The following is a 144,179-nucleotide window of genomic DNA, read 5'->3' as shown; positions in this document are numbered from 1 at the left end:
CAGGGGAGCAGAACCCAGAGCATGGGTTGTTGCTGTCTGTTTTGTTAATTCGGACTTTATTCTGCACATTTCCCCGTGGCCTCCGTGGAGCTGCCCTGCTCTCCTCGGGAGCTGAGAGGGGAGGAAGGGACATGGAGGGACACTGAGCAGATGGGGCTTTAGGATACTTGCCCCTCTCCAACTAGAACAGCTCCATTCTGACCTGTGTTTAAAAGTTTCATTTGTTTCCATAAAAACTTTTTTAAAATTCCTCTGTTAAAACCACCACCCACACAGAAGTTTCAAACCTGTTGCTGTGGACAGTGGGCAAATGTCAAATGATTTGCAATAGGGGACTTGATTTATATGCTTTTATATATGTACATATATATGATAAATCAAAGATTGTGATAAATCAAATACATGTATAAGTCAAATATATCAACTTGCTTACTCTCCAATCCTTTAGTATCTTCCCATTGTCCATAGCACTGGAGGAGGGCATGGCAACCCACTCCAGTATTCTTGCCTGGAGAATCCCCATGGACAGAGAAGCCTGGTGGGCTATAGTCCATAGGGTCACAAAGAGTCAGACATGACTGAGCGACTAAGCATAGCACAGCATTGTCCACAGCAGCAGTTTTTAAATATCAAAATTTATATATATAGATAAAGATATATCTGCTATATGTATGGAGAATGGATTCTAGGACAAGAATGTGTGTTCAGTTGCTCAGTCATGTCTGACTCTTTGCAGCCCCGTGGGCTGTAGCCCACCAGGTTCCTCTGCCCATAGAATTTTCCCGGCAAGAATACTGGAGTGGGGTGCCATTTCCTGCTCCAGGGGATCTTCCTGACCCAGGGATCGAACTTGAGGCTCTTGCATCTTCTGCATTGGCAGGTGGATTCTTCACCACTGGCGCCACCTGGGAAGCCCCACGACAAGAATGGAGGCAGAAAAAAACAATTAAAAGTTCGGGAAAGAATATGGTGGCTCAGAAGGGGGTGAAAGCTATAGAGGTGGTGAGATGTGGTGGGGGTGGGGCTAGGGCTAGGTTTAGGAAGCAGAATTGGCAGAACCTAGCAATGGATAGGGCAAGGAGGTCAAGGAGATGTTAAGTATGACTTCTTGGTTTCCGCTTAGGGCCAGTTCCTGAAGTGAGGGAATCTGATTTGGGCAATGACTTGAGTTCAGTCTTAACCACATTGGGGCAATGTGACCTCCAAGTGAAATCTCCCAGTAAGAACTTGGCTATATGACTCTGAGTTCAGAGAAGAGGTGTGGAGTGGGGCTGTAGACTTGGAATTCATCGGTAATGAGGCTGAATGAACTCCCCATCAGCCCCCCATCAGCCTGAGTGCAGAGAGAGAAGACAAGGGCTCTGAGTTCGAGAAGGGCCCTGCAAAGCAGATTGAGAAGGAGCAACCAGTGAGTCAGGGAAACCAGGAAAATGTGGAAGAGACCCCAAAATGAAGGGAGGAAAGAATTTCAAGAAGGACTAAGTGATCAGTGGCAAAACTGGTGCTGAGAGGTCTAGTCAGTTGAGGACACACAATTGATCACTGGAGCTGGTGACTTGGAGATAATCAGGGACTTTGACAAGAACGGTTTTGCTGAAATGTTGGGGCTGACAACTAGATGAGAATGGGTTGAAGAATGAATGAATTAAAAAGGAAGACCAAATGGGAAGCTAAATTGAAGCCATATGTGCAGACAATTCTTTCTTTTTTTTTTTTAATTTTATTTTATTTTTAAACTTAACATAACTGTATTAGATTTGCCAAATATCAAAATGAATCCGCCACAGGTATACATGTGTTCCCTATCCTGAACCCTCCTCCCTCCTCCCTCCCCATTCCATCCCTCTGGGTCGTCCCAGTGCACCAGCCCCAAGCATCCAGTATCGTGCATCGAACCTGGACTGGCAACTCATTTCATACATGATATTTTACATGTTTCAATGCCATTCTCCCAAATCTTCCCACCCTCTCCCTCTCCCACAGAGTCCATAAGACTGTTCTATACATCAGTGTCTCTTTTGCTGTCTCGTACACAGGGTTATTGTTACCATCTTTCTAAATTCCATATATATGCGTTAGTATACTGTATTGGTGTTTTTCTTTCTGGCTTACTTCCCTCTGTATAATAGGCTCCAGTTTCATCCACCTCATTAGAACTGATTCAAATGTATTTTTTTTAATGGCTGAATAATACTCCATTGTGTATATGTACCACAGCTTTCTTATCCATTCATCTGCTGATGGACATCTAGGTTGCTTCCATGTCCTGGCTATTATAAACAGTGCTGCGATGAACATTGGGGTACTCGTGTCTCTTTCCCTTCTGGTTTCCTCAGTGTGTATGCCCAGCAGTGGGATTGCTGGATCATAAGGCATGTCTATTTCCAGTTTTTTAAGGAATCTCCACACTGTTCTCCATAGTGGCTGTACTAGTTTGCATTCCCACCAACAGTGTAAGAGGGTTCCCTTTTCTCCACACCCTCTCCAGCATTTATTTACTTGTAGACTTTTGGATTGCAGCCATTCTGACTGGTGTGAAATGGTACCTCATAGTGGTTTTGATTTGCATTTCTCTGATAATGAGTGATGTTGAGCATCTTTTCATGTGTTTGTTAGCCATCTGTATGTCTTCTTTGGAGAAATGTCTATTTAGTTCTTTGGCCCATTTTTTGATTGGGTCATTTATTTTTCTGGAGTTGAGCTGTAGGAGTTGCTTGTATATCCTCGAGATTAGTTGTTTGTCAGTTGCTTCATTTGCTATTATCTTCTCCCATTCTGAAGGCTGTCTTTTCACCTTGCTAATAGTTTCCTTTGATGTGCAGAAGCTTTTAAGGTTAATTAGGTCCCATTTGTTTATTTTTGCTTTTATTTCCAATATTCTGGGAGGTGGGTCATAGAGGATCCTGCTGTGATGTATGTCAGAGAGTGTTTTGCCTATGTTCTCCTCTAGGAGTTTTATAGTTTCTGGTCTTACGTTTAGATCTTTAATCCATTTTGAGTTTATTTTTGTGTATGGTGTTAGAAAGTGTTCTAGTTTCATTCTTTTACAAGTGGTTGACCAGAGTTCCCAGCACCACTTGTTAAAGAGATTGTCTTTAATCCATTGTATATTCTTGCCTCCTTTGTCGAAGATAAGGTGTCCATATGTGCGTGGATTTATCTCTGGGCTTTCTATTTTGTTCCATTGATCTATATTTCTGTCTTTGTGCCAGTACCATACGGTCTTGATAACTGTGGCTTTGTAGTAGAGCCTGAAGTCAGGTAGGTTGATTCCTCCAGTTCCATTCTTCTTTCTCAAGATCGCTTAGGCTATTCGAGGTTTTTTGTTTTTCCATACAAATTGTGAAATTATTTGTTATAGCTCTGTGAAGAATGCTGTTGGTAGCTTGATAGGGATTGCATTGAATCTATAGATTGCTTTGGGTAATATACTCATTTTCACTACATTGATTCTTCCAATCCATGAACATGGTATATTTCTCCATCTGTTAGTGTCCTCTTTGATTTCTTTCACCAGTGTTTTATAGTTTTCTATATATAGGTCTTTAGATTCTTTAGGTAGATATATTCCTAAGTATTTTATTCTTTCCGTTGCAATGGTGAATGGAATTGTTTCCTTAATTTCTCTTTCTGTTTTCTCATTATTAGTGTATAGGAATGCAAGGGATTTCTGTGTGTTGATTTTATATCCTGCAACTTTACTATAGTCATTGATTAGTTCTAGTAATTTTCTGGTGGAGTCTTTAGGGTTTTCTATGTAGAGGATCATGTCATCTGCAAACAGTGAGAGCTTTACTTCTTCTTTTCCAATTTGGATTCCTTTTATTTCTTTTTCTGTTCTGATTGCTGTGGCCAAAACTTCCAAAACTATGTTGAATAGTAATGGTGAAAGTGGGCACCCTTGTCTTGTTCCTGACTTTAGAGGAAATGCTTTCAATTTTTCACCATTGAGGATAATGTTTGCTGTGGGTTTGTCATATATAGCTTTGATTATGTTGAGGTATGTTCCTTCTATTCCTGCTTTCTGGAGAGTTTTGATCATAAATGGACGTTGAATTTTGTCAAAGGCTTTCTCTGCATCTATTGAGATAATCATATGGTTTTTATTTTTCAATTTGTTAATGTGGTGTATTACATTGATTGATTTGCGGATATTGAAGAATCCTTGCATCCCTGGGATAAAGCCCACTTGGTCATGGTGTATGATCTTTTTAATGTGTTGTTGGATTCTGATTGCTAGAATTTTGTTAAGGATTTTTGCATCTATGTTCATCAGTGATATTGGCCTGTAGTTTTCTTTTTTTGTGGGATCTTTGTCAGGTTTTGGTATTAGGGTGATGGTGGCCTCATAGAATGAGTTTGGAAGTTTACCATCCTCTGCAATTTTCTGGAAGAGTTTGAGCAGGATAGGTGTTAGCTCTTCTCTAAATTTTTGGTAGAATTCAGCTGTGAAGCCGTCTGGACCTGGGCTTTTGTTTGCTGGAAGATTTTTTATTACAGTTTCAATTTCCGTGCTTGTGATGGGTCTGTTAAGATTTTCTATTTCTTCCTGATCGAGTTTTGGAAAGTTGTACTTTTCTAAGAATTTGTCCATTTCTTCCTCGTTGTCCATTTTATTGGCATATAATTGTTGATAGTAGTCTCTTATGATCCTTTGTATTTCTGTGTTGTCTGTTGTGATCTCTCCATTTTCATTTCTAATTTTATTGATTTGATTTTTCTCCCTTTGTTTCTTGATGAGTCTGGCTAATGGTTTGTCAATTTTATTTATCCTTTCAAAGAACCAGCTTTTGGTTTTGTTGATTTTTGCTATGGTCTCTTTTGTTTCTTTTGCATTTATTTCTGCTCTAATTTTTAAGATTTCTTTCCTTCTACTAACCCTGGGGTTCTTCATTTCTTCCTTTTCTAGTTGCTTTAGGTGTAGAGTTAGGTTATTTATTTGACTTTTTTCTTGTTTCTTGAGGTGTGCCTGTATTGCTATGAACTTTCCCCTTAGGACTGCTTTTACCGTGTCCCACAGGTTTTGGGTTGTTGTGTTTTCATTTTCATTCGTTTCTATGCAAATTTTGATTTCTTTTTTGATTTCTTCTGTGATTTGTTGGTTATTCAGCAGTGTGTTGTTCAGCCTCCATATGTTGGATTTTTTAATAGTTTTTCTCCTGTAATTGAGATCTAATCTTACTGCATTGTGGTCAGAAAAGATGCTTGGAATGATTTCTATTTTTTTGAATTTACCAAGGCTAGCTTTATGGCCCAGGATGTGATCTATCCTGGAGAAGGTTCCATGTGCGCTTGAGAAGAAGGTGAAATTCATTGTTTTGGGATGAAATGTCCTGTAGATATCAATTAGGTCTAACTGGTCTATTGTATCGTTTAAAGTTTGTGTTTCCTTGTTAATTTTCTGTTTAGTTGATCTATCCATAGGTGTGAGTGGGGTATTAAAGTCTCCCACTATTATTGTGTTATTGTTAATTTCTTCTTTCATACTTGTTAGCATTTGTCTTACATACTGCGGTGCTCCCGTGTTGGGTGCATATATATTTATAATTGTTACATCTTCTTCTTGGATTGATCCTTTGATCATTATGTAGTGACCATCTTTGTCTCTTTTCACAGCCTTTGTTTTAAAGTCTATTTTATCTGATATGAGTATTGCTACTCCTCAGACAATTCTTTCAACAGTTGTGTTTTGTTTTAGAGAGGAGGCTGGAAATAAGTTCAACTTGAGGCAAATTGAGTTGGAGGTGCCTTTAAGACATCCAGAGTGTTCATTTCGGCAGATGGAGGTACAGGCCTGGAAATGGGAAGAAAAATCTGGGCTGTATACAGTTTCATGAATCACACATTCAGTAGGTAATCACTGAAGTGCTGGGGACTGATGAAAGAAGGAAAGTTAAGGTGGTAACTAAAGATAGAGAAGATTTGGTAGGAGGGCAGCTCGAAAGTTGAGGAAATTCCTGGCTGTTGGCCTGATAGGAGCTAGTTAGCGTGGTTCTATTTGTAAGGGACATAAAGCTGGTCTATGGAAGGCTGGTGTTTAGACCTCATGAAGCACAAGGCTGTAAAGTAATCGGAGCTCTCTGTGAAGGTGATTATCTTGCTGTTTATTCGCTAAGTCGTGTCAGACTCTTTGTGACCCCATGGACTGTAGCCCACCAGGTTCCTCTATCTGTGGGATTTCCCAAGCAAGAATACTGGCGTGGGTTGCCATTGCCTACTCCAGAGGATCTTCCCCACCAAGGGACTGAACCCATGTCTCCTGCATTAGCAGGTGGATTCTTTATCATTGAGCCATCTGGGAAGCCCAAAGGCAAGTCTAGATGGGCCCTAACTCTTGACATTTTATGATCTGGAAACTACGTCAATGAAGCCATCCACTAGAGCAGGGGTCCCCAGCTGCCTGGGCCAAGGACCAATATGGGTCCATGGCCTCTTAGGAACCCAGCAGGAGGTGAGTGGCAGTTGGGGAAACAAAGCTTCATCTGCTGCTCCCCATTGCTCACATTACTGCCTGAACCACCCCCGACCCCAGCCATTCCATGGGAAAATTGTCTTCCGTGAAATTGGTTCCTCATGCAGTCCATTCTGAAGGAGATCAGCCCTGGGATTTCTTTGGAAGGAATGATGCTAAAGCTGAAACTCCAGTACTTTGGCCACCTCATGCAAAGAGTTGACTCATTGGAAAAGACTCTGATGCTGGGAGGGATTGGGGGCAAGAGGAGAAGGGGACGACAGAGGATGAGATGGCTGGATGGCATCACTGACTCGATGGACGTGAGTCTGAGTGAACTCCGGGAGTTGGTGATGGACAGGGAGGCCTGGCGTGCTGCGATTCATGGGGTCGCAGAGTCGGACACGACTGAGCAACTGATCTGATCTGATCTGACCAAAAAGGTTAGGGACCACTGCACTAGAGCAAGATACAAATTAAGCACTCGTTTCCAAAAGAAATGTAGATAATGACACCAGTAGTGGAAAATAAGAAAAACAGAAATTGGGGCTTTTGTGGTAGCTCAGTGGTAAAGAATCTGCCTGCCAAAGACGGGACATGGGTTTGATCCCTCGTCTGGAGAAGATCCCACGTGCCCCAGAGCAACTAAGCTCATGTGGCACAACTACTGAGCCTGTGCTCTAGATCCCGCAAACCACAACTACTGAGCCCATGTCCCACAACTACTAAAGCCCACCTGCCCTAGAGGCCTTACTCTGCAACACGAGAAGCCATGGCAATGAGAAGCCCACACACCGCACCTATTGAACTGGTGCTCTAGAGCCTGGGAACTGCAACTGCTGAGCCCACTTGCTCAACTACTGAAGCCCATGTCCTAGAGCCTATGTTCTGCAACAACAGAAGCCACCGCAATGAGAAGCCCTCACACTGCAACCAGGGAGTAGCCCCTGCCACACAATTAGAGAAAAGCCCATGCAGCAGTGAACACCCAGCACCACCAAAAAATAAAAATATAAAAGTATTTTAAAAATTAAAAATTATATAAATCAATACTACAGAATGTTTATGGACATAAACCATGTAGTAAAACTATCAAAGCATAACTAGGTGGGACTTCCCTGGTGGTCCAGTGGTTAAGATTCTGTGCCACCAATGCAGGGGGCATGGATTTGATCCCTGGTCAAAGAACTAAGATCCTGAATGCCATGTGGCACAGTCAGAATACATGATGTCTCCAGCTACTGACATTAAAAAAAAAAAAAACAAAACATAACTAGGAAAGATCCTTCCCCACCAACCACCAACTCCACAATAATGGTTGACAGTGGGGAGGGTAGAAGAGGAACAGGGAGAAAGTTAACTGTTTCTGCAGTGTCACATTTCTTTCTTGTTTGCTGTTGAAAGGATCCTAGGTAAATATGGGAAAAAGTGAACATTTGTTAAATCCGGCAGGTGGCTATGCAGGTGTTTATTATAACAGTACCACTTTCACTGGGTTGTTGTGAAGAATGGTTAATCCACCAAAAGTTCTTTGAATAGGACTGGTACATTACTGCACTCAAGTATGAACTTTTCAAAGCAGCTATTATTGTTTCTTTATTTTTCTGTGTGTTTGTAGGCTTTCAAAATTTATTAAATATGTATTTCCACTCTGTGGAAAAAGTAACAATTAACTTCTGAGCACTTTGAGCTCCTAGGGGAATGATCACTGTGCTAATACCATTCATTATAATCCAGACCATTTACCTGCTGTAGCACTGCAGTGTGAAATGGGCGATACTGCAGAGGCGTCTAAAGAAAAACACAACTAGCTAAGCGGTGGGCCCATCAGACCTTCCAGCTGCATTTCCCTTGAACTTACACTGTTCAATTTGAATTCAGACTATTATAGTCGATAGGAACGTCTATGCCAGTTTGGAAGATTGGCAATTGTTGAAACTGCTCTTCTGTGGCCAAGGGATAGAAGTGTCTCACTAGAGAGGCCAGGATAGAGGCCTGCAACAGATGAGAGGGGTGAGCACATTGTCCAGCGGGAATAGACCCAGTCGCCCTGCTTAGATCTGTGGACTGGCTAACAGAGGCTGGAAAACACCTCAGGGCAGGAGGAGTAAGTAGAGGCCCTAAAAAGAGCGATCCCAAGTATGAGACTATGAACTAGTAAAGCTGGAAGGGCCCTTGCATGCATGCTAAGTTGCTTAAGTCTGGTTCTTTGTGACCCCATGGACTGTAGCCCACCAGGCTCCTCTGTCCATGGAATTCTCCAGGCAAGAATATTGGAGTGGGTTGCCATGCCCTCTGCCAGGGGATCTTCCCGACCTAGGGATCAAACCCACATCTCTTATATCTCCTGCATTGGCAAGTGGGATCCTTAACACTAGTGCCTCCTGGGAAGCCCAGAAGGCCCATTAGAGATCATCTATGATCTAATTTTCTATCTAATTTTTCTATCATTATGAATTCAAAAAAGCAGGGTCCAGGAGGAAACAAGACATGTCCAGCATTGCCCAGCCACTCAGTGGCAAGTCTGGGAACAGAACTCCAGACTCCAAATTTTTCTGGTGGGTCTGCAGGGTCTCTTCCAGAGGCCACCCTGCCTTCCTGGCCCTGCAAATCCTTTAGCTGGGAAACAAGGTTAGGGCCTGAGAATGCAACTCCCTTCAAAATGGATTCATCTCTTCATGGAATCCTCCCTTGAAGCTTTGACCATGTTGGTCCAAAGATGCAAGCTCAGTCTGTGAAGGCTCTGTTCTTTTATCATGCACCAATGACAATATGAAATGCAGGCCATGCTGTCAGGGGTGCAAGGTGATACCTGGGGTGGATGGAGAAAGGCTCTGATGTGTGGCCAGGCACCAGAGTCTTCAGTCCTAGAATGATCAAATGAAGCATGGAAAAGCTGCCCACAAAGTATATTGAGTTTGGGATGATGGTGAGGGGTTGAGGGGACAATGACAAGCAAGAGAGGCCCCTCAAGGGCAAGACCAATGAAAACAGGTTGAGATAAAAGGTTGGAGGGGAGAGTAATTACCAAGCAGGCCAGAGGGGAGTGCCGGAAGCCGCTGAAAGGATATGATGGGGGTTGTGGGGGAGTAGTGGGGACTGGAGGGAGGGAGTGAATAAAGCCAGGAGGTTATTTAATTATTCCAACTTCGCCCTTTCTCAGAAGGGATTTGCAGTAGCTTACCAGGGCTCACAAGATAAGACAGCATAGATTAAAGATAGAAAAACAAGAGTGGGCAGAACGTAGAGCCAAGAATAAAGGTAGGAATGCATACCATCAAAACCTCTGCTCCCACGAAGGGTGGGCCTGAAAGTCACCTCTAAGCTTTCTAGCAGCAAACAGGAAAGGGGAAAGAAATCTTGGACACAATTCACAATGTCCAGCAGATAAAAACAAACTAGTTGCTCAGAAGGGCAACTGTTTCCAGTACTCAGATCAGACAGGAATTCCTCCCGGGGGTCCTCAGAGAGGATGCTGTGGGATACAATGAACAACATCCTTGACGACATCCTTACAACAGCGGTAGCAACAAGTTTCAAAGGACTGTTTTTCATAAGGACCCTCAGGATCGGTGGCCTGTATCCCACTGCAGTCAGGCAATTAAATGCTAAAAATAGCGTGTGAAGGTGCAGAACAGTGTGGCTAGTATGTTCACACTGGTGGGAAGAAAAGAAGGTTATATATAGGCATACATATGCATAGGGCCACTCTGGAAGAATAAATTGGTAACAGAGGTTGCCTCAAGGGAGAGGAAGTGGAGGACTGTGGCTGGGATAGGAGAGACTTCCTTTTCATAGTATACCATTTTGTACTGCTTGGATTTTTGTTAACCATGTCTTATCTTTTTCAATAAAAGCATTCGTTACTAAAATAATAATGACATGCACAGTTCAGAGGGTCAGCTGGGTTTTTATCTCTGAGCCACAGACAGGCCGAGGATGTTGGGAAGTTCTCCTTGGTGTTTATGGAAAGTTAATATTTATTGAGCAACTCCTGGGTGCTAAGAGCTTTCATTTCCATTTGCTTGTCTAATCCACACAATAATCCAGAGAGAGAAATCTACCTCATAGACAATCAACTCAGTTTCCTTGGAGAAGAGACCTGAGTTAAACTGCTTATTTTTCTTTAGACTATTGATTTTTGTACGAGAGGTTTGCAAATTGGGAAGAAAAGAACCAGCTATGAGGAACGTAAAAGAGCAGTTGCATGGGACTTACTTATATCACAGAAATTAGTCATTTTTTAAAAAAATTATTCATTTTTATCTGAAATTCAAACTTAGCTGGGCATCCAGTATTTTTTTTTAGTTTTTTACAAATGTAGATCTAATTGAGAGAAGACATTATATTTGTTTCAGGTGTGCAATATGATTCACTATACATATATATTTTGAAATGATTACCACAATAAATCCATCCAGTATTTTTTTCATGTTTTTTAATCTATTATGTAACTTGAAGACTTTTTAGGTGTATTTAAACCATATATAGTACATCAGATAGAATTATTTGCTATATATTCTGGAGATTGAGACCACTATTTTACCGTGTTTTTTTTTTTTCCTATTCTGGTTTTTTTGTTGTTGTTTGTTTTCCTTTTTCTAATTTCCTGTTGGTTACTTGTATCATTTTTAGAATTTTATTTTAATTATCTATAGTGCTTTTGGGGTTTAGCTGTTTGTATAATTTTTCTAGTGGCTGCTTGAGGCATTATATAATATATATTATATATAATAATATAATAAACTTATCACAGCCTACTGGTGTCAATACTTTTCCAGTTTGAGTGAAGTATAAAATTCTTCTCTCTCTTTACATGCCATTATATATAATATAGTGGTCTTTTTTCTTATTTTCTTACATTTTTTTCTAGCTTTAATAAAGTATAATTTATAAATATATAATTATCTTAAATATTACTTCTATATATGTTGAGAACCACATCAGACATAGTTATGTTTTGTTTCAACCATCAAACATAATTTAGAAAGCTCAAGAAGAGAAAGCAAGCCCATTGCATTTACCCATGTTTTTGCTTAACCATGTTCTTTCATTTTTCCTCATGTTCTAAGACTTGATTCCTTCTTTTATTGATTCCTTTCTGCTTGCATGCTCAGTTGCTTCAATTGTTTCTGGCTCTGTGCAACCCTATGGACTGTAGCCCACCAGGCTACACCATGGGATTCTCCAGGCAAGAATACTGTAGTGGATTGCCATGCCTCCTCCAGGGGATCTTCCCAACCCAGGGATCGAATCCGCGTCTCTTATGTCTCCTGCATTGGCAGGCAGGTTCTTTACCACGAGCACCAGCTGGGAAGCCCTTCTTTCTGTTTAACCCCTATTAACTCAGAAAATCTTTTTCTATTTTTAGGGAATTAACCTAAACAGCCAATTTTGTTGCACATTTCTCTTAATCAAAGTTTTACAGTGCTTCTAGAACCTTGGCATCAAAAAAGCAAGAGAGTTCCAGAAAAACATCTATTTCTGCTTTATTGACTATGCCAAAGCCTTTGACCGTGTGGATCACCACAAACTGTGGAAAATTCTGAAAGAGATGGGAATACCAGACCACCTGACCTGCCTCCTGAGAAATCTGTATGCAGGTCAAGAAGCAACAGTTAGAACCAGACATGGAACAACAGACTAATTCCAAATAGGTAAAGGAGTACGTCAAGGCTGTATATTGTCACCCTGCTTATTTAACTTATATGCAGAGTACATCATGAGAAATGCTGGGCTGGATGAAGCACAAGTTAGAATCAAGATTGTCAGGAGAAATATCAATAACCTCAGATATGCAGATGACACCACCCTTATGGCAGAAAGCAAAGAAGAACTAAAGAGCTTTTTGATGAAAGTGAAAGAGGAGAGTGGAAAAGTTGGCTTAAAGCTCAATATTCAGAAAACAAAGATCATGGCATCTGGTCCCATCACTTCATGGCAAATAGATGGGGTAAGAGTGGAAACAGTGATAGACTTTATTTTGGGGGGCTCCAAAATCACTGCAGATGGTGACTGCAGCCATGAAATTAAAAGACGCTTGCTCCTTGGAAGAAAAACTATGACCAACCTAGATAGCATATTCAAAAGCAGAGACATTACTTTGCCAACAAAGGTCCATCTAGTCAAGGCTATGTTTTTTCCAGTAGTCATGTATGGATGTGAGAGTTGGACTATAAAGAAAGCTGAGCGCTGAAGAATTGATGCTTTTGAACTGTGGTGTTGGAGAGGACTCTTGAGAGTCCCTTGCACTGCAAGGAGATCCAACCAGTCCATCCTAAAGGAGATCAGTCCTGGGTGCTCATTGGAAGGACTGGTTGAAGCTGAAGCTCCAATACTTTGGCCACTTCATCCAAAGAGCTGACTCATTGGAAAAGACCCTGATGCTGGGAAAGATTGAGGGCAGAAGGGGATGACGGAGGATGAGACAGTTGGATGGCATCACCGACTCGAAGGACATGGGTTTGGGTGGACTCTGGGAGTTGGTGATGGACAGGGATGCCTGGTGTGCTACGGTTCATGGGGTCACAAAGAGTCAGACACGACTGAGCGACTGAACTGAACTGAACTGAGAACCTTACAAACATCCCTTCCCATGTATGTCAGTGACATTGAGTTTGTGCTAATGACGCCCTCTGCTGTCTGCAGAGAGAAGGGCAACACCATAAATCTAGCTGCTGCTGCTGCTAAGTCGCTTCAGTCGTGTCTGACTCTGTGCGACCCCATAGACGGCAGCCCACGAGGCTCTCCCGTCCCTGGGATTCTCCAGGCAAGAACACTGGAGTGGGTTGCCATGGCCTTCTCCAATGCATGAAAGTGAAAAGGGAAAGGGAAGTCGCTCAGTCGTGCTCGACTCCTCCCGACCCCATGGACTGCAGCCTACCAGGCTCCTCCTCCCATGGGATTTTCCAGGCAAGAGGACTGGAGTGGGGTGCCATTGCCTTCTCAGCCATAAATCTCAAGGATGTAGCAAATTTTTCTACACTGGAACAAGGCAGAGGAGTTTATAAATTACATTCGATTATCACAGCAGCTGATCCCCAAACTTGGGGACTTGTAATGCCCTAGCTCTTTTCAACTTCAGGATACTCTTTCCTTGTCTTCTCACAGAAATGTGTAGTGAGATAGTTTGAAAATGAAATTTATGTCAAACTACACTTTGTATATTTAGTGACAAACTCTCTCCTTAACCCCCAAATTGGGAGACAACTTGTAGCTTCATGGAGGTAGGTCTGGGCATGGCAGTCAGTACCATTTGCCAGAGAAAGGAAAAGACTCATAGGGGCCATCCTGGAATATGGAGTGGTACTAGCCTGGAACCCTCCAGGGCCTTTATTCCACCATATTAAGGAGGAAATACAATAGCGTCAGAGCTGAGGGGCCAGTTCCACCTTAACCTGTGGAGAGGAGGCTGGCTTTCCCATGAGCATTGCCTTCTGCTCCATCTAGGCCTTTGCCCAGAAGAGTCTTGAGTCAGGGCATCAAGGGAGGCAGTGGGAGCTGAGTTTGGTCCCAAGCAGGGGAAGGAAGTCTGTCAAAAGGGAACCTAATGCATATTCCCAGGAAGCGTGGGAAGGACACCACACAGCTACTATCCCCACTGAAACTTTCCCTTCTCTTCCCCCAACCCATGAGAACAAAATTACCAGTACCAACTCCTTAGTGTTCCCCTGCAAGGCTTCCCTGGTGGCTCAGACAGTAAAGAATCAGCCTGCAATGTAGAAGACCCGGGTTCCATCCCTGGGTCGGGAAGATCCCCTGGAAAAGGGAATGGTGACCCACTCCAGTATTCTTGCCTGGACAATTCCATGGACAGAGGAGCCTGACGGGCTACAGTCCATGGGGTCACAAGGAGTTGGACATGACTGAGTGACTAGGCAGGCAGGCAAGAAGGAGGAGAGCTCACACTTACTGTTAGGAACTGTATCAGGCACTTGACGTAATTGATATCCTTTAAGAGTCACAACAGCCCTCACACTAACCATGGTAATACCTAAGCTGATTGAGGGTTGGTTGGCCTCTGTGTCAAGCGTTGTTCTAAGCACTTCACATGAGTTGTTTCATGTAATCCTCACAGCACCTAGACATAAGACCCTACTGTTATTACCCTTTTCTAGACCACACAGTCAACAAGTGGGAGAGCTGGGATTTTAAGTCATGTTTGGGGGCTTCCCAGGTGGCACCAAGAGTAAAGAACCTGCCTGCCAACACAAGAGACATAAAAGACGTGGGTTCAATCCCTGGGAAGGGAATATCCCCTGGAGGAGGGCATGGAAACCCACTCGAGTATTCTTGCCTAGGAAACCCCATGGAAGAGGAGTCTGGTGGGCTACAGTCTATAGTGTCACACAGAGTCGGACATGACTGAAGTGACTTAGCACAGCTTGACCCCAAAGCCCACATTCTTAGTCACAAAACTTTTGATAAATAATGGAACTCAAATTTGAACCCAGGTCTGTGAAGAACTTGCAAACCTAAGGTGCCTAGGTGAGGAGGTCAGATGAATAGAAGTTGTGTGAAAAACTCTACCAGTCTGTGCATGAGGGGACAGGTGTGAGCATGCACACACACACACACACACACATACACATGCACTCACGCTCGCACACTGAAGAGAGCTACAAACCAGTCAAGGTGGATCACCAGCTGTTGCTGCCCTTCTGCTGGACCACCATGTAAGCGCCCCAGAAGCAGTAGCTACTCCAGTGTGGAGAAGGTGGTTGTAAACGGCTGTGAGGAGACTTGTGGGGGTACTGGTAATGTTCTTCTTCTTCTTTTTTTTAATCTGGGTGCTAGGTGGGTTCAGTGTGTGAAAATTCATTAAGCTGTAAACTTGTGAATCGCACACTTTCCAATATGTTACTCATCAATACAAAGTTATGGTTTTTTCCAAAGGCAAAAGGAGGTTTAGGAAGATGAAAATTAAAGTGAAAGTGTTAGTCACTCAGTTGTGTCCGACTCTTTGCGACCCTATGGACTGCAGCCCGCCAGGCTCCTCTGTACATGGAATTCTCCAGGCAAGAATACTGGAGTGGCCATTTCCTTCTCCAGGGGATTTTCCTGACCCAGGGATCAAACCTGTATCTCCTGCATTGCAGGCATATTCTTTACCATCTGAGCCACCAGGGAAGCTGGTGTAGACTTAATTTTGCCGATTCCTTCAGCTAAGTACAACTGACAACTCTGGACAGTATGTTTGAAAAAAACCACAAGAGACTTTGAAAGATGGAGAAGGCAGACAGGCTAGGGGTTTTTGGACTCAAGCAATGACACATGGTGGTGAGTTTCCTGAGTTTTCTTCTTGCCTCATTTTTTCAACCTTGGAGCTCAAGAAACTGACAACCTGGAAAGGCTAATGGTTGCAGATTAAAAAGCCCCAGGGAAAGTCATCTCTCTCTAGGAGAGGGACAGCTTAGCAAGATAGAACACTTTATTTTCCTCTTTTTACTTTCATTTATTTATTTGGGTGCACCAGGTCTTAGTTACAGCATGCAGGCATGTGGGATCTTTAGTTGGGGCATGCGAACCCTTAGTTGCAACATGTAGGATCTAGTTCCCTCACCAAGGATGGAACCCAGGCCCCCTGCATTGGGAGCACAGAGTCTTAGCCACTGGACCACCAGGGAAGTCCCAAGACTGACCATTTTAGATAAGAAGCTCTCTAGTGTCGCTGAACACGTCCAACAGCAAAGGCTGAGTAGGGAGCAGAGATTTCAACGTTAGGCTCCCAAGCTCCCACCTGAGTCCCTTACCAGACAGGATGCCAGAGAAGGCAGAGGAGGGAGCTAGGTGGTAATTTGGTCCCTGCTTGGGCATCAGTGGAGACCACGTGGGGAGCCAGGACTTCTACACCCACAAGGTGGTAATTCGACTACTACACTTCCCTTCCTGGCTGGGTGGTGTCAGATGCTCTAGTAGAGAGTTAAGACTTTCTCTGTCACCGGCAGTAATAGAGCCATACCCTTTCCACCTGTGATGTCTATTGAGGCCAAGTGGGGAGCGGTAATGAGGAATTCCTATGCCCCCCAGCCAGGAGGTATCAGTGGAGACTGGAACACCCAACCCTGCCCACCAAGAACAGGGAGGTTCCCTACACAGTTGTCTGTGGAGGCTGAGTGGGGACCTGTGTTTTGACCCCCAGCTGGCAGTCCTGTGGTGGTGCCCCAATACCCTCCCCTTTTTGCGCTAGAGCCCTGTCAGAGGGAGCTAAGCTGAAACAGAAGGCTTAGAAAAGATCCCCCTAAATTTGATCAGACACTACAGCAAAGAGGATCTAAGGATGGCAAGTAAGCACAAGAAAAGATGCTCAACATCATTAGCCTAGAGAGCACAAATGACAACCAGGAGACATTACTACACACCACTCAAACTGGCTAAACACAAGGCGAAAATCCAAATGGTGACACAACCAAAGGCTGTGGAGAAACTGGACCATTCGTACACTGCTTTTGGGAATGTTAAAATGGTGTAGCCGCTGTGAAAACCAGTTTGGCAATTTCTTAAAAAAAAAAAACAAAAAACACGAAACATGCAACCACTGTAAGACTCAGCAACTGTGTTTCTGGGCATTTATCCCAGTGAAATAAAAAACTTCTGTTCACACAAAAAACCTGTACATAAATGTTCACAGCAGTTTTATTCTTAATAGCCCCAAACTGGAAACACAGATGTCCTTAGATGGGTGAAAGGTTAAACTCTGGTACATGTATACCATGGAACGAACTATTGATAACATGCATTTTGTATTAATAGCCAGAGGATTAGGCTCAGTTTAAAAAGAAAAAAAGTCAATCCCAAAAGGTTACATGCTGTGTGGTTCTATTTACATTACACTCTTGAAATGACAAAATTATGGAAATGAAGAAGAGATTAGTAGTTGCCAGGGACGAGGGAGGGTGCAAGGTTGGGAGGGAAGCGGCTGTGAGGGCTCCTGGTGATGATGGCACTGTCTGTATCTTGCTTGTGTCAATATATTGATTCTGGTTGTATATTACACTCTAGCTCTGCAAGCTGTGACAAGCGGGAGAAAGTGGGTAAAGGGGATATGGGATCTCTGAATTATTTTTCACAACTGCATGCGAATCTGTAACTATCTCAAAATGAACATTTTAATTAAGAAGAAAACAAGGATCCTGTTCAGCATGGACACAAGGCTCTGAAGCCTTTGCCCTCCTTAGCAATGAGTCTCTGATTGCCATTCCCTAGCTGGGTTGGTGATGTAGCCTTCTAAATCTGGCCTTGGACCCTGTTAAACTGTTACCATAGATTTTCTCTAGTTCACCTGCTGTTTCTGCTCTTGCCTCACTCATGCCTACCTCCCAAATACACCAAAATCATCATCCCTGTCATGGAGCAGCAGATTATGGGTGAAGGCTTTTTACACGTCTCCCTAATGGTCACATGCTGTTGTAAACTGTAATTTTAAAAATATCCACCTTTCTTTCTTGTATAGCCTTCTATGTTGGCTTCCATTTATTGTTCTCTTTTAGATAACCTATAATCCAGGTTTTTACCTTGTGCATTTAAAACTCTTTTTACCTTTCTTCACTGTTCCCTAGCTTTCCTCCCATTACATATCCTCCTCCCACTTTTCCTTATCCTTTGGATTCAAATATCCAGGATACTTAAGGCTGGCCCGGTTTGCAGCCCCACTGCCTCATGACTATCTGGAAAAGGCATTTGGGCACAAATATATTGATGACCACAACCTCTCCGCAGGCAGCCCCATCCTCCACGGTACCAGCATCCACCAGGTTCTGTTGCATTTTGCTGCCCAAGAGTACAAATTGGTCTTCTCTCTACCAATACTTCTCTCGCCCTGGCCACCCTCATCTCTCCCTTGGACAACTGCATGGCTCCATAACTGACCTTCCTCCACGCTTAGCTCCACCCAGTCCATTCTTCACATACTGCCAGTTTATTTTATCTGTCTAGATCTGATCCTGTCAGGTCCCTCTTCAAACTTTCAGTGGTTCTTCTCTGCTCCTAGGATGAAGTTCACACTCCTTAGTATGTCTTACAAGTAGGATAGCATGTGATAGCTTCCTCAGTTATCCAAACCAGGACAGCATGTAAGGGGGTGCTGTTAGTAAGTACCCTGGGAAGACAGGCATCCAGTCATTCTTATACCATCTTTTATGATCTGGTCTTCCCACCCCCGTTACTCATCACAGCTCCCCATCTTACCTGTAAACATACATACATACACACACACCAGCCCCATTCTTTTTTGGCTACCCTGGATCTTCATTGCCATGCAAAGAATTAGTTGCCCCAGGGCATGGGGGATCTTAGTTCCCCAACCAGGGATCAAACCCACATCCCCTGCATTGGAAGACAGATTCTTAACCACTGGACCACCAGGGAAGTCCTCCTCAGCTGCATTCTTTTTTGCTCTTTTTTTTTTGCCTGAAAGACCCTTCTCCCCAAACCCCTTTGGCCAACTTGTAAGCAACTGCTTTAAGTCAAAATGTTTTCCTTAAGGAAGCTTTCCCTGACTTCCACCACTGGCTCAGGTGACCCTCTTGTGCTCCCATCACACTTGGCTCTTCCCTTATCATAATCTCTATCACACCAAGTTGTAATGCCTTATTTCACCCTCTAGATAAGTGCTTCGGGTAAATAACACAGTTTCCTTTCTGAGTTCTTAGCATCTAGCACGGCACTTGGAATGTGCTTACACTGTGTGCACTTTGCTCTCTGCTGAATGAGTGAGAATTGAGCACCGTGTTGTCACCCTGACTGCTGGCGACATAAAGGGGAAGAGGGGACCTGGAGAGCTCTAAGCTCTTAGCAGGTGCTTAGAGCCCTGAGCAGGTTTGGCTCCCCCTGGTGGCAGCTAAGTAGTAGTAACAGGCCCCGTGGGAGACGGCTGCAGGAAAAGGATGGGAGGGGGAATCCTCAAGCCAGGCTTCAGCTGCTCTCCCCATGGCTGCAGCCCTCCTGCATAGTAAGTCCCCAACCCCTGTCATCAGAGGCCCTACCCCAAGAACTTTGAGGATGAGAACTACAGTTCAGTGGAGTGGCTCCAGGCTGACTTACTGCTCTGTGTATTGCCTAGGTGAAATGGACAAGGCTGACTGTCCTGTTTTTATATTCAAACCATGAATCAAAACCCCAGTATGTGTGTGAGCTCATGGCAACTGTATGGGTGAAGTGACAAGACCTGGCTGCAACAGCAGGTGTGGAGGTAAACTTGGAGAATACAGATACAGAATTGAGCGAATGGGACGAAGGCTTCTTGTCACTCTGCAGGGCTTCAGACATTTTTGTTTCAAAAGGAGCCTTCCCCTCCCTGTTTTTTTTTTTTTCAACATGTCACTCTTTACCTTTTAAAATTTTTACTTTTTGGCCATGCTGTGAGAAATGTGGGACTCAGTTCTCTGACCAGAGATCAAACCCATGCCCCCTGCATTGGCTGTGTGGTCTTAACACTGGATTGGAAGTTCCCCTTCCCGCCCCTTCTGTTTTTCACAGGTGGCTGCCTAGCTACTGGAGAAATGTGCTGGGGAAAAGACCTCAGGGAAAGGGAAAGATGAACAGTCAGACTCCGGGCATGGGGGTGGGGACAGTGAACTGTCACTGGGGGGCATACAATCGATCAGCAGCAAAGAGGATCAGCTGCAAGAGGAGCTAGCCACAGGGACTCAGCCAGAAGAGGAGCCAGCCAGCCTTCTGAGGCTCTGGGGCGGGTAAGGTTACCAAGAGTTGGGATGGAAAGTTTCCCTGCCCCTCTGGGTTTCCTTTCCTTTCATTCTGGAAGCTAAAAACCAAGGCAACATACTCAAAAACACAGGGCCTAAAGACCTTCATGGCATAATCAATGTCCTTAGGAACATCAGAGACTAAGGGCATCCAGGCAGGAGAATGGGGGTTGGGGGAATGGAAGGTGGTGGACAGGCCCTCAGTGCTGAGACAGGAAAGCAGCCTCGGGAAGGGAGAAGCAGCAGGGCCTGTTCAGCCCCTGCAAGGCCTTTGCAATCTTAGAGGTCAATTCAACTTCCTGAAAGCTTTAAGGAAAGAACCCTACCCTTGCTTCTTTTAACCTCTGTAGGTTGATATCACCCTCTGTATTTCCCGCCCTTCATTTCAATCCTTCTCATTAACATACACTCAAGGGAGAGAGGGGAAGTATTTATACTGATTCATGCTGATGTATGGCAGATACCAACACAACATTGTAGAGCAATTATCTTCCAATTAAAAAAAAAAAAACACTCAAGGGGATTCCTGGTGGTCCTGTGGTTAGGACTCAGCTCTTTCACTGCCGGGCCTGGGTCCAATCCTTTGTTGGGGAGCTAAGATCTTGCAAGCCACAAAGTGCAGCCAAAAGAAAAAAGCATACAGTGGGCCCACTACCATCCGAATGAACCAAAAGAAAGTGAAAGTAAAGTCACTCAGTCGTGTCCGACTCTTTTGAGACCCCCGTGGACTGTAGCCTACCAGGCTTCTTCATCCATGGGATTCTCCAGGCAAGAATACTGGAGTGGGTTACCATTTCCTTCTCCAGGGGATCTTCCCGACCCAGGGATCGAACCCGGGTCTCCTGCATTGGAGGCAGATGCTTTAACCTCTGAGCCACCAGGAAAGCCCCAATGTTACCTCAAATCAGTCTCCTGGTTATCAGATTTATGGGAAACTGACTTTACACTGCAATTTCCTTGAGATTCGACAACATCTGGCCTTACATTCAATTTTATCCCTGAAATAAGTTTTTCTAACACAGGTTTTTCTTAACAGCATAAAGGTCTGAGGCAGCTAACATCTCTTGCCCCAGCAGAAATCACCCCAGAAGGGCAACCCAAGAACCAATGGCAAGGCCTGATGGATCCTAACTCTCATGTGTGCCTAGTACAAGGGATCTGAACATACCTATTAGCATCTTAACTCCCCTGCAGTTGTCCTACCAAGACCTAGACTTTGGAAAAGGTGATTTTTTAGAAGAAATATTTGAACCAAGCAAGATTTTACAGAACATCAAGTCATCAAAAATCTGTCATAATTAGGAGAATTTGCTTTATTTTTAAACAAGGCGTGTAAGACTTGCAAGAAAAGCCCAAGAGAAAACAAGCCTCAAAACCTGGCCAAAGAATAAAGCAGGAGGAAGAGTCTTTAGCTGTAGCTCCATTTCAATCATGACTGTCAAAAGAACCTGTTTCCGGCTTCCCTTGTCGTCCAGTGGCGAGGACTCAGCGCTCCCAATGCAGGGGGCCTGGATTTGAACCCTGGTCAGGGAACTAGATCCCAGATGCCACAACTAGGAGTTCACATGCTACAACTAAAGATCCTGCACACTGCAACAAAGATAGAAGATTCTGCATGCCACAACTAAAACCCAGCGTAGCCAAATCAATACATTTAAAAACCCAAGTCTCCTACAATGACAGGTGGATTCTTTACCACGGAGCCACCAGGGGAAGCCCCTTTGGAATCCTTGGAGGATCCCACAGGGCCCTCCTATAAGGACCTCTTTTGGTCCTTGATGCACAGGTTGAAAAAGGCCTGTGCCTTTTTTCACGGTAATGAAAATGAATCCCTGGCAAAGGCAGGGCAAGGGAAAACCAGACACAGAGGAGACTGGGGCTCAGGGCTGCAAGAGCCAATCATCAGGGCTGAAGAAGCATCCATCTTGAGACTGGAGGTGCAGACTCAAGCCAGGGTAGGGGGCTGGCTCCAATTTCTGACCGCGGACATAAGGGCTATTCTTGCAAATAGAGTACTTACACTTTTAGTGGTCTCCAGTCCAAGTGGTGGGGCCTCAGGGTGGCAATACAGAGCTTTCTATCCTGCCCCACAGCCCACAACGTGACTTCTTTCTGGAGGTCTCTTCCCCCTCCCCCACAACCAAGAGAGAGATGGTAGGAGGGCAAGTTAATAGGAGAGCTTTTTCTTTAATTTCAACTTTTACATGATTCTAATAACCCTCAGGTTAAGGGCTACATACTATTGATGGGCAAGTTAAAAAAACTCTTGAGCAGAAAATGCTTTTATTTCAAATCTGGAAAAGCCCCAGCTTGAGATGAAATAAACCTCTGATAAAGACATTAGGTTTGAGAGTTGCCCAGTTCAGCCTTGGTCTCAGTAATCTCCTTTTCTCCAGTTCTAAGGGTAAGGGGAGGTGAGGGCATGTGAAATTAAACCTGGTTATGTCTTTTGCTCAGAAGTAATTACACGGCTATTAAGGCTACAGTTTCTTCTAAACTGTGCTTTCCTTGCAACTCTATTCAGCTTTTGTGCCTCCTCCCTGGCCCCTCCAGGCCTGTTCCTGCTACTGTTCCCCAGTTAAGAATTGCTTGCCATCCAGGACACTTGGGACTCTCTCACTGGAGGAAAAAAGAACAGTCCTGGCAGTACTTCAGGCACTGCTGGGTGTCACAGGGAATTGAATCTTGACCTTCCCTCAGGCATAGAAATCAAAGATGGGGGCTAAGGGCCTTTCTTGAGGGCCTCAAAACCTCATCCTAGAAACTGGGTTGCCCAAGGCCCAGAGAAGAGGGTCTTGATGTCAAAAAAATTCTGACCTAGCAAACCCTGATTCACTGACCCAATACTTCAAGAAATAGCAGAATCAGCAATTTATGGCATCAGTGTTCTAAGTCAGCTGGCCCCAGAGCAAAGACCTGAAATGGAAGACGCCTAGAGGGTCAGAGGAACACATTTCACAGCTCAATTTGGTTCCCTTTTGAATCACTTTTTCCAAAAGATCATTGTAAATACCCTGATATTCAATATAAAACAAAAACAAAAGCCGAACCAGGCTTCAAAGACAAGGCAGCACCCGTCACAAAGCTCTAGAAACATTTAGTTTCTCAAAAAGTCAGTGCACTTATTTGATGATGCACACGCACACACTCACACACAAAACCCTCATGTAACATTTTGGAATGCATTATAATTAGAAGGGCTAAAATTAAATGCTAAATGTGTGTCAACTACAGATGGAGGGAAGTTTTAACCACATTTGGCAAAACTGGCTCAAAAATGAATAAATTATAAAAACTACTCTCTTCCTCTAAGAAAAGACCTAATTCCTATCATCAGGATTAAGAACCAGAGATCCAACAGGCATATACAGCCTATAACTCAGGTATAATGCAAAGAATTACACTATACCTAGTTCTCAATTAACCCCAGGCATCTTCAATTCTTATAACTGAAGAAAAGTGCAGCTGTGTCTATTCTTGGCTTAACAATACAGTTAACAGCTTGGAAACAAAGAAGAACGAACCATGATTGGGCGGCCAAGACACCTAAACCAAAGCTTCAGCAGGGAGACCAGTACAGATATAGACCCACAATCAAAGAGATAACTTTATTAGTTTCTTCTACAAGAGACAGTAATACCAACTTTTTTTAAACAGAAATCTCAGGTCATTTGAGAGGCCAAATAGATCCAAAGAAGAAAGATGATAAACAGTTAAATTAATCAAAAGGCACTACACCACAGTGGTAGTGGACTAAGGAAGATTAAGCTACAGCAAAATCATCTCATGTTAATGTTACAGATCATAGAGCAGGAATTGAGTTTGCTTTCCAGAAAACTATGGCACAACAATCACTTGGGACCAAGTGGATAGAATCAGGCCAAATGGAAAAGAATAGGGACAAAAAAGAATCCAAGTGACAGAATCCAAGCAAAGGGTGATGGATCAGGCTTTTTCCTCCCAAGAAGCATTTGCTCTATGGTGGGTTGCTTCCCCTCAGGGTCCTGCCCTAGGGCTTCTCCAGCCTACAGGGGCTCAGCAACCAGATCTGGGTTCAGGTTGCCCTAGGTTCTTTTATAATTTAGTACAGACTTTAGAGAACTTATCACACATTGCAGGGGGGTGGGTGTGCTGAAGCATTCACATACAAAGTAGTCTGAGCTTCCCCAAACATATTTGGACACTCTACAAAAAGCTTTTCAAAGTCCGACATCTTGTAGCAGCCGAACAGTTAAAGCTGCAAGGCTCACTAGATCAAAGAAGCCAGGATGAGACAATACAGGTAGAAAATCCCAGCGGCTAATGTCATTCTATATTTCTCTAACGTATTGGGTTGACCAAGAAGTTCATTCAGGTTTTCCCATAAGCTGTTAAGGAACAACCCAAATGAACTTTTTGGCCAACACAATAGTAGTAACGCTCATATAACTGATGAGGGATGTAGAAAGCTACACTGCAACAAGCTGGGTCTTCTGCTGGATTTTTCATCAAATACCAAAGAAAAAAACAAGGGGGTGAGGCTCACTTTATTTTTGAAAAGCCTCAGGAGTTATTCTATTATAAAGGGACATGGCTGAACAGATAAGAGACGGATTCTCCATTGTGAGTTCTCCTGATGGCTTCTGCGAGGATCATGGAGATGTCAATCACCTAGGAAGGCAAGGGGAGCATCAGGTTAGTATACAGACAGAGATGATTGACTGGTCATTGCAGACACTGATGAGCAGCCCAATGAGGGTCCTTCCTCTTAAGACAGTGCACTGTGCTGTTTCCCCAAGTGAGCCCACAACCAGCTGCTCTTCATTCTCACATTTTAAATATAACCAACCACTCAAGAGTCAAAATGCTAATGGAGGAAACACTCTTTTGACTCACCAAGATGGCGGTGGGCTGGCATTTAAAAATTAGTTTGAAGGTTTCACATTATGTTTGCAGGGGCTGACAGACAAGAGTGACACACTCAAACGGTAAAGCATGGACCTGATGTGCATCACAAACACTGGGAGAGTCTGTTAAAACACAAAATCCTGGGTTCCATCCTCCAGAGAGTCTGAGGTCAAGCTGTTTGAATTTTTAGACACATGATCCTTCCTTTTGGGTCACAGATCCTGATGGTTAACCCTTGAGAGCAATGGAGGAAATCTTCAGAACCCACCCAGACACCTAATTCAACACATGTAATCACCTCCTAAATACTCAGGGGAGTCTTGTTTTGCAAGAATCTCAGTCTCACCTGTATTTTGGAGCAATGCTTCATCTTATCCTCCTGAGGTATGGTATTAGTGACTACTACTGCTTCAAAGCATGCATTATTAATACGAGAAATGGCTGGGCCAGAAAAGATTCCATGAGTCAGGATAGCATAAACCCTGGTGGCTCCAGCTGAGAGAAGTCTAGAGGAAAAAGGAGAGTTGATTAGGAGTAATCTTACTTGTTACTATAAAATCCAAGTTAGTGAAGAGAAATGTTTTAGTCAGCTTGCACTGCCATAACAGAATACCACAGACTGGATGACTTAAACTGAATTTTATTTCTCGCTTGTTTCTGGAGGTTGGGAAGTCTAAGATCAAGGGGCCAGCAAGGTAGGTTTTGTTCTGAGACCTCTTCTCTTGGTTTGTTGGTGGCCATCTCGCTATGTGCTTATGTGATCTCTTTGTGTGCACAGATTGAGAGGAGGAATGAGGTTGGGAAGAGCTCTCTGGTCTCTCCAATATCATCATGAGGGCCCCACCCTCATGCCCTCACCTAAACCTAATTACCTCCCAAAGGTCCCATCTCCAAATACCATCACACTGGGGGTTAGGGTTGAATTTTTGGGTGATACAGTTCAGTCAATAACTTATCTGAATAGGTTTGGATTAGTGTAAAAGGACTGTGGCACAGACAGCTATGCTCAGCAAAATCTGTCTCTTCTTTCTAGTACACAGCTGGACACTTCCCAGCCTCCCTTGCATAGTTAGGTATAGCCAAGTGACTTAATTCTGGCTATCTAAATGTGGACAGATTCTTATAAAAAACTTCCCATGGATGATCCTCCATGCTCTTTTCCCTTTCTGGCTGGCCACAATGGAAATGTTAAAGATGCAGTGCCATAAGACAGAAAGGGGCATACTTGCACTGGAGAATACCATGAACAAGTAACTTTACTGTGTTAAGGGAGCTGATCTGTTATAAGCAATTAGCATTATCTTACTAATATGATAAAAGGAGTTTTATAAATGCATACTCCAGGATCCAAGCCAGGAAATCACTCCACATACAAGTTTTGTTTTTTAGCACACACATACACACACATATATATATATACACACACACACTGGAGAAGAAAATTGCAGCCCACTCCAGTATTCTTGCCTGGAAAATCCCATGGATAGAAGAGCCTGGCAGGCTACAGCCCATGGGGTTGCAAAAGAGTCAGACATGGCTTAGCCATTAAACAACAACAAATATATATGAGATTTTTAAAAATTATGAGAAACAATGCTGTCCATAGTGACTTGGATTATAAGCAATGGGTAGCCACTTAGAGTTTTAAAGGAGGCATGAGTGGAATCTAGTTTTAGGAAGATAAGCCAGTGGGGCAGCAATGTGAAAGATGGACTGGGAGGTAAGAGACTGGTGAATGGCAGCAGAGAAGAGAGGCAAGGTAATTCAGAACAGTGCAGGCAAATGAGAAGGAATAAGAATGAAGGAAGTAGCAGCAAAAATGGTCTAGAGGTTAAGGCCAGGGTTTTCAGCTTAGATAAAATATAAAAATGGGAATATATTTCTGTCTGCTCAGGACTATGGATTTCTTACCTTAACCTGTTTTAAAGAACTATCAAAAGTAGATTACTCAGGGAATTCCCTGGCAGTTTGGTGGTTAGGACTCCATACACTTTCACTGCCGAGGGCACAGGCTCAATCCCTGGTCAGGAAACAGATCCCACAAGCCACAAAGTATGGTAAAAAAAAAAAAGTACAATACTCAGAGAGATGAGATAATGTTTTGGAAATATGGTGGTGATAGTTGCACAACATTGTGACTATAACTAATGTCACTGAGCTGCACACTTAAAAATGATTAAAATGGGGAATTTCCTGGTGATCCAGTGATTAGGACTCTGTTTTCAGTGCTGTGAGCATGGGTTCAATCCCTGGTCAGAGAACTAAAATCCCACAAGCTGCACGACACCCCCCCCCCCAAAAAAAAAGGTTAAAATGTCAAATTTCATGTTGTATACAGTCTAGCACAATAACAAGGAAAAATAAAACTAAGCAACTAGAGAAAAAAAAGTAAGAATACTCATCAATTTACATGCATTGCAATTCAAGCCTAGGGTGACAAAACAGTCAGTTAGAATTCCCTAAATTGAGTTGCAAAGAAAATCAACAGGCTTAGGGCATCAGGCAGTAGTTTTTCACATCCAGCGCCCAGCCCCACCAGCAGGCACTCACTTGTCAGCTGCATGGCAGATTGTGCCGCAAGTGTCAGCCATGTCATCCACGAGGATGGCCACACGGTCTTTCACGTCTCCTACGAGCACCATGCGGTCCACTTCATTGGCCTTCTTCCGTTCTTTGTGAATCAAGGCAAAGTCCACATTCAACCGATCTGCGATGGAAGTCACTCTGCAACACAGGGTATTCACAGGTAAAACCTCACTTAAAACCACTGTGTGTGTGTATCTTAAGACAAAGAAAGGAACTAAAGGACGGACTTATTTTCTAGGTGAGAATACTCCATGAAACTCAACAGGTCCCAAGGTTGGAAGAAAGTAACTGCAATTAATTGGCATCACAAATTGGGTTTCATAGACTAATGCCTCCATACTCCAAGATGTAGGCAGATGCGTCCCACATCCTAAGAGCAGTTTATGAATTATTAGTCAAACTTAGATTAAAATTCACTCTGGGTTACAGTAGGAGATAGACAACTCAAACCAATCCCAGGAAGCAGTATAATGAATGTTAGGGCATGTTCATTAACTGGGCCGGCAGCAGAAGTGGAGAGATATACGACTTGGTTAACTAATGCCAGGAGCGTAGATGGTCCCATTATGACATGCAAATGTGGTGAGAAGTGAACCTGAATTTGGGGGGAGAGAAGCAGTGCCCAGCCTGTTCTGTTGTGCCCTCATCACACTCTGTTCAGTGATCTACCAACTGTCAATGTCAACTGTACCTGGACACCAAGCTTGGGAGTTCCTTTAATGACTGCTAGAAAGAAAGTTATACCAATTAAGCAGGCAAACTGGGCATCTTGCTGTACAGACCAAAGGATTTCCAAATCAAAACAGAATTCCTTTTGTTTAAATTACAAGGTAATACAAACCAGACTAGAAGGTGGGATAGAAGACAAATCTGTCTGGTGACAAAGTACCACGTAATCTCTCCATCAGCAATCCATTCAGTGTATGACTGCTGCCTGTGACATCTGTGGCCACATTCCACCCTGCCATCTTGTTATATGTGAAGAGGCCTGTGCTTTGGGCTTTGTTTTTTACTGTAGTGCTGATCCAACCAAGTATCAAGTCCTATTTCCCCTGTGACTATGCTCACATATTTTGAGTTTGTGCAAAATACGGGAGAAGCTGTGACCATATAATAGAGAACAGACAAGACTTGGACCACAACCTAGGCAGCATCTGCACCTGACCTAAACGACCCATATCCTGTGTGCTCTCCATCCCCACTGTGCGGGCACATAACATCAAGAGCTACCAATCTGCTTGGAATGATTACTTAGATGAGGCAAATGCATAATCACTTAGTTCAAGCATCCTAAGCCATCCATACTCAGTGGCCAACAAACTCAGTGACCGACAAAGTGTAAAGGGCTCAAAAAAGTCACTCCCTATATCCTTGAGGGGAGAACTACATGCAAGTCACAACTGCACAGGCATTTCTACCTAGTCCCCAAACCCTGCCAAGACAGATGTGATAGCCACTCACTTTGAAAAGATTCCATCTCTAAAAGAAAATTACAGGACTTCCCTGGTTAACCATCTGTCTGCCAATGCAGGGGACATGGATAGGATCCCTGGTCCAGGAAGATTCCACATGCCTCAGGGCAACTGAGCCCATGCACCACAACTACTGAACCTGTGCTCCACGAGAGAAGCCACCACCACGAGAAGTCCACACAGCACAACCAGCCCCCACTTGCCACAACTAGAGAAAGTCCGAGAGCAGCAATGAAGACCCAGTACAGTAATAAATAATTTAAAAAAGAAAACAGTAAACAAAATTATGGAGCAATAAACCATCTACTGAAGGCAGTTTTTCTATACCCAACTTTGGAAAGAAAATTGTGCTTGATTACTTATTTCAAATGAGACTGTTTGCTCAGTCTCTGTAGAAGATGATCTTCACAAGTATGACAACCACTGTGAGGGGGATGTGTTTTAGGCTCTATCTCTAGTATTACAGATGGTAACTAGCAACAACAAGGGACTCGCAAAGCCATGCATCTGGCTGGAGAACAGAACTCAAGCTCTCAGGTTATCAGTTCTGTTGAAGTTCCTGAAATAAAGAGGTCGTTGAGAAATAGTCATTGAAAATTTGAATGGCTTTTGCAAAGATGTGAATTGGCATTTCCTAATCATCTGTGTTTTGTAGCTCTTCATTCTATTTCCACAACAAGAAGAACATGTGTCACACTTCTGAATGCATTACTAATGAGTGAGCCACTAAGGAAATGAAAAGCTCTTAGTCTGTACCACATGAGCTGAAGCACTGCAACTAGCGATCCCTGGCAATCAGTTTGTTTCGAATGTTCAGCGCTTGGCTTAAATAAAATCACCACACTTTCTTTTCCGTCCTGCTTAGTATTCTAATTCAAAAGATCTAAATGGTTTAGCCAACAACATTAAGAGATATGTAAAAGCTTGTGCATGAGTGCTAGGCTGCTTCAGTGTGTCCGACTGTTTGTGACCCTCTGGACTGTAGCCTGCCAGGCTCCTCTGTCCATGGGATTCTCCAGGCAAGAATACTAGAGTGGGTAGCCATGCCCTCCTCTGAGGGATCTTCCTGACCCAGGGATTGAACCCATGTCTCCTGCATTGAAGGCGGATCCTTTACCGCTGAGCCACAGGGGAAGTCCATGTAAAAGCTTACTTGTTCACTATCATCATGGGTTTTGATAGCAAGTGGCATTCATTAGAAAATCAAATTGCCTCCTCCTCCTAATGGGCCATAGTGCTGTCACTGACCCTGCAGTGCTGAGTCACTAATGGGTTTTGGTCAAGCCCATGATGCCAGACTATTTTGTGCCCCTCTGCTGCTATCTTATCTTTCAGGCAGTGACTCAGACCAGTAAAAGAGTGAGTAAAACCATATCCAGCCTGTGTCCTAAGCTATCAGAACATCCAAATACTGAAAAACTGTTGCTTCTCAGTATCTTGTAATCACCTATACTGAAAAAGAATTGGAAAAAGACTTTATATATATGTAGTCTTTATAGTCTTTTTCAGACCACTTTGCTGTATACTTGAAACTTAACACTGTAAATCAACTATACTTCAAGAAAAGAAAAACTCAGTTCAACAACAAAAGATCACTTTCTGACACAACTGTCTGAAAACTTTCCCCAGTACATTGGGAATAGTATGAATTTCAACCATACCTCTTTGCTCCTCCAGCATCAGGTGAGACAATTGTGCAGTTCCTCCACTCAGAGATGTTCTCTCTTATCCACTTGAGGACCGCTGGCTCTGCATACAAATTGTCGACTGGGATATCAAAAAAGCCCTGCAGAAAGAAAGAACCTGGGTCAGTTTGGCTTGTTTTCCTTCTCTTCCATTTACAAATAATGAACACAAAGAGAATAGTAACTTGCCCAAAGAATATTTTACTGGAACATTCAAACTGATCCGAAAACATGCCTGGTATGGCAGACTGTAAAAGCAGACTCCTAGAGTGTGGGTTGTGCAAGAAAGCCCAGCCACAAAGTGAGCCCCCGGCTAACCCACAACTGACCATAGACACATGAACAAGCTCCTGAGGAAAACACCCAAGTCCAGCCAAGATCAGAAATACCCAGCCAATGTGCAGACCCATGGGGTAATACATACTTACTACCTTCTGCCACTCAGTGTTGGGCTGGCTTGTTAAGAGAGCCAAAGCTAACTGGTAAACCAGTTAGAGATGCTATGGTATATAAACCTAGTGGAAGGCATTTATAATAAATGGTCACAGTAACTAGTAGTCAGGAGATTTGTGTTCTAATACTAGTTGCTACAGATTTGTTGTACTTCACAACTAATCTGTCTCTCTTCTATAAAATGGCTATATAATCATCTGGCCTGTATCTCACTGAATTCCCAGAAGCCTCCAAAGATAATGATTTCAAAGTCTCTTTAAAAAGTATCAACTATAAGGTAGTATTCTGCTCCCCAAACTCTTTTAATGCTAGAAAGTAGGCTCCAATATCTATGGATCTAAATTTAATGATGACAATAACAACTCCCATTTATTTCATATCTTTCATGAGCCAGGTGTTTCACTATGAATTTTATATCTTATTTGATACTCACGATAACAAAGCAGTGTGTATTCAGAGAAGTTAAATAACCTGCCCAAGGTTACAAAGTTTGTGTCAGAGCCAGTATTCAAACTCAGACTGATGCCAAAGCCTACTACGCTCTTCCCAGAATCCCAAACTGCCTCCCTGTACAACCAGCCCACATGACTAAGACCATGAACTATGCTTCAGGTGAGGATGTTGAAAATGCCATCAATGTCTAGTTTATCTGAGCTGCACTTGGGCAGTTTTTGCTTCCCTGTGGTTTTCAGCATTCAGTCCTCTCTTACCCCATGTCTAATCCCTAATAATCCCTAAGCTAATATTTAGCTCCCAATGATACCTGAATTTGAGAAGCATGAAGGTCCATGGTGATAATATGATCCGCGCCTGCTACAGAGAGCATATTTGCAACCAGCTTGGCTGAGATTGGAGCCCGGCTCTAAATGGAGGGAAGGAAAGAGGAAAAAAAGCCAATCTGAAAAACAATTCATTTGCTCAAGGAGCATTTATTTATTGTATACCTATTGTGATTAGGGCACTGAGCTACCAGAAAATTCATACAAAGTGACATAGCCACTGATTTTTAGTTCATCACAATCTGGCACAAATAGGAAGTGGAATATCATTTTTCCAAATCAGGATACATACGTCAGAAAAAACCTTCCCAACCTTTCACTTTCTTCATGTACATATTTTCAGCCTATTAAAGTCTTTCCAATGCTCAATTATTTAAATTAGGCAGACTGTATACAAATTTTTTTGAAAGAATTGTATTAAAATCTCTTTTAAGACATACATACTCAAACCTGTGCAACATCTAACATGTCAACATTTAAAGGCACATCAAAGGATGAAAAGTATAGTTTTATTTTATTAATTACACCACTCCCCTTACTCATCCGGAGGCCAAACTTCCAGTAACCTCAATCCCCTTAAATAACAGGTAAACACACCTGACTGCACCATAAAATAACAAGGCCCATGTCCTACACTCTACTCCTTCAGTCAGTTCAGTCGCTCAGTCGTGTCCAACTTTTTGCCACCCCATGAATTGCAGCACGCCAGGCTTCCCTGTCCATCACCAACTCCCGGAGTTCACTCAGACTCACATCCATCGAGTAAGTGATGCCATCCAGCCATCTCATCCTTTGTTGTCCCCTTTTCCTCCTGCCCCCAATCCCTCCCAGCATCAGAGTCTTTTCCAATGAGTCAACTCTTCGCATGAGGTGGCCAAAGTACTGGAGTTTCAGCTTTAGCATCATTCCTTCCAAAGAACACCCAGGGCTGATCTCCTTTAGGATAGACTGGTTGGATCTCCTTGCAGTCCAAGGGACTCTCTAGAGTCTTCTCCACGACCACAGTTCAAAAGCATCAATTCTTCGGCGCTCAGCTTTCTTCACAGTCCAACTCTCACACCCATACATGACCACAGAAAAAACCATAGCCTTGACTAGACGAACCTTTGTTGGCAAAGTAATGTCTCTGCTTTTCAATATGCTATCTAGGTTGGTCATAACTTTTCTTCCAAGGAGTAAGCATCTTTTAATTTCATGGCTGCAGTCACCATCTGCAGTGATTTTGGAGCCCAAAAAAATAAAGTCTGACGCTGTTTCCACATCTATTTCCCATGAAGTGATGGGACCAGATGCCATGATCTTTGTCTTAGCAGCACTGTATTCTATTGAAATAAAAATATCTAGGCTTCTCCCAGGTATCGTACATATTAATAAAATTTGGGCATCAATTACCATGGACCGGCAAAGTTTTACCTATATGCTTTATCTTCTAATACTCCAAAGAAGGTGAGGTGTGCATGTGTGTATTCCTGTAACAGACTTCAAGTTATACGAAGAGGTCACAACTATAACCAAGAGGGTCCCAGAGGATCTACCAGTTTAAAAAAATACTCTACTCCATGGGAGCTGGTGCTTAGTCTTACTGATACAATGAAAAAAATAGCACTGAGTTAGCCAAAAGTCACATATGTATGACTGGGATAAAACAGACAGACTGCAAATGTGTTGCTTTATACAAAGCAATCACATCAATTGTTTAGAAAATCAGGTAATGCCTAGGATAAAAAAATAATATCCTCTAAATATACATTTGATAATTAAGGAAGTTTTTTTGGCTTTGGGCAAGTGCTCCTGCTTCTCCTGATTTAAGAAAAGAAAGAATTAAAAAAAAAAGAGAGATTCCACTCCTACCTTATCCTTCTTATCCTGCCGGGCATAAGGGAAGCACGGGATGACTGCAGTAACCCGGCTGGCTGAAGCAATCTTGCAGGCATTAATCATAATCAAAAGTTCCATGAGATTGTCATTGATTTCACCGCAGCCACTCTGAACAATGTAGACATCCTCTCCACGAACACTTTCTCCGATTTCCACACTATAGGAAAAGGAAGGACAACAAAAACAGATTTTAAAGCACTATACTGTACATCTACAGTAAAGTCTAAAAATCACAGCTTCCCCACTAGTATGCTATGAATGGATTACAGGAGATTCCCCTGGAGGAGCCCCTGTACCAGAAACCGTGTACTGCCTGTTTACTCCAGTGTACTATACCTGTTTTTATAGGTGACACAACATGAAAAAAATTGGCTAAGGTACTTAGTAATTGGACCATAATTTCAGTAAGCAGGCTGTACCTCATTTCATATGTGTGAATGCAAATTATATACAGCATCTATGACTGTCATCAGTATATAATAAAGGAATCAGAAAGCTCATACAAGGAATGAATCACTACTGTTTTAGAATGATGCCTTCTACAGAAGACCGTACCACGTCTACCACACTGGCAGTTCACTGAACAAATGTTCACATGCCAGTCACTGTGCTAGGTGCCAGGGACACGATGGAGAACAGATGTGGTCCTTGCCTTCATTCTATGCTAACTGTACTGTGGTCCAATTAGTAAGTCTTATTTTAAAGAATTTCATGGGAAGTTACTCTAATTATGGAGTAAGGCTATATTTTACTATAAAAGGCAAGTTTTAATATTTGTACTTGGATCCTTACCAAAAATAACTTCTTAAAAATAACCTCAGTGATACCTCAAAGCAAAACCATTTCCCCAGTTAATATCGTAGGTGACGCGGGGGAGAGGGGAGTGTGTGGGTATCTGTACATGCATGCTTGTGTAGGCAAGTAGATCAGAACAGTTAATAACCTGTACTGATGAAGAGGAAAACTTCAACAGGACATAATTCCATTGTCCGAAGCTGATATCAGAGATAATTATTATTTAAAACTTATTTGTTCCCAATCCAAGTAACAGTTGTAAGGATCCTACTTTTTAAAAGTATGGTGTTACTTTATATTGTAAAGCAAGAAAAATAAAAGCAAATGGTAAAAATCAAACCAGAAACCAGTTAGAACAGGGATGCTGAAATTCACGGTAGTCCAAACAAAGACAAAAACATATTAGTTTGGAATATCTGGAGATAAACCTTCAGGCACTGAAAAATGGGCAAAATGAACCCAAAATAAGCAGAAGGAAGAAATCAGACATAAGAGCAGAAACCAATGAAACAGTAAAACAATAAAGAAAAACCACTGAAACAAAAAGCTCTTGGTGGCGGGGGTGGGGGGGGGGGATCAATAAAATTGATAAACCTCTAGAAAGGCTGACCTAAAATAACTTTACAAGAGAAGCTTACCAAACATTTAAAGAATTAACACGAATCTGGGGGACTTCCCTGGTGGTCCAGTGGCTAAGACTCCAAGCTGCCAATGCAGGGGGCCTAAGTTAGATCCCTGGTCAGGGAACTAGATTCCACGTGCCCCAACTAAGGCCTGACACAGCCAAATAAATAAATAAATAAAAACTGATTTTTGCATAATCTTTTCAAGAAAATAGATGAGAATACTTTGCAACTCATTTTATGAGGCCAGTATTACCCAGATACCAAAGCCAGACAAAGGCAATATAAAAAAAGAAAACTACAGAGGAGGACGAAGACAAAAAAGGGTGTGGTTGCAACAGGGCAACAGGGAGGATCCTTGCCATGACAGAATGGTTTTTTTTTTTCTTGACTCTATCAATGTCAATATCTTGGTGGTTGCATTATACAAGAGCAACAGCCAAGAAAACTACAGTTTGGAAAAACTAGAGTAGGGAACCTTGGGAAAACTGCATAAAGGGTACACAGGATCTCTCTGTGTTATTTCTTACAATTCCATGCTAATCTACGATGACTTCAAAATTCTATTTTAACAAAATGTGTACTATTATACCTTGTGTATACTTGAGTAAATTACTGCAGCCCTCAGTGAAAGCTGAGGTCATAAAAGTACTGGGTTGGCCAAACAGTTTGTGCGGGTTTTTCTGTAACATTCTATGGAAAGAACTTTTTGGCCAATCCAATATATCTTAAAACAGGCACTTCTGTAATAAGTCAAAAGAAACTAGTCCGATTGTATTAATATTTTCTGAGAAATGAGTTCTAGTTTGAGGTTAACTTGAGAAGTAGCTCATCTGGAAAAATATTTTCTCCCTAGTTTAGTAGGCATCAGTCAAACCGTCTTCCTTTACATTCCTTGATTCACCCTTTCCCGCCTTTGCACACATATTCCCACTATCTGGAATGCTCTTCCTACAACTAACTCATTAATTTCTTAGGTCTCCAATCAAAATATCATTTCTGACCATCTTAAAACAAGTGACTTCCCCGAGAACCTATAAGATTAAAAATGACTTTAAAAATATCAACCAATTGTACTGTGTGAACCTTATTTGCATACTAATTCAAGCAACTGTTAAAAAAACCACATTACTGTTAATTTGTTTTAGGTGTGAAAATGGTATTGTGGTCAATGAAATGTATGCGGATGATATGACAGAATATCGAGGTTTGCTTCAAAATAATCCAATTATGGGGAGTGTGGGGAGGCGGAATATTAGATGAAACAAGATTAGCCATGAATTGATGACTGCTGAACCAGGTGATCAATTCTTCGGTGCTCAGCTTTCTTTATAGTCCAACTCTCGCAACCATACATGACTACTGGAAAAGCCATAGCTTTAACTAGATGGACCTTTGTTGGCAAAGTAATGTCTCTGCTTTTTAATATGCTGTCTAGGTTGGTCATAGCTTTTCTTTCAAGGAGCAAGTGTCTTTTAATTTCATGGCTGTGGTCACTATTTGCAGTGATTTAAGAGTCCAAGAAAATAGTCTCTCACTGTTTCCATTGTTTCCCCATCTATATTCCATGAAGTGATGGGACCAGATGCCATGATGTTAGTTTTCTGAATGTTGAGCTTTAAGCCAGCTTTTTCATTCTCCTCTTTCACTTTCATCAAGAGGCTCTTTAGTTCTTCACTTTCTGCCATAAGGATGGTGTCATCTGCGTATCTGAGATTATTGATATTTCTCCAGGCAATCTTGATTCCAACTTGTACTTCATCCAGCCCAGCGTTTCTCATGATGTACTCTGCATATAAGTTAAATAAGCAGGGTGACAATATATAGCCTTGACGTACCCCTTTCCCTACTTGGAACCAGTCTGTTGTTCCATGTCCAGTTCTAACTGTTGCTTCTTGACCTGTATACAGATTTCTCAGGAGGCAGGTCAGGTGGTCTGGTATTTTCATCTCTTTAAGAATTTTCCACAGTTTGTTGTGGTGTTGGAAAAGACTCTTGAGAGTCCCTTGGACTGCAAGGAGATCCAACTGGTCCATCCTAAAGGAAATCAGTCCTGAATATTCATTGGAAGGACTGATGCTGAGGCTGAAACTCAAATATTTTGGCCACCTGATGCGAAGAACTGACTCATTGGAAAAGGCTCTGATGCTGGGAAAGATTGAGGGCAGGAGGAGAAGGGGATGACAGAGGATGAGATGCTTGGATGGCATCACCGACTTGATGGACATGAGTTTGAGTAAGCTCCTGGAGTTGGTGATGGATAGGGAAGCCTGGCATGTTGCAGTCCATGGGGTCACAGAGTTGGACACGACTGACCTAATGAACTAAACTGAACTGGGTGATGGGTGCAAGGTAGGAAGATCATTTATTCTCTCTACTTCTGCAGGTATGTTTAAAATGTTCTATAACTGAGTTAAATAAATAAAGTGACTCTCCCCAGGTATTCTCTCATTATCCTGGTTATTCTTTGCAGAACACATCACAATTTCTCATCACCTTATATATTACGCACTTGTTTATCTGTCACCCTTACTAGAATGCAAGCCAGCTCCATGAAGGCAGGAACTGGATCTGTCATGCCCAACCGGCCAGTGCCAATAACACAAAGAATGAATGAATGAGTGAATGAATACCACTCAGGATTAGCATCCCCCTTGAATCCGCTCACTTTAAGGCAGAATATTAACCTTCTGCAGGCCTGATGTTGTGAATTCAGAAGACTGTTGATTGTCCCTCACAAACTAACTCACCTCACACTAGAGGTAAGTGGGTCCAACATGTTTCTTCAAAAGGTTTTGACGGATCTGCTCATCCCTTTAACAGATACTCAGCTGACAGATATTTAATGGGGGTGGAACTACAACCTGATGAGTTCACCAGGATTTGATGGCTACAAAGAATTTTATGGTGGGGTCCTGAAATAGTGATGCCAAGGAACATAATGAGCCAAACATCAATTTTGTGGACCCTAAGACATAGTTGAACAGACATCTATTAATCACCAAGATCAGCCTTAAGAAACAACTAAAGTGGGCTTCCCTGGTAGTTCAGTGGTAAAGAATCTGCCTGCCAATGCAAGAGACTTGAGTTTGATCTGGGAAGACCCCACATGGGATGGGGCAACTAAGCCCATGCACCACAACTATTGAGCCTGTGCTCTAGAGCCCACAAGCCACAACTACTGAGCCCACCTGCTGAAACTACTGAAGCTGCAAAGCCTAGAGCCCAGGCTCCACCACCACAATGATAGAGCCCAGGCTCCACCACCACAATGAGAGGCCCGCACACAACTAGAGCCCAGCACAGCCAAAAATAATACATTTTTAAAATTATTAAAAAAAAAAAAAAGAAAAGCAACTAAAGGGACTTCCCTGGTGGTCCACACTCCCAATGCAGGGAGCCCATATTCAATCCCTGGTCAGGGAACTAGATCCTCCATGGCACAACTAAAGATCCCACATGCCTCAGGAAGACTGAACATCCTGTGTGCCACAACTAAGACCTGGTGCAATCAAATAAATATTTTTAAAAAAGAAAGAAACAACTAAATCTGTCGGCAACGTCAACTACGCTAATGCCAAAATTGCTTTCAGGAGACGTTGTTCTAAATTCAAATGGGCAGGCAGGAGGGGACCAGGGAAAGCTTCCTGGAAGAACAACTTGCATGTTGTCCAAAAGTAGGCCCAAGAGCACTACTGTTCATTGTGGGAGTCACTGGCCTTGTGTGGTTATTGAGCACTTGGATGTGGCTACTGCAACTGAGGAAGGGAACTGAGATGCGAAGTAATATTAATACCATACCTTCCTGTGAAGACAGTAAAATTTTTTAAATGTATTGATTTTTATATTGATTATATGTTAACTTAAAAAAATACCACTCAAATGGATAGAATTCAGTAACACCTGCTCTGCAAGTTCCTCACTGAGGTGGGCCAAACAAGAGGCCGAGGGAATTTCAAGGTAATTCCAAATCTCCTTTACCAACACTGCCTGCCCTTTGAGAGGTTCCAGGCTAAGAGTCCCTTCTATGCTTTATGGCGTACAACTCTATGGTCCTGACAAAGTAGTATTTCAAATATCTGAGCAACTTCAAAACTCAAGAAAATTTTAGTCCTGCCCACTGTCATCCCCACTACATCATCTCCTTGTCCAAGACATAGCTCTCCACTTCTCTGGGGGAGAATGAAAGTCAGGCACATTGATTGCCCACAAAAGCCAATTGGATCTTCCATATGTGGTATAGGAAGCCTATGGCTCTCGTTTGAGTCAAGAACACTAAGAGAATCATCTGTGCTCCATTCACTCACCAGTCAGACTGCTGGATTAGGAGCCAGGAAAGAGCAGTTTGACAACTGATCTAAGACAGTATAAGGGACAGGCTAATTATCTACAACTCTAAAGCTGTCTTTTTATCAAATAAGGCCAGAAAGCAACATACCCCATGGTCGCTTATCTCTTTTTAACAAACGCCTCCACTATCAAAGTCAATATAAAAAATTGCTTACATTGTTCATTATGTTACTGGGTATCATTATTTAAGGATCCCACCCCAAAAATTCGTAGAATTGTGTGTCTGGAAGTAGTATCTAAAGATTGTTATGAAAATAAAAATTACATCATTTACTGCACAAGCCTTTATGCCTTTATCCCTTTGGCTGCCAGGAAGCCAAGGGATACAGTTAAAGTAACACTAAATAAACTTCAGTAATCACTTTATGCCAAATTCTTCACATAGTTACTAAAGTCCTTTGTTCTAATAGGTTTCTGCTGTACTTATCTAACTTTTTGTATCTGTGAGTATCATGAAACACTAAACCTTTCTTGAAAGCAGGCAAGGCATTAATTACAAAATTAAATTTTCACTGCCAACTTGTACCACTTTTGTATTATATCACCTAAGGATAATCAACCAACAGTGCGGCCGTTTCCCAAAGCCAAACTTAGGACTAGCACTTACCTTTCAAGCACAGAAGGATGTTATGACCAGACATGCATTTAATAACTAGAAAAAGTTATTTAACTATATGAAAAATAAAAGTAGCACATGTAAATTAGGACACTGTCCTTGTTTTACAGTATGCAATTCCAATCTCACTAATCAAGACCAATCTTTTCCTCCAATTAGTACTATGATGTACTTTCATAAAGTCTTTTTCAAAAGCCCAGGAACTACACTTAGATTATACAGCTTGGTCAATAAACAGTTCAATGAATCCTCAAAAAACCTTAATATTATTCTTTTGGTTTCCTCTAAGTCTCAGAGATAATAAGTTAGGCAGTGATGTATGGCAGAAGAATTGATGGTGTGCCTGAAACCTGTTTGCTTTTAAACCAGGTAGGAAGACCTGGTTTAGCAACTGAAAGGTAACACTTCTTGCTCTTTCCCTCTAGCTAATGGCTGCTGCTGCTGCTAAGTCACTTTAGTCGTGTCCAACTCCATGCAACCCCACAGATGGCAGCCCAACAGGCTCCTCCATCCTCAGGATTCTCCAGGCAAGAATACTGGAGTGGGTTGCCATTTCCTTCTCCTAGTCAATGGCATGTTCTCCAAATTGGCTTTGGGCCAGTGATTCTCTCAGCTGTTCTGGGGAGGCCAGATGACTAGTTCCATCCATTCCGTTTAAACACAAAACAGAAAATAAAGTGAATTTAAAAATGCCTTTTAATTGGTGGTATTTTTAAGAAAATCTCAAGAATTTAGATGGGTGCTGGCACATGCAAAACAGGGATTAACTATAGGAAAATCCTAGGTAACCAAGGTTAGTCACCCCCCTTTCAGCCTATCTAGAGTAACCAAATAAAACAAAGTTATTTAACAATATTGAAGAGAATTGAGTCCAAACATTCAGTACATATCTTTTTGCCTTTTCATACTGTTCATGGGGTTCTCAAGGCAAGAATACTGAAGTGGTTTGCCATTCCCTTCTCCAGTGGACCATGTTTTGTCACTGGAAAAGCCCCTGATACTGGGAAAGATTGAAGGCAGGTGGAGAAGGGGACGACAGAGGATGAGATGGTTGGATGGCATCACCGACTCGATGGACATGAGTCTGAGCAAGCTCCGGGAGTTGGTGATGGACAGGGAAGCCTGGCGTGCTGCAGTCCATGGGGTCGCAAAGAGTTGGACATGACTGAGTGACTGAACTGATTTAGTACATACAATAAAAAAAGAAAAAGACCCAGGGGACTTCCCTGGTGGTTCAATGGTTAAGAATCTGCCTTCCAATGCAGAGAGTGCAGGTTAGATCCCTGATTGGGGAACTAAGATCACATGTGCAGCAAGGCAACTAAGCCCACGCACCACAACAAAGAGCCTGCATGCTGCCAAAATATTTCTGAAAAAGAAAGAAAGAAACAGAATCACATACAAAGAACCAACCAGTGGTTACCAATGAAGAAGGGAAAGGGGGGAAGATAAGGGTAGGAGATTAAGAGTACAAACTACTGTGTATAAAATAAAGCTAAAAGGATATATAGTACAACACAGGGAATATAGCCAACATTTTATAATAACTATAAATGGACTATAACATTAAAAAATTATTTATCACTTTGTTGTACACCTGAAACCTTATATAAATACTGCATGTCAACTACACCTCAGGTAAAAAACTTAATACATTCAGAAGTTCCAAAATCCAGATAAATATTGTATCAGCAAAAAAATTAAAGGACTTGCCCCAGAGGTGGGCAAGTTACCCTCTGAATTGTAGTTCCTTCATCCATAAAATGGGGATTGTAAGAGTAATCTTTTACAGCAGTGTTGACGGGATTAAATGTGAAATGTGTATAAAGTACTCAGCATAGGAACTAGTACATTTTAAGCACTCACTATTTATTATTATTAGTATCACCATTACTAATAGCAGAAACTTGTTCAACTTTTTTGGAGATCAATTTGGCAATAAGTATTAAAAAGCCTGAAAAGTAGTGTATACCCTTTAACCTAGTAATTCTTCTAGAGATCCAGGAGTTTTCATTTAAAAGCATTAGATCAAAAATTATAAATATTGAATAGGGACTTGGTGATCTAAAATTATAGTAAAATCATGACAAGACTGTACAGCTATTTAAAACAATGGAGACTAAATATTAAGAGAAGTATTCAAAATATAGTGCTGAGTGAAGAAAGCTATAAACAATATGCCATACTTTTTTGAAAAAGTATATAAACACACAAACACCTGGAAGGTCATAAACTGAAATGTGAACAGTTTATCTTGGGTGGTAGAATTATTGGGACATCTTTTATCCTATATTCCCCACATTTTTTGCAATACCATCACCATCCCTTACCAACACTGAGAATCTGTTAAGACAATGTTCTAAGAATTTTACTGCCATCTCATTTAATTGTCACAAAAGACTCTAAAAAACGTGTATGCTCAATCATGTCCAACTCTTTGAGACCCCCATGGACTGTAGCCTACCAGGCTTCTTTGTCCATGGGATTTTCCAGGCAAGAATACTGGAGTGGGTTGCTATCTCCCCATCCAAGGGTTCTTCCCGACCCAGAGATGGAATCCGAGTCTCCTGCATTGGCAGCTGGATTCTTTATCACTGAGCCACCTGGGAATCCCAAATTTATTATTTTATAGTTTTATAGAGCCATTCCCTTGGTCTTCAAACCTAGGTCTTCCACATTGCAGGCACATTCTTTACTGTCTGAGCCACCACAATACTCTGGGTAGATAATATTTTACAGGTGAGATTACTGAGGCAAAGAAAGGCTTAGGATTCAAATCCAGCTTCTCTGATTCCAGAGCCTGAACCCTCAACCTCTTTCATAGCTATCTGTGTGCCATACACCCACACATATGTATGTATGTTTCTCCTTAAAAACTGGACAGCAGGAACTCCCTGGTGGCACAGTGGTTAAGAATCTGCCTGCCAATGCAGGGGACATGGGTTTGATCCCTCCTGGGAAGATACCACACACCACGAGGCAACTAAGCCCATGTGCCACAACTACTGAGCCCATGTTCTAGAGCCCGGGAGCTGCAACAACTGAGCCTATGTGCCCCAACTACTGAAGCCCTTCTCTGACAACAAGACAAGCCACCGTGATGAGAAGTCTGTTCACAGCAATGAAGAGTAGTGCCCCCACCCCACTCCCCTGCCAACTGCTACTCGCTGCAAATAGAAAAAGCCCACTCACAGCAAGGAAGACCCAGTGCAACCAAAAATTAATTAAAAAAAAAACTGGACAGCAAAGGATGATCCTGACTTCACGAGAAAACTACTCAGGAGAGCATCAACCCCTGAGATTGTGCCAAATTGCAGCAAAACAGTCTCATCTGAGGATGGGCTCTGCAGTTCCCCATCTAATGACCCATAGCACCCACTGTGGGTAGGGGCTATCCTGTCCATGACCTTTAGATCCCAGAGTCAGGGCAGCAATTACCACTTCTGCAGTGCAGAAAAGCCAAAGGTTGGGAGAGGGAGGTGAGGGGAAGCTCCATAGGCAACATATTCGATTATGTTCAATGAAGATTTCAGAACATCTAAGGAGCCAAAAAGCTAATGATAAAGCCAGAAACAAAGCAACCGAACCAGTCAGCAATTTTCCACATTGGGCTTAATCTTATCCAATGCTTCCAAGCATGTTACTGTCTGGTTATTTAAAAATGAAATCAGCCTTTTAGCTCAGGGAAGTAGACTGGGACTCCAGACAATTTTAGAGAAATCCATCAGTAGACCACTAAACTGTTCTCCTCCTCCCCTCTCCCAATTTAGCCTCAGGTTCTGATGTGGTGCAGTAGGCAGAGGGTGCACAGGGAAAATAAAGTCTTTGTATTTTTCCTGGAAGCACAGAAAAAAGATTTAATAGTCACAGTTCTCTAGAGAACAACAAAAAACCTCCAAATGAAAATCATTCTGGTCCCCTAGCTATACTGCCACTCTCAAAGTCTGGTCCTGTTTTATTACAGGCCATGAGTCATAATGGTGTGGTTAAAGCTAAAGACAGCAGCTTGGCTAGCCTTTTGACTAAGGTATTGTCTGGTTACAGATGGCATCAGGGCTTGCACTATCATTTGCATCACAACCAATGGCACGATGATCAAGCATCCAGAAGGAAGCTGTCCACTACAGATGAATGCTTTTACCAGCAGGGTCTACAAAGGACAGGGGAAGTTACACTTCGGGAAGAGAAAAGGAAAACAAAAGCACTTAGGAAAAAATGTTCAAGGCAATCTTCACTAATTTAACTGACTCATTAGGTTTGGTGTGAATTTTCCCCTTAATAGAGGACTGACTGTGGGTACTGCTCTGACTTGATCAACAGGGTAACAACAAAACACAGAAAAACCCTTATCAGAACCAGAAGATTCTAGACTTAGATGGAAGTGGTACTGAAAGGATTTGGTGACCAAGTTATCTCTAAGATGGCCCCAAGGTTCAGGAGCATGGTGGAAGTGGGGGGAGGGAGCAAATGTAATCAGCAAAGCAATGACAAAAAATTCATTGCAATTAACTATGCATTTCCAGCCTTCCACTCCATTATCTTTCTTCTATTATCTTAATATTCAGGGATAAAAATGTTTCTTAAATCCCCCACACATTAGAAGAGGGCAAGTTCAGGATAGACTTTGGTTCTGAAAAATATGCTTTTGCACTGTTTTACAAACAGCTACGCTTGGGAAGATCAAGGATTCCAGAATTAAGGTTCCCTATTATTTTCTGGATAGCTCAAACCAAGATGCTGGCAATCGGGATGCAGTTAACGCATCATTTTATTCAAGCGACTAGATTTAACTTCGAGTTTAAAGATGTGAAAATTCAACACTCGCCAATCTAAGGAAGTCCTCAGTATTAATTTTGGCGCCCTCAGCACATAATGTCACGTTCCCTCAACAGTAAATCCGATCATCACGGTTTCAAATTGAAAAGCTGCTTCTCAGACACTAGGTGAAACACCACGAGGGTTCAGTACGCAGTACATCTCCCAAGCGAGCCGGTCTAAGAGCAGAAGAGAACCCAGTCTGGATGGCTCAACAGCTAAGCGGCAAAGCCACGTGTCCCCACCGCGGAGCCTAGGCGTTCTTCCCCTCTAGCCGCTCTAGGAAGCCACCATCCCCGCGTTGGGTCCTCCGGCCCTTGGCTTCAAACCCAGTAGCTTCGCCTCCTGCTCCATCTTGACTCCACCCCACCTCACAGTGAGAATGAACGTGACCCTCCCGCGAGAGGTAAAATAACGGAAACAGCCCGTGAGGCACGCTCGTCACAGAGCTGCCCCTTCCCCCCAAACCCGGCCCTTTGGAACTCATGCTGTGACCTCATCCCCCTACCCTCGGTTGCCCTGGCCTCTCCGGCAGGTGAGGCCGGTCGGCGTCCCAACTTCATCCTCACCAGGTCTCCTGGTTGCTGAATTTCTTAGTCACCACCTTGCCCAGTTCCAGGCCCAGGCGGTCGGCAATCTTCTGGGATAGGTCCTGGTGGGAGCTGCCGCTGAAGATTTTGATATTCGGCATCTTGGCCAACTACCCTAGGCTCTCTTTGCTTAACGATCACTGGTGCTGCCGCCGAGACCCGAACCGAGTCGGCCCAGAGACTCAGTACTAAGCACTCGCGTTTCTACTCCGCCATCTTACATTCCCGCCCGGTGCGCGGCTCTAAATCGCCCAGCGCCGGGTAGGCGGAGTCAGAGGGGAAGTTAACACCCAGCCCTCTCCGATTGGCTGAGCGGTAGCGGGGGGCGGGTCCTCATTGTAGTTCCGCCTACCCCCGACTGTCTCGAGGATTGACTGGAGGCCCTGAAGGGGGCGAGGCTAACGAATCGCCCCGCTCCCTGTAGCGAGGCAGTTGGGGAGGGCAGAACGCCTAGAAGCCCGGGTTCGGATGAGGGTGGAGGGATGCTGGTGACGCGTAGGGCCAGATCTTTCCTGCAAGCGGAAAATCAGCCACGCTTTTTTTTTTTTTTTTTTTTTTTTTACTTCAGCACCTGAAAGTAAGCCTGGCTCTGGTTTACAGTTCCTTTTTCTTTTCTTTTTTACAGTTTCTTTAAAAAATATTTCTCAGGATGGCAGCCACAGTTCTGGACATGATTTTTATCTTTTTGTAAGGATGGAGCTGAACTTAAAGCATGATTGCCTCACAGACAGATGCCCATAGCACAGGCTCATCCAAAGGGTAAACCGGTAATTTCACTATCCCCTTTGCCTGATAGACAAGTCCCAAGGGGAAAGTGACTGAGGGCAAGCTACCTGAGTCATCCAGAGACACTGCAAGAGAAGTCACATTTTGTTTTTAGCACTGGGACGAAGTACGTTCAAACCGGTGCTGGAGTATGGATTTTCCACAATATCTGGGTGATAAAGGGTCTGATTTATCTGACCCTTGGAAAGGAAAGAAAGTACAGTATACTTATAGGACTTCAGATAAAGAGCCCCGAAGGAGTCAGAAAACCTAGTTTTTGGTCCTATCTGCCTGATGTTATCCTCAGCATCATATTCTACCTGTTGCTAATGTGTTGTTTTACACCACTATTTTATTACTTTTATGATGATACCAGCTAATTAGACCAAAGAGAGCCTTTATTCTCACACCACATTTTCATTAAGCATATCCCAACCATGGGTTAGAAGTAAGACAAAAATCATGTAATTTTAGAATCATACAATTTTAGTTAGAAGTGCCATAATGCTCATAACTACAAGCTGTAAAAATAGAAGGGACTTCAGAAATCATCTAGTCTACTAGCTTCATTTTACATACGGTTGAAATGGAGACCAGAGATGGAAAGGAATTTGTCCAAGTGGCAAAGGCAAAAAATATTTCAAGCAGCACCCTAGCTTTCTCTTCCTGCCATTTTCAGCAGTGCCCACAGAGGACCTCTCCTTCTGACCTTTTGTTATAATTTTATGAGTTCAGAAATTCAATATAAGCCCAGGAGTACAGGAATACTTGAAGAAGGAAGTAGACTACAGGCAGAATATTAGCAGTGTTCCATCACAATTCATTCATCAAATATTTACTGAGTGCTTCATTGCATACAAGGCAGTATACTAGGCATTGAGGGGACTATAAAATATTTGCCTCCAGGGAATTTGTTCATTCAATATTTATTGAAATTTTTCTTGAATAATTCTAATGTACCAGGCCTGTTCTGGGCACCAAGAATGTAGTAGTAAACAATCAGAAACCCCTGCTCTCATAGAGTTTACATTCTTAAACAATAAACATGTAAGTGAAGAAATTGTGTAATATATCAAGTGGTGATAAACCATATGGAGAAAAATCAGGGGAAATGTGCCATGGTGGTTGTGGAGGAAAGGGAGAGTCTAATTTTAAGTAGGGGAGTCAGAGAAGGCCTATCTGGGAAGGTGACATTTGAGCAAAGACCTCACGGAGATAAAGGAATGAGCCCTGTTGATATCTGGGACAAGCAGAAGGCACAGCAAAAACTCTAGGGAAGGAGTGCACCTAACTTGTTCACAGACTAGTAAGGAGATTGGTGTGTCTGGTACAGAGTGAATATTGGGACCACGGAGGTGGAGCACACCTGTAAGAGAAAATAAGATCAGTGAGATAAGAGTGATGGGTGGGAAGATGTCAACCATGTAGGACTGTGAAGCTCATTTAAAGGATTTTTGCTATTACTGAGTAAGGGTTTTTACCAAAGAATGACATGAGCTGACTTCTCTCTTAAAAGGAATAGAGTGTAAGCAACAAGCCTTTGACTGTGTGGATCACAATAAACTGTGGAAAATTCTTCAAGAAATGGGAATACCAGACCACCTGACCTGCCTCTTGAGAAACCTATATGCAGGTCAGGAAGCAACAGTTAGAATTGGACATGAAACAACAGACTGGTTCCAAATCGGAAAAGGAGTACATCAAAGCTGTATATTGTCACCCTGCTTATTTAACTTATATGCAGAGTACATCATGACAAACACTGAGCTGGAGGAAGCACAAGCTGGAATCAAGATTGCAGGGAGAAATATCAATAACCTCAGATATGCAGATGACACCACCCTTATGGCAGAAAGTGAAGAGGAACCAAAAAGCCTGTTGATAAAAGTGAAAGAGGAGAGCAAAAAAGTTGGCTTAAAGCTCAACATTCATCATGGCATCTGGTCCCATCACTTCATGGAAAATAGATGGGGAAACAGTGGAAACAGTGTCAGACTTTATTTTTTTGGACTCCAAAATCACTGCAGATGGTGATTGCAGCCATGAAATTAAAAGACACTTACTCCTTGGAAGGAAAGTTATGACCAACCTAGATAGCATATTGGAGAAGGCAATGGCACCCCACTCCAGTACTCTTGCCTGGAAAATCCCATGGATGGAGGAGCCTGGAAGGCTGTAGTCCATGGGGTCGCTGAGGGTCAGACATGACTGAGAGACTTAACTTTTACTTTTCACTTTCATGCATTGGAGAAGGAAATGGCAACCCACTCCAGTGTTATTGCCTGGAGAATCCCAGGGACGGGGGAGCCTGGTGGGCTGCCGTCTGTGGGGTCGAACAGAGTCGGACACGACTGAAGTGACTTAGCAGCAGCAGCAGCAGATAGCATATTCAAAAGCAGAGACATTACTTTGCCAAGAAAGGTCCGTCTAGTCAAGGCTATGGTTTTTCCAGTGGTCATATATGGATGTGAGAGTTGGACTGTGAAGAAAGCTGAGAGCCGAAGAATTGATGCTTTTGAACTGTGGTGTTGGAGAAGACTCTTGAGAGTCCCTTGGACTGCAAGGAGATCCAACCAGTCCATTCTAAAGGAGATTAGTCCTGGGTGTTCTTTGGAAGGACCGATGCTAAAGCTGAAACTCCAATATTTTGGCCACCTCATGCGAAGAGTTGACTCATTGGAAAAGACTCTGATGCTGGGAGGGATTGGAGGCAGGAGGAGAAGGGGATGACAGAGGATGAGATGGCTGGATGGCATCACCAACTCGATGGACATGAGTTTGGGTGAACTCCGGGAGTTGGTGATGGACAGGGAGGCCTGGCGTGCTGCAATTCATGGGATTGCAAAGAGTCGGACACAACTGAGTGACTGAACTGAACAAGATAAGAAGCAGAGAGACCAGTTAGGAGATGACTTCCTAGTAAAGAAGATGAGACATCTATACAAATATTTAAGACACAGTTCAATTTAATACACAACCTTACAGAACTCTGTGTTTGGGTAAAGAGCAAGCTGCTGTAACATAGACCCTAAAACACAGTGGCTCAAAGAACACAGACTATTTCTCTCTTGTATAACATGTTCCCAGGCCAATGGGACCATTCTGCTCCATGCTATGTCATGAGCACATCCACCTTCCAGTCCGTGGGAAGGAGGAAAGAGAAGAGGTCCAGCGAAGGGATTTCTTTTTAATCAAGTCACGTGGAATTTCCCAGATGGTGCTAGTGGTAAAGAACTCGAGTGCCAATGCAGTAGACATAAGAGACACAAGTTTGATCCCTGGGTTGGGAAGATCCCCTGGAGGAGGGCATGGCAACTCCATATTCTTTCCTGGAGAATCCCATGGACAGAGGAGTCTGGCGGGCTACTGTCTCTGGGGTTGCAAAGAGTCAGACTTGACTGAAGGGCTATGGAAATTGCTCATTTCATTTTCCATCACATCCCTTTGGAATGAGCTTAGTCACACGGCAAGAGCTTAGTTGCAAGTCACACCTACCTGCAAGAAAGACTAGGAAATGTCTTGTACTCAGGATGCAGAGGAAAAAGGGATTTTGGAGGTACAACTAGACATGCAACCCAAACAAAGTGATAATGCAGACTCTGGTAAAAAATGTCTCCTCTACCTGGGATATCCTGAGTTTTTCTGGCAGTGAAGGCACATGAGCTAGGCCTTGAAGGATGGGCAGGGTTTTGGCAGTGATGAAATAAAATTCATATTTTGTGTCAAGACAAAATTCTTCTCTGCCCATCTGGGCCTCCTCCTTCCCTTTTAGTGTGTATTATTATTATTATTAACCAGACCTCTCTAGAAGATAAACTTCCTTCTCATTCTTGTGATGGGTCATGATGACCTACTACTCACTTTGTATGCACAGATCAGGATTATGTAAGCTGTCAATCAAACTGTGATTTGATGTATCTCTATGTCTCAGGGAGGCCTGGCGTGCTGCAGTCCATGGGATCACAAAGAGTCAGCTATGACTGGACGACTGAAGGTGAAGTTGCTCAGTGGTGTCCAACTCTTTGCAACCCCATGAACTGTAGCCTGCCAGCCTCCTCCATCCATGGGATTTTCCAGGCAAGAATCTTGGAGTGGTTTGCCATTTCCTTCTCCAGGGGATCTTCCTGACCCAGGGATTGAACCTGGGTCTTCCACATTGCAGGCAGACTCTTTACCATCTGAGCCACCAGGGAATCCCTGACTGGGCAACTGAACAACAACAAATGTCTCAAAAACTTATATAACTGTGCTTTGACCTCTGATGGGCAGAACAGTCCTTAGTGCTGTCTGAAAGACTGTTTCCCAGATTACAGTCCTCAGGTTGACTTGAATAAAATTTTTCATTCTTTCTTAGGTCGACTGTTGATTAATTTTTTTGCTGACAGCAGACAATGATTGGGAGGAGGTGGTTCTCCCCTGACAAGAAGAAAAGGTGAGGAAGTAGATGTGTTGAAGAAAGGTAAGGAGTCTGCCTTGACTAGCGCATCAGGTACCATATTGATTTTATTCTGCAGGTGATGGGAAGCCATTTACTATTCTGGAATAAGGGAATGACATGATCATAATTGTGCTTTTGGCAAGTTTAACTGTGTGGGTTAATAATAGGGAAGAGAAGATTGGAGGCAGGCAAACCAGCTTGGGAGGGTAAGTTAGTAATGTCCTTAATTGGGCCAGTAGCTGTAGGTTTAAGAAGAGGGATGAGAGATGTAAATCTCAACCTTTTGGATGTCATGGACCCCTTGGAGAAATTTATGAACACAAGGGATCTTCTCTCCATATAAATGATCAAAGAACCCTGGGCTTATTGGATTAAAACTAATAATGATCCCATTAGGGCAAAAACTAAGTCACCTAATCAGAGAATTACAGAATATAAATGTGTGTGGGGAAAATGCTGTTATCTTTATTCAATTTTTCTCTCTCTAGAAAGGTAAACAACCTTAGGGCATGGGGCATGGGAGTCTTAGTCCTTATTTTAGGTAAGGTAATCCTGAGGAGAAAGTTTAAAGGAGACTTGAATTAAAGTCATCCAGGAAAAAATGTCCACAGACCTTTAGGGATGGATGAACATGGCCAAATTTGTTGTTCAGTTGCTCAGTCATGTCTGACTCTTTGTGACCCCATGGACACAGCATGCCAGGCTTCCCTGTCCTTCACCCTCTCCCTGAATTTTCTCAAACTCATGTCCATTGAGTTGGTGATGCCATCCAACCATCTCATCCTCTGCCACCCTCTTCTCCTCCTGCTTTCAATCTTTCCCAGCATGAGTTTTCTCCAATGAGTTGACTCTTCACATCAGGTGGCCAAAGTATTGGAGCTTCAGCATCAGTCCTTCCATTGAATATTCAGAGTTGATTTCCTTTAGGACTGACTGGTTTGATCTCCTTGCTGTCCAAGGGACTCTCAAGAGTCTTCTCCAGCACCCAGTTCTAAAGCATCAATCAAAGGTGCTCAGCCTTCTTTATGGTCCAGCTCTCATATCTGTGCATGACTACTGGAAATTAGGTCATCAGAATAGGAACAATGTATGTGAGGCTGGCATAAGGATCCTAAAATACGAAATTTAGAGAAGAGTGTGCTGAGTTATATGTAAATGGTGATGAGTTCTGTAAGTTTGATATTATTCCAAAGAAATATGCTGAGATCCTTCTATATGTCAGGGCTTCTATATGGAGGGCGGAAATGCAAACAGTACACAATCTTTTCTTCCTAGCATGCAAGACAGATACAGAAATAAGGTTAAATATTGGGGGCAGGGGTGTGAGAAATGCAGTCAAGTTGAGAAGATGTAGGAAGAGTCTTGAACGAAATGGGTCTCTTAAGATTAGTGAGGTTTGTTGCATGGGAAAAAAGGATGGTCACATCCCAGGTCTGAGGTGAGTCCCTGGGATGGGCCACGAACTGTGAGTTCTTGGCTTCATGCAGGAAAGAATTCAAGAGCAAGCCATAGTAAAATGAAAGTTGTTTTACTTAACAATATACATGCCACAGACAGAATGCGGTCTGTCTCAGAAAGTGAGAGGCCTTGGGAGAAACACATTCCACAGAATGTGGGCCATCTCAGAAAGTGAGAGACCCTGAAATATGGGATGGTTAGTTTTTTTCAACCTTTTATTTTATACTGGAGTATAGCCAATTAACAGTGCTGTGATAGTTTCAAGTGGACAGCAAAGGGACTCAGCCATACATATACATGTATCCTGCTGCTGCTGCTAAGTCGCTTCAGTCGTGTCCGACTCTGTGTGACCCCATAGACGGCAGCCCACCAGGCTCCCCTGTCCCTGGGATTCTCCAGGCAAGAACACTGGAGTGGGTTGCCATTTCCTTCTGCAATGCAGGAAAGTGAAAAGTGAAAGTGAAGTCGCTCAGTCGTGTCAGACTCTAAGCGACCCCATGGACTGCAGCCCACCAGGCTCCTCCGTCCATGGGATTTTCTAGGCAAGAGTACTGGAGTAGGGTGCCATTGCCTTCTCTGATACATGTATCCATTCTCCCCCAAACACCCCTCCCATCCAGGCTGCCACATAACACTGAAGAGAGTTCCCTGTGCTATACAGTAGGACCTTGTTGGTTATCCATTTTAAATATAGCAGTGTGTACATGTCCATCCCAAACTCCCTAACCAACCCTTTCCCTCACCCTTGGGGTGGTTAGTTTTTATGGGCTGAGTAATTTCATAGCTAATGAGTGGGAGGATTAGGATTAGTCCAACTATTTGGGGAAAGGGGCAGAGATTTCCAGGGAATTGTGTTACCATCCACTTTTTAGTCTTTTATGGCTAGCCTCAGAACTGTCATGGCGCTGGTGGGTGTGTCTCTCTCTTTTTTTTTTTGGCACACCACATGGTATGCGGGATTTTACTCCCCCATCTAGGGATCTAACCCATGCCCCCTGTAGTGGAATTGCGTGTGTGAGTGTGCTAAGTCGCTTCATTTGTGTTCGACTCTTTGTAACCCTATGGACTGTAGCCCTCCAGGCTCCTCTGTCCATGGGATTTTCCAGGCAAGAATCCTGGAGTGGATTGCCATGCCCTCCTCCAGGGGATCTTCCCAACCCATGCAGAGTCCTAAACACTGAACTGCCAGGGAATTCCCAGGGGTGTCATTTAGGAAAGTTGATGCATTACAATGGGCATTTAATGAGGTTCAAGCTCTTCTAGTGGAAGTTGACTCTTCTACCATCTTGGGCTTACTTACTTCTAACCAGTTTATATTGTGTTCTCAACATCTAAGTCATTCTTTTAAAGGTTGTGCCCTGCCCCTTTCCTGTCTCAGGTTTATCAAAGGCCTTGGGGCAGGTAAATGCACAGATGGGGAGGTGAAGTAAGGGAAGGTATGTTGGGAGCTCAGGCAAGAAAGCAACTCAGAAACTTATGATGGTCAGTTTTATGTATCAACTTTTTTAGGCAGTGGTCTTAGTTATTGTATCAAACACTAATCTGGGGGTTGCTGTGACTGTATTTGGTAGATGTGATTTATATTTCTAATGATTGTCTTTAAGTAAAGGAGATTTTCCTAGACAATTTGGGTGGGTCTGATTCAATCAGTTGAAATGTCTTAAGAGGACAATTTCAGTTTCCCTGAGGATAAAGGTATTCCACTAGTAGAATTCTAATCTCTCCTTCCTGGTGACTGGCCCACAAATTTCAGACTTGTCCAGCCAGCCCCTGCAATGGTATAAGCCAATTCCTTATAATAAATCCCTTAATATACACCTCCTACTGGGTCTGTTTCTCTGGTTGACACTGAGTTATACACAACCAGGTTGTGGAGGGTTTTGAATGCCAGTTTCAGGCTGCTAAGGGTAAAGGACTAGAGTCCTGGTCCCCAAATAGGAGAGAAGGGGAGGGGAGAATTCAAACTATTTTGTTCTAGAAAGGGCTGAGAAATGTCCTCTTGCCTGTTTCATATTTCCAACTAACTCCAAAGCTCAGGGCTAGTGGGAGAATTTTGTAAGCACCTTCCTCATTGAGAGAGTCCCCTCCCTCCTCTATAGGGCAGGTCTGGTTTTGCTTCCTTCTGAGATTCCAGGCATTATGTTGTTATTGCCAGGCTTCTCTGTCCTCCACTGTCTCCCAGAGTTTGCTCAGATTCATGTCCTTTGAGTCAGTGATGCTATCTAACAATCTCATCCTCTGCCACCCCTTTCTCCAGACATTATAAAAGTGAAAGTGTTAGTCGCTCAGTCGTGTCCAACTCTTTGTGACCCTAAGGACTATAGTCTGCCAGGCCCCTCTGTCCATGGAGTTTTCCAGGCAAGAATACTGGAGTGGGTAGCCATGCCCTTCTCCAGGGGATCTTCCAGACCCAGGGATCAAACCCCTGTCTCACTGCCTTGGAGGCAGATTCTTTACTGTCTGAGCCACCAGGGAAGCAGGCATTACCCATCCTAAGTCACTTCAGTTGTGTCTGACTCTTGTGATACCATAGACTGTAACCCATCAGGCTTCTCTGTCCATGGGATCCTCCAGGCAAGAATACTGGAGTGAGTTGCCATTTCCTTCTTCAGGGGATCTTTGCGACCCCAGGGATCAATCCCTTGTCTCTTATGTCTCCTGCACTGGCAGGCAGGTTCTTTACCACTAGCGCCACCTGGGAAGACTGTAGCATTATTCAGTTCAGTTCAGTCGCTTAGTAGTGTCCGACTCTTTGCGACCCCATGAATCGCAGCACGCCAGGCCTCCCTGTCCATCACCAACTCCCGGAGTTCACCCAGACTCACGTGCATCGAGTCAGTGATGCCATCCAGCCATCTCATCCTCTGTCGTCCCCTTCTCCTCCTGCCCCCAATCCCTCCCAGCATCAGAGTCTTTTCCAATGAGTCAACTCTTCGCATGAGGTGGCCAAAGTACTGGAGTTTCAGCTTTAGCATCATTCCTTCCAAAGAAATCCCAGGGCTGATCTCCTTCAGAATGGACTTGTTGGATCTCCTTGCAGTCCAAGGGACTCTCAAGAGTCTTCTCCAACACCACACTTCAAAAGCATCAATTCTTTCGGCGCTCAGCCGTCTTCACAGTCCAACTCTCACATCCATACATGACCACAGGAAAAACCATAGCCTTATAGGAGGGTCTAAATGTATCCATTTATTCAGTCATTTCTTCTGCAGGGATTTCTTGGGCAGCAACTATGGGCAAGATAACAGTGGTCAGCCTTTGGATTACAGAAATGAATAAAACATGACCTTTTCCTTGAGAAGCTTTACAGATTTGTAAATGACTACTTTAACAGCAGGCAGAGAGAAAGTTATGGTTCTCTCCTCCCATCCCCTGCAGGAATATAAGGAAGGAGTTACAGTAGAGTCTCTTCTGGTCCTGCCACTTCAATCCCAGTGTGCAGGGCTCCTTCTAAGCAGCGGCTTTGACCAGCTGGACTTCCTTGTCATCTTCAAGCAAACTTTCCTGCTCCTTCTGGGTATTAGCATTTCTTTCAAGCTATTTTCTCTTTTTTATCTCCTGCCTATGTTCTGATTCTTCCCTCTCGAGGCCAGTGTGGCCTCTCATTGTTCATATCCTCACCTTCATATTTTCAGCCAACTCCTAACTCAGTGCCAGGGTGATGGCAGGTGGGTGTCTCTCTTTTGTCAGCACACCAGACGGCTTTCAAAGGCCACCACAAAGCACATTACATCTGTAGAGACAGCCCGATGTGCTGAGCCCACACTGAGCGCACCAACTCTCAAGAGTTAGCCCTTCTGTGGGCCCTGAACTCCCAATTTATGTTCTCTGTGTCTTCAGTGAGCACACAAATTCTTTGAGGCCAGAGACCATGCATCTCTCACAGCCCTTAGCACAGACCCTTAGAGTGGATGCATTTTAAAGATTTAAGAATTTGAACTGAAAATCTGAACTGATGCCAGATATATTACGAGGTGAGTAATAACAGCTTTTCAACAGGATTCACTTTAGTAGTCCTTTGAAAGAGCAAAAGGCATAAATGTAAGTCATGGTTTTATTAACAAAAGTCTATCTTCTTTTTTTTTTTCCATGTGCCTTGTGGGATTTTTAGTTCCCTGTCCAGGGATTGAACTGGGGCCCTCAGCATTGAGAGTTCAGAGGGCTAACCACTGGACTGCCAAGGAATTCTCAACAGTTTATCTTTAGGTTTACTTTTTCTTTTCCTCTAATTTTTGGCTGAACCCTGTAGCATGTGGGATCTTAGTTCCCTGACCAGGGACCGAACCTGTACCCCCTGCATTGTCATTCAGTCGCTAAGTCATGTCTGACTCTGCAGGCCATGGACTGCAGCATGCCAAGCTTCCCTGTCCTTCACCATCTCCCAAAGTTTGCTCAAACTCATCCATTGAGTCAGTGATGCCATCCAACCATCTCATCCTCTGTCATCCCCTTCTCCTTTTGCCTTCAATCTTTCCCAGAATCAGGATCTTTTCTAATGAGTGGGCACTTCACATCAGGTGGCCAAAGTATTGGAGCTTCAGCATCAGTCCTTCCAATGAATATTCAGGGTTGACTTCCTTTAGGATGAACTGGTTTGATCTCCTTGCTGTCCAAGGGGTTCTCAAGAATCTTCTCCAGGACCACAGTTCAAAAGCATCAGTTTTTCGGCTCTCAGCCTTCTTCATCATCCAACTCACACCCGTACATGACTACTGGAAAAAGGTGGAATCTTACCCACTGGATCACCGGGAAAGTCCAACAGAAGTCTATTTTAAATCCAGTTCTGGGACTTCCCTGGCACTCCAATGGTTAGGACTTTGTGCTTTCATTGCTAAGTTTATTCCAGTCTATTCCTGGTCGGGGAAGTAAGACCCCACAAGCCATGCAGCAAGGCCAAACAAACAAAAACAAACAGACAAACAAAACGCAGTCCTGTTCCAGAAGATTTATCTCATAAAGCCAAGTCTGCTGCTTTACCTTAGGATTTGCCTGAACCCTTTAGATGGATTTCACTCTCTAGGGTTCTTGTGAGTTGGTTTCATGTGAATGTAGGCTTTATTGTACAAGGTCAGTATTCCAGGGAGTGAGAATCATCTAGGGATTTAAGAAACAGGAGATTTTATCCCCCTTGACAGAAGGGGATTAGATGAAAGCAGCAGGGCCAAGCTGACTCTGTGGTCTGTTCTGGTGCTTACATTTTATGAGTTGGGGAGTTCTCCCAGTTTAATTACTGACCTGGGGAATGTTTGGGTGATGCTAGAAGTACTTGTCTTTGTCTAAAAAAGTGCTTATAGGAAAGAATGTAGGGAAAATGTGCTCTTTTAAAGCCAATAGGCCCTCTAGTTCAACCCACTCCTTTTATTAATGTATAGCAAGACACTGATACTCAGAGGAGGGAAGTGAATTCCCAAGGTCACACAGCTAGTTCTTGAAAGAGCTGCAAGTAGAACCCAAATCTCCTGGCTCCTAGTGCTGCTCTGTTACAGAGCCAAGCTAGCATGGGCTCAGGGCTGCAGAAATGGCAAGTCAGATCAAAGCCTCTTCCATTGTTCAGCAGGGGGAACATCTGCCTGTTTTTGACTCAGTTCTTTGAATTTTTCCAGGTCCCTGGAGGCATTGTACATTCCTGCTGTGCCAGGCAAGGAAAGGGGCAGGAATGCTTGTCCTTGTCTCGGTTTCCTACCAATTCTCCTGTCCTTGGGGGCCAAGAATCATGCCATTGCCATATGGCATTTCCCCCCCTTTTCCTCTAAATTGTACTAGGAAGCAGGAATTTATAGGAAATGTACCATTTCCTATAAATTGTACTAGGAAACAAGAATCTGCAAACGGCTTGCCCATACTGCAGATTTACCTTCAAATTTATATGAGGGAAATTCCCTGGTTGTCCAGTGGTTAGAACTCTATTTCCATTGATGGGGGCATGAGTTCAGTCCCTGGATGGGGAACTCAGATCTCACAAGCTGTGTGGCTTGCCCCCCCACCCCAATATTTTTTATATGAGGTAGGGAGAGATGGGTGGGTTTCTGAGTTTACAAGTAGACAGGCTGAGGGATTGAATGATTAGGATTCTAGAGAAGGCAAAGAGAACTCGGTTTACCTCAGTGGCTTAGACCATCCCCACTGGCATAATGCCATAACCGAGAGAAGGGATTTCCAATGGCCATGTTACCTAGGTCACAGGCATACATACAAATTCAAATATCACATTCATTGCATCCTGCATTGGTTATCACTAAAGCTAGCTTTGTAGGAAGCCATGAGGCATGGTATAAATTGATTTGTATGGTATAAATTGTGTTAATCAGATGGCTCTGAAACAAAACATAGGCCTGTAATACTAGTTTTTATGTGGGGAGAGGAAGAGGAGGAAGAGGTCATTTTGTAGGGGGGGAATGCCTAGAGGGTTATTACCATGTAGGGCATTGACCAGAGAAGGCAATGGCACCCCACTCCAGTACTTTTGCCTGGAAAATCCCATGGATGGAGGAGCCTGGTAGGCTGCAGTCCATGGGGTTGCTAGGAGTCGGACACGACTGAGCGACTTCACTTTCACTTTTCACTTTCACGCATTGGAGAAGGAAATGGCAAACCACTCCAGTGTTCTTGCCTGGAGAATCCCAGGGACGGGGGAGCCTGGTGGGCTGCCATCTATGGGGTCACACAGAGTTGGACATGACTGAAGCGACTTAGCAGCAGCAGGGCATTGACAAGCTAGAAGAATGCTTGAGGGCCCAGAGTGTCCTGGCAAGGGAGAACCAGGGGTGGGGAAAGAACCAGGGGGTGGGAACCAAAGCCAGCTTTGCCTTCTAAGCCGTCTTGCTATGATCTGGGAGCTGAACTGCCTCCCCACCCCCTGCCCCCATGGGTCTTCAAAAATCATTTCTCCTGCTGCCCTTGGCCCACTGCCATAGGTTGGCAAACTTCTAAGGTGGGAATGGGATGCACAGGAGCTAAACACAGGCCCTGCAGCAAGAACTCGAAGCTGTCCCTGAGAAGCTGGCTAAGAATTTGAAATGGAAAGTTGTTTCCTGTGAACTAAGCCTGAATGTTGGGGAAAAAAAAAATGAGAAGCTCAAGTTTCTCTGGCTGAAAAGAGCTTTGGGTGTGCCTGACAGGGAGCCTTGGGTCCTGGATGGGAGTGTGTACTGAGAGAGCAGGTGGGCTTCCCAATTTCAAAAGAAAGGCCCGAGAGGGCAGAGACCTCACACATGCCTTTTTGAGGGGAAGGTGGTTTTTGTCAGAAAGTAATGGATATTTGAAGGAGATAGACACCCAATTTCCTAGTGCCAGGCTCTTGGTACAAGCTTAATTAGTTTCCGTGGACTGGCTGCAAACGGAGCAGTTCGATTTGCACTTGTTAAGCTCTACAGCTAGGACTTTTTACAGCTGTTTTTTTCAGTACCACCTCATTAATCCTCACAGCTGCAGAGGGAGGCTGAAGACTCAGTCATCTTCGTTTTAGAGAAGAGATCCAAAGAGAAGAAATGATTTGTACCCCCATCAGATGGCAAGTCAGCGGCCAGGCTGAAAATAGAACCAAGCCCTGATTATAGGGGAAACCACTCACCTTACGCACATGGCCACCCTGCTTTGCCTGCTCATTGCAGAGGAAGAAATTTTGGGTGGCATAGAATCTGACTTCCCTGTCTGTACCCAGGGCTGTGGTTGGTGGTTTATTTGCAAAGTCATGTCTGACTCTTAGCGATCCCATGAACTGTAGCCTGCCAGGCTCCTATGTCCATGGGATTTCCCCAGGCAAGAATACTGGAGTGGGTTGCCATTTCCTCCCCCAGGGATCTTCCAGACCCAGGGATCAAACCCATGTCTCCTGTATATTGCAGGCAGATGCTTTACCACTAAATCATGGGACTGACCCTGTGCTAAAGTGTGTCAGAGGCAACACTGGGGCTGAGAAGGAGACTTTGATAATGTGCTCAATCTCCTCCTGGCGCCCCTTCCTGGCACTCTGTCATGCCAGGTCTCTCATACCCAAAGAGGTGCCTGACCGCCAGGGCCCAGATGCACAGAAATAGGTGAGCCTTAGCTGTCCTCCCCTTGGGGCCTGCATCACTATATAGTTCATCTGATGGACTCAGAGCGTGTCCAGCATTTTCACCAATGCACATCTAGGGGTAGAGAAGGGTGAACCTGGAGGCTGGTGCAGTAGACATGGTAATGAAGCCAGAAGTATCAACCATGCGTCTCGAGTGTCTTTTGAAATGATATGTTTTCTTTACAGAAGTTCAACTTCTTCATTCCTCTCCAAAGTTTTACATAAAAACATTGAAGATAGGGACTTCCCTGGTGGCCCAGTGGCTGAGACTCTGCACTCCCAATGCAGGGAGTGGTTCAATCCCTGGTCAGGGAACTAGATCCTGCATGCTGCAACTACGACCCTCTCCAGCCAAATAAAAAAAATAATAAGTAAAATAAATATTTTTGAAAAGTTAAATATATCATTCATGTGGTATTTGCCTGCAAAATCTTTGAGAAAAATGCCAGTGCATAATGAGTATGGGTCATACCCATAGGAAACTTAGATTCCCATTTGAGGAACATGGGGGAGGGGTGTTCCCCTCATTTTGATGATGGTGACTTTTTGGACACAGCTGCTCTATATGACTCCACTGCTTCTGAGAGTCACATGGCACTGGGGCCACCGGGTGAAGAGTCAGCTGGGCTTGCAGTATCCTGCACCTTCCACCCCAACCTTACCAATGACCCACACGCTGCCTGTACCTTGAGCAACAGTTATAGGCCATCCTCTGACGAGTGTGGCTGCGCCTGTGCCTCTGTTTTCAGGGGGATGGGCTGTAATTTGGTGCTAGGCTGAGTACTGCAATGGCACCCCACTCCAGTACTGTTGCCTGGAAAATCCCATGGGCGGAGGAGCCTGGTAGGCTGCAGTCCATGGGGTCGAGAAGAGTCTGACACAACTAAGTGACTTCACTTTCACTTTTCCCTTTCATGCATTGGAGAAGGAAATGGCAACCCACTCCAGTGTTCTTGCCTGGAGAATCCCAGAGACGGTGGAGCCTGGTGGGCTGCCATCTCTGGGGTCACACAGAGTCGGACATGACTGAAGTGACTTAGCAGTAGCAGGCTAAGTACTGCAGGGTAGCAGGTGAAAGCTTGGTCTGAGTTTAGAAACCAGCTAGCTTACTGCTTACCAGCTGTGTAACCAAGGTAGTGACTTAACCTCTCTAGGCTTCAGTTTCCTCCAAGAAAAGTGGATATGCTTGTGGTATTTCTCTCTAAGGATCTTTGAAAGTTTAAATAAGAACATGCATGTGTGCATGCGTGATAAGTCACTCAGTTGTGTCCGACTCTTTGTGACCCCATGGTCTGTAGCCCACCACCAGGCTCCTCTGTCCATGGGATTCTCCAGGCAAGAATACTGGAGTGGGTTGCCATGCCCTCCTCCAGGGGATCTTCCTGACCCAGGGATCGAACCCATGTCTCTTGTGTCTGCTGCATTGGCAGGTAAATTCTTTACCACTAGCGCTACCTGGGAAACCCGATAAGATCATGCATGTAAAGTACTTAACACAGCGCCCAGCATAGGGTAGATACTCATACACGTTTGTGTGTGTGTGTGTGTGTGTGTGTGTGTGTGTGCACGCGCACACATTTAAAGGCAGGGATCAAATTTTTCTGTGTTGTGGAAGGCTCCCAACTTATTCATATTCCTTTCAGCCAAAGCAGTGAACATTAGAATGAGGCGTCAATATGCAGAGGGAAGGACAGTCATCGCAGATGGGAGGGCAAGAAGCTCACAGTGAGCACACTGCTAAGTGGTAGGTCCAGAACCTGCAGCTGGAAAGGTCGGTGAGGGCACCAGGCAGTGTCCCTGAGATACTGGGAGCATGGGCAGCACCTGCAGACTTGGTGGTGTGTGGGCCGTGATCATGAGTGGGAAGCAGAAACCCAAAGTGAAACAAGAAGTTCTGTACCTGTGAGAAGTCAGGCCTCCATGGTTTCCATGTAATGGTTGCTCCCAGCAAGTCAGGGCGTTGAAACCAAGAAACCCACCTGGAATCCAGGACATTTTGCCCAGACCCGAGACTGAACCCTCAGGGGTCATTTCCTCTGAAGACACACACATACAGTCTGGCTCCCAGGCTGTCAGGATGGGGCATGGGATGGAGTTAGTACTCCCATCCTAGTGGCTCTTTGGAGAAATTTGATCCTAAGACAGAAAACCATACCCCTTCCTAGTGCTGGTAGCCGATCCTCCCCGGTCCCTTTGGCAGTAGAAGTTCTGGCTCAGGCGGCCCCTTTCAATTCATTGTTGATGAAATTGCCTATGATCCACAGTGTCTTGATAGCAGTTTGGAAAAAAAAATGTGATTGTGCCAACACCACTGGCATCCTGGGCCCACGCCAGTAGCGTGAGCCCATTTTCCTCGAATGGCCTGAAGTTGGAAAGGCAGGAGGCAGGCTCTGGGGACTTGTGTCAGGTACAGGATGGCTGGAGAGGATCAGCTTCCGGCTCCAGCTCAGGCCAAAGATGGTGAGGAAGGTGCTTGTGGGGAGAAGCCTGTGTCACCCCCACCCAGGTCTCCCAGCTACTGCAGAGAACCACCCCAGGTCAGGAGAAAAGGAGTCCATTGAGCACCTCAGGAGAGTTTGTGAAGCTTTTGGAAAGTAACTGGTGAAACTCAGCTCTGAGTCTGTGGTACATTTTTCCTAGTTGGCACAAAGGTATCTCATAGACTTGTGGGGACCTGTGATTACCACAAGGACCCAGAACAGGAGAAATAGAATCAGCACCCACCATTAGGTATCTCTGAAAAACCAGAGAAGTCAGCTCAGCTTAGGGTCCTGCTGCTTCTATTGTACGGAAATACCCCTCCCTAGAAATCGCCAGAGGCCATTGCAAAGTCTGTAATGAACGTGACTCCTCATCTTTGATAGGAGGATGCCAGGCTGCTGGGCCTCATCCAACTGCACTGACTAGGGTTAGCCATTCCCAGAGAGAGGGCCTTTTTCACGAGGGTCAGAGGTCTGGCAGGACTCTCTCACGGCAGTCATCTCATTCAACACATTCATTCAACAAATGTTTATTGAACACCTACTATGTGCCAGGCAGGTACTGTGTGGGTGCACACCCAGACTATAAAACTGAATAAGATATGCTTTCTGACTATAAGGAGCTACCAGTGTGGTACAGGACCGCAAGTTTCTGGACTGTCCAATCAGGTCATTTTGAGTGGTGGCCTCTGTTCACACTGGGACTGACTTCAAGAGTCCCAACCTTGATGTCATGGGATGTATCCCTGGTGGGTATGCCACCAGGTCACCCTGGGTAGCCTCCTACATGCAGAGCCACCCAGCCTGACTGCTGTCTCTGGTTCCTCCTCCAGGTGTGGCTTTCAAACCACTTTAGCCATGACCTTTGCAAACATGAGAAAAAGCATCTGTGCCCAAGCTTTGGGAGGAAGTGACTCATTAGGGCTGCTGTACACAGTTGTATAGGATGTACAACTTGGACAGGGAAGCAAGTGGGGCTGAAATTACCAAGCTATGTGTCCAAAGGCCTAGCATCACCCAGAGGACTGGGTCTGCCCCCCCTAATTCATCATGGCAGGTGGGTGCAGCAGGGAGAAACTTTTCCTAGTTGGCACAAAGGTATCTCATAGACTTGTGGAACCTGTGATTACCACAAGGACCCAGAACAGGAGAAATAGAATCACCACCCCCCATTAGGTAACTCTCTGAAAAACCATCTCTGCTTAGGGTCCTGTTGCTTCTATTGTATGGAAATACCCCTGTCCCTAGAAATTGCCAGAGGCCATTGCAAAGGATTGGCTAGCTTTAAATACAGGCTAGTTCTGAGGTAACTGGGAGCAGTTTCAGAGGGAGAGGCCCCATTTCCCAAAGCAACTTGAAAGCTGACCTGAACCTGTCTCCTAACTCCCAGGCTGCCCAATGCTCCCAGCACAGAGCACATGGTGTTTCTGTGCTGCCCTTGCTGGCAGCCACGGTGGCCAGTGGAGCCAAAGGTCCCAGGGTCAAGTGAAAGGAGCACAGTATCCAACTCCTGTGACCAACAGGAGACTTCTAAGAGGGGCAAAGGGGAGGATGGAAGAGCAGGGTTCTCAGCTCTCCTTGTCCACCGGGGCCCAGATAGATGGGTGAGGGGCCCAGTGGGAGCATTCAGAGGGCTGCCAGCAATCAACAAGTCAAGGACACAAGGACTCCCACACAGAGGCACTGCAAAGACTTATTGGGATAGTAAGATGAATAGATTTAATCATTCTTGTTTGAAAAACAAGACATAAATTAGTATATATATAGAATTTATATATTTTATGTAGTATATATACTATATACAGACATTAGAAAATGTGTCCTCTCCATGAGGTTGAGGGAGAGGTGAAGGATGGTGGTGGAATGAATGACACAGGCGGGGCCTAAGTGGTGAAGAGGCAGGATCAAGAGGTTGGGAGAAGAGGGAGACCATGTCAGCACGTGGGCTCACAGTGGTCGTGGGGGCAAGGGTTCCCCACCTGGCTGCATCTCTGGCCCATTAAACAACTTGGTCCTGTGGGAGGAGAGGCAAGGAAGCGGGGTGGGGGGGGCGCTGGCTTTTGCAGAACGAGCTCCTCTAATCCTTGCCGGGAGGAATTGCCACTCAGGGGGTCTTTTATCACACTCGGGGGTACCAAGGATAGGTGGGGGTTGAGCACAGTGTACATCTTTATAAAACTCACATAAGAACGGGAGGTTTCACATGAGCCCCTCACGGAACGATGAATGAGGCAGACGCAGGGCACGAGCATGTGGGAAATGGGGAATATGGAGAGGTGCATGAGAAGCAATCTATACAGAAGAAACATTGGCTTTCTTTGTTCCCTACAATGGGCAATTAGTAGGGACTCCGTGTCTTCACTCCCAGGAACACTGTGGGGGGACGGTGACGGCAGCAGATGTGTGTCAAGAAGAATGCGAAACAGTGTGAATTCCCTTCCAGATAACTCCAGGGGAGGGGAGAGAGAGAGAGAGAAAGGGAGAGAGAGAGGTGCAGGACTGCACCGGGTAAGGCGCTCAGCTTCTTTTCTTAGAGAGACAAATCCACAGGGTCAATACACAGCCAAAAGCATATACTCAGGATTAACATATCACGCTAGCTTCCAGAAGTTTAAGATATAGTCATCGACACCCCCCACCCCCGACCCCCTGCCCCCCACCCCCCACCCCCCACCCCCAATCTGTAGCTAAGTCGGACTCCTAAGGACAGTCTGTCTGGTAGAGAGATGTTGAGAGGAGTCGCGTGCTGGCAGCGACAGCCCCTGTGCTGGGCCGGGCTGGGCAGGGCGGGCTCCGAGGCCTGCACTGGGTCTCCCCAGGGCAGACATGGTCACCAGGTACCTTACCCAGGACGAGCGGGGTAATCCCAGATGCCTGCTCCCTAGTGGACTGAGCTGCCCTGCCCGTCAGCGAGGGACAGGGCACTTTGGGGATGGCTGGTGTGGAGCTACTGGGCCCAGGGGCGAGTGCTCCCAAGGCTGCCAGCATGTAGAGCTGGCCACCAACAGCCCAGAGTGGCTGTTTTCTGCAGACCCACTACCTGGGCACCAGCCCTCAGGGTGGCTCCTGCCGAGTGAGTGAGAGCTTGGGCACATTTGGGCTGTGTGCCCTCTCCCCTCCGCTCGCTCGGCACCGCTGTGGCCCTGGAGGGGAACAGGTGCCAAGAGGAGCTCGAGACCCACAGGCCTCCGGCTTCAGGCCTGCCTCCCTCTGACTCCCACGATGGAGCAGGAAGTGGACCTGACGTCACATCTCAGCCCTAGAGAAGAGAGAAAATACAGCTCTGTGACGGGCGTAGTGACGGGGGGCCGTGGCCCTCACAGTGACGCCCAGAGGCCAGGGAAGGGGCAAGGATACCCAGGGTGGCAGCTGCCTGGAGCCCTCAGGGACAGCCTCCAATCCAGGCACTTCTCAGTCCCTGGAGACTGAGGACTCAGGGGGGCCCTGACTGGCCCAGCAGACACATATACTCACCACAAGATGCAAAGACCACAAAGCTCAAACCTGGGGCCACGGTTGGAGAAGGGGGGCAGGCCTGGGCAGATGGCCTACTTAATAAGGGTCTTTAAGGAGCGGGTGAATGTGCTCATAACAGTCGCTGAAGTTGGGGAGCCTGGCGGGTGGCCCCCAGCTGCCCCCAAAGCTGTTGCTGCCTGCTGTTGCTGCTGCTGCTGCTGGTTAAGGTTCCGGGCAGTGGACTCCTCAGCTGCGCGCAGCAGGAAGGTGTAGTTCCTCACCACTTCCTCCACCTTGGCCAGCAGCTCCTGGCGCTGGGCCTCAGAGCGCACAATGAACACCAGCCGCACGAAGGTCTCAATGAGGCTGCTCAGCACCTGGAAGCTGCCCGTGATGGCCGCCAGCATGTGCGTGGGGCTCTTGTCCACGTTGGCCACACGGCGGCAGGAGGCCCGGAGCTCCTTGAACTTGAGAGCCAGTTCCAGTTTGTATTCAGAGATCTGGGAGACGTAGGGCTTGGGGGCGCGGGCCTCAGGACTGGCCACACACTGCCGCAGGACCGTCAGCAGCTCGTTGGTGTCCAGCCGGGCGGCCAAGAAGCCGTCGGGCAGGCCATAGGCATGGGCCCGCAGGGCATTGATTTTGGCCAGGCTTCCCTCGAAGGTGGACACCCGCAGGTCGATCTCCTGGGTGCGGGATGCCTCGGGGCTGCTGCTGCTGCAGGTGGCGGCATCCAGCACCTGCAGGGTCCTGCTCACCACGGGCACTACCTGCTCGTCCAGCTTCATACCGGGCAGGATCTTCATGGGGATGGAGTACGAGAGCTCGTCCTTGCCATCGCTGGCATCATCTGCCATGTCACACTTGCGGTAGTAGAAGCAGTAGCGGATGGAGCAGCACTTGCCGCTCTCACTGTCCTCGTCCAGCTCCGCGGGCTTCCGGTACACCTCTTCTGGCAGTGAGAACACGGCCATCTGTCGGGGCCCTTTGGTCTCAGGGGCGACATGGACGTAGGAGGGGTCTCCCAAGGTCGGGGACTCCAGCGACTTGCTTTTGGGACCCACGCCTAGGGGGAGGCCCGCCTCTACCTCCTTGGCCTCCCTGGGCAGCATGCCCAGGGGTGGGTGCGGATAGATGTCTGAGGTCAGTGAGGCTCTGTCACCCTGGTCCAGCTCACTGATGCTGTAGCGGCGCATCAGTTTCCTGTAGTTGGGAGCTCCGAGACACTCGCCCCCGGAGGCACACGTGGTCAGGCAAGAAACACCACTCTCAGGGTCCGATCGGCACTCTCGGGACTCCAGGCTGGTGGAGCGGATGCGCCTGACACTGGTGGGGGTGTCAAGGCTCAAGCCTGGGCCGGCCTCTGGCTGCCTCTGGGTAGGCGGGACCCTGTCCCGATCCTTGCCCCGGAGGCTGGGCACTGGCGTCTGGGGAGCCTGAGGCCGGGCCCCCCTGCACATGCGCTTGCAATCGCAGCTGCGCCTCTGCTCACGGGACATGCCGGGTCCCTGCTGCACAGGGCTGCTGCGGAGCTGGCAGCTGCAGCGGCCTGGCGCTGGGGGTTGCAGGTACTCGGCTCCTGGCAGCTCCCCCTGGCTTGGCGGCTTAAGGAGTTCCTCGAGGAACTCCAGCTCATACTGCTTCACCTTCTGCAGCTGGGCCTGCCGCTCATCGGTCTCCTTCTTCTGGCGTGTTGGGAAGGTGGCAGAGAATAAATTACGGAGCCGGAAAGGACCCCGGGAAGATTTGGGCTTGGCAGGGCCTTCGGAGGCTGACTGGGCTCCATCGAGAGTGGTTTCGATCTTTCTGGAGGGCATAGTGCTCACCTGCCGGTTGGCGGCTTGAGGCCTCAGTGGGCTATGGCCTCGTGGCGGGCAGCTGGGGCTCTGCAGAATCATGGGGTAGCTGACTCGGGGGACCAGGCTGGTCTCCTCAAGTTTGCTGCTTTGGGGGGTGCTCTCCAGCTGCCCCTTCTCCCCATGGCCAGAGACAGTGCCCTGTTTGTGCACAGAAGGCTTGGCACCCTCGGGCCCACCCTTGCCTGCCACCTCCCCGGTACCTTGCTTGCCTGCTGACTCTCGACTCACTCGAGACAGATAGGTTTTGGGAGGGAAAGTTTGAACAGGCAGCCTGTCCTCTTGTGGGGAGAGGTGCAGGCTCTCAGCTCGGCTGCCTGTGGGTGCTCTGGAGCTGGAAGAGACCTCTGGGCTCAGCTGCTGCTGGGAACTGCGTGAGGTCTCCGGAGCACCGGGGCTCATTTTGAACTTCAGATTCTTAGTGGCACTGCCACTCATTGTGCTAATTTCCGGCCTTACTAGGCTGACCTCTGACCTCCCCATGCTGGCCTCTAGCCTTCTCTCCCCACTGCTGGGGGTGTTCCCCAAGGCTCCGGCAGGGGCAGGTAGGCTCTTAGTGTGAACCACCTGCTGGAGGGCAGCTGAGATGATGGCTGGGGTCATGCTGCCCTTTGGGTCCAGGATAAGCTTGGGGCTCAACCTGACCTCCTTGGGCAGATTCTCCCTTAGCTCAGAGACCTGCTCTTCACTAAGGGATGGTGTGGCCGCCCTCAGTGACATCTCTAGGCCTGCCCTAGTGTGGCCAGGCCCTTTGTCCTCAGGAACTGGGGACAGCAGGCTCAGATTCTTTGGCTCACTCAGCTGTGGAGACAGTGCCGGGTGCACTGCCAGGGCATATGTTCGTTCACGCTGTGGCTGGGCCTCCGATGAGGGCAGCTTCCTCCGAGCACCAGGGGGACCGGGACTCTGACCTGCAACCACTGGGTGGAGGGATGAGTTGGGATCCGGGCGCCCGAGAGAATAAGGGGCCGTGAGAACAGCCTGGGCCGCACAACTCTGGATCCGGAAGGGCAGGTCCTTGCGGGCCAGGAGGCTGTCCTTGTTGAGGTGCTGGGCCAGGAAGTAGGTGGTGTTCTGGTGCTGCTTCATGGCCGACATCATCTCCGACATGTCTGTGAGCTCTGAAGAGTTGGTCTCATGGCCCGAGTCCAGTGATGATTCAGGGGTGATTGTGGCCAGCACAATCAGACCTGGGGGGACAGGAAGAGGGGTCTGCAGCACTTACTCAGGTCAAGTCCTTTCCGATCATATGTAGACGGTCTGTGAGGGTCAAGGTTAGTCAATAGGATTTCAGGCTGGGAAAATCCAGTCAGCCCTGAGGGGCCTGCAGGGCTGAGGGTGTGAAGCGGGGAAGGGAGGGGACAAAGCGAGGCAAGCTGGGAGAGGGGTGATGAAGGGCTGGAATCCAAAAGAGAAACAAAAGAGGCCAGAGAGAAGATCTGGGCAGTTTGATGGCAAATTAACATGCAAATCACAGGCAACATAACATGCTAATAATCATCACTATTTTTAGACTCAACAGCCTAGGAAATTTTTGTTAATTGTCCTGAAGAGAGCTGACAAAGAGAGCTCCCTCTCTCTGGCACTCCTCATTTGGCCAGGCCAGCCTACTGTCCCCGCAGCTGAGACCATTTAGCAGACCTTGGCCTCTCTCTGGCTACCACATGGGCCTCGAGCCTGGGAGCAGCTAGTGCTTGGAGCTCCAGACTCTGAGAGTCATGCTAGGCCTAGGGGCCGAACACATAGGGGCTGCCCAACACCAAGGATGCTCTTACAGACAGAAAAGGCACACGCTCGCCCTGGTCAGCTAGGCTCCCTCTGACCCCAATAGCTTCACTTTCTGTCCACACTTGTCCTTGCCTCACATGCTTTCCCATATGCCTTCTTCCTCCCTATTTCTTTCCTTTCACTACAGCATTGACCTCTTTTAGGCATATGTGTATGGAAGGATGTACATGTGGCTATGGGTGCATGTCAGACATGTGAGCTTGTTTAGAAGATGGATGTATGTGGGTCTATAACAGGGAATAGCATGCATGTTGTATGGCTTGCCTACCAAATAATAATAACAATGGCTACGACCTACTGAAACCCTACAATGTACTAGGAAGTATTTATGTACTTGGCAGGAATGATCTCAATTTAATCCTCACAACACCCCTATGAGATAGGACTGTTCTCAAATCCATTCAAGATGATGAAAGTGAGGCTCAGAAAAGGTTAAGTGGCTTGGAAAAGCAAAGGTGACACCAAAAAGTGGTGAAGGAGCCAGGACTTGGGTGCATCTGACTGAGAGCCAAAACTCTGAGGCAGGATAAAGGCCTTAGCCCTGAGCAGTGATGGCTCCTGGCTCCTCTGATCCCAGGTCCCTACGTAGTTAGTTGGTCATTTTGTTTTTCTTCCAGACACATGCATGCTGGATGCTCTTTGCCTGTCTTCTATCTCTCTCACAATTTTGCTCTGATCCTCCATCCTGGCCTGGCTCCGTAGCTGTCATGGCCCCAATCCCTGGGGTCCATCCACAAGACATTTCCAAAGCGATGGGATGGTGAGAGCCAGACCTGTAGTGGGGGCTGAGCAGTAGCTCCCTGTCACAGCATCATCGCTCCCCTGACCTTATCTGAACTGCCTCTGGGCCATCCACTGCCCTGACACACCACGCTAACTTTGACCTCTGCTTGGGAAGAAGAAATGTCACCTGCTGGCCCTGCCTGGCTGGGACAAGGAAGGGGAGGCAAGAGAGAGGAGGAACGGGCTGTTACCTGCAGTCTGTGGGGGTGGGGGATGTGGTCCATCCTCTGAGGCTGCCAGGGCTTCCAGAGCCTGCAGAGTGGACACCAGGGCATCATCTAGCTCCTGGGCATGATCTCGGACTGTCCGGGTCTGCACGCTGTCAATCAGTGTCACTGGAATCTCATCGTACAGGAGCCCCCGCAGATGGCGTCCTTGCTCCTGGCTCTGGGCAGCCCGGCGCTTGGGGTCATCCTCATCAGAACTGTTGTCTCGGAAACCAGGAGGTGGGGCAGCGATGGCAGGCAACAGCGAAGTGCTCTCATCTTCTTCCTCTTCCTCCTCCTCACTCCCAGGGGGTGGGAGGGACATCAAGTCCACCATATTGTCACGAGAGGAGCCAGACCTCCCACCTTTGCGAGGGCCCAGCTGCTCCTGGAGTTTGGCTTTGCAAGAGTCACAGTAGAAGTTCAGGGCTTCAGCCCCAAGGGAATTGTCCAAGGTGTAGGAGCGGGCCCTGCTGGCACAGGGCTCGTGGTCTAGGCTAGCTGCATCAAAGTCATCAGGGATCGCCTCATAACCTTGGCCAGAGCTCTTGGACGTGGGGTCAGACTTGGTCCTGGGCCTGGTCTCCTCAAAAAAGATTAAGTTTTCATTGACATCCATCCGGCTTTCCTGTTCCTTCCTTTGTTCCCGCATGTGGAGGTAGCAAAAGCTGACAAGCTCAGAGTCGGCAGGTGGGGGCGTGCAGCGGCTCGACTTCCTGGGGCTGGTGCCCACGCTGCCCACATAACTACTCTCCTTTTTCCCCAGGTGGCCCCCAGTGACAGGGCGGTGGGCGCTGTGCATGTAATCTAAACCCAGAAAGAGAATGAACAGATGAGTCCTGGTGCTGAGGACTGTGGCTGAGTTCACATGGCGTCTTGGGCCTGGGTCTCTGGTGCCCAGCTGGGTGGTGGGTACTGAGAAAGAGCATGATTTGGCTCCTAGAGATAAGGGGAGGGGCAGCCAGGCTGCTGCTGACCCTGAAAGTAGAGTGAGTAGAACTGAATGGCCTGGGTGGCTAAGAGCCCCCAGGGATGGGGGCAATGGGGGCCCCCATGGGGGGCCTTTTCTGCAATGGGAAAAGGCATGGGGTGAGGTGGTGTAGGGATAACACCTTGGTGTCTGGGCACAGCTGGACTCTTACATGGGTATATGTCTGGTCCAAGAGTCAGCTGTACGGGTGAGGTTTGTTTCATGTTCCTTCGGAACTGTCACTGTCTCCAACCCCGTCTATTCAGAGCCTGTGTTATACTTGTGTGAGGTTGTATCTCTTCTAGCAGAAGGAATTGAGTCTGACAAGTTAGTAGTGCTTTAGTGAGAAAGTGTACAACAGGTAGTACAATTCCAAGAGTGTGTATTTCAAAGAGGATGGTCAATGGAGGGCACCTAAAAGAACAGAGCTCTACTAGCAGAATTTGGGGCATCTGAATGTGTCAAGCATATGAGAGAGATGCTGGCATGTACATTATGTGGGAGGAGAGTAGGGGGAGCATTTTTTTCAATTCCTCAAATCACATCACTTCTCAGTATTCATACAGGGCTAGCCTGCCTGCTCTATGTATATGTGGCAAAATATTCTAGTCAAGTATTTCTTTTCCTGGCCATGCCTCACTTAAGAGGAATCTTAGTTTCCTGACCAGGGATGGAACCCATGCCCCATGCATTGGAAGCACAGAGTCTTAACCACTGGACTGCCATGGAAGTCCGCTACCAAATGTATTTTAGAGACAGTAAGTGCAGGAGGAGTTCACAGAAGAGAGAGAGGCCTTCAGTCTAGAATGATCAGAGAAGACTTTCACAGAGGAGATTTAACAATGGTAAGTATGTAGATCTGAGGATTATTCATAGCAAATGCTTTCTTTCTGAATGGCTTCTCTCTTTTAGGCTGTTTTTTTTGGCCCCTTCCCATGTTACTTGTGAGAATATACTCAGACAATGCCAGTTTCCTTTGCTATCAGCAGACAGACCGATGGCAAACACTAACTTAGGCTAAGGCTATATACCTGATCCAATTTAATCCTCACAACAACCCAATGAGGTAGGTACTATCATTATCCCCATTTTACAGAGAAAGAAACTGATCCATTCATTTTGTGACTTACCCAAGGTCACATGAATTGTAAATGGCAGTCTGGATTTTTTTGAGGGGGTTATGCTACACAGCTTTTGGGGTCTTAGTTTCCCAACCAGAGATTGAACCCAGGACCTTGGACGTGAACGCTCAGAGTCTTAAACATTGGACCAGCTGGGAATTCCCTGGCAGTCTGTATTTGAGCCCAGGTTTGAGAGACTACAAAGCCTATGTATTTTTTTTTTCTTAAACTTTTTACTTTATGTTGGAGTATAGACAGTTAACAGTGTTGTGATAGTTTCACTTGGACAGCAAAGGGACTCGGACATATTTATACGTGTATCAAAGCTAGTGGAGGTGATGGAATTCCAGTTGAGCTATTTCAAATGCTAAAAGATGATGCTGTGAAAGTGCTACACTCAATATGTCAGCAAATTTGGAAAACTCAGAAGTGGCCACAGGACTGGAAAAGGTCAGTGTTCATTCCAATCCCAAAGAAAGGCAATGCCAAAGAATGCTCAAACTACTGCACAAGTGTACTCATCTCACACGGTAGTAAAGTAATGCTCAAAATTCTCCAAGCGAGGCTTCAGCAATACATGAACCTTGAACTTCCAGATGTTCAAGCTGGTTTTAGAAAAGGCAGAGGAACCAGAGATCAAATTGCCAACATCTGCTGGATCATCGAAAAAGCAAGAGAGTTCCAGAAAAACATCTATTTCTGCTTTATTGGCTATGCCAAAGCCTTTGACTGTGTGGATCACAATAAACTGTGGAAAATTCTGAAAGAGATCGGCATACAAGACCACCAGACCTGCCTCTTGAGAAACCTGTATGCAGGTCAGGAAGCAACAGTTAGAACTGGACATGGAACAACAGACTGGTTCCAAATCGGAAAAGGAGTATGTCAAGGCTGTATATTGTCACCCTGCTTATTTAACTTCTGTGCAGAGTACATCATGAGAAACGCTGGGCTGGAAGAAGCACAAGCTGGAATCAAGATTGCTGGGAGAAATATCAATAACCTCAGATATGCAGATGACACCACCCTTATGGCAGGAAGTGAAAAAGAACTAAAGAGCCTCTTGATGAAAGTGAAAGAGGAGAGTGAAAAAGTTGGCTTAAAGCTCAACATTCAGAAAACTAAGATCATGGCATCCGGTCCCATCACTTCATGGCAAATAGATGGGGAAACAGTGGAAACAGTGGCTGACTTTATATTTCGGGGCTCCAAAATCCCTGCAGATGGTGATTGCAGCCATGAAGTTAAAAGACACTTACTCCTTGGAAGGAAAGTTATGACCAACCTAGACAGCATATGAAAAAGCAGAGACATTACTTTGCCAACAAAGGTCCATCTAGTTAAGGCTATGGTTTTTCCAGTGGTCATGTATGGATGTGAGAGTTGGACTATAAAGAAAGCTGAGCACCGAAGAATTGATGCTTTTGAACTTTGGTGTTGGAGAAGACTCTTGAGAGTCCCTTGAACTGCAAGGAGATCCAACCAGTCCATCCTAAAGGAGATCAGTCCTGGGTGTGCATTGGAAGGACTGATGCTGAAGCTGAAACTCCAATACTTTGCCCACCTGATGCAAAGAGCTGACTCATAGGAAAAGACCCTGATGCTGGGAAAGATTGAGGGCAGGAGAAGGGGACAACAGAGGATGAGAGGGTTGGATGGCATCACCGACTCAGTGGACATGGGTTTGTGTGCATTCCAGGAGTTGGTGATGGACAGGGTGTCCTGGTGTGCTGCAGTTCATGGGGGTGCAAAGAGTCGGACATGACTGAGTGACTGAACTGAACTGAACTGAACTGATACTGTTTCTTTCCTTCTGCATGTTTTGAGTTTAGTTCACTGCTTTTGTTTGTTTGGGTTTTATTTTATCTATGCCTTGTGGCTTACAGGATCTTAGTTTTCCCACCAGGGATTAAACCTGAGCCATAGCAGTGAAAGTCCCATGGCCTAACCACTGGATTTCCAAGGAATTCCCATACTTTGCTCTTCTTCAAGTTTTGTAAGGTGGAAGGTCAGATAACTGATATAAAGTCTTTTTTTCTTTTTAAATCCAGGTGTTTATAAATTTCCCTCTAAACCCTACATTTGTTAGATCTCATAAGTTTTCATGCATTGTATCTTCATTTTCATCCATGTCAAAGTATTTTCCAATTTCCCTTGTGATTTATTTTTTGACCCATTGGTTATTTAGGAATGCTTTATTTAATTTCCATGTACCTATGAATTTCCCAGATTTCTTTCTGTTATTATTTTTTTTTCTATTTCTGTTGTGCTCAAAAAACATACTTTATAAGATTTCATTCCTTTTAAATTTGTTGAGGTTTATTTTATGACCTAATAATATATGGTCTGTCCTGGAGAATGTTCCAGGTGTACTTAAGAAGAGTGTATATTCTGCTATTGTTAAATGACATATTCTATAGATTTCTGTTAGGTCTAATTGGTTTATGGTGCTGTTCAGGTCCTCTGTTTCTTCACTGATCTTCTGCCTAGTTGTTCTATCCATTATTGTAATTAGGGTATTGAATTCTCCAGCTATCGCAGTTTTATTGTGTTTTTCTCTTTTCAATTCAATCAGGTTTTGCTTCATGTATTTTGGGCTCCATTGTTAAGTGACATCATCACAGTTTTGTGATGGCTGTAAGCTCTAGTGAAAAGCAACACTGATTCATTGCCCCCGTCAAACTGGAATTTGAAAGGCATTTGGAAGTTTTTTTTTTTTTTATCCCCCCAGCATCTAGACCACTATGATGAACTATAGGGTAATGGTTAAAAACATAGACTTATATAGTTATACGACAGCCTGTATGGGAGGAGAGTTTGGGGAAGAATCCATTCAGTTCAGTCGCTCAGTCGTGTCTGACTCTTTGCCACCCCATGAACCACAGCATGCCAGGCCTCCCTGTCCATCACCAACTCCCAGAGTTTACCCAAACTCATGTCTACTGAGTCCGTGATGCCATCCAACCCTCTCATCCTCTGTTGTCCCCTTCCCTTCTGCCCTCAATCTTTCCCAGCATCAGGGTCTTTTCCTATGAGTCAGCTCTTTGCATCAGGTGGGCAAAGTATTGGAGCTTCAGCTTCAGCATCAGTCCTTCCAATGAACACCCAGGACTGATCTCCTTTAGGATGGACTGGTTGGATCTCCTTGCAGTTCAAGGGACTCTCAAGAGTCTTCTCCAACACCAAAGTTCAAAAGCATCAATTCTTCGGTGCTCAGCTTTCTTTATAGTCCAACTCTCACATCCATACATGACCACTGGAAAAACCATAGCCTTAACTAGATGGACCTTTGTTGGCAAAGTAATGTCTCTGCTTTTTCATATGCTGTCTAGGTTGGTCATAACTTTCCTTCCAAGGAGTAAGTGTCTTTTAACTTCATGGCTGCAATCACCATCTGCAGGGATTTTGGAGCCCCGAAATATAAAGTCAGCCACTGTTTCCACTGTTTCCCCATCTATTTGCCATGAAGTGATGGGACCGGATGCCATGATCTTAGTTTTCTGAATGTTGAGCTTTAAGCCAACTTTTTCACTCTCCTCTTTCACTTTCATCAAGAGGCTCTTTAGTTCTTTTTCACTTCCTGCCATAAGGGTGGTGTCATCTGCATATCTGAGGTTATTGATATTTCTCCCAGCAATCTTGATTCCAGCTTGTGCTTCTTCCAGCCCAGCGTTTCTCATGATGTACTCTGCACAGAAGTTAAATAAGCAGGGTGACAATATACAGCCTTGACATACTCCTTTTCCGATTTGGAACCAGTCTGTTGTTCCATGTCCAGTTCTAACTGTTGCTTCCTGACCTGCATACAGGTTTCTCAAGAGGCAGGTCTGGTGGTCTTGTATGCCGATCTCTTTCAGAATTTTCCACAGTTTATTGTGATCCACACAGTCAAAGGCTTTGGCATAGCCAATAAAGCAGAAATAGATGTTTTTCTGGAACTCTCTTGCTTTTTCGATGATCCAGCAGATGTTGGCAATTTGATCTCTGCTTTGCTGGAGCAGCCGTGAAGAGATACCCCACATCCAAGGTAAGAGAAAACCAAGTAAGAGGTAGGCACTGAGAGAGGGCATCAGAGGGCAGACAGACTGAAAGCACAATCACAGACAACTAGCCAATCTGATCACCTGGACCACGGCCTTGTCTAACTCAGTGAAACTAAGCCATGCTGTGTGGGGCCACCCAAGATGGCCAGCTCATGGTGGAGAGGTCTGACAGAATGTGGTCCACTGGAGAAGGGAATGGCAAACCACTTCAGTATTCTTGCCTTGAGAACCCCATGAACAGTATGAAAAGGCAAAAAGATAGGATACTGAAAGATGAACTGAAAGATGAACTCCCCAGGTCAGTAGGTGCTCAATATGCTACTGGAGATCAGTGGAGAAATAACTCCAGAAAGAATGAAGGGATGGAGCCAAAGCAAAAACAACACCCAGTTGTGGATGGGACTGGTGATAGAAGCAAGGTTCGATGCTGTAAAGAGCAATATTGCATAGGAACCTGGAATGTTAGGTCCATGAATCAAAGCAAATTGGAAGTAGCCAAACAGGAGATGACAAGAGTGAACATAGACATTCTAGGAATCAGCAAACTAAAATGGACTGGAATGTGTGAATTTAATTCAGATGACCATTATAACTACTACTGTGGGCAGGAATCCCTTAGAAGAAGTGAAGTAGCCATCACAGTCAACAAAAGAGTTCGAAATGTAGTACTTGGATGCAATCTCACAAACGACAAAATGATCTCTGCTTGTTTCCAAGGCAAACCATTCAATATCACGGTAATCTAAGTCTATGCCCCGACCAGTAACGCTGAAGAAGCTGAAGTTGAACAGTTATATGAAGACCTACAAGACCTTCTAGAACTAACACCCAAAAAAGATGTCCTTTTCATTATAGGAGACTGGAATGCAAAAGTAGGAAGTCAAGAAACACCTGGAGTAACAGGCAAATTTGGCCTTGGAATACAGAATGAAGCAGGGCAAAGGCTGATAGAGTTCTGCCAAGAGAATGCACTGGTCATAGCAAACACCCTCTTCCAACAACACAAGAGAAGACTCTACACATGGGCATCACCAGATGGTTGACACCGAAATCAGATTGATTATATTCTTTGCAGCCAAAGATGGAAAAGCTCTATACAGTCAGCAAAAACAAGACTGGGAGCTGACTGTGGCTCAGATCATGAACTCCTTATAGCCAAATTCAGACTGAAATTGAAGAAAGTAGAGAAAAGCACTAGACCATTCAGGTATGACCTACATCAAATCCCTTATCACTATACAGTGTAAGTGAGAAATAGATTTAAGGGACTAGATCTGATAGACAGAGTGCCTGATGAACTATGAATGGAGGTTTGTGACATTGTACAGGAGACAGAAATCAAGACCATCCCCAAGAAAAAGAAATGCAAAAAAGCAAAATGGCTGTTTGAGGAGGCCTTACAAATAGCTGTGAAAAGAAGGGAAGCGACTTAATATACAATATAATCATACAATCAGCAATATAATCATTTATAAGGTGAATATTTTGAATAAGCTTATGCCAACAAATTAGATAACCTAAGATAAAATGGACAAATTCCTAAAAATACACCAATTACCAGAACTGAATTAAGAAGATAGAAAATCTAAATAGGCCAATAGCAAGAAGATAAACTGAATCAGTAATTAACTCTCCCCAAATTAATCAAGTCAATCAGTCAGTCAGTCCAGGCCCAAAATGGCTTCACTGGTGAATTTCATAAAGTGCTCAAAGAAGTACTTTATAGTATTCTTCACAAACCCTTCCAAGAAATGATAAGGAACAGATACTCCTCAGCTCATTTTATGATTGTCAATATTACCTTGATACTAAACCAGACAAAAACATCACACAAGAGAACTACAGACCAATATTCTTTATGAATATAGATAAAAAATATAACATAGTCCTCAACAAAATACTAGCAATCAGAATCCAGCAACATATATCAAGAATTATACATCATGCCCAAGAGGGATTTATTGCAGGAATGCCGCATTGGTTTAACATCTGAAAATCAATTAATGTAATATACCACGTTAATAGAATAGAGGACAAAAACCACATGATCATCTCAATAGACACAAAAAAATCATTTGACAAAGTCCAACATCTTTCATGATAAAACTCAACAAGATAGCAATAAAAGGAAATATCCTCAACATGATAAAGGTTAACTGTGAAAAACCTAAGTTAATTTCATACTTGATGGTGAAAGACTGAAAGCTTCCCCCTAAAATAAGGAAAAAGTCCAGGATTTCTACTTTCACCACTTCTATTCAACACCATACTTGGATTTCTTGCCAGGACAATTATTAAAATGAAATACAGTCATCCAGATTGGAAAGAAAGAAGTAAAACTATTTCTATTTGTAGATCTTATATATAGAAAATCCCAAGGAATCCACTAATAAACTATTAGAACTAATAAACCATCTCAGCAAGACATCCCTGGCAGTCCAGTGGTTAAGAATATGCTTCCACTGCAGGGGGCACAGGTTCCATCCCTGGCTGGGGAACTAAGATCCTGCATGCCACACGGTGCAGCCAGAAAAACAAAAAAAAGCCCAATATCAGCAAGGTTACAGTATAAAAACTTAATATACAAAAATCAATTGTATGTTTATGCAATAGCAATAAATAATCTGATAATAAATTAGGAAACAATTCTATTTACAATAGCATAAAAAATAATATACTTAGGTATAAATTTAATAAAAGAAACTGGAAACTACTGGAAACTACAAAACATTTGCAAAAGAAATTGAAGAAGATTTAAATAAATGGAAAGATACTATGTGTTCATGGACTGGAAGACTTAATATTGCTAAGATAGCAATACTTTCCAAGTTGATCTATAGATTCAACACAGTCCCTATCAGAATTCCAGCTGACTTTATAGAAATGAAGTGAAAGTCACTCAGTCACATCCAACTCTTTGCAACCCCATGGACTATACTCCATGGAATTCTCCAGGCAAGAATACTGGAGTGGGTTGCTGTTCCCATCTCCAGGGGATCTTCCCAACCCAGGGATCGAACTCAGGTCTCCTGCATTGCAGGTGGATTCTTTACCAGCTGAGCCACAAGTAGAAATTACAAGCTAAGTAGAAACTGACAAGCTAATTCAAAAATTCACATGGAATCACGAGATCCAGAATAACCGAAACAATCTTAAAAAGATCAAAGTAGGACTCATATGTCCTGATTTTAAAACTCACTACAAAGCAATGGTAATTCAAACTGTGGTACTGGCATAAGTTTAGACATTATAGGTCATATGGAATAGAACTGAGAGTCCAGAAAAAAATCCCTTTTTTATGGTCAAATAGGCCAATTTAAGAGCTTCCCTGGTGGGTCAGTGGTTAAAAAAATCTGCCTGCCAATGCAGGAGACATGAGTTCGATCCCTGGGTTGGGAAGATCCCCTGGAGAAGGGCATGGCAACCCACTCCAGTATTCTTGCCTGGAGAATTCCCTGGACAGAGGAGCCTGGTGGGCTACAGTCCATGGTGTTGAAAAGAGTTGGACACGACTGAGCACACACACACACATGCTGCCTCTCTAAACATATAGTCAATGTAACCACATTGAGTGGGTTCAATTTAGATCATAGTGGCTGACTCCAGGGAACTCTAGGTCAGTGGGAGAATGGTATGTAATGACCTCTGTGCTTTAGGTAAGAAGTGCTCTAGGGGAGCACTGAGCCAGGAGCACGAACTAGCAGTTCAGGAGGTCTCTACCCACAGGCACTGTCCACAGGGCTCAGCCATGTACCAGGTGCTAACTCCCTGTGAGGCAGATGAATAATCAGCATAGCCAGCCTGGCAACAAGCTGCCATCAGAGGTGGGTCCCAGGGGCATGTGCACTAAGCAGGTGGTGACTTCTCTCAGCCAAGGTCCTGATGTCCAAAGGTGGCTTCCCTCTCTGCAAGATGGAAACATCTCCCAGCACCAGGTTGTCAAGGCCAGGTGACACACAGCCTGCCACTTGGTGCTGTGATGTGCAGATCCAAGGAGCAGCATGGGGCTGTGTGGCAGAGACAGTATGCCTGGAAAAGCCCACATCTCAGGACAGAAGGTTACAGATGCCAGTAAAGTCAGCTATGATATGCTGACGGCTGGGACAGCATGCCTCTCAGACTGAATCTGCTGTAAATTGCTCATCAGCTTTCCCCAAGAGGGATGCCCTAGTCTAGCCCTCTGTACTCAGTTACTCTCAAGGGTAACTTAAATGCTTGCAAAGAAATAGGATAGTGATTCAACTGTGCTGTGCTTAGTTGCTCAGTTGTGTCCGACTCTTTGCGACCCCATGGGCTGTAGCCCCCCAGGCTTCTCTGTCCATGGGGATTCTCCAGGCAAGAATACTGGAGTGGATTGCCATGCCCTCCCCCAGGGGATCTTCCCAACCCAGTGATTGAACTGAGGTCTCCCGCAGTGTTGTGGCTTGTTTACCGTCTGAGCCCCCAGGGAAGCCTGGTATTACAACTAGATCACTATATAAGTATATATGTATATGTGTGTGTGTGTGTGCGCGCTCAGTTGTGTCCAACCCTTTGCAACCCCACAGACTGTAGCCTGCCAGGCTCATCTGTCCATGGACTTTTCCAGGAAAGCATACTGGAACAGATTGCTATTCCCTCCTCCAGGGGATCTTCCTGGCCCAGGGATCAAACCCGCATCTCCTGCGTCTCCTGCATTGGCAGGCCGGTTCTTTACCTATATATGCTCAAGTATATCTCTCTCTCTCTCTCTCTCACACACACACACACACACACACAGCAGGATGTTGACTTAGCTAGCCTCCTATTACTTGGCCTTGCTATATTCTACAGTCCAGTAATCACTACTGGTTATAATAATGACCTAGAGGCTTTGGAATAAGTTCATGTTCTTTCTGACTCATCATTAAAAAAGCCTGTTATGTTCAATCCAGCTTTAGCACTCTGTGCATGTCATGGAGTTTTAACTTCATGAAAATCAGTAAGCCATGCATGGGCTATGTAGTAGCCATTAAGCATAATACTTGATTCACTAGACCAAACTGCTTTATAACCATGAGAGAAAACGTAGAGTGAGTTCCTTCAACTGTCATCCCAGTTGGGGCCCCCAAACCTTATTTTCATGGATTTCCCCAGGATACAAGGGAATTCAAGGCTGGAGAGAGAAGGTAGCTGCCTCTGGATTTCCCACAGCTGGAGAACAGGCATTTGTCTGAGTCTTTCTCAAGCCCAGGTATTGTTCTGTTGTGTCAGCTGAATTTCCCCTAAATAAATGCAAAGGCACTTACTGCACTGACATTATCCATTTCATCATCTGTCTGTATTCCCCCACTGGACTGTAAGCTTGGCGAGCACAAAGACCATGTCTGTTACTCCTGGCTGTATCCACACTGCCTGGCACATAGTGAATACTAGAGAAATAGTTGTTGAGTGAATAAATGAAATACCTCCTGTGGGGAAACTACTGATAAAACCCAAGAGGTAATCCCTTCCTTCCCACATCCCCATTTTCCTTTTTCATTCAGTCTCAGAGGAGAGGAGGTGCTTTTTCTTTTCTACTTGTGGGTTTAACAGCATCCTTTTGGCCCAGCCAGCTGAGAACTGAGTCGAGCTAGCTGGCAGCCGGTAACTGCCGAGGGACAAGAATAGAGAGCAGGCCAGGGAGACCAGGCCCTGAGTGGTCTGGAGCTTTGGTTCCTGAAGGTAAAGCCCAACTGAAGTTGGCAGGATTCCTTTTCCCTATAGGCCTTGGCTAAGTAACACAGCACTGGGCCTTCTGTTCTGAAATGAAAGTGCGGGCCAACAGAGGAAAGCCATCTCAGCTTTGTACCAGGGACTGATGGCCCCTCACTGTAACCTGGGCAGAGGGCTCCTCAGTGGTACCCATTGCTGTCTTTCTAGCCTGTCCTTGGGGCCAAGGGAGAAGAAGTGCACACCAGCCCCTGACAGGCAGAGCCGGGAGGCTTGCCCTGTGCCACTGGCTGAGAACACTGGGTGGCTGTTGTTGAACCCAGCATCTGACAGTCCCAAAGGCCACACAACTAGGCCCTGCTGTGGACTCAAGGCCTTGGGGAGGTGAAGCACTGCAAACAGCAGGGATACCACTGTGGTCTATGTGGCTCCCACATGGACAAGTGAGGCCCTATGGTAGAGACAGCCTGAGCCCCCATCACTCTGCAGGCCCAAGGGGGCTCCCAGGAATCAGGAAGGACCAAAAGCCACGTCCAGTTTTTTGGAAACCTCTTTCCAGGCTGCAACACCTCCATGAGAAATGGATTTGCCTTTGGAATAGCAGCAGGGTTACAACATACAAAGTGCTCAGTGGAACTGCCAGGACACAGAAGCCTGTGCCACTTACTTGGTGCCATTGTCCCCACAGCAAGGAGAGTATTTAAGGACAGCATTGGCTAGGGTGGGATGACAGAAACACTTTGTCAGGCCGGGTGGGACTGGCAGAGTCACTCCCAGGGTCTTGTGAAAGTGGATCCCTTTAAACAACCGTCATTTCCACACCTGGTCCTCAGCTGGGTTCCAGGCTTTTCTTTCTGGCTTTCCTTTTCCATGTCTCCCTCTTGGTGCTGTTCAGTAAGAGGTATCACTGGATGTGATGACAGAGAGGAAGACCACAGGCGACACTGACAAGGTTAACGCTGGCCTTGGCATCCTTTGACCATCAGAGGTTTGATAGTGCAGATGGCAGCTCAGCCCCTCGGCTCCTTCTATTCTAAGTCACTTCCTATGCTTCTCTACGTAGAATCTCCTTCATGTGCCTTAAGGCCACTGATCCTTTCCTACATCTGTGTTTGGTGGATTGCCTTCTAATTCATTTGGTCAGGGGCTTCCCCAGTGGTCCAGTGGCTAAGACTCCAAGCTCCCAATGAAAGGGAGCCTGGGTTTGATCCCTGGTCAGGGGACTAGATCCCACATGCCATAACTAAGAGTTCACATGCCACAACTTAAAAAAAAAAAAAGATCCTGCATGCCACACAAAGATGGAATATCCCGCATGCTGCAACTAAAACCTGGCACAGCCAAATAAAATAATAATAATTCCTGTGAGCAATGCGATGAGATGTAAACACAGGCTTGTCACCACGTTCGTGATGAAGAGATCATGAAGTGAGAGGGTGGGTGTGAGTGTACACAGCCCACAGGCTGCTGGTTCATCCCCTGGAAGTGTGTTTCTACTCCTCGCTCTACATCACAGGTAACCATACTGCAAACCAAGATAGCCTTAAAGAGAAGAGACAAGCGGCAAGGCAAGCGGATGGATTCGTCAGCATGTGAGGAAGGCGACTCCTGGGCAGTCAGTCTCAACTTCCGCCCACGATGTTTGGGTGCTGGGACAAGCCAAGCCTCAGGTGTAGTACATGGAATGTCTGTTCTTTGGGTCTCCTCCCTCTCCTCCTACTGTGGTTCAGGACAGCAGTATCTGGACTGGGCTAATTTGTCCTAAGGCCCCTATGTGTCGCATCACCAGCACAGCTCTGGGTGATACACTGAGTTGCCTCACTGGGAAGCCTTCTGTTGGGGGGCAGCCCTTGACTCTATCTGATCCTAGTGATCATTCCCTCCTATCTCTGAGCCTCTTGCTGGGCTTGCATAGCCCTTCCTACCCCCGCCTTCCATGGCCTCTTACTCCAGGCAGCTCTGTCAGTGCCCACTCTGATGAATAAAAGAAAGGTTTTAGCTTCATTTTCAACTGCGCCAGGACATCTGTGCATCTCTCCTAGATCACTGTACCTCTAAAGCTTTGCCTTAGATCCCATGTGATTCTCCAATTGGTTCTATGGATTGCTCGTTTGCTATTTTTATGTTATGCTTGTTGACCAACTCAGACACAATGTATTGTTACCGGCATCCTTTGTGGGACAGGCCCATATGAAGGCCAGCTGTCTTTTCCACTGGCTTGGGCCAGGGGAGACGCAATGGTGTATCAGGGACTCCTGGTAAACCAGGAGCTGGAAGAAAGGGGTGAGCCTTCCTCCATGTCTGCAGGGTCCAAAGGGCCTCTGAGACACTGAAAACTCAGGCTGAGCCCTACCTGCCTTGATCATTGGAGGTGGTAGAGGCTGGCTGGCGGGCCTGGAGAAGACCATCTTCTTGGAATCCAGCAGGAGGCGGCAGTACCCCGCAATCAGGCAGGCAAAGTTGGTGGCTTCGGGCCACTCCATCAACAGCACCAGAGGCTGGGGGAGAGACAGGAGAAAACGTGAGGAGGCAGGAGGGAGGGGAACAGGTACATGTCCAGGAGAACAACAGCAAAGACAAGATGACTTGTATAGTTATGAGAACATCCTTTCTGAACCCCACATTAAGGCACCTAGGCTGACAGATAATTTCTTCTGATTTGAGAATTTATTTATAGTCAACTCTTCCCCATGTATCAAAACTAAATCAACCTTTAATTACACATTTAATGAACCACTTTTACTGAAACAGACTAAAATTATATAACATCACATGACTGCTGTGTGGCTGTTTGGGTTTATTGAGGCTCAGCAGATGGGCAAGCCTGCTGAGAGAACAAGGCTAAACCTGGGAGTCTAGGCTAGGTCGGGGAAGATCCTTGACAGGAAGTTCCTCAAATGCATGGACTATCTCTTACTCAACTCTATAACCTGCTATGATACCCAGAACAGCTCCCCAGACATGGACACTCTGAGCAATCCAGTCCTCCCTGTGTCTTCTGGGCCACAAAGTCTTTCTGGTCTGTAGTCCTGCTCAGACCTGCATGCTGTTCCCCCCATTTCCCTCTGTTTCCCAAAGTGCCCTCACAGTGTTAATCAGTGCCACTTAAAAGAGTTTCTTGGTCAAATATGTATGTGAAACAATGAGTTAAACAAAGCTATGCACACAATTATACTTATGGGAATTCTCAGATCCTTTAATATATTAATGTGCGCTGTGAAACTTCAAGAGGAGGGCTTTAATACTGCAACTTTTTCCAATAATTTGATCAAAAAAATCTATTTTTATAGAACATCTCATAGTAGCAGGGCTGCTTTTTTTTTGGGGGGGGGTTGTTTTATTTAACCCACACTGGAAAATACTAGCATACTCTGTTGACTTCTGTTCCTGACCCTAAATCAATCAAATTAATCTTGGGGTTAGCTAGCTGACTACTTCAAAGACCTGGCAATGATATACCAAACCCCCTCCCCAAAAACCCCAACCCAAAAAAACACCTACACCTTTTCCAGAAACCTTCCCAATATCTGTATTCTTCAAGTGTGGCTTGAAAATAAATTTGGGTCAGACTGAAGCCAGCCATGAGAGTATTTTCCCTGCCATAGGGAAGTGGCCTCCAGGTAAAGACCACTGAAGACTAGCTGAAGAGGAAGCCATGGGGTCATGCGTCATCTTGTCTTTTGAGTGTTTCTGGACCAAGCATTAAGAGCAAAAGGAATTAAGAGGAGGGAATGAGCCTCCTCTGACTAGTGAAGAAGCTACTACAACAGTCCAGGTGAGGGGTGATTAGGACCCTACTAGGGGCTTTCTTGATAGCTCAGACAGTAAAGAATCTGCCTGCAATTCAGGAGACCTGGGTTCGATCCCTGGGTCAGGAAGATCCCTTGCAGAAAGGAGTAGCTACCCATTCTAGTATTGTTGCCTGGAGAAACCCCACGGACAGAGGAGCCTGGTCGGCTACAGTCCATGGGGTCACAGAGTCGGACACGAATGAGCGACTAACACTTCTACTTTCAGGGCAGTAGCAGTAAAAAGGCACATCACAAACACTTGATGGAACTTGGTCACCAACTTGACGAGCCCTGTTTGGCTGGACCATCACCTTGGGAACAATTCTGAATCCAAACCAGCTCAGCTTTTAGCTAAAGTTGTACCAGTCAGTTTTTTTGCTATCTCTCAGGATCCTGAAACATAGCTTGCATTGAATATTTTCAGTTCATATAGACCAGGGATTGGCAAACTTTTTCTGCAAAGGGCGAGATAGTAAACATTTTAGGCCTGGTAGGCCACACAGGCTGTGTTACAGCTCTGCTATTGTAATGTGAAAAAAGCCATAGATAATCTGTAGGCTAAACAAATGGGTGTGGTGGTCTTCTCCAAAAACTATTTCTAGAAACAGGTGCTGCTGGGTCAGGTTTGCTTCATAGTTTGCCACCTAATCTATGAGTAAAGCTACTTTCCAACTAAATACAATAGTCTGTATTCACATTCACACCTCTCAGCTTGTTTCATTTGTCAACAGTGATCTCATAGTCCTTTGGAAATTCTTCTCTGGACTTCTGTTTCCGAGAGATGACACTGTGCTCTAGTTCTATAAGCTCTGACCACATTTGTCTCTCTCTCTCTCTCTCTCTCTCTCTCTCTCTAGGTCTCTTCTTGTGTGACCTCCCTGGAACCTGATGTCTCAGGCTCAGTCCTCAGACATCAACTTTCATTTTTGAGCTAGGGATCCCAAAGTCACTATTTCTAGTCCATTCCCCTCTTGAACTCTTTTCCTATCTCAGAGCTTGTACCATGCTGGGTCTATATCACACAGTTTTGTGCTGGATTGAATCCTATCCTAAGTTGTTTAATAGTTATTGTTCATCTAATTATACTGCACGCCACAGTAAGGCATTTTGGATTCTGCCCCACAGACAGTGAGTTAGTGATGCTCCTGTGGAACTCATTCAACACTATCAGGAAAAAAACAAAAAGGAACCATCTTTACCCAGAAGAGCAATGACTCTATTCTCCAGTGACAAAGGGACCAGGGATGAGACACTACCTTTGAATCATTGTTTGGAAGGGGTAGAGGAGACGTTTGTACCTCCAGTTAACACATGCTTCTCAATCACCACAGAATGGTCAACTTTGTGTACAACAAAGTAGAGACAGAGGGGAATGGGATGGGGTGGTGAGGCAGGGGGAGAATAAGATCCCCTTCCTTTCTGCCTCACCCCCTGCCACCAACAGCAGAAGGATACATAGAGTGGGTGTAGATAGCTGCTACTGCCATTACTAAGGCCTCTTGCCATTACTACAAGCTAGGCTGGCCTCTGGAGCATTCACAGACATCATGGCCATTGCTTCATTCTGGACCCTCATAATCTTCCTCTAAGACCAAATCTTCTCAAGGTACCTGTAAATGGGTCACAAGTGTGCTGAGATCCTGAGCCCCTCAGCCTCTGGCTAAAACTGCCTCATCTGTTTATTCCAGTGGGCCATACAAATTTTGATATTTTCATGATTAGGAAAAGGTGAGGATACACTAACCTGAGGACCTTTGATAGCCTCCTGATTGGCCTGCCTTTTTTTTTTTTTTTCCCGGCCATGCTGCACAGCATATGGGATCTCAGTTCCTGACCAGAGAGCAAACCCATGCCCCTGTAGTGGAAGCACAGAGTCCTAACTACTAGACCACCAGGGAAGTCCCAGCCTCTTTGCTTCTAGTCTCTACTCACTTCACCTCCATCTTGCGGCCTGAGCACCTGTCTAAAACACAACGCTCACTTAAAATCTTTAATATCTCATCACCTAAAATCTACTGCCTTCCAACATCACACAAAGCCTCTCGTGACCCAACCTACAGCTCCAAGCACATCTTCCACTAACTCTGACTCCTCTCATCACTGTCCTTTACCATATGCTACAGCAACGTCACATCATTTACAAGGTGCTAGACAGGCCTTGTGTCTTTGCCCTCTCATACCTTAACCTATGCTGTTCCCTCTGGCTGAAATGCTCCCATGCCCTGTCCACCTAGCAAGCCACTACACACTGGCTAAAAGGCTCAAGGACCACATGACCCCCTGAGAGATGCAGCTGTTCATCCTCGAGTGGGGCCAACATAGGTCCTGCCCTCATGGAGCTTATAATCCATCAGGAAATAAGATATAAATGAAGGGAACTTCCCCAGTGACTAGGACTCAGCACTTTCACTGTGGTGGTCTCAGTTCAATACCTGGTTGGGGAACTAAGATCCCACAAGCCTCTCAGTGCAGCCAAAAAAATAAATGAAGTAATCATACAAAGGAATATGATTACAAGGTGTGATAAGCACTACGAAGGGAAAGTGTGTGTGCATGCTAAGTTACTTCAGTCGTGTCTGACTCTTTCCGATCCCATGGACTGTAGCCTGCCAGGCTCCTCTATGCATGGGATTCCCCAGGCAAGAATACTGGAGTGGGTTGCCATTCCCTTCCCCAGGGGATCTTCCTGAGCCAGGGATTGAACCCTTGTCTCTATGTATCCTGCCTTGGCAGGTGGTTCTTTACAACTAGTGCCACCCAATATGAAGGGAAAGTAGAGAGACCGATCAGAACATAGAATGTACTGGACTGGTGGGTGGGTGGGTGTGAATGTGTGCATGGCTGACTACTTTGGGTTCAGAAGCTGGAGAGAGGTTCTTTGCGGAAATGGCATTGACTGACAGAATGAGAGACCACTGGACCAAAGCACAGGCTGACTGACTGATGGACAGACTGATGACAGGCTAGCTGGCTGCAAGCAGTCTGACTCACTGATGCCCTGGCTGATGAGCTGGCTGCAGGGCAGGCAGAATGCCTAACAGCCTGACATCTTGACTGGTTAGCTGGCTAGCTGGCCAATGGATAGATCAGAGGCTGAGTGCCTAACTGGCTGATTGACTGAACTGTCTGCCTTCAATGTCCCCTCTTCTCTCCTACCCCCACTATGGCCCAATGTCAGTAATAAAACAGTATGAAACAAAATCTTATGCCCAGAGAGGGCCAAACGTAGCCTGAGTTGGCTCAGCAAAGCACATCAGCAGCCTCTCATCTGCATCCCCATACAACCCAATCGGCTCCAGCAGGGGCCAAATGTAGCTCGTGAAAGGAACAGAGGCAGTTTTTGCCATCAGGGGTAAAAAAAAAAAAAAAATCTAATCAGAGGCAGGCAAGCAGAGAGATTGGATAGGTTTTCTTAGAAACCTTCAAAAACAACATTTTATTTTAAATAGGATTTTAATGATCATGACGCCTAATGTAATGCTTGTCCCGACAGAAACCACTAGAGCAATAAGGCTCAAACATGACAACAGGAGACACACTGGGCCACAAGAGATCCTTTGGGACTTTAGTGTGATGATTTCTTTCCCCCCCTTATGGGTTTCCGTGGTAATAGGGTATGGTAATGGCCCAGAGCCATCTCAGTCCCAGACTGCTGTCTCCTGGAGAAAGATATTTGCAGACTACCTCATGTTTACCTCACTCAGAGCAAGTAAACTGAGTGAAAACTGTAACTAAATAGGCCCAGTGAAAAAGTGAAAGTGACAGTCGCGTCCAGCTCTTTGCAACCCCATGGATGTAGCCTACCAGGCTCCTCTGTCCATGGGATTCTCCAGGTAAGAATACTGGAGTGGGCTACCATTCCCTTCTCCAGGGAATCTTCCTGACCCAGGGATTGAACCCAGGTCTCTGACATTGCAGGTAGATTCTTCACTGTGTGAGCCACTGGGGAAGCCCTTAAATAGGCGCAAGCCATCTTCAAATGGAAAAGAAGAGGAGAATGGAGTTGGAGGCATGGCCAGCCCTGAGAAGGTACAGCAGGGATTCATCTGACATGCTCTAGCACCACCTTCCTGGGGTGCTCTGGGAGTTTGAAGGCACCCAGCACTTGGGGATGCCAGCTAGGGAGGGGACTGGCCTTGGGGGAGCCTCAGCTCACACTAACATCCCTGAAAACAGGAAAAAATGGGGATTTAGAGGCCTGGAGGAGTAAGGAACAAGATGGTTGTCCTTGAGTCCCAGGGGACTGGTGCCTTTGCATTCTTGCCTCCACAGCATCAGGAAAGCCTAATTGTAATAGTCAGCCAATTCGGGGGCAAGGCAGAATATCACTTTAAGGCAGTGGTTCTCAGGCCAGATGCACATTAGAATCACCTGGGAAGCTTCAAAAACTTATCTATTCCTGACCTCATCCCCAGAAATTCTGGTTTTTAAATGGTTTGAAGAGAAGGGCCTGGGTAGCCAGTGGTTTTTAAATCTCCATATGTGAATCAAATGTGCAGTCAGAGCTGACTGCCTTAAGTGAACAGTCTCAGTTATTAAGGCCCTTCCAGAATATTCCCAAACCAGAATAGCACATCTAGGGGGAAATGGCCAATTCTGGTTTGTAACTTCATGTTCCTTGTTCAGGAAGTTCAAAGAGTCTTTCCTCAGTGTACCTCATGCAGTGGTATGCTGGTAAACATTTAACAACCAGTTCTCCAAAGTTCTGATTTGTAGCGTTTGCTAACTTCCCTGGCATACATACTCCCACCATGGCTGCTTTCCAGTTATCAATATGACCTCACTGAATGCAGAGTTGGGAGAGATACATATGCCCAATCACCTCTTATGTGCCTGTGTGAGCTGGGTCCAGCACGACACTGGCCCTACAGAGAGACTCCTACTGAGCCCAGGAAGTCACCCTCCAGTGCAGAGCTTCCCAAACTGTCTTCCCAAATCCTCCTCCTTGTGCACATATATGGAAGAGGCACTGCTTGGTAACCACAGATCCTGCTAATATAAAGTGCCTCCTGGAAGCTTCCTTAATCCCCCAGCCAGAATTAATTTCACACTCCTCTGTATTCTAACATGGTCTTCCCATGTTAAGAACATGGAAGCCAATGCAGGAGACTCAAGAGACACAGTTTCAGTCTCTGCATCGAGGAGGAAATGGTAACCCACCCCAGTGTTCTTGCCTGGGAAATCCCATGGACAGAGGAGCCTGGTGGGCTACAGTCCATGGGGTCACAAAAAGTTGGACGTGACTGAGCATACATGCACGTACTCTAACATGATCTTGCTACCTCTTCTAAGGTACCTTCTTTGGTATGCATATAAAGGTGTACTTCTTTCTCTCCTACAAGACAGTAAGCTTCTTGAGGGCTAGGAGCCATGTTTTTGTTTTTGTTTGTTTTCATCTTTGTATCTCCCATTGGGTTTAGTGTCCTTCCAAGCAACAGTAAATTCATAGTAAATGACTGCCTAATGAAGCCTGGATCATTTTGTCCCCACCCTTCCTCTTTTCCTCCTACCAGTATATCACCAATTGTGCCAGTTTACCCAAGAAAGGGACACTTCCCTGTCCATTTCATAGGGCACTGACTTGTAAAAGGAGATGCTCATGTCAGACATCTCTGAACACAGATGCGTCAGATTTTATGCTAACAGAAGTTGGGTTGCAGATGAAACATTTATCAAAGAAATGACACTTTAATGGAGTGAATGAGAGCTTCCTATTTGAAGGAATCTTAGTTTCCTGTTGCTTCTGTAACAAATTAAACTTAGTGATTTAAACAGTACATGTGTATTCTCTTACAGTTCTGGATATCAGAAGTTTGACACAAGTCTCATGGGCTAAAATCAAGGGTAGGCAGGCCTGTGTCCCTTCTGGAGGCTTTAGAGGAGAACGGGTTTCCTTGCCTTTTCTGGCTTCTAGAGGCTGTCCACATTCCTTGGTTCATGGTCCCTTCTTCCATCTTCAAGGCCAGCAAGGTTGGGCTGATTCCTTCTCACATCACACCACTCTGACCTTCTCTTCTGTCTCCCTCTTCCACTTACAAGGACCCTTATGTTGACACTGGGCCCACCTGGATAATCCAGGCTCATCTATTTATTTTAAAGTCAGCTGACTAGCAATCTTAATTCCATCTACAACCACAATTCCCCTTGCCATATAACATAGTGTATTCACAGGATCTTGGGCTCAGGGCATGGGAATTTTAGGGGAGGTGTATGATTCTGCTTACCACACATGATAAACCTTTTGACAAAATAGAAACATTTTAATATAAATTAGAATTCTCCCGTGGTTTCTCATATGCATTTTATCAGTGCCTTTAAGTAGAGCCAATCTGATCTATCTACCACTTGATGGTTGTATCATCTACCTAGTGATTTGCTGCTTCTCACTCAGCAAAGCATAACCTTCTCATAGCCCCCTCCATGCACCAACAAGATGTCCTGTTTACCCTGTGATGTAGTGTCTCACCACCTCACCCAGCCACAGTGTGGACCGTCTGTGAGCCGTCTGCACGGCACCGTGCTTCAGTGCATTCAGGATACAGGCAGCAGGCAGCAAGGGTTAGGTATAAGATCTCTGCATTGTGTGTGTAAGAGAGAAATGTGTATGGGGATATGCAAGCAAACTCGTAGTGATTCTATGTCTCACCCTCACTCTTGTCCATTATCACAGCTATTCCTCCAGTTCAGACCCTGCCCTGGTCACTTCACCCTTGTACTTGCACTACTTTCCCCTCTCTGCCTCCCTGGCTTCGCATTAGCCTTGCAAACATCCATCTGGTACACTGGTCCCAGTCAGATTTTGGCTTGTCATTCCTCTCTTCAAGGGCCTACAGTGGATTCCTAGTATTCTAACACACTGAATCTCAATTCCTGGGACTGGCCTTTGAAACTTTTCACCAGCTCGTTCTGCCCACCCCCAATCTCTCTCCAATCTCTTTTCTCATTATTCTCCTCTCCAGCCAAGCAACTATGCTTATCGACCCACACATATGGCTTACTTATTTCCGTGCTTGCTCTCTGTCTGTGAACACATCCCACTTCTCCTTGCTAATCCATGCCTATCACTTCAAGATCCAGCTTCAAACACTCTCCTGTGGGAAGCAAGTTCTGATTAACCCCTTCCTCTTCTTTTGTTCCAGGTTCCACACCACTGCTGCTGCTGCTGCTGCTAAGTCACTTCAGTTGTGTCCGACTCTGTGCGACCCCATAGACGGCAGCCCACCAGGCTCCCCCGTCCCTGAGATTCTCCAGGCAAGAACACTGGAGTGGGTTGCCATTGCCTTCTCCAATGGTTCCACACCACACTTAACCACAAAATTGACTTCATATGAACTTTTCCTCAATGCTGTTTTGCATTGGCAAAAATAATAGGTTGCATTTGTTGAGTACTTACTCTGTGTCAGACAGTGTCCTAAGACATTTTACCTCATTTTCTCATTTAATTCTGAATGACAACCTTTGGAGACAGGCACTCCATTTTGCAGTTGAGGAAATCAGTGTTCAGAGAGGTTAAGACACTTTCTCAAGGCCACACAGCTAGGAAGTGGCACAGCTGAGATTTGAACCTGGTCCATCTGATTCCAGAGGTCCATACATGTTATGATGTGGTATGATTAAGGCAGGTCATGTGCCTTTGTGAGTCTCCCCAATAAGAGTGTGACCCCTCCTGGGTGGCATTCATGCCCACAACTGTGGCCAGGTCACTCCTAGAAATGAGAGGAGGGTTCCTCACTCAGGCAACATCCAGCAACTCTGTGGGGGCTGGTTCCTCCCAGAACCACGGATGCAGAGGTCAGTGGTTCTCAAACTTGACTGTACTACAGAATCACCAGGGAACTGAAAAAGAAAGAAATCCTGATGCTCGGGCTGCAGCCTGACCAATTAAATCACAAACTCTGGGAACAGGGTTCAGTCATCTGTATTAAAAAAAAAAAAAAAACTCTAAAGGAAATTCTGTTGTGTAGCCAATGTTGAGAATCACTCTCCAAACAGGAGACTCAGCTGGAAACCCGTTTCTCAGTTTTAAACCCTTTTAATTTCTCAGGAAGTCATATCTTCCCTGTATGTCTTGTCTTTCCTCCCCTACTTCCCTGTCTGTTTGGCTTTTCACCCAACAACATCTGAGGAGGCCAGCAATCATTGGTTGAGGAAGTGGCCACAAGCCAATTAAATACTGGCTCCAGGAAGGTTCCTAAACCAATGGAAAGCCTGTGAATCACAGGTGGAAAAAATTAATATATTAAAGCTTCCTGGGTTTCACAAAGACAAAAATAAATAATTTGCTCTTTTAGAAACAGCAAACATTCCACCTCTTAATCTGCTAACAATATCTCCCCCTGGGAAATCCTTTAAGATTAAGAAAGGAAACTTGCACCTCCTCTAACAGCTTCTGCCAGCTGGCAGGCAGGCCTGCCCCCCATCCACACTGGTCACTGGGTGTTCAAACAGGAGAGCCATAGAGGGGGCGGCTGATCACGGCTGCCAGATTCTGTGACAGCTGCTTGCCAGTCTGAAGGAGCTGATATATGGGAAAGGTTGTAAGATCCTAGAAGAACTTGACTCTGGAAGGTGAAATGGGGACGAGGCTCTGCCTGCTCCCTGTTCCCCCAGGACCCCTTGGTTCTGTCCACATACTCAGACACTCCCCTCCTCGATGAATCCAAGTGTGTGCACCTATGGCACCCAAATGGTGTGCACACATCCCTTCGGCCTCGGGGGAATCCGGGGGCGGGGCTGGGGAGGCCAGAGTCCCAGGGGCTGGTCCATTTACCCCAATGCCCCACATGAATATCAAGTCCTATGTGTGCTATGACACGAGAAGGATTGGGAAGAGATGGCCTAGGGGTAATTCCAAGTTCCCCAATCTCTGTGCCCATTGCTAAAAACCTCTCATGGGTAGATCAGACACTTTCTAGCCTTCCCTAGCATGGGCTGACCTTAATAGGGGGTCAAGGGCCTCCCTGGTGGCTCAGTGGTAAAGAACCTGCCTGCCAATGCAGGAGACTCCGGTTGAATCTCTGGTCTTGGAAGATCCCACAACTGAGCCTGTATTCTTGAGTCCAGAAGCTGCAACTACTGTGCCCTAGAGCCCATGTTCCACAATGAGAGGCAACGAGAAGCCCGTGCACCGAAACGAAGAGTAGCCCCCACTCATCGCAACTAGAGAAAAGCCCATGCAGAAAAGCCTGTGCAGCAATGAAGATTCAGTACAGCTGATAAATAAATAAATCAAAAATTTTTTTTAAATTGCAAAGGTGGTTAAAAAAAAATGAGGTCAAGATAGCATGTCCCAGAGGGTTGAAAAGAGGAAGAAAGATAAGCCCCCAAAGGCCCAGGATCTGAACCACTTCAGAATCACTGAACCTCACCTCATGGGCTAAAACTATTTGTCAAGTTTACTTCTTCCTCTCTTCCCCAGGCCTGTTCCTGGGAAGGAACCCCTCGAAGCTGGACTTACCTTGGCATCCATGATGCTGGTCTCCACCCGGGCCACGCCCTGGTTCTCCCGGAACAGCTGGATCTTGCTGATCTTGCTGAACTCGGACAGCACAGTGGTGAGGTTGGTTTTGAGGTCAATAACATGGCTGATGCCGTGACGGGGTCCCACCAGGAGGGTGGTGGCTGACTGCTTCTCATCCTGGGGCCCCAGCGTGGTGCACAGCATTCACAGAAAGCAGGGCAGAGGAAGTGGGGAAGAGGAGGTGGAAGGCGGAAAGACAAAACAGGCATTGGACTGGTTCTGTTGGGAGATCTGGAAATATCTGGAGCTCAGGGTCAGGGCAAGAAGACAACCTCGAAGGGAAAATGGTCTGGGATGCCCCTGTTCCCAGGACAGGGCCCTGGATCATCGGTCTAAATGGACACCTTAGCCTCAGTACCAGGGAGAGTGAAGTGGGCAGCAACAGGGCTAGTTCTAGCAAAATCATCAAATAGGTGAGGTCTGTTTTGGTGCCTTTGAAGTACCCTTGTCCTACTAAACCCCAGAGATTTTTCCATTGGTTGCCTTGGGCCACTCAAGTCTCCCTTGGTGCTCTGTCTGAACAGGTGGCATCCTGTGTTTGGTCTTTACCCTCCCCCACCAACAGCTTGCACTTCTCACCTCATGCTAAAAGCTAAACTGACAAAGTAGCCTGGAGGGGGATCTCCCTCCCTAAGAAGCAATTTGCTCTCTTGAATAGGCACTATGGGCTTCCCCAGTTGACTCAACAGTAAAGAATCCCCTGCAATGCAGGAGATATGGGTTCGATCCATGGGTCAGGAAGATCCCCTGGAGAAGGGAATGGCTACCCACTCCAGTATTCTTGCCTGGGAAATCCCATGGACAAAGGAGACTGGTGGGCTACAGTCTATTGGGTCGCAAAGAGTCGGACACAACTAAGTGCACACACACGTAATAGGGACCACAGTAGTCTTACCCCAGAGGAATGATCTATAAGAATTTCAGCAGTGGACTTCCCAGGATCCTCAAATCTCAGTACGTAAATGGTCACCTCTGTGCCTGATGGACTAGATTCCCTTAAGTGGTCCTGACAGGCTCCTTGGTGCCATCAAGCCTGAGTCCTCTGCCAGCCCATTCCCTGGCATTAGCATCACCCCAAGGAACCTCTTCCATCTGTTCTAGACACTTTGATAAGTGGCTTTCCATCAGTGTGCCCCACGAGCATGACAGCGTGTTCCCCAGAGCATGACTAACACCTGGATCCAGTAAGCAAATGATTTGAATTTCCTTTCACAGAAGCACACTAGGGTAAACTAGCCTGGGGCACAGTCTTAGGGGGACCACTTATGCCCTACCTCAGAGGAGCATTGCTATACTGAAGGCCCTGGGTGGGGGCTGGTGCAAGGGGCATCCAGGCTGGGGGATTGAGGGAATATGGGTAAGAACAATGAAATAGGGCAGGGGTTGGCAAATTCTGGCCCACAGGCCAAATCCAGTCCTCTGCCAGTTTTTGTCCAACCCACAAACTGAGAATGGTTTTGTACATTCTTAAATGGGTGGAAACAATTCCAAAGAACCATATTTTGAGACACATAAAAATCACATGAAATTCACATTTCAGCATCCGTAAACAAAGAGATATTGGAACAGAGCCAGGCCCATTTGTTTATGCACTGTTGATGGCCACTCTTGTGCCACAATGGCAGGGCTGAGTGGTTGTGACAGGGACCCTTGTGGCCTGCCTGCCAAGCCTATGCAATTCACTTATCTGGCCCTTTACAAAAAAAGTTTGCTGACCCCTGAAATTGAGAATAGGAGGCACAAAAGAGCCTGGAGGGATGCTGAAAACAAATATTGTCTCCTACTTTACATTTTATTTTTGGGCGGCACCACATGGCCTGTGGGATCTTAGTTCCCCAACCAGGGATCGAACCCAGGGCCTTGGCAGCAACAGCACCATGTTCTAACCACTGGACTGCCAGGGAATTCCCGAAAGTTTTTACATTTTACTTTATTTATTTATTAATTTTTGCCTCCTACTTTAACCATTTTACCAGAGGTGGGACAAGACCACCACAGGACCCAATAGGGAGAAGGAGGAAGGGGAGGGAAGTCTTTTAGAAATATTCACTGATAGGGAATGCCACCCAAAAGATCTAATGGAGTCCCTTCTGTCCCCCCACCCAAGGACAAGTGCCCCTAAAGAGCTCCCACCCCCTCACTGGCCTCACTTACCAGGCCCACAGTGTTGAACAAAACGCCCGTGAACGTTGGAAGTTCATTCAGAATTCGAAGATACTGGAGTTTGGCCTGAATTGCAGAGCCCTGTGAAAACAACCCACCCAGAAGTGTGAGAAACTTGAGGTGCAGAGGAAAAGCAAACCCATGTTTTTAGGAAGGAGGGTCAACAGCTTTGGATAGGCAGTAGTCAGACCAGCCAGCAAGCCCCACTGTGGGACCTTTGGGAAAGAATCACAGGAAGGTTCCAGTTTGGACAGCTCTTGCCAGACTTTAGCATCCCACCCCCCTTCCTAAACCCTCCTGCTACCTCCAGGTCCTCATTCCTGAAGAATTCAGCTTACTCATTTTTTTCCTGGGTTAATCTCAATGCATTTCCCCAACTTCAACACCCCATAACATCTATACCTCTCTCCTGAGATCCCTGATGACCACTAGGTGCTGGCCATCCCCAACTCGATACCTTTATCCTGAGAACTCCTAAGTCCCCACCCTGCTCTTCCTCTGGCAGAAAAATTTCCAACAGTGGTCCAGGCATTCCCTGGGCATTCAGGCCAGAAACCTGCGAGTCACACTGGACTCTTCCCTCAGCCTCTCATGTCACCAAATCATCTTGATTCTACCTCTTAACTCCCTCTCCACCCTACCATCCCTCTTCTCTAGCTCCATGGTCATTGCCTCAAGGTCTGCCATTTGCATCTGTCAGCCATGTTACCTTCAGTACCAACACTCATTTCCCTTCACATCTTCAGTGAGAGGGAGCAGCCTAAAACTTAAATCACATCAGCTGCCCAATTAAACCCTTTGATGGCTCTGTGCTGCTTACAGGATGAAGGATAATCCCTTTCCACAGCACATGAGGCCCTCCATGAACAGGTTCCTGCCAACCTCTCTGGCCTCTTCTCTTGCCTGCACCCTACCCAGGAAGGTTTCTTGAACCCTCTCTACTGGTTTATGTCAGATTTCTCTGCCTGGGGATGTTCCTCCCTGCAACTCGTCTAGACAAACTCTTATCTGTCCTTTAAGACCTATCTCTGGCATTAGATGGCATCACCAACTCAATGCACATGAGTTTGAGCCAACTCTAGGAGATAGTGAAGGACAGGGAGGCCTGGCATGCTGCAGTCCATGGGGTCTCAGAGTCGGACACGACTGAGACTGAACAACTGGCATCAAATGCACCAGTTCCTGGCTTTTTCAATCTCCTTCAGGCTGGGCTGGCTGTTCCTCCTCTAAGCTTCCAGGGAACCTGCATGAGTTGGATTGCACTGTGTTGTGACTGCCTCTGGTTTTCCCACCAGCCTATGCTTGACTCAGGGCAGAGACTCTGCTTTCTTCATCTTTATGTCTCCAGCCCAAGTGCTGGGCGGGGGTGTGGTGGGGGTAGGGGGGAGGTGGCGCTCAAAAATAATGTTTGCTGAGGAGATGGTTAGGAGCCCTGAAACTCTCCACTGGGAAGAAAACAATCTGATTAAATATGCACAGCAAGGTAGGAATGGCTTAACTCTCCGGGGAAATTTGCATCTTAAAAGAGAAGCTAGTTGGGAATGCAGGGAATCTGGAATGGGTGTGATATAAGAGGGCACCTGTGTCTTGTGTCTCCATCTGCATGTGGATTCTGGGGCCTCTCACCACCGCCTCTTAGGAGGCAAGTGGACTGAGCCTTACAAGTCAGAGAAGGGCCTGCAGGGCTGGGGAGGCAGGGAGTGGGAGTCCCTCAGAGGGCACCCCAGAAAGGGAAGGAAAGTACAGCAGTGACCTGAGCCCTCAACGTGACCTGGAGTGACCAGCAGTGATCTGGAGTTCTGTTATCCAGGTCAGACCTTGTCCCATGGGGTTGGGCTTTTATCTCCCTGTACCAGGACTGACGAACTAGAAAGCTAATGGAGGACAGAGGAGTCGTTTCCATGGGAAATGTGTCTATTCAGGGTTTGGGGCTTGTCCACACAACAGGTGCTTCATCAGCAATGACTAAATCGGTGAAACAACCCAAGAATTTTTTCTGCCTGCATCTTGGTCCCTTTGCTTTGAGGATCCTGAGCTGTCCCAGTAACTTGCCACTGAGCTGTCTCTGGGGGAGGCTCAGGCTTGGGGAAAAATCTCCACAATCATCCTCCATATCTGGTCAAGCTGGATGTGTATCCAGGTCAAAAACAGTGGGGAGAGTCCCCAGAAGACCAGACTTGCTGGGAAACCAAGCAGGAGTCCCCCAATGCCACTAGTGCCCCAGCAGGGGGCCCCGGGGCTGACTCTGGATACCTTGGTGCCACTGGAAGGATGTGTTTGGTGTGCCTTCAGCTGCTGAGAGAGAGATTTCCGGAGGGTCTTCTCTTTGATGCCCTGTAGGAGGGAGGGGGGAAGAAAGGGTTCCAGGCCCCACTCCTTCCTAAAAGCAGAAGAAAAGTAGGAAATTAGAAGGACAAAGTGAGACAGGAAAGGAAGATGGCAAGACAGAAATGGAGTGAAATTGGAGACAGAGGTGGAGGAATGGAGACTAGGGGAGGCAGGAGGCAGGCAAGTAGGAGCTGGAGCTCAAGGGCATCTTGGTCTAGGGGGTTTGAGGAAGTCCAGTTCTCACTCCCATCCCAGGCCCATGGTCCTCAAAAGCATAGCACAGCTCAACCACTGTACCTTCTCCCTGTGTGGCTATGTGCCCCCCTCCTGAAGGGCCCTGGCACAACTCACTCCACATTCTTGAGCGAGATCTTCTGACTAGGTCGAGTAGCTGAGACAGTGATATAGATGTGTAGGGCAGCAAGGCCCAAAAGCATCTCCGGCTTGGGGTCCATTCCAAAGCGTTCTCGGATGACATCATTCCGACTCTGTGAGAGAGGGCAGTCCAAACCCATCAGTTAGAGATCTTTCAGCCACTGCACCACGGACTCCCTTACATCCCAGAAGAGAATCCTGGTGTCAGTAAGAATCCCAGATGAAAGGGAAAAGGGAGGTTCTGCCCTTGGGGAAGAGATACTATTTGCTTCATTCAGCGGATAGTTGACTGCCCCCTTCTCAGTGCCAGGTACACACAATGGCAAGGCACAAACAGGTAGAATGTCTAGGGCACTACAGAAGTGAGACATGGCAATACTTCCCTTCTTTCCTCCTGTTCCAAGAGACCTTTCTGCCTTTTCTCTGGGGCCTATACTCACCACTGTTCACCCCCAGCCATCTGAGGCTCCTCTACCAGCTCAGATAAAAACAAAATAAGAGAGACACTGGGAGGGATTCTCTATAGGGCTCTGGCCCAGAAGCCCACAGTGAGAGACGGATGGCAGGCATGGGGCAGATATTCTTTTCCTTGGTGTCTGAAGATCAAAAGCAATAATGAGTCAGTCTTCCCTCAGTTCAGTTCAGTCGCACAGTTGTGTCCAACTCTTTGCAACCCCATGAATCACAGCACGCCAGGTCTCCCTGTCCATCACCAACTCCTGGAGTTCACCCAAACTCATGTCCATCGAGTCGGTGACGCCATCCAGCCATCTCATCCTCTGTCGTCCCCTTCTCCTCCTGCCCCCAATCCTTCCCAACATCAGAATCTTTTCCAATGAGTCAACTCTTTGCATGAGGTGGCCAAAGTATTGGAGTTTCAGCTTTACAATCAGTCCTTCCAATGAACACCCAGGACTGATCTCCTTTAGAATGGACTGGTTGGATCTCCTTGCAGTTCAAGGGACTCTCAAGAGTCTTCTCCAACACCACAGTTCAAAAGCATCAATTCTTCAGTGCTCAGCTTTCTTCACAGTCCAACTCTTACATCCATACATGACCACTGGAAAAACCATAGCCTTGACTAGATGGACCTTTGTTGGCAAAGTAATGTCTCTGCTTTTTAATATGCTATCTAGGTTGGTCATAACTTTCCTTCCAAGGAGTAAGCGTCTTTTAATTTCATGGCTGCAATCACCATCTACAGTGATTTTGGAGCCCCCCAAAATAAAGTCTGACACTGTTTCCACTGTTTCCCCATCTATTTCCCATGAAGTGATGGGACCAGATGCCATGATCTTCCCTATGCTATCCTAAAAAGGATCTCCTGGAATTAATGGCCAAAGGTAAGAAAACCCTCAGACCCTGAAGGTCAGAATCCCAGCTATCAAGGATCAGCCTAGGTTAGACCAGTTGCCCATTGTGTTCAGGTGGAACCAGAATAAGCTGAGAGACTAGAGAGCCACAGTGGTATCACTACAGCAGAGGAGAGAGTGTAAAAGGAATGCTTTATCAATGATCATCTATGTAGAAAATCCAACAGAATCAACAAAAAAATCTACTAGAACTAATGAGTTAACAAGGTTGCAGGATATAATCAATATTTCAGTATCAACATAATCAATATACAAAACCAACCATATTTCTACATGTTTGCAACCATCAGAACCTAAAATTGAAAATCAAAACCATTTCTAATAGCATCAAAAACATGAAATTATTAAGGACAATCTGTCAAAATATGTGAAAGACCTATACACTGAAAAGTACAAAAAACTGTTGAGAAAAATTACAGAAGACCTTAAGAAATATAGAAATATACTGTCTTCATGGGTTGGAAGATTCAAACCAATGTATAGATTCAACACAATCTCGATCAGAAGCACAGCAGGTTTGGGATAGAAACTAACCATCTAATTCTAAAATTCACACACAAATGCAAAGGTCCTAGAATGGCCAAAACAGTTTTGAAAAAGAACAAATTTGGAGGACAAACACTACCTGATTTTAAGACTTGTTAAAAAGCTTCAGTAATCAATAAAAATAATAATAATCAATAAAAAGCCTCAGTAATCAAAAAAGTGTGATGGTGGCATAAAGATTGACAAGCAGATCAACAGAATAGAAGAGAGACTTCAGAAATGACCCACACATATACAGACAACTGATTTTTCACATAAGCACAAAGGCAACTAATGGGAAGAAAGGATGCTCTTTTTAATAAATGGTCTGGAACAATTGGATATCCATATGGAAAAAAGAAAGAAATCTGATCAATACTTTGTACCACATACTAAAGTTAACTCAAAATGGATCACAGATCTAAATGCAGAGCCTAAAATGATAATGCTTTTAGAAAAAAACAATAGCAAAATCTTTGTGAACTTGGGCTCAGCAAAGATTTCTTAAATATGACACCATAAGCACAATCCATAAAACAAACAAATTGACAAATTGGACTTCATCAAAATTCAAACTTCTGCTCTGTGAAAGACACTGTTTAGAGACTGGGATGACATAATTGCAAATAACACATCCAATAAACAACTTGTATCTAGAATACACAAATAACTCTCAAAACTCCCTAATAAGTAAACAAACAACCCCAACTTAAAAAGTGGGCAAAAGATTTGAATAGATACTTCACCAAAAATGATGCATGATGACAAAGAGGCACATGAAAAGGTGTTCAACATCATTAGTCATTAGGGAAATGCAAATGAAAACCAGAATGAGATACTTCTATACCCTATTAGAATGATGGAAATTTAAAAATACTGCCAAGTGCTGATGAGGGTGTAGAGAAACTGGGACTTTAGCACATGGCTGGTGTGAATGTAAAATGGCCCAGCCACCTTGGAAAACAGTATTGGAATTTCTTCAAGAAATTAAGGAAAGATAGATCTACCATATGATCAGGTCATTCCATTCTTAGGTATTTACCCAAGAGAAAAGAAAGCATATATCATACAAAGACTTGTATATGAATGTTCATAGAACCTTTATTTGTAGTAGCCAAAACCAGACAACCCAAATATCCATCAGCAGGTGGACTGGTAAACAAATTTTTGTATATCCATACCATAGAACAGTACTCAACAATAAAAAGGAATGAATTACTGATACACATAACAACATGAGTGAGCCTCAAAATCATGCTGAGTGAAAGAAGCAAGATCAAAGTAAGTGTTTATACTGTATGATTTTGTTCCTATAAAACTCTAGAAAATGCAAACTAATCTACAGTGACAGAAAGCATGTCAGTGGCTGCCTGGGGATAGGGGTATGAATTACAAAGGAGACTGAGGAGACTTTTGGGGGTGTTGGATGTGTTTAATATCTTGATTGTGGTGATGGCTTCATGGATATAAACATATGTCAAAACTTATCAAATTGTCATTTTAAATATGTGCAGTTTGCTATGTGTCAATTAGACCTCACTAAAGCTATCTTCAGTATAAAAGGAATATAGCCGAACACATCATCATAAAGGGGAAAGGCAAGGTGGACAAGGTCTTGTCACCAAATTCCAAAATAGCTGAACCAAACATCCATCTCTGCACCCAGCAAACATTCACTCATCCTTCAAGGCTAAGAGCATGCATCTATCCCTTCCACTGTGAAGCCTTCACTATGCCTCACCCAGGGAAGAGTTGGCAAATTGCTTCCTGAGCACCCCTACTGACATTGTAGCCTGCCATCCTCATAGTGCCTGTCACACTGTCTTGTATTTATTTGTGCACATATCTGTCTGAGCTCTAGCAATCTGTGACAGTTCTTTGATCACTGTGATTGCCAGCACCTAGCACAGGGCCTGGCCCAGAGTAAGTGCTTGGCAAATGTTTCTGGATGAACTGATTTGGGAACTGTCTCCTTACTGGAGCTTAGAACTGAGGACTGGGACCTCCTGGTACCCAAATGCACTTGTTAAACCAGGGTATCCTGTGAAGATGCCAGAGTTACCAGGGTTGTTTCCTCGTGAATGTTGATGGGATCTGTCTAGACAAACAGACAAACAGACTGGCGCCCCAGACAGCCCAAGTTGCCAGGCCAACTAACTTGACCATGCCCTACCATGGTAGCCAAAAAGGAAAGAGCTACCTGAAGGTTGGAAAAATTTACATAGCAACTTCATTGTGACAGCAGAGCAGCCTGCCTGCTTGTTTGTCCATTGGTCTGTTTGTCTGTGTACCCCAAAACCAGACTCTACCTGGATGTACAGGTACTCGAAAGCAGCAGGATCCCGACGCAGCAGCTCCACGGGGTCTTTGGGAAAGAAGCTTATCCGGAAGAGGCATTTCATTCCATGATAGTGTGTCCGCTGCACTACCTGAATCCCGGAAGTGAGAGGTGGGAGGAAAAGAGATCAGGAATCAATGGCTGGGGTGGCAGGAGCCTGCTCAGGGCCCCCTGGGCAGAGCTAGGTGCTATTTCCTACTCTGTCTTCTGCCTGGCTGATTCCAATTACCCTCGGGGAAAGTGATGAGAAGCGGAGTCTTTTTTGCCCTTCTGACCCAAAGTGATTAGAATTTTTCAAACCACTGATCCATGACTTGGTCTTTATCAACAACCCAAGGCCCAGGACACAAGGTAGGGAGAAAGGGCTCCCGGCAACTTCTCTGACTCTTCTTGCTGTGGGGCCTTTGCCTTGCAGAGGGGCTCATCCTCTGGCAGAGGAAGTTGCTGATGAGCAACCAAATCAAAGACTTAAAATCCTATTTGGACGTGTAGCTGAAACAAGCCAGCAATATGCCAGTAACTGCTGAAGCTGGGATGGGTAATGAGGGTTCATTATCCAATTCCTTCTACTTTGGTGTATGTTTGAGATTTTTTAAATTATAAATTTATTTATTTTATTTGGAGGCTAATTACTTTACAATATTGTATTGGTTTTGCCATACATCAACATGAATCCGTAATAAAAATGCTTAAAAATCCCATTTGGAACAAGAGACCAGTTGGATCCATAAGCTCCCCTGATGGGCAGGGAGGTGATTAGGCCTCCATCCAGGCAGGACATCCACCTTTTTTCCTTCATAGGTGGGAACCTAAGTCTCTGGACTACATACTGAGAACTACCCTTGAAGAATCCCTCTCTCTTAAATCCTTTCATTTTGGTGTGTCTCATTTCAGCTTTTGCTTTGCTTCCTTTAGACATTTCTTTCTGGCCGTCCCTCTCCAACTCCTTCTCTCCCTCTCTGAGAATATCCTTTTTTTAAAGCAAATGAGAAATTCTTTCTTTCTTTGGCCATGCCATGTGGCATGTGGGATCTTAGTTCCCTGACCAAGGACCAAACCTGTGTCCCCCTGCATTGGGAGAACAGACTCTTAACCACTGGACCGCCAGGGAGGTCTGCACTCCCTGGGAATACTGATTGGCCCTGGTTGCCTGTCTTCCTCTTCGTGGTGAATCACCATTAGTGAAACGTTATCCAGCCATCCTGGATTTCACTGGCTTGTTTCCATAGGCTGGGAAGATAAGCCACTTTCCCCTACTCCGCTTTGGAACTTGACATGGCTGTCACACGGGTGACACGGGTGACACACTGTCCATTCTTGGCTTCACTCAGCCCCACCTCAGTCCACATGTGTCAGCCTCGGGGGTTTCACCAGACTCCACTCGCTGACTCTTCCATATTACAGCGCTAATCTGAAGGTTGAGTGTCCTCTCAGAGGCAGAAAAGTCTAGCAGGCAGGGACTGCAGGAGATGGTGGAGTTGACACTGCTCTTCAACTCAGCCTTCCACACAATGAATTGCCACTCCACGCCTTCCCTAACTAGTGACCACCAAGACTAACAACCGTCATGCCTTTTTTAGGTTACAAGAGACATTTTAAAGAATTTATTTATTTATTTTGGCTGAGCTGAGTGGCTTGTGGGATCTTAGTTCCCCAAGCAGGGATTGAACCTGGGCCGTCAGCAGTGAAAACATAGGGAGTCCTAACCACTGGACCACCAGGGAATTCCCAAGAGACATTTTCTTTAAAACTTTTTTGGGATATGGACCATTTTTAAAGTCTCTATTGAATTTGTTACAATGTTGCTTCTATTATGTTCTGTTTTTAATTTTTTTTTTTGGTCATGAGGCATGTGGGATCTTAGCTGCCCGACCAGGAATCAAACTCACACCCCCTATATTGAAAGGTGAAGTCTTAACCATCAGACTTCCAGGAAAGTCCCTCAAGGGACATTTTTAAAGGCCTCTGTGGGTGGTTGGGACAGACCTTGATTGAGAACTGGGACTTCTAGGAGCTGGCTGAGCAAGTCATGATGAATTTTCCAGTAAGAGATTGCCTGGTGGCCTCTTGTTTACTAGAGGCCACTTGCAAAGGTATGAAGCTGTGACAGAGGAATTACTTACATAAGCCAGGGGCTGCTTGTCCTGAAGAAGCAGGAACTTGTGGTTCTGTTCTGGTCCGGCATACTCAAGGACAAGAGCAAAGTGCTCAATGTACCTCAGGGAAAGCCGGTCCTGTAATGTCACCATCACATCCTATAAAGACAAAGGAGCCTTGAGAGAGAGATCCCTTCCAGCTCTAAGATACTTTCTGTACCCAACATGGCAGAAGGGGACTGAACATCAAGAGAGTCCTGGGGAGAAGGCTGAGGGTGGGAAAGTGGGCCAGACAGAGCCACTGGCCTTCAGGGTGGCCCAGGCACACGGCTCCAGGACGAGGAGAGTGACCTAGGAGTGTTGTTCAGAGGCCTAGGCCCTGGAGAACACAGAAGGGGTGAAGGGAGGTCTTCCTAAACTTGGTTGGTCCATGTAGATGGCAAAAGAAGGTCATGGCCCTTCCTCCCCCTCCCCCCTCTCCATTCAACCAATGATCTCCTGAGCCTGTCCTTAGTGCCATGTGTGGTGTGGGTTCTTCCCTCAGCTTCTCACGTAAATGAGGATGTTCCCTCTGGTTTGTCCAGCAACCCTTTACTTAGGAATCAACAAAAGCCAAGGCCACAATTACATGATTTCAAAGGTACATGATTTCTGGATTCATAATCTAAATTGAATGACTTGCAGTTACTGGCAAAATATTCATCTTTGTCACTGGCTTTTAGAGATGATCAATTTAGCAACTTGAAAAATGTGTCCATGCAGAGGAACAACATCACATGTTCTATGTACAGTCAGGAATCTGATGACTTCCAAGCTCCGTCTGCTCTGCTGCCCGCCTTTTAATATTAGGGTGTCTGGAACAGATCTGTGGGGGCTGCCCACATGTCAGTTCTGAGACTTCCCATCTACCTGCTGTGACTTCGGCATACACTGGCCTCTAACATGTGTGTTTTAGAGTCAGCGTGGCTCAAGCCTCCAAGGGCCAGAGAGAAGCAGACTTGGGAATACAAAGCTCCCTTCTAGCCAGGGTTGCCAAACAAGCCCCTCAGTGAACACTGAAAGCCGGTTCGCTATTCAAATGCCAGGCTGGAAACTGGCGGGCACTTGAGAGTATCTCTTTGTATTATGCAAGTAGTCACAGAGGCCCCAGTGTTGCTGGAGTGCTGGCACGGACAAATGAGGTTGTTTTTGCCTTTCAACTGCAGTGGGACTGTGGGTGGCCAAGCTGGTGATTGCCAAATTGTATTACAAGTGTAATGGCCCCCGTGCCAGGCTGTCAATTCACTCAGGTACCTCTCCAGGACAAGTGGCTTGGCAACCTGTCCAAGTTCCAATGAACAGCCAGTGCACCCTGAAGTCAGGGTATGGTCACCAACCAGGGGCTGCCATTGTTTTGGAAAGCTGGGGCTACCTGGAAGCACCAAATGGTGGTGACATTGCGAGGGGAGAGAATGCTTGGAGAAGCTACTCAGGCAAAAGAGAGTGGTAAATGCTCCAGTGTGGGAACAGATCAACAATGGCCATACCAGTCCATGATGTAACACACAGGAAGATTCTGACACACCCATACCCACTTCTTGGACTTGGACTTGGGAGGGCACTTGGACATCACTGGGTGGCTTAGTTTTAATGTCTGTCCCATAGACGGAAGCCTTCAACAGTCAAGAGACCACCTCAGGACAGCTTTGGGAGTGTGTTTTAGTCCTAGGTTCCCTGGGGAATCCACCCAGGCCTAAGCCTTCCAAAGAAACTCTCAGTTCAATCAACACAGGTTAAATAAAGCCTCGAGTTTTGCAACTCAGCTGCTACTAGCACTTTGGACAGGACAATTCTTCATCATTTGGGGACTATTCCATTTCTTGTGGGACACTTGGCATCTCTGACCCTGAGACACTACATGCCAGTAGCACGCCAAACCATGGGGATGACCCCACATACACTCAGACATTCCCAAAAACTACCTGGGAGGGGGCAATGCTGACCCAGGCTGAGAATCGCTGGCAAAGTCAATTCTGAACACCTGGTAACTCCTCTTAGGGAAAGTTTCCTGGCCCACAGCTTGCTTTAGTACAGGGTTGTATTGGTCCCAGCAGAGGTACCCCAGGAGAGCCCTGGGCCAAGTGGGTTTTCTGGGCAGGAGCTGTAGCTGCCTGGCAGTCTTGTTGTTCAGTCACTAAGTCGTATCCGACTCTTGTGACTCCGTGGACTGCAGCCTGCCAGGCTCTGGGAAGCATTAACTGCATGGAAACATTCACTGTGAGGATGGCATTCTCTTTCTGGAGAGAATCCAGAAGGAGCAGAAACAGATATTTCTGTCCCAGAGCAGAGTAGATCCGGGTGGTTAATGGTACATACTTCTCATCCTCAGGACTAAGGGAATCGCTACAACTTCCAGATGCCTGCTGCTGCTGCTGCTGCTGCTGCTGCTGCTAAGTCGATTCAGTTATGTCTGACTCTGTGCGACCCCATAGACTGCAGCCCACCAGGCTCCCCCATCCCTGGGATTCTCCAGGCAAGAACACTGGAGTGGGTTGCCTATTTCCTTCTCCAAAGCATAAAAGTGAAAAGTGAAAGTGAAGTCACTCGGTTGTGTCTGACTCTTAGTGACCCCACGGACTGCAGCCTACCAGGCTCCTCCGCCCATGGGATTTTCCAGGCAAGAGTACTGGAGTGGGGTGCCATTGCCTTCTCCCCAAATGCCTGGCTGAGCTGTTAAGAATCAGAGCTCTTTAGTTGCTCTTCCTGTGATAGGAATAGTCAAAGGGATTGTTGGTGGACTTTTCTCAATCTTGGTTCAGTGCTTAAGAGCTGGTTGTTATTTAAAAAGCAAGGCATGGCTAAGCTAATCTCCTGAGAGATCATTTGTTGATTTCTGTGTGTAAACTTGAATAGGTGTTATTGTAGCAATACAAATCACTTTTGCTTTATAAATGGTCTAATGATCATCACACTCCTTAGCTCCTAAAGGTCATGAAGGACACAGGGTAACATGACACAAAGCAGTTTGATAACAGATGTGTGCACACACGCATGCCTACCCACATGCATGCACATGTACATGAATGCACACACACACACATTTACAATCACTAGCACACAGTTGGGCAGGCAACTTTCCCCCACCACAGTCATCCAACGACTGTACGTTTTTACAACCAGGTACTTCCAGGAGCAGGAGGTCAAAGACCAAGAGCACCTTGCTCTGGCAGTGAGCAGCTCTGTGCAGACTCAGAGGAACTCTGAGACCAGCGGCTGTGTGTGCTCCAGAGAGTACAGTACCAACCCGCGAGAGGAGATTTTGTGGGTACCTTAACAGTAGTCCGGCCATCAAACGTGAATGACTTGATCTGCCCATTTTCTAAGAAAACCTTCAGGACATTGGGGATGAGGAGGAGAGCTTCTTTCTTCATCATTTTCTGTGAAAGGACAAGGAGGGGGCTCATTTAGAAGGAGGAGGGAAGCAGAAAGGAAGAGAAAGGAGTGAGTGAAGGAGAGGGAGCCAAAGGTATGGAAGGACAGAGACAGACGAAAGAACTGATCAAAGATAACATTACACAGAGACCAAAAGCAAATTCTCCAAGAAGACAATGGGCCATATCCAAAGCTCACCCTTCATTTGATGTCACAGCACACCCACGGTCTACTGTGGCTCAAAGCTCCACAGCTCAAAGGGGGCTTGGCCAATAGAGATCACCACACACTGAAGGGCTGATGGGAGGTCTCAGGAGCCCACCTCACTCACCAGCTCCTATCTCCTGCCTCCTTCCTTTCCACCGGGCCCTTCACACATTGAGATCACTTCCATGCCTTTGCCCTGCCAGTCTCCCTCCGTCCAAGCATCTTAGGTCTTCTCTGACCTAGTCCACGCCTACTTCTCCATTCATGTCTTATCATTCCTGGTACCCACACTGTTCTTTCATACCTGTTTACCTCTAGCAACTCATCATTTGAGGACTGCCTCACTCCCCAAAGGACATTTAGCATCTCTGACTCTGAGACACTAAATGCAATAACAAGCCAAATCATTGGGATGACCCCAAACACCCTCCAGATATTCCCAAAAGCTCTCTGAGAGTGGGCAGTACTGACTCTGATTGAGAACCACTTGCAAAGCCCAGTTCTGAACACCTGACAGCTCCTTAAAGCTTTCCTGGCTTAGGCATTTCTGTATTTATAGAGTGGTTCATGTTAGGTTCTTGATAAACCTTTATTAAATACTGTTCCCTCTGCCTCCCTCTTTTGATACCTGGAAAACTTCTACTCATCCTTCAAAACCCAGCTTAAATATGAATTCTGTAAAGCCTGTCTAATATCATCAGGTACTTGAACCTGATGTTCGCACGTTGTTCTTTTAGCAACTTATACACACCTATCAGTTGTTGTCATTCAGCCACTAAGTCATGTCCAACTCTTTGCCACCCCATGGACTACAGCATGCCAGACCTCCTTGTCCTTCACACACCTCTCTAAGTGCTCTTAAATATTTAAGTATTTCCTTATGCATTCATTTTTTTAATTTTTTTTTAATCTTTTGGCCACACTGTGTGGCATGTGGGATCTTAGTTCCCTGACTAGGGATTGAAACCACATCCCCTGCATTGGCAGCATGGAGTCTTAACCACTAGACTGCCAGGGAAGTCCCAGTGCTCTTTTTGAAGAATGTGTGTCTTTTGTAACCAAACAGTTAACTCAGCACTGGGACTATGTCCTATTCAATCTTTGTGGCCCTGACATTGAGCAGAGTTCCCAGCACACAGATGGTGCTCAATAAATGGCTGCTGAACATATGAGCAGGAGGTGCTTAATATGTGCTTACTTGATTAGACTCATTACGGAAATCCAACCATTTCCTTGGGCCAACATCATTAGTTCTAGAGGACCTGAAAAGCTGCCTCAGACGTGCAGTGTCCTGAATTCTCTGAGCCTCTGCTACACACTCAGCACTATACTAAGCCTCATGGGGGTACAGCAAAAGCAGAGGACCAGGGTCTAGCCTTATACTGTTTTTAAAAAAAATTATTTATTTATGGCTGTGCTGGGTTTTTGTTGCTGCAAGCAGCCTTTCTCTAGTTGCTGGTGAGCAGGGGCTATTCTCTAGTTGTGGTGGCTTCTCTTGTTGCAGAGCATGGGCTCAGTAGTGGTGGTGCATGGGCTCAGTTGCTCCGTGGGATGTAGGATCTTCCCTGACTGGGACTGAACCTGTGACCCCTGCACTGGCAAGTGGATTCTTAACCACTAGACCATCAGGGAACGCCAAGCCTTACACTCTTACAGGGACGTGGCACACACATGATCCACTAGAGAACAATAAAACCAAAACAAACCAAAAGGTATAAGTTAAGGTCTCCTAGATGGGGTGAATTGGATTTTGATTGTAAAGGAGATGGCAGGCGTGGACTATCAGAGAGGCCAGACAAGAACAGTCCAGATCTAGGGACTGTCGTGGACAAGTACAAAAACATAAAGCAAGTCCTTTTGGGTCGGGGTGTGGTAGGAGGAGGGGGTGGTGCTGTTGTGACATCAGGTCATTTCCTGATGGAGTCAAGCCACAGCGGGGAGTGATGGGATCTAAAGTTGGAAAAGTGACTCCCTGGTTCTCTCCCTGATCCCAAGATGCTTCGCTCCCACCAAGCCCAGAGGCCCCAGATTCCCAGGCTGATGATGCTCTGTGGTGGCAGGTTTTATTTAGCACACTGGGTTGGACTCAGATAATTACTTAATTGATTTTGCTTAAAAATAGAGTTGGCAAGGAATGCCCACAGGATTTATTTTTGCTCTTGTTGCTTAATAAAGTCTGGAACACCAAGAGAAAGGGATTCTGGAGTCACCTGGGCCTGGACACCCCGCCCCACCCCCAACCCTGGACCTAAACAATGGGGAGGCTGCTATGGTCCACGCTGGTGGCAGCGGTGGTGGGGGGGGGGGGGAGTGTTTTGACATCAGGTCGTTTCCTAAGCACAGCTAGGGTGGGAAGGTTGATGTCTCGGTCTCTCCCAAACAAAAGCCTGCCACCACCTCTGGTTTACCTGACCAGGAGCAACAGAGTAACCTGGGGTGGGTTCTAGCCACTCTGCGGCATTTATGTCTAGATTGGTCTGGAGTGGGGGCTTGCTTCTGCCTGTGGCTAGATGTGACATATGGAGAGGCGAGTCATGGTGGAGGGGAGAACACAAGGGAGAGGAAGAAAGGGGAGAAAAAAGGGGGGAAAGAATGGAAGGGGGAGGAGGGATAGGATTCTTCACTGGGTGACCAGGCCTTGGTGGGTTTTTCTGTGATGAAGATAGCTCAGTTGGGAAAGAATCTGCCTGCAATGCAGGAGACCCTGGGTCGATTTCTGGGTTGGGAAGATCCGCTGGAGAAGGGATAGGCTACCCACTCCAGTATTCTTGGGCTTCCGTTGTGGCTCAGCTGGTAAAGAATCCACCTGCAATGTGGGAGACCTGGGTTCAATCCCTGGGTTGGGAAGATCCCCTGGAGAAGGGAAAGGCTACCCACTCTAGTATTCTGGCCTGGAGAATTCCATGGACTGTATAGTCCATAGGGTCACAAAGAGTTAGACATGACTGAGCAACTTTCACTTCACTGAGATGGGAGAAGCTGCACCTGTCTATTGTGTGTGCTAAGTCTCTTCAGTCCTGTCTGATTCTTTGCGACCCTATGGACTGTAGCCCGCCAGGATCCTCTGTCCATGGGATTCTCCAGGCAATAAAACTGGAGTGTGTAGCCATGCCCTATCCTCCAGGAGATCTTCCCAACTCAGGGATCAAACCATCTCTCTTATGTCTCCGGCACTGGCAGGTGGGCTCTTTACCACTAGTGCCACCTAGACTCTCCAAATTCAGATCTCATTTCCTTTGGGTGTTCAGGGCTCAGGACACAAATGTACCCTTAGTGACTTGTACCTCAGCTGACACACAAGGACTCCACACAGCTCCCTTTCCTCTCTGTGGCCCCTGCTTCTCCTCAACCTCTTCTGCTGAGACTGACATGAAGCCCAGCCACCAATTATTCAGATGGCTTAGCCAGTGGGGCCCAGTTGTCCCTTGGGCCTCACAGTCTTCCTCAAACGGGGAGGGAGGAGAGCCTTGGCAGAGTTTGGGGATAAGGGTCAGGGAAATTAAGTCATAGGACATCTCTGACCTCTATCTATCCCGTCCTCTGGGTGGTTCTGCCTCAAAGAACTACAGGGGTGCTGGTGCCCCACTGATTCTCCACTCAGGCTGGGCCTCCTACCTTGTCTCAGCTGCAGCTGTGCTTCACTACAGAAATGCCATGGGCCTCCCGAGAGCCCAGTCCATGACAGCCTGTGAAAGCACACAGCACCTGTTAGCGCTGCTGGCCTCCTCCCACCTACCCCCATGGGATATCACCAACTTCTGCCGACTCCTAGAGGACTTGAAGTTATCATCCATGGCCACCTAATACACATCTTTATGTGTTCTACCCGCCTCTTCTCATTTGCTTATCTGAAGCAGACAGCTCAGTTCATGTTAACCCCACAAGGCAGTGAGAAAGACAGTGGGCTGGCCATGACCCCTCCAGACTGGCTGCTGCATGACATGGGTGGTCAAACACCACCTGCTCCTCAAAACCATACCACCCAGGGGTGGATTCCATACTGTCTCAATCTGAGTCGCCTGTCCTCCCAACAACACTGAGAGGAATCCAGAGGCAGGGAACAGGTATCTGTTTTGCATCCCTTGTAGTGAGTGCTGGGAACACAGCAAGCATCTAGTATTAATAAAAGTTCTGTGACTTAATGAGAGTCTATATCATTTCCCCTAGGCTGCTTCGCCCTTCACTGCCCAGTCTTCTCCAGTTGAGACCTGGAGTTGCAGGATCACTTCAACATGCCGAGGGCTCAATTTCGCTGCATCTTCAGAAAACCACTACTTCCTTCCTGTTTCTATCAAGTAGCCAAATGTTCATGGAGCACTTGTTCTGAGTACTGTGCTAGAGATGGAAATTTCTTGAAGTACCATGAGGATTCTGAGTGAATTGATATATATCCCTTCTCCCCACGATGCCCAGGGCTTCTCTGGATGCCACACACCCCTCACTCGCTCCCCACCCAGAGCCCCAAGGTCCCTCCTCTGACCCCTTCATAATGCTGTCCACTTTGAGGAGCAGCAGATGAGCAACTGGCCCAGAGGGATACTTCGACAGCCTGGCTGACTCTGGCCAAGGGCTGAGGGGAGGAGGCGAAAGCTCACTTACTGCATCTGTTTCTCCAACTGCCACCTGCTCGGAAAATCGGACCTTCACAGGATTGGATCTCAGCTTGGCCTTCTTTGCCGCACTGATGAAGGCAGATTTGGGGGACTGGAAAAAACAGAGAGGGCTCATGAGTTCACCATACTGGGAGAAAACCTGACATTTGCTGCATGGAGTTAAGACGTCTCAGTTTGGGTACCCCCTTTTGCCTTGTGGATCAATAGGCCAATAAATAAGTATTGATTCCCTACTAGGTGCAAGACAATGTGCTAAGTGCTTCCTTAGATGATTGGTATGTTCTGAGTAAGCTGGGCATGAATCGAATTTGAGTAAATTGAATCCCATTATTAATGCTCTAGGCCTAGGGGAGTTTGCAAAAATTCTTTGTAATAATGTACACTGAAATTTTATATATTTGGTTTCTTTAATGTGAGATATACCTAAATGGTGGTTTTTATTACATCTGAATATGAACATTGCAAAGGATTTACAGAAATAATCTTATTCATTTCAAAGATATGTCCTGCCCCTAGGAAGGAGGTTCATAGCAAATATTATTTTAGATGCAGAAGAAAGGAGGCTTATCATGCCAAAATGATTTATCCACAGTTTCTACACTATTTGACAGAAGAGACATTAGCGATTTTACCCAGGTGTCCTGGCTTCCTAGTTCTAGGCTTTCTACTACTTTGTTCATCCAACTCTGTAAGAGACACTCAAACAATCAGCTAGGGTCTCTCATTTTTGAAAACTCCCACAAATTCAGCAGGATGCATGGTTAGCAAATGCTGGAAACTGAGTCTTTCCTGGGTGCACTGTGGATTTGAGGAAATGCAGGAGTCCTAGTGAGGGGCACCCTCATGTCTCTGGGGCATTCATTCATTCGTGTAACAAATTTTGGGAGGGCCCACTCTGTGCCAAGCACTGTTCTACATGACGAGGATCTAGCAGTGAATAAGATGGACAAAACTCTCTGGCTTCAAGGAGTGCCTATCCTAGCAGGGACAGACAGACAGACAAGAAATACTGAAACACCTCTTAGGAGGCAAATAAGGGCTATGAGAACAAATTGAGCAGACTGAGGGACTACAGCAGAGATTGAAGTCGTGAGGGAGAGAGTGGTGGGGGTTTTATTTTAGACAAGACAGGCAGGGAAGACCTCTTTCAGGAGGTGACATTTAAGCAGAGGTCTGAAGGAAGTGAGGGAGAGACAACCATGAGGATATCTGGAGAAAAAGCCTTCCAAACAGAAAGAACAAGAAAGTGTCTGAGGTGGGAGGAGGACTGGGGTGCATGGGGAACAGTCAGGAAGCCAAGTGTAGCCACAGCTGAGTGAGTGGGGAGCTGAAGAGGTCGTGCTCAGAGAGGGAGCTGGGAGCTGCGTCAGGTAGGTCCTTGTGAGATCTTGCGTGCGTGCTAAGTCATTCTGGTCATGTTCTACTCTGTGCGACCTTATGGACTGTAGCCTGCCAGGCTCTTCTGTCCAGGAGCTTCTCAGGCAAGAATATTGGAATGGGTTATCATGCCCTCTTCCAGGGGATCTTCCCAACCCAGGGATCAAACCTGCGTCTCTTATATCTCCTGCATTGGCAGGCACAGAGTGGGCCCTCCCAAAATTTGTTACACGAATGAATGAATGCCCCAGAGACATGAGGGTGCCCCTCACTAGGACTCCTGCATTTCCTCAAATCCACAGTGCACCCAGGAAAGACTCAGTTTCCAGCATTTGCTAACCATGCATTTGCTAACCATGGCACCTCTAGTGCCACCTGGGAAGCCCAGGGCCTTGTAAGCCATGGCAAAAACTTTGGATCTTGCTCCACTGGAAGGCTTTGAACAGTTTCGCTCAGTCATGTCCGACTCTTTGTGACCCCATGGACTGTAGCCTGCCAGGCTCTCTGTCCATGGAATTCTCCAGGCAAGAGTATTCGAGTGGGTTGCCATGCCCTTCTCCAGGGGATCTCCCTGACCCAGGGATTGAACCCAGGTCTCCCACATTTCAGGCAGATTCTTTGCCATCTGAGCCACCAGGGAAGTCCTTTTCCTCATCTCAGTATATGGCATCTCCAGTCTTCCAGTTGACTCCTTTCTTTTTCTCACCTCCCACAACCGATCCATCAACATAACTTCTTGGTGCTATCTTCAGAATCTAGCCAGAATCCACTCACTCGTCATCATAGCACCATTATTACCATCCTGGCGCAAGCCTCCATCATGTTTTAACTGTATTCTTGCAGGAGACTCCAAACTAGTCTCCCTCCTCCAGCCGCCAGCCTCTGGTACTATTTTCCACACAGCAGACAGAGGCGTCCTTTTTAAATGCAAGTCAGACCCTGTCTGTTCAAAACCTTCCAGTGGAACAAAATCCAAAGCTTTTGCCATGGCTTACAAGGCCTGGACTTCCCAGGCGGCACTAGTGGTAAAAATCTGCCTATCAATGCAGGAGACATAAGAGATGCAGGTTCGATCCCTGGGTCGGGAAGATCCCCTGGAGTCAGACACGACAGAAATGACTTAGCATGCACGCACACACAAGGCCCTACTGGACGCAGCCCCCAGCTGCCTCTCTGAGCAGGACCTCTCCAGTAAGGAAGGAGGAAATCAGGTTTGGGGCTCTTTCAAACCACCACCACTACCAGCCTTGCCATGCAGCCTGTGAGCCCTACAATCAAGCATTCCTTTGTGTTCCCAGCCCTGAAGGGTCCCTGCCAGCTGGGAAGGCAATACATTAAGCAATTTTCTGCCATTAATGCTGTAGTTGAGATTCATTTACCAGATCAGCCACAGGAGGGCAGGGCCCTAAGATAAAGACACACCAGAAACAAACGTCCTCATCAGCTCTTGGGCCCTGGTCCCAGCTGTGTTCTCTTCCGGAGCCAACAATCTCATTCCCCACGGAGGGCAGATTGCAGAAAGCCACCTGTTCAACCCGAGTCCAGCCGAACCTCAGGCAGTGGGTCTCCGTCCTGGCTAGAGGGCAGAAACACCGGAGGGAGGAGCTTTACAAAGCACCAGTACCCAGTCCCCACCCCCGATCAATGACGTCAAATTCCTGAGGATAGGACCCAGGTATTAAGCTTCAAATGATTTCAAAATACAGCTAAGGTTGGGAACCACTGTGCTAAAGGAATCTTAGACTTCTCATCCTGATCCACAGGGACAATTTGTTGGCAGCAGACAATATAGCACAAGGAAATCCAGGGCTGGAGATGGCTGCAGAAAGTGATTATAGTATTGATTGTTCACAGGAGTCCAGAAATGCCTTTGTGTTACACAGCTTGGTGCTCAGATCCTAGGGGCCGGGGTAGGGGGGGGCATGGGCTATGGCAGGAACAAGGGAAGGGGCGAGGCAGAAAGATCTGTAGTTCTGTTCAGGCAGCTCTGCTTGACTCGTCTCCACAGTAGTCCCATTTCCACTGGAGGTGCCAGACACAAGGTAGGGGAACTCTTTGTTCCACCTGACAGTCACCCTGTCTTTTCTCTGTGATCATCTGTCGTCCTCGAATATCCTCATGTACAGTGTGGAATGAGGCATCTCTAGAGACCTGAATGGGCCATGTAATCCACCCTTCATTTTTACATAGGAAATGGAGCCCAGGGAAGAGGCTATGGTTTATTCAAAGTATCAAAATAATTGAGTAGTGGAGCAAAACCCAGAACCTAGATTTTCTGAGTCTTGGATTAGCTATATAATCTCCTGCAGTGGACTGAAGCTGGAAGTCCATTCCTGGTCTTTTGTTCAATGGTCTGGTTCTATCTTGGTCCCAGTGAATGGATTTGCACAAATAAAGAACCCTAAATGGTACCCTATAGGCAGAGGGGACAGCCTCTTTGCTATCTATACCAAAAGTCCATGATTAGATCCTGTCCTAGAGATACAACAACAAAAATTTCAGATATTTACAGGAGCAAAATCAGAAAGTGGGATTGCCAGTATTTTCAAGGATTTTAGTCATTTCCAGTGTCTGTTGTACAGCCATTTTCAGCTTGTTTGTGCCTCATTACTCACTGACCCCTGCCTGTTGGTTTCTAAGACTCCATCCTACTCTCAGTCTTCAGCCTCGATCACTGACAGTGACTCACTCATTGCCAGCTGGTCTCTGCTATATGTCATAGAGTCATGTCTAGCCTTGTGCTTTGACACAGATGACGCCTGCCTTGCAGTGTGACATGAGTGGCTCTCAAAGGTTGCCCTGTCCCAAAGCATCTTCAAAGTGCAACTATGGGGCCTGAGGTTTTTGATACTAGAGTGTCCCATCTGAACTAAAGTATTAAGAATTGGGAAGACCCTGGCCCAAATTCAAATGTAGTACCTGGAAGGAGTAATGAACATACTTCAGAGGTCAGCAGATTATGGGCCTGGGTGGGCCAGCTCCTGTCTACCACTTGTTTTTTGTAAATAAAGCTTTATTAGAACACAGCCATTCTCTTCATTTCTGCATTGCCTATGGCTACTTCTGTAGTACCACATATGGTCTGCATGCATGCGTGCTAAGTCACTTAAATTGTGTCCGACTCTTTTGTGATCCCATGGACTGCAGTCTGCCAGGCTCCTCTATCCGTAGGTTTTCCCAGGTAAGAATACTGCAGTGGGTTGGCATTTCCTTTTCCAGGGGATCTTCCTGACCCAGGAATTGAACCTGTGGCTCCTGACATGTCTCCTGCATTGCAGGAAAATTTTTTACTGCTGAACCCCTGGGGAAGCACAAAGCCTAGAGTATTTACTTTATGGTCCTTTACAGAAGAAGTTCACAGACTCCTGCACTAACTCATTAGCATACTCTCACTCATGTTTCTAAACCTTACCTGATGCTAAAAATCACCAGGAAATGCTTATTAAAACACAGATTTCTTTGGGAATTCCCTGGAAGTCCAGTGGTTAGGGCTCTACACTGTCATTGCCAGGGCACAGGTTCAGTCTCTGGTCAGGAACTAAGAACCCACAAGCCGAGTGGCATGGCCAAAAACAAAACAAACACAGATTTCTCAGCCAATTTCAGACTTCAAAGGTCAGACTCGCTGAGATGGTAGGGCCCAGGAATTGCTGAAAATGTCCTAATCCACGAAGCATAGATTAATTGAGTACCTTAAAGCTGGGACATCTGAGCTCTTGACTGACCCCATTTTTCCTCTAAGCAGCTGAAAGTCTCATTTTGCAACAGGCACCCTTTCTAGCAAAAATTAATTTTGGCTTGAAACACGGGACTAGAATTTCTAAGTACCTCCAGGGCCATTGCAAGCCCCTTGAAGTAAATATGAAGCCAGCAGCTTGGTGGAATAAGCAATAGAGGAGAGAGTCTGCCTTCTCCCTCAGGGCTGAATTCAGCAGCTGGTGATTCTTTGACCATTTTTTAATTTGGTGACTCTATTAGTACAGATTTCAGGGTTGTGTTCACATATCTTGGCCGAAGACAGGTATATGGCTGAATGTTTTAAGTGTACGATAGGGCCCCACTTTGATAATTGTGAAAGGATTTTAAGAACATGGAGCTCAGGTTCCTGAAGCTTTAACAGCCTCCTGATTTCCCTTTCTGCTGCCTCATTTTCTTTGACACCTGAACCTACTTATAAGCAATTCCCATAGCAACCATTGTGGGAGCCTGGGACTATGGAGGGCCATCCTGATTCCAGGGGTCCACTGTTAAGGGACCTGGGGGTCCTTCCTTCCTACATTCAGGACTGCCTACAGGGGAACATGTCCTCTCCCTGGATTTCAAGGCCCCTGACAAACCACACATAACCCTCACTTCCCATCAATCACCTAGTTGAGTTATTCTGCCCACAGCTTCTTCCCGTTTCTGTGCCTACATCATGCTGTCTCTTCACCATCCCCACCCTTCAGGGCCCCCTGGTGTCCCTCTTGCTCAATAAATGCCATCTCCAAAACCCAGCTCAAATCCTATCTTAGTCCTGAATCCTTTCCCAACCTTGCCGTTCCCTTCCCTGGATTTCCTGTAGTCCTCCTTTGTGAATCCACTTAGCCATTACTTATCTCTCCAACTAGGTTGTAAAAGAAGAGGTGACATTTTGCATTACTGTGTCTCCCCCAGCACCAAGCACAGAGGAGGCACAGAAGAGAAGATAGTCGTTGATTGCAGGGGCTAGTATTGAATTAATTCATCAATTAAGCAAATAGGACTTGAGTACCTACTATCTGCCAGGCCCTATACTCAAGAAGCTCTATGGAAAACCAGTTCTGCGGTGGTTCTCATGATTTTGGCTTTTTTCTGGACAGGTGGCTTCAAGCAGAGGGGACTGAGACTCTCTGGGTACAGGCTGTTTTCAAAACCAGAAAACTAGTTTCATTTGAAGGGACTGTCTGCTTGCTTTGCCAGGACTGTTCTAGGTCACCAGTCAGTACTTTATTTTAAAATATTTATTGAGGACAAATGATGTGTCAAGGTCTAAGGGTACCAAAATTAATACATATTCAGTCAATCATGGGGAATAGTTGGTCACTCAAAGATTAAAGAACATTCTTAAATACATCTAGACTTAATAAGTGGCTACCTATGCAATATTGTTTGAGGGCCCTGGGAAAGGATCCCTATGGCTGCTCAAAATACTCTCCAATGGTCTGCTACGGTAAGAGTCACTCTCTTAAAAAGAAAATGCCATCTGAAAGAGACTACACATTAGACCGTGCACCTTGGCTACATATCAGAATCATTTGGGGAGCCTTTTCAAAAGATCAATACCTGGGCTCCATCCCCACAGCTTGTAATTCAATTGGTCAGGGCTAGAGCCCAAGGATCAATATGTTTAAGAGTTCTCAGAAAGTTCTAATGTATATATAGCCAGGGTAGAGAACCACTGTACTAGACCATTGCCAGCCACACAATGTACGAGTGGTAGCAGCTTTAAAGATAGTCTGGTTCAATGTTTCCCAGATTCTACTGAGCATCAGAATTACTTACTTGTGGCTCTTATTAAAAGTACAGATTCTTGAGCCACAACGTGAACCTATCAGGAGGAGACTGTCCTCTGGGAGACTGTCAAGCCTGCACAGGAGAGTTTGATAAGAAGAAGCAGTCTTCATGCACCCATGAGATATCAAGTGCTACCTTGTTACGTGATGTAGGAGCTACAAGAGTAACGTCTGCTGGGGGGTGTGGTCTTCAAGGAGTTTTCACTTCAGTGTAAGAGAGAAGATTCTCTCACTTGATTTTTGTTATTCACAGTTGTGTTAACACTGAACTAATGAATACTGAACAACTGTTCCTAGGGGGATTGTGTGTGTGTCTCACATAGATTATAATCTTAAATTCTAAAAACAATTCATCCTGGTAGATTCGATTTTCTTTATTTCACCAGGAGAAAATGAGGTTCTGAAGTGTTAAGTGACTTGCCTGATGCCACCCCTCTAACAGGTATCAGAGCTGGCATTCAAACCCCATCCCACTGTCCCCGGGCTGGAGTTTCCTGGACTACACTGCACTGCCCCCTACCATCTCCATCCTCAGGATGACTCTGCATGACAACTAAAACGAGACAGAGCATCATTTTGCCTGACCTCAGCTGGGAACAGGTACATTGGGAGACTCAAATTTTTCACGCTCCGCATGTGTCAGCAAACAACCAGGAAAGCGCTGTAAGTCTTGATTTTGGAGTTACAAATAAATTTTAGGAAGTGGGCAAATTGGCAAATATGGAATCTGTGAATAATGAGGACTGACTATACATGTTTGCAAGGCTGATATTTGGTTGGGACGTGCTGGGATGGCCATACCTATTGTAAAACATTGAGGGATTTTTGCTCACTGTCTGATAAGTAGTCTGTGCCCTAAGCTTTTTGGGTGCCACCTGATCTCTCCCCTGGAACCTCTTTATAAAAGATCAACTAACAAAGGGTTAACACCTGGCACAGTTAGGTGGCCTGCAAGACTCTGCTCCACCACCTGTGGCTGGCTTACATTCTCACTGGAAGGCCCTTCCTGTACAGGTTGCTGTTTTGACTATCACTTCTGTGTATATGTGCCCCTATACTTTTCTATGTTTCTAGGGTTTAGAGGGGCTTCTCTGGTGGCTCAGTGGTAAAGAATCTGCCTGCAATGCAGGAGACCCAGGTTCGAACCCTGGGTCAGGAAGATCCCCTGGAGAAGGTAATGGCAACTCTAGTATTCTTGCCTGGAGAACCCCATGAACAGAGGAGCCTGGTGGGCTACAATCCACAGGGTCACAAAGAGTCAGACAGGACTGAAGCAACTTAGCAGGAGCAGCAGGGTTTAGAGGGCACAAGGCCAAGAACTAGAATGTAAGCTCTCCAAGGGTAGGAACCATGTTTGTCCTGTGCACTGCTATATTCCCAGCCTGGAAGAGCGCCTAGAATAGTGGGCATTCAGTAAATGTTTGATGAACAAATTAATGAACTAGAAACTCTCACTGAGGTTAGTCAGGCAAAGATGTTTGGAAGACATAAGTCTTAAGGTAGGTATTCAAGGAAAGAGCCATGTGTTACAAGAGATGTGGATTACAACAAGGATAGAAGTCTACAGGGTGGTGAGAACTAAGACATGTACAAGGAAGAGAAGGAGAGCACCCTGGCCATGACAAAGAGGTGTTGGGGGCACTGGGATGAGAGTTGGGACAGAGATGGGGGAGTGTTAGGCTCTTTATTCTGCACCTAAGTTTGGACACTTGAGTTTGATTTAGGTTTCCTTTATTCCAACAAATACTGAGCACCTATTCTATGTCAGATGCTGTTCCAGGTGCTAGTGATACAGCAGTGAACCACAGTCTACTCTCACGGAAAGCAGTCTGGCAGTTTCTTAATTAACTAAACATACACTTAGTATATGACTGGACAATCACACTTTTGGGCATTTGTCCTAGAGAAACGAAAACTTATGCTCACAAAAAACCCTGTACCTGAATGTTTATAGCAGCTTTAATATCATGCTAGCCAAAGCCTGGAAGGAACCAAGATGTTTTTCAACAGGTGGATGACTAAACAGTGGTACATCCATACCATGGAATACTACTCAGCAATAAAAAAGGAGCAAACTGTTAATACAAGCAATGGCTTGGATGAATTTCAAGGGCATTGTGCAGAGTGAAAAAATCCAATCCCCAAAGGCTACATACTTTATGATTCCATTTATATAATATTCTTGAAATGATGAATTACAGGAATGGAGAACAGATTAGTGGTTGACACGGATTGAGGGTGGGGAGTAGGTGCCCCATAAAAGGGCAACATGAGGCATTCTTTCAGTAATAGAACTCTCCAGTATCTTGACTGTGTTGATACATGAACCCACACATGTGACAGAGTAACACTGAACCATTCACATCACTGTACCGACGTCAATGTCCCAGTTCTGATATAGTACTGTTAGGGATGTAACATGTAACCACTGGGAGAAACAGGGTAAAGGATACACAGGGATGTCACTGTACTAGCTTTGCAACTTCCTATGAATCTACAATGATATCAAACTAAAAAGTAAAAAAAAAATCAGGGATTCCCTGGTGGTCCAGTGGTTAGGACTCCATGCTTTCACTGTGGAGGATACAGGTTTGATCTCTGGTCAGAGAACTAAGATCCCACAAAGATTACTACGAGGAAGTGACCTAGTAACAGACACAGTGCTTCTGGATTCCAACTTTTGATAAGGGTCTGGGGACTTCCATTTTTAATAAATAGTCCCGGTGACTATTATGATCAGGCAAGCATGGGGAACACTGATCTAGTCTAAATCCCTCAATTTACAGATGAGAAAACAGGTTCAGAAAAGGGAACCGACTCCCCCAAGGTCATACAGGCAGTTAGTAACTGAACCTAGACAAAGATGAACCTATTTGTCCAACTGCACCTCCCCAGCAACTTTATAGTAAATCCTCCACATACAGTGTTGTGTCTCATACACTGTAGGCCATTTAGTATATACCTGTATAAAAAGAATGAATAAGATTAGCACCCACGGTCTACAAGGATTTATGGAATTGGACACTGGACAGGTAAATTTTGATGGGACACAGCAAAAAAGAGGTAGAAAATATGTCTGGAACTGGGGCAGTGGTGGGGTAGCTTAAGTCAGGGAAAGCAGAGCACACAGGGCAGCACACAGCACTATGGAGCCCTTCAAAATCCTCAAGTCTGGGATGTGAGCATAGACAAGATGTGCAGAAGGTACGATTTTAAGTTCACTCCTAAACCCTTGGCTCACAACAATGCTGGTCCTAGTCTCTCCCATCTCCCTCTCCCATCACTGTCACTTTCCAATGTGGGAATGCTCTTGTCTCAATCAGGAGGAAGGGTGGATGGCAAAGAGGCTCACTCACCTGATGAGTGTGCAGAACTGTAAGAACGATGAATTCCTTAGCGCTCCTACAGAGAGAAGAGGGAACAGGAGAGTAGTGTATCATGCACTGGGTATTCATCTAGCACAAGAAGGAACACCAGAATTCTCCCCTGGGCTGCATTCAGGTATATGGATTAGGACAGAGGGCAATCTAAATATCTGCATGGCTGCCTCGCCTCCCATCATTTGTGGCAGCTGACATCCACCATCCATAGAGGTTCACACAGGCTTCTGAAAATGGTATTATCATTACCTCTGGGTTGTCATTTTTCAGGTCTTCTTTTTATATTCCTTCTCACATTCTCTCTGTAGAAATCCTCAAACCCTAGGAACCTTTTATCTATAGGCAAAAAATTTGCAAGGAAAACGAAAGACCTGAATTAAGGAACTCAAAGGGAGCACAATCAGAGTCCTGGGAACCGTGTACCATGATTATTGGCAATTTGGTATTTAAGTAAGTGGAGAAACTCAAAGGAAAAACCCAAAGGAGGTCATTTGGTCATCATGACTCATACTCAGCAGAGTTGTTTTAATTGAAGGACCAAAAAAAAAATGAGAGCCAGAGAGCAACAGATGGAAGACAAGACTCTCCAGATAGCAAACATTCAAAAGGATGAAGAATTTGAAACTCTTCAGACAAGAATTATGCCAATGATCCAACAAGCTGTGAGGTATGAAAATTCTCTCCCAAGAATACATCATCCTTTAAAAGAACTAAAAGAAATGGAAAGAGTTCGCCTTGAAGGAGCTTCCCCTCTCATTGCTGGTCTTTTTTCAAATGTTTCTGGGAACAAAGGTGTTCAGGAAGCAGAGTCAAGACACCCTTGATTCTGGGTATTCAAGAAAAGCTCGGGCTTCCCTGGTGGCTCAGTGGTAAAGAATCCGCCTGCCAACACAGGAGACTCAGGTTCGATCCCTGGTCTGGGAAGATCCCACATACTGTGGAGCAACTAAGCCCATGTACCACAACTACTGAGCCGTGCTCCACAACAGGAGAAGCTACTGTAATGAGAAGCCCATGCATTGCAACTCGAGAGTAGCCCCTGCTCTCCACAACTAGAAGCAATGAAGATTCAGCACAAAAATAACAAATAAATAAAATTATTTTTAAAAAAAGGAAAGAAAAGCCCAGGGCCCCTGCTCAAGGACTTGGACTGGTACCATATTCAATGAGGCAGAGTCCAGGGATGTTGTCAGCTCCTGGGTCTGGGAAGCTCCTGGAGTAAGGGAGGAGCTGTGTTCCAAGGAAAACACCTGGAAAGTCCTGTCTCTTGGCCAGGGCAGGGAACTAGTATAGATTGAATTATGTGACTCCTGTGCTCCAGCCCCTGCCACATCTCCCCATATCATGTAGAACAAAGCTAAAGTCCTTGCAGTGCTACAACTACCCCCTTCCTTACCCCACTCTACACGTGGGCTTCTCCCATGTTCCCCAAACATATCACACACACTCCTGCCTTAGGGCCTCTACACTGGGTTCTTCTTGCCTTCTCTGATATCCTCATTTCCTCCAAGTCTTTCTTCAAATGTCACCTCCTCATTGAGGCCAACACTGGCCATGCTATTTAAAGTTGCACTCTGCACCCCTGTTCCCAGCATTCCTGATCTTTATCCTGTCCCCCTTTCTATTCTTCAATAACATTCATCAACTTCTAATATACTGTGCAATACTTATTTATCATGTTTACTGCTTATGATGTGTCTTCTTCCACTAGAATGTAAACTCCAATGGGCAAGGATTTTTGTCTGTCTTATTCACTGCTGTATATTCAGTGCCTAGAACAACAACTGATGCGCAGGAGACAATCAATATAATAAATATTCACTGAATGAATGAATGATCTGCTAGTCCCAGAGATTATCAAATGTGTGAGCTCTGACTTGACCCAGAAGGTGCTCTGAGCAGTCTCACAAAATTGGGCTACCTTGGTATGGGGTACAAAGATATCCACAAGAAGCAAAGCAAAGACTTCTGAGGGGTCAGCCTGAAAGAACCCCCCAACATGCCCTGATGGGGTTGAAAGACTTCACCCCATGGTGATGTGGTGGTGGACCATGAAGGGTGGAGAGTGGGGGAATGCAATGGACAAACTGAACTTGGAGAAGAGCCAAACTAAGGGTCATTAGGGACCAGACACATACCAGGATATTGGGCTGGAGGGGGAGCCTGTGGAGGAAGACCTGCTCTGGACTTCAGGAAGGGGCAGTGCAAACCCTTCCAGAAGTAGCAAGGGGGCGTCACTCCTCTGCCTTTGAAGTGGAGGGAGGGGCCCTGGAGGCAGGTGGGCTTTGGGAGAACAAGAAAGACGAGTGGAATGAAAACACTCCAAATGGAGAAGGATTGAAGGAGATGAAGGCAGAGATGGAGCAGACTACGCCAGACAGAGAGAGAGAGAGAGTAAGATAGCAAGCATGTGAGGATAGATAGCTGAGGTCCCCCAAACTGAGGTTATCCCCTGGAATTTAGAGCTGAAAGAATCTAATTCTGTTCTCTCAGTTCTATTGTCTTACTCCTTATCAAAGTGTCTATGCAAGGGGGCGTGAGGTGGTATGTGTGTGTGTGTGCATGTGATAGGCGTGTGGGGTGGGGGAGTATCTATGGCATAGGTGTGTGTGTGTGTGCGTGCGCATGTGGTACCTGTGGGTATGGGCGTATTTTTAGCGCATGGTGTGCGTGTGTGTGTGTGGTGTGTGGTGTCGTGTTTTGTGTTTATGTGTGTATGGTATGCACGGGGGTGTGTGTGTGTATGTGGTGTGTGGTGGCATGGTGTGTGGGGGGGAAGAGGTATGTAGTGTCTGTGTGATATGTGGTGGTATGGTATATACAGAGGTTGTTGTTGTTTAGTTGCTCAGTCGTGTCCAACTCTGAGACCCTGTGGACTGTAGCCCACCAGGCTCCTCTGTCCATGGGATTCTCCAGGCAAGAATACTGGAGTGGGTTGCTGTGCCCTCCTCCAGGGGATCGTCACCAACCAGGGATCAAACCTGCATCCTCTGCCTTGGCAGGTGGGTTCTTTACTACTGAGCCACAAAGGAAGCCCCATATACAGAAGTAAGGGAGGGTAAAAGTCAGTGTGATGACTCCATGGACAGTGGTGGTCCTCCTCACATTCCTTTCTCTCTCTGACTTGCCCCTATCTGGGGAGGGCACTAAGGGGTCACACACACTGTGAGCAAAATCCAACATGGCAGGTTCCATGCCTCAACCTGCTGGCCAGGCATTTGGATTTTATTCTCCTTGTGGTTTTTTTTTTTTTTTTGGGGGGGGGAGCGGGGAGGGAGTGGCGGGTGGGAAATAATGTCTTGCTCACATTGTGCTTATCTCAGAATGTTGTCTGAATGGCTTGCTTATTTCTTATTCTTTACTCACTTGGTCTGTGTCATTGGTCACTCACTTGTTCTCAGTAGTCACTGCACAGTTAAGTTGAAAACCAAAGGGCTTGGGTGAGGGGAGTTGTTGGGTGAAGGGAGGTGAGGTGAACTGCCAGGAGGCTGTTCTTTGTCTCTTCACATCACTGAATGAGGTTAAGCCTGAGTGTGTGAGGGCCCTCAGTCCCCGGAAGTTCTGGGTACCCAGGAGCCCTGGCTCAGGTTGCTCTCCCTGGGAAGACCCCTCTCTCTTAGCCAGGGAGGGCTGTGGCAGCCATAGTTACACTACTGGTGGGATGGGGATAGCCGTGCTCAGCTCTTGCAAGGCCCAAGAGGCTCCTATTACCTGATGAGTTCTATGAACCTCTCCCTGGGGGCTTCACTCACGTCCTCCTCATTAATAGCCACAATCTGGTCACCAGCCAGGAGCTTGTCCTCAGAGGGGCCTCCTGTGGAGGAGAGGAGAGAGGCGTGAGGCCTGGGTGGGAGGGAGTCGCCGGTGCCTGGGGGAGTGGCTGCAGGCACTGAGGCCTGCAGGAGATGCGGGCCGAGTGGTGCCACTGACAGGCAACTCTTCGAGCCCTGGGCCACTGTTGCCTGTAGCAAGTGGAGGGCAGAGGGCTGGAGAAAGAGAATGGAATGGCCCTGCCTAGGCTGGGAGTGGTGTGGTAGCAAAGGCCTGGTGCTCAAGCAAGGTTCACCAGTGATTCCCGGCTCAGACCTAGTGAGGAGCACAAACTTCGGTTTCATCAGGAGGGATCTGCTTGGGCACAAGGCATGGCTTCCAGACTACTGGAGGGGTTACAGGTGACAGGAGGGGGTAAGGAATCTTCTTACTTGAACATAATTCATACTCACTGATCTGGAAGGATGTAGGCATTCACTTCCCTGGAGACAGGGGGATGAACTAAAGGACCTAAAGTGAAAGTGTTAGTGTCCAACTCTAACTCCAGTAGCCCGTCCACCAGGCTCCTCAGTCCATGGAATTCTCCAGGCAAGAATACTGGAGTGGGTAGCCATTCCCTTCTCCAGGGGATCTTCTCAAGCCAGGGATCAAACCCAGGTCTCCTGGATTGCAGGCAAACTCTTTACCATCTGAGCCACCAGAGAAGCCCTAAAGGCATTTATTTTCTTTCACCTAAGAGACATGCTGCTGTCTGAGAAATGAGAGGAACAAGGCACAGACCCTAAATCACTGGCAGTTGGAAATTTGCTTTCTCTCCTCCTCATGTCTACTGTTGAGGTTTAGAAAGCAGAGCTGCCTGAGGGCCCTACCTTCCTGATGGGGGTAAAGGGTGGGTTGGAGGGGCCCCCTGGGCTGTGCTGCCTCTGGTGCTTAGCAAAGATCTCCTTGGAGAAAAGGATTTTAGAGATTTAAGGAGAATGACAAGTAGAACTCAGCTTAACTCAAACCCAAAATAGGACATGTCTAAGGACATGTTTAAGGACATGTCTCACTCTCAACCCAGCCTGGATACTTGTTGGGATCCACTTGAAAGGGTCAGATCCCAGCTGTTCCTCTCTCTGCAAAAAAGTGTGCTGTGTAAATGCGACAAACATGAACAACGACCAGGTCACCATGTCAGTTGAGCATCACGCTATGGCTCTGGAGAGTGGCGCCTGTGTGCTGAGGGTGAGGCCTGTATGCTCAGCGAGCAGGATTCCCCACTCCAACTGCAAAGACCCTCAACCCACTCTTCTGACAGCACAGGGATGTCAGAAACAGGAAGCCTGCTGGTGAAGAGCCCATTCTTTGCAGCAAGTCAGGCTTGGACGCTCAACTCGAATCTACAACTCAGTGGCTGTGGGACCTCGGATGAGACATTTCATCTCTCTGAATCTCTCTTTCCTCATCTAAGAAATGGAAAAATAAAAGCAGAAGAATGTTGGGAGGATAAATGGGATGATGGATGTAGAGCATTTAAAACAGTTGATTGATGTTGGTAAGAATTCAATAAATGGTACTTATTATGTCTTCCAAGGGACAGTTCCTTCCACTCATTTCATTCCTCCTATTTGTTGTCATTTAGTCGCTTCAGTCATGTCCCACTCTGTGCGACTCCATGGACTGTAGTCTGCCAGGCTCCTCTGTGCATGGGATTCTCTAGGCAAAAATACTGGAGTGGGTTGCCGTTTCTTTCTCCAGGGGATCTTCCTGACACAGGATCAAACCCACATCTCCTGCATTGGCTGTACTGTGCTTATTTACTCAGTTGTGCCCAACTCCCTGTGATCTTTGGATAGCAGCCTGTCAGGCTCCTCTGTCCATGGGATTTTTCAGGCAAGAATACTGGAGTGGGTTGCCATTTCCTCCTCCAGGGGATCTTCCTGACTCAGGGATTGAACCCATGTCTCCTGTGTTTCCTGCATTGCAGGCGGGTTCTTTACCCGCTGAGCCAGGTAGATTCTTTACCACTGAGCCACCAGGAAAGATATTCCTCCTATCTACTTCTGCCAAATATGCCAATCTTTTAGGTACAGACCACTCTACCTATTCCCTCCCTCCCTTCTTTCCTTTCTCCTGTCCATCCATTCATCCCTCCATCCTTCCTTTCAATGGAGGAGGTCCTCATAGAACTTGGTCTCCGTCACAGGCCTTGGCTCTCTGATGGCAGTGGTAAGCTCAGTCTACTTACTATTTTCATGGAATTGTTTGTTGGCTTGTTCAGCCTTAACTGTTCCTCTCTGCTGCTGCTGCTGCTAAGTCGCTTCAGTCGTGTCCGACTCTGTGCGACCCCATAGATGGCAGCCCACTAGGCTCCCCCATCCCTGGGATTCTCCAGGCAAGAACACTGGAGTGGGTTGCCATTTCCTTCTCCAATGCATGAAAGGGAAAAGTGAAAGTGAAGTCGCTCAGTCGTGTCCGACTCTTCACGACCCCATGGTCTGCAGCCTACCAGGCTCCTCCGTCCATGGGATTTTCCAGGCAAGGGTACTGGAGTGGGGTGCCATTGCCTTCTCCTGTTCCTCTATAGGGCGCATCTTATCTTTTCTTGTGGCCTCAAAATCAAGTTTTCTGCATTGGATGGAGGGGCACCTGGGTTGGAGGCAGGTCTGAGATCAGCCTGCTGGCCCCATGGCCTCCTGTGGTCTCCCTTGTGGCTTTTCTTCTCTCCACTCCTCCAACCCCTTCTTATTCATTCTCAGACCACCTGCAGCAACCCTGTGAATTCTGTCTCCTCTAAAGTTAAACCAGGGTCTCCGGTGATCTGTTACTAAGTTTTATATGGTCCCTCTTTCCCAGGATAAATTTGATTTTGGATCAGAAACTCAAAAACCTTTTGCAAAACTGCATGACTACCTCAGGAGCCTTAGGTCAGCCACAAACTCCTGTACTGAATTGTTTTTTTACTTTATGCCCTCCAGTTGAAGAGCAAGCTTACAAAAATCTTTTTCTTTTCCTTGGAGGATTGCAAAATTCATCAAATTTCTGCTAGACCAGTTTGTACTCCGGCTGCTCCTCTTGACTGAGCAAGAAACTGTTGTAAACATCTAAAGCCTCAGGCCCAGCAATTCAGGAATAGAGCTCCTTTCCGTCTGTCTTTTCTTGTCAATGCCTAGCAAGATTTGGAACAAAACAGTGCTCAGGCCCTTTCCCATTTCATTCATAACAACAGGCTTTCACCGTTCTGGTGGGCTCGCACTTGGTCCACCCTGTATGGTCCCATTCAAGCCCTGCTTCCCTCCCCACCCCTCTCAGTGGCATCACACAGGCACAGGTGCAAATCCTAGCTCTGCTACTTCTTAGTGGAGTGACTCTGGACATGCCATTTCTCTTCCTCTCTGCCTCAGTTTTCTCATCTGTAAAATGGGAATGGTATTACTTACCTTGTGGACATAGCCGCAAGCACTGAACAAGATGATGTAAATTTGTGCACTCTAGGGGGCTTCATCAATGGTAGGTGTTGTATTGCTACTGTGCCACCTATGGTCTATATCCTGACTCCAGCCTTCACTGGATGACCTATTTGGTGAGCGTGTACTAGTCTCCACAGCCTGATGATTAGATTCTTGGGGGCAGGAACTCTGTCTTGTATTTCCCTATAACCTTGCTTAGAGTAGGCAGTCATTACATACTTGTTGAATTGAATCAGATCGGTATGTCTCACTCAAGGCAGTATGGCTCTTCTGTGAAGGTTCTATGCAAAGGGAAGTTTTGTTAAGACCCAGACCCTACTAAATTATCAACTGCAGCCTCAGTGTTGTGTGTGGATAAATCTTTAAAAACCAGCTCCCTCACACAGTTATTGGCTGGCAAGTCTTCACCCACTCTTCATGAATTCCTTGGCAACACAGTATACTTGGGTGCTCTTTTCTCTGGGACAATGTGTGGGTGTTTGGGGGGGGTGGGAGCCAGGGCCAGGGGGACACTCTGGGTGACACCTACCTGGCCTCACAGATCGCACCACCACAGGCCTCTCACTGCCAGCCACGAAGCCAAAGCCATATATAGGGTCCCGGTGAATGGTCACTTGTCGCAGCGTCTCTGCCGGCAGCTGCTCACATTCCATATCATTTGCGTTCTCTTCCTGCATCACATGACTGAGGGGGAGGGGAAGATGGGAGCAAAAGAAGACGCAAAGGCAGCTAAGCCTCAGAGCAGCTGGGAGGGATGCTGATAAGGGTGCTGGCCATGGCACCTGGGAGTTCACGCACATTGCTTCCTACATCCTCTGGCACCAGCAGAAGGGATGACCAATGCATATTTCACACTGGAGAAAGAAGAGTCTAGAAAGGAGAAGCCACTTGTCTATAGGGCCAGGGCCAACAGAGGACATGGGTGCCATGGAGCCTGACATTAGAGTCTGTCCTTTCCTCAAGATACTGGGACTCAGAAGGAGCCTAAAAGCAAATGTGTTGTTGGAAGGTTAACCAGTATCACCCATGGAATTGGCTATTAACTCCCTGAGAGAAACCAAAACCTTGAGGGAAGGGACTGCAAAACAGGAAAGGCCGTGGGGAAGGAATGTGAAGTCATTTCAGAGTGTGGAGCACCTTCACAAAGTCCTTGTGTAATTTTAAACTTTAATATCCCTTAGGTCATATATAAAAAGAAAATATTGAGATGCCATATGAAAACAAACAGGCTCACATGGAGGACCAGTCCCTTATACAACTGTGCATAATGCTAACTTCTGTTTTTTGTTTTTTTTTTTGGCCACACCAAACAGCATGTGGGATCTTAGTTCCCCAATCAGGAATCAAACCCATGTCCACTGCAGCAGAAGTGCAGATTCTTAACCACTGGACCACCAGGGGAGTCCCAATGCCAACTTATTTCAGTTAATGGGACAGCTGGAGAATAGCTGCCAAGGGCAAGCGGGAAGAGCCACCGCTGGAGGCTGTCAGCAGACCTGAACCCAGGTGAGCTGGGAGAAGAGAAATCGCTGCCCTGATACTTGGGAGAGAATATAGATGGCGCTCCAATGCCCGTAACAGATCTTACTGAAGCTTCAGAATTACGCCAGGATAATAAAGGGTTAACATCAAGGGCAAGGGTGAAGCATATTGCAGGCAAGGATGGGTCTGAGCTCAGTATTTGAATGAAGAGCCCTAAGGAGTGAAGGCGTGGGGACCCTGGGCTATGTGAAGGCACTGGGTTTAGGGGCAGAAAAGAGGAGAAAAGGAAAATGAATGACCGGAAGGCAGGATAGGGCAGGTGGAGGTGGAAGAGAAGGGACTAGAGCCAAGAGGCTTTCTGGTCTAATAAATGAGGTTGAGTTTCCTAGTCTCGGTGTGTGTTTCTGAAACACTAAGGTTCCAGGCAGGGCCCTTCTGAACAAGATACAGAGGGCCAGGAGCTAATTAATCAAACTAGTGCAAGATTTGGAAAAGAAGTGGGAGGTTCTGACACTAGGAGAGTGATTGTTGACTGAATAAGAACACCAAATTTCTCAGGAGCAAATGGTTGTAAGCAATTAGGTTGTTTATCAGGACACAGATTTGCTAATTAGAGAGGAGCTTTAGGACTATCGATGGGGAGAGGGTGGGAAGATTTAGAGTAATTGTGTAAAAGAGAAATTCATAGTCCCAGACTCATCTTTCTCATTGAAGAACTCAGGAAGAAAGATGGACCGTGGCTGACTGGAATCTGACCACATCAACTATGGCTGCACCCGAGCTGACTTGGGCTCTGTCTGGTGTCCCTTAGGGAGGTGGAAGGGGCTGCCAGGGTTAGGTCAAGGCTCCTGAAGATGAGTTCAGGAACTGGCTCCTTCCATTTCACACTGGGTAAGACAAATGGTCACTCTTTGACAGAAAGTTAGTTGGGAGCTGGAATATGGCTAGTTGGTGTTCTATAGAGGTATCCTTCCAGGACAAGGGCTCAGCGAGGGTGGCCTCAGGCTGGCCCCTCTCTGATTTTTGCTCCTGGGGGCAGGCAGGCACTTGAAGGCTTGAAGGGAGCCACTAAGGATCTTCCTGTGGCTGCCATCGTGCCTCACCATGGAGACTGCTTCCCAAATGAGCCCTTGGCCTGCTCTTTCCTGATCTCAGCTCACTGGCCCTAAAAGGGCCTCTGCTTGGGATGACACCAGCTCATTTCTGCCATGGGCTCCAGCCAGGGCACCCTGGACAATGAGAGCCTGTCGGGATACACAGGCTGTGGCGTGGGAAGCAGGGACACCACAAGGAAGACCCACACACGCATGAGAGCGCTCGACACCCTGTCCTTTGCTCAGGGCCCCCTGGTCACTGCAACCTTCCTTTTGGTGCCTTTTTCTTTTTCTAAAGCTAGGGACACTCCAGTCTCCACCGGGCCTTGAAGTACCACCAATACTCATGAAAAGAGACACTCTTGGTGCCGGGGAACCAACAAGCTAAGAGCCTTTTGTGACCCAAGTGTTCTGCTTTACCGTTTGGACTATGTTAATCCATCAACAAGTATTTATTGAGTGCCTACTCACACAGTTGGAGATTTGGGGAGGGGGCACAAGAAGTTACAGATCTCTGCCTTCAAAGATCTTCCAGTCTGGGGTTGGGGGAGGGGGAACAGACAAGTGTACACTGAACAGGAGAAAGAGAGTGGTAACTGAAAACAGTAGGAAAAGTCCAAGTGTTAGTTGCTCAGTCGTGTCCCAATTCTTTGCAATGCCGAGGACTGTGGCCCTCCAGGCTCCTCTGTCCATGACATTCTCCAGGCAAGAATACTGAAGTGGGTTGCCATCTCCTTTTCCAGGGGATCATCCCAACCCAGGGATCAAACCCAGGTTTCCTGAATTGCAGACAGATTCTTTACCACTGAGCCATCAGGGAGCCCATGAGAATAGTATATGAAGTTCATAATTAAGGTCCCAATAGTATGTTCATAGAAGGGAGTGAAGACTGAAGGGCTCCCTGGAGGAGGTAGGACCTATGCTGGGTAGTCAGAAAATGGCACTGATGGGAAGAGAAACAAGAGGCTAAGCTCTGTCCATGGGTGGCCCCCATCTTTTCACAGGGGACCCAGCTATTTCTCCCACAGCCACAGGCATGTCTCCAGGTGTGACTGGAGCACTTCATCCCTGGGTTGTCTCTGACAGAGCTGGACTACCTGTCCCTAATTAGTTCTTCTTCCTTGTGCTCAGTCGTGCCTGGGGGACCCCCCATGGACTGTAGCCTGCCAGGCTTCTCTGTCCATGGAATTCTCCAGGAAAGAATACTCAAATGGGTTGCCATTTCCTTCTCCATGGTATCATCCCAAACCAGGGATCAAACCTGTGTCTCCTGCACTGACAGGCAAATTTTTTACCCTTACCACGGTGCCAACCACTAGATCCTCCCCCAATTCTGCAAGGAGTCCTTTTTTCACACTGCTTGGGCCTTCCCAGCATCTGTGGTCAGAGAAGAAATCCCTCCTTTAACACACTGGAAGGCCATTTTGCAGTGCAAATTGCAGCTGCCCCCACCCTCCTGGGGTTGGCATCTTTCAGTGTCTGAGGCTCAGTCAGTCCCTCCGAAATTTGCTCAGTGCACAGAGACTTGGGAGTGACATTGAAGGCCAGTGGTGATGGATGACAGCAGCTCAGCTGCCCACGGGCCACGTGACTGCCCTCCTGGGGGAAATACGCACTTTGACTTTGAAAGATGTTTGGCTTCTGGTCTCATCAAACTGGGCAACTCTGAACAAAATTATGAAGCAGCCACAGCTTATGGTCCTCTCTCCCCACCCTCCACCCAGCTTTGTTTCTGGGATTGGCTATTTTGTTCTTCAAACCACACAGTGCCTTCAATCTGTCCTGTTCCTACCCAAGGTCCCCAAAGGTATATCCCTTCAGCCTGCACCAGGCTTGCCCTCTCTGGTCAGTGACCTGGGTAAAGGTCTAGCCTTTTCTCTTCTGTCTAATGATAACACTTTATAGCCAAGTGGTTATTTCTTTTTTTATTCTTAAACCCATTATCTCATCCAACAAAAAGATCCTTTCACATCCATTATCACCTCCTAGTTGCCAAACAGACTAGGTCTCTGCTCCTCCTCCAGCCCAGACTCCAAGGCGGAGGCCAATGAGGGACACAGCTGGGGCCAGATTTCTTGGACAGGGCTCACAATCCCAGTACCCCCATCTATACCCACCCAGGGTCCCGGACCTTCTGGCTATTTAGTCTCCATCGCAGGATTGGCCTAACCCTGCAGCCAGCAGCTCTCCACATCCTGGCCAAGTCTGACGGGCTGGCCCTCATCTTAATTCATCTGTCTTGGATCCCATTCACTCAGCGTCACTGGGAGAAGGAAATGAGATCATAGTTACAGCAACCCTTTAGAAGGTTAAACATATCATGTAGATGTAGAGGTGGTGATCTTACCAGTGGCATCATTTGGGGTGGCAGGCAGAGCAGAGAATAAGGGCTGAAGATAAACTTCGCTTTATACAGTCCGGGCCCTTCCCCAACCAACTCCTGGCCTCTAAGTGGCAGCCCCAAGAGGTGCTCTGCCCCCTCATTTTCCAAGCAACTGTCCCCACTATCAGATGACCTGGCTCCCTATGGACACCCTGGCTCCAGTTCCTTTGTGGGCTAAATTGATCCCCTACACCACCACCACCACCAACTCCCACCCTCCAGCCCGCATCTCTGTCTAAAAAGGAGCTGGTGGCTGAAGCTCATGCTGACAACTGTTGCTAGGCAGGATGTGGTTGAAGGACAGGTGAACTGAGAAGATGGACTGATTGTGAGCTGCTGCTCTCTCCCCTGCACTTCTGGGCAGGAAGATAGAAATGTTAACAGCTTAACTCCCAGGCATCAGCTTTGAGCTCCCCATCCCTCCTTGCCTTTGGCTCCTTCTTCTTTACATTTATTGGCTCCTTGGGGAGTCTTGTTGCTCCCCTCGAAACTGGCAGGCTGTGGAGACACATGGGGCCAATTAGCCCTCTGCTTCCAGTCACAGGAGGCTGATTCTCCTGAAAGCGCCAGAGATCCCACGTGGCAGCTGGGACCCCAGGAGATGCCATCTTCTCCTCGTGGCAGGAATGGGAGATCCTGGGTGAAGGAGCTGCTCTGGGTGCCCTCTTTTCAGGAGCTTGAACACAAAACCCTTCTTTTGCTAAAGGAGCCCTCACTTGGGCTCACTTACTCTAAGCAGGGTGGCTCGCCCTTGAGTGTGTAGTTGCACCACCTGGGGGTAGTACTAGAATGATTCTGATGCAGTAGGTCTGGAGTTAAGTTTAAGATTCTAGCAAATTCCAGGGTGCTGCCCAGGTGGCTTGTTCATGGACCACACTTTGAGGAGCAAGATATAAAAGAACACCTTTGTCAGACAATGGGAGGGCCACAATCAAGTGGGAGGGATAAGGTGTTTTCATTCCGTTGGTTTATGGCATTGAAGGCACAGTTAAAACACAAATGCTATCTTGGGGAAACGATACAGAAAGCCATGCAAACAAATGACTGACTGGCTGAATCAGATTTACCCCAGGAGAGAATAGGGAGTGATCTATAAGGATAAGAAGTGACAGGTAAGGCTGAATTAGGGGAAAGGAGAGAAAGATCTGGAGAGATGGGGCACCATTTACCCTGAAGAGTCTGGTCAGCCAAAGAACAGCCTGAGGTCTCACACAACATCTGGGAGTAAGGCGAGGACAATGCTGAGAGAGGACAGTGCTGAAAACAACAGCTACCATTGACTGAGGACTTGTGGTGTGCCAGGTACTATGCACATATTGCCTCACTCCAGCCTCACGACAACCCCATGAGTAGGAGATCTTATTGCCATTTTACAGATGAGGAAACCGAGATAGGGGAAGAGAGATTAATTTACTCCACGACATCCACCTATTTACACTGTGGTGTAGCTACAATGTCAACCCAGGTCCGTCCAACTCCAGAGCCAATATTCTCACACAATTTGGGCCAAGAACCTATGGGTAAGTAACGAGCATGAAGAGATGTTGGGGGAGAGTCCGCAGACTGCTCCTCTGCCAGGGAACAGAAGGCCACGCCAGTGCTGTGTGTCGGAGCAGCCTCCCCTGAAGCCACCACAGCAGAGGGGACAGGTAGGAGACTCCAGCCCCAGAACTGACTTCCTACCTGCCTCCAAGTCCACCCTCCTACATGGGAGACTCAGCCCAGGGGGCCTCCCATGCCTGTTAACCTCAGTCACCACCAGAGAGAAGTCCACTCAACTCTGGTCATCCCTCAGAACCCAGGGGTTCTCATCCCCGTGGGCATCTGTTCACCCTCTAATGCCACCCTTCTCTTCCCTTTGAACTCTTTTGCGGTGCCCTCGGGAATTCTCAGTCAATAGCAAACTCCTCTGTATCTTTCACTGACTCTCTGAAAGTGCCCTTTCGCCTCTTTCTCAATGGAAGCCGGCTTTATTCCTTGAGGACATCACTTGCCCACCAAGCCCTCTCAACAGGAAGCTGGATTTTTTCCCTCTCAAATCTCAAGACCCTCAGGGCCTGTGTGGGGGGGGGGGGCAGGGAGGGCGGGTAGGTGTCTCCTTGCTTGCCAGTGCCATTCCTCCTCCTTCCTTCTGCCTAAATCCTGCTCCCTTGTAGAATACGCCTGCCACCCACCTCTACCTCTCCCTCTCCATTGCTGTCTATGATATCCTGGGTAGTCCCCACAGTGACATTGATTTATGTTACTAGTCATATGTGATCTTCCCCTCTGCTCTAACTTTTTATTTTATTATGAGAAAATGTGTCTAACATAAAATTTACCATCTTAATAATTTTTTAAAGCATATAGCTCAGTGGCATCAAATACACTTACACTGTTGTACCACCATCACCACCACCTGTGTCCAGAATTTTTCATCATCCCAAAGTGAAATTGTGTACCCATTAAATACTGACATCCTATTTCCCCCCTCCCCACAGTCACTGACAACCATTATTCTATTGAGCTGGTCAAAACTTTGTTTGAGTTTTTCCATTACATCATATGGAAAACTCCGAATAAAGTTTTTGGCCAGCCCAATTCCGTCTCCACTGTCTGACCACCACTTTCTCACTCTCTAAGATGACTATTTTATAGCTCCTCCTGTCCTCCATCTGCCCCACCTCCCCATTTATCCCAATGAATCTCATCTGATGACCTTGTCCTATATGTTATTGAGAAAACATAAGCCATCAAATGGGAGCTCCTTAATCTTACCACCACTAAATCTATACACCACCCTGTCTGCATCTGTACCCATGATTCTGTTTTCCCTCCTACTAAAATGGAGGATCTTTAGTTTCTTCTGTCAATGGCAGATCTGCTCAGTTATGCCCTAGTACCATAAAGAAGACTCTTGTCTTCTCAAAGACTTCCCTCCTTTGGCCATTCACTCTCTTCCCTAAGTCATCAATCCCTTCATCTCTCCAGAATCATGCTAGCATACTGATGGAAATCATCTATCCTTAAGAAAACTAACAGAAATGACCTGGTTCCACTCCATAATCCCCTTACACTGCTCCCTGTCATGGCAAAATTGCTCAAGAGTTTTCTACAAATATTTTCTCCATGTCTTCATCTTCTACTTGCTCCTCAATCCACTCTAATCTGGTTCCTACATCTCTCAACTCCACAGAATCACTCTTGTTAAGGCCACCAACGGCCTTCATGGTTCTCTCTCAGTCCTTATCTTACTCAGCCTCTAACCACCCTTGGACACAGTTGACCACTCCTTCCTTTTGAGGAGGCTCTCCTCCTCTGGTTTCTATGGCTGTTTCCTGACACTCCAACTACCTTTCTGCTCAATATTTCTTAGTTTCCTTTGTGGGCTTCTCCTCCTGCACTGAATCACTGGATACCACAATTCTTCCCAATTCAGACCTTCTTACCAACTTCCCAGACCTTCTCTCTAGACTCTCTTTCGCAGGTGATTTCATCGGTCCCCTGGCTTGAAATACAATCTATGTGCAGACAACGCCCAAATTTCCATTCTATCCACACCTCTTCTGTGAGCCCCCAAACTCCTACATTCCAACGATCTACTTTGACATCTCTGTTCCCATGTCTCAAGGGAATTGCAAATTTAACATGTCCAAAACTGAACTCAAATTTTTCCCCCTCAAGCGTAGGCCTCTCTCAGCCCTCCTCATCTCAGTATATGGCACCATCATCTCTTCAGTGACTCAAGCCAGAAACCTCAGAGTCATTCTTGTGTCCTGTTTCTCTATTTCCCTCACCCCCACCTCTAACCTCTCAGTAAATGCTTGCAGCTATTCCTTCAGAATCTGACCAACTCTCAATCTCCATGACTGTCACCCAGTTCAAGCCACCATCATCCGTCTCCTTGATTGCTGCAGCAGCCTTCTTTCTGGTCTCCCTATAGACATTGCTGCCCCCCTTTAAGCCTGTTCCCTATAGATATTGCAAAAGCCCAAATCAGATCCCGTCATTCTTCTGCTTAACACCCTGAAGACATTTCCCACTGCAAGTGAAGAACATCCAAAGTTCTTTTCCATGGCCTACGAGGCCCTATTGTGATCTCTTCCTTGCCAACCTCTCTTGTGCGTGTGTGCTAAGTCACTTCAGTCATGTCCGACTCTGTGTGACCCTATGGACTGTAGCCTGCCAGGCTCCTCTGTCCATGGGATTCTCCAGGCAAGAACACTGGAGTGGGTTGCTGTGCCCTCCTCCAAGGGATCTTTCTTACTCTTGCCTAGAACAATCTGGCCCCACTAGCCTCCTTTCAGTTTCTGATCAAGCTCGATGCTACCTTGAAGCCTTCCCAGTTGGTATTCCTTTCTTCCTGGAAACCTCTTTCCCTATTCTTCACGTGGCCAATCATCCTTCCTTCAAGTCTCATGTAAATATCACCTCCTCGCAGAGGTCTTCCCTGAAAACTCTGCCCCTTGATAGTCCTAACACTGTAAACTGATCTGTTTCCTTCATGATATTCATCAGGATCAGTAACTATAGACTCATTTCTGTGATTATTTGCCTGTAAACCTCATAAGAGTATTGATTATGTATCTTTTGTTCAACAGTGTATCTCCACCTTCTACTGTGTACATGGCACATAGTGGGTGCTATAATAAATATTTTATAAATGGCTTGATGGATGGATTTTGAGGCATAAGGATTAGAATCCTCTGGCTAGTCCATATAATTCATTATCAAATGCCTACTGGCTCTGCCTCAGGTTTCTAAATGGGGAGTCTGGTCCATGGAAGAAAGCTTTCAACATCTCTGACCAAAGACAAAAAGAGGGAGAGAATGGAGTAAAAGCAAGCACACAAGGAGGGCTACAGTTTAAGAAGAAATGGCTACAGTTCTTAGAAGAGTATCAGGGTGGGAAATCTAGTGACTGTTCCTTCCTGGAACAGAAAAGTCTCTTTAAAGGGCAACAACTCTTTTTTCAGAATGGCCAGAGGCCCAGGGGTGGGCAGGATGACTTTGGATAGTCTTTTCCCTTCCAAAGAGCCTCTAGGCAGACAATTCAATCGATTACTGTCCCAGGGCTGCCTCCAGGGCTTTCCGCCCTCTTTTCCTCCAGGTCCTCATGGCCCTGACACTTCTTTCTCAGCTGAGACTGGAGAGGCATCTTCCGGAAAACCTGCTGGTGTCTGGATTCATTTTCTCATTGTCCAAACAGTTGTTCTTCCCCAGAGGGCTGGAATGGAGACACCTGTCACCCATTCTAGCAGGTCACAAGGGAGCAGGTAGAGAGACCAAAGCCGTTGGTCCTTCCACAAATACCTGCAAACCTGGAGTCACCTCACAAAAGACCATCCCCATGATCCTTCTGAGAGGAGGCTGCAGTGGACCCTCTGGGCAGCCGCCTCCTCCCCTCCCTACTTCTCCCTTTCAGGGGCTACACATTCAAGAAACTCAGACATGTTGTTTAATAGGCCCAGATATGCTCCTCAGCCCTCCCTGCCAGCCCAGTGACAGATGTGAGGGCTGTGCCAGCTGTGAGGCTGGTACCATATGGCACCATGGGTCACAAGGTCTGAAGCTGCTGCCACTGAGCTGTGGCGGAGTTTGTGGGGAGATCCTTGCATTCTAGCCCCCACTCACCTGTCACTGGCAGAGGCAGTGAGGGGGAACTGGAGCTATGAAATATTCACGGGAGCTTGCAGGAATTGTCATGTCACCCCAAAGAGCACCCTGGCCCCCACCCTCCACTTACACATGAAGTATTTCTAAGGAAGGCTGAGAGAGAGACTGACCGAGCCAGTGCGGGAGAGGTGAGGAGTGGAGGGGAAGACAGGAGTGGGGGCCAGACAGAGCCAGGAGGGAGAAGAGAGGTGGGGTGAAGCCCAGAAACCCAGACAGAAGCAGAGATATGAGACAAGAGGAGGGCTTTGGAGACAGTGAAGAAGAAAAGACAGGGCTGAAGAAGGCAAGCCTGGCAGAGAAACTGTGCCCGCCAACTCATTTGCCTTAGCTTTTTGGAGGCCCACTTCTGTGCCTCGCCTGTTCTCTAAATACCCTCAAGCTGCTCCCAGCTCTGTCCTCAGGCTCTGGCAGTAGGCCACACGGTAACAAGAGCCCTCTGTTATAGGACTTCCAGTGCTCCATCTCTTTGGGGAAGGGTACTGCTATTCTGCCACACTGACTGCATCCATTTCATGGATGGGGATGTGGGTGAGCGAGG

General features: G+C 46.0%; 2 protein-coding genes, 1 long non-coding RNA gene and 1 other non-coding gene across 5 annotated transcripts; 1 reads left to right on the top strand and 3 right to left on the bottom strand.

Moving 5' to 3' along the window:
* Positions 1 to 20,965: 20,965 nt before the first annotated feature.
* On the bottom strand, positions 20,966 to 21,038 carry TRNAW-CCA (transfer RNA tryptophan (anticodon CCA)). The gene has a single exon. It is a non-coding gene; the product is annotated as a tRNA-Trp (tRNA).
* Positions 21,039 to 23,737: 2,699 nt separating this feature from the next.
* On the bottom strand, positions 23,738 to 45,923 carry PRPS1 (phosphoribosyl pyrophosphate synthetase 1). Its single transcript, XM_055563222.1, has 7 exons — positions 45,663 to 45,923; positions 33,868 to 34,051; positions 32,001 to 32,099; positions 30,761 to 30,885; positions 27,592 to 27,765; positions 25,388 to 25,547; positions 23,738 to 24,804 (listed from the first exon to the last, which is right to left on the bottom strand). The coding sequence occupies exons 1-7, from the start codon at positions 45,782 to 45,784 to the stop codon at positions 24,712 to 24,714; spliced, it is 957 nt and encodes a 318-aa protein (XP_055419197.1). The 5' UTR covers positions 45,785 to 45,923; the 3' UTR covers positions 23,738 to 24,711.
* On the top strand, positions 45,373 to 93,931 carry LOC129638656 (uncharacterized). 2 transcript variants are annotated; one of them, XR_008707959.1, is made up of 5 exons: positions 45,373 to 45,499; positions 50,803 to 50,880; positions 84,290 to 84,443; positions 90,483 to 90,593; positions 93,704 to 93,931. It is a non-coding gene; the product is annotated as an uncharacterized LOC129638656 (long non-coding RNA). The 2 variants fall into 2 exon arrangements; XR_008707958.1 differs by having other exon boundaries at positions 50,803 to 50,907.
* On the bottom strand, positions 66,429 to 133,704 carry FRMPD3 (FERM and PDZ domain containing 3). Its single transcript, XM_055563221.1, has 14 exons — positions 133,557 to 133,704; positions 129,516 to 129,618; positions 125,781 to 125,826; positions 115,500 to 115,604; positions 110,591 to 110,698; positions 107,310 to 107,441; positions 105,158 to 105,277; positions 100,927 to 101,063; positions 100,501 to 100,627; positions 98,239 to 98,328; positions 96,022 to 96,201; positions 85,127 to 85,271; positions 70,955 to 71,776; positions 66,429 to 69,382 (listed from the first exon to the last, which is right to left on the bottom strand). Exons 1-14 carry the CDS (start codon positions 133,702 to 133,704, stop codon positions 66,429 to 66,431), a joined length of 5,217 nt encoding a protein of 1,738 aa, XP_055419196.1.
* Between the last annotated feature and the right edge of the window lie 10,475 nt (positions 133,705 to 144,179).

The sequence above is a fragment of the Bubalus kerabau genome, chromosome X (assembly GCF_029407905.1).
Source record: "Bubalus kerabau isolate K-KA32 ecotype Philippines breed swamp buffalo chromosome X, PCC_UOA_SB_1v2, whole genome shotgun sequence".
Lineage (NCBI taxonomy): Eukaryota > Metazoa > Chordata > Mammalia > Artiodactyla > Bovidae > Bubalus > Bubalus kerabau.
Note: the sequence above shows the minus strand (reverse complement) of the source record. Positions and strands in the feature narration are given on the sequence as shown.

Excerpts from the sequence above, each read along its gene's own strand:
- PRPS1 (XM_055563222.1), bottom strand. The coding sequence starts at position 45,784 with ATGCCGAATATCAAAATCTTCAGCGGCAGCTCCCACCAGGACCTATCC. Across the intron at positions 30,886-32,000 it reads TTCATGCTTCTCAAATTCAG|GGCTTTTTTGATATCCCAGT; the intron begins GTATCATTGGGA and ends TTCTTTCTGCAG. Across the intron at positions 24,805-25,387 it reads AGCATTGCTCCAAAATACAG|GTGATTGACATCTCCATGAT; the intron begins GTGAGACTGAGA and ends TTGCCTTCCTAG.
- FRMPD3 (XM_055563221.1), bottom strand. The coding sequence starts at position 133,704 with ATGCAGGAAGAGAACGCAAATGATATGGAATGTGAGCAGCTGCCGGCA. Across the intron at positions 125,827-129,515 it reads AGGTTCATAGAACTCATCAG|GAGCGCTAAGGAATTCATCG; the intron begins GTAATAGGAGCC and ends TTCTCTCTGTAG. Across the intron at positions 101,064-105,157 it reads TCGAGTACCTGTACATCCAG|AGTCGGAATGATGTCATCCG; the intron begins GTAGAGTCTGGT and ends CCTCTCTCACAG.